This window comes from Capricornis sumatraensis, chromosome 11 (assembly GCF_032405125.1).
Source record: "Capricornis sumatraensis isolate serow.1 chromosome 11, serow.2, whole genome shotgun sequence".
Classification (NCBI taxonomy): Eukaryota; Metazoa; Chordata; class Mammalia; order Artiodactyla; family Bovidae; genus Capricornis; species Capricornis sumatraensis.
Genome location: NC_091079.1, coordinates 10,505,625 through 10,627,520, shown reverse-complemented (window position 1 = coordinate 10,627,520; position 121,896 = coordinate 10,505,625). Strand labels below are relative to the sequence as shown.

Sequence of the window (121,896 nt, the reverse complement as noted above, 5' to 3'; positions counted from 1 at the left end):
GTAATCATACTTCCGTTTGTCACATGAATCCACACTTAGCTTGTAAGAATTACATTCACAGCCCAGCTCAGTGGCAGCTCATAAAAAGCTTGGTCTGATGAATTTGGATGAGAATTAAAAGCAGAAACCAGAGGATATCCAGGCCTTTGTGACTCTGGTCACACATGGTGATTTCCTCACTAAATCATGTGGGCTTGAGCAAGATGAGAAATGTCAGAGTTAACTTTTCTCAGAAACATAAGCTCTTCCATCCTAAGAGATGGGCCATTAGGTTAAATACACAGCATGTCTCTTTAACAGAAATGAATCCCATCAAAACCTGCCAGTGGATTTAGATTCCTGCTTAGACTGGGAAATGATTTACAGAGTTCTTAACGATCCTCACCCTCAGGTCCATCATGAAGAGTAAAGTAGCCGTGTGCTCTCTACAGGATAGTCTGAAGTCTTTTCACACAAAAGTCTTCAACGTGGAGGCCAGAGACAAATTCAGACAAACCTTAAAAGAAAGTTCCCTGGAGCCAGTTCCCATCATTCGCTTTCTTTGCGGGTATTCTTAGAAAATCTGGCCTCAAGAGCGAGATGTGAAGGGTCTGTTATGGGGAAAGTTAGCATGGATTCCCATTTATTAAGATCAAAAATAGGATCAGTCAGCATCCTCTTCCTGATAACCAGATACATTAAACTGTATGACCAATTGATGCATTATACTTCCTCTGGTTAGTTCTTTAAAGAGCATCTGGGCATGTGTATCTATAGTCATATGTTCTTATGGTAAACCAATTCTGATTTAATATTCACTGAGCCATATGAATTAATACTGCCATGTCCCGGATCAAACTCACTAACAAAGAGTCAGTACATAGCTGAAAAGTATCAATTTTACTCTAGAAAAAAAAAAGAGAGAGAGAGACTTAACCTATATTTATTGAAAACAAACGTTCTTTTTCTAAAAAGATATTTTAAATAATTTACATCCCTTCCCTGTTTGTAAACAGCAGGATTACTTGTTGGCTAGTGCTTTTCTTAATATTGGTTTTTCACACCTTTTGCCAGGGCTCCCAGAAAATGTTTGAAAACCATTTTCTTGATGTTTAGTGTGACTGTATGTATTCCTAGTGGTCTTCCCCCTGTATTGGTTTATTTTTAAACTCAGACATGTTAATTATCAGAGAAGCTGTAACAGCCAAAAAAATAAATACAGAGATTTATCTTCCAAAGCAGGGATTTACATTAAGCTTATTTCAGGTTGCAAGTAAATCAGATTTTACTTATGATGTTTAAGGATAGCAATATTCATGTAGTTAGCTTGAAATAGTGTGTTCATAAATAATAAAATCAATCAAGAAACTGATACGACTACTCATTCATCCCCTTCTGCTAGACAAAGTCAATGATCCCAGACTGTGCTGGGGAATTTATGTGCTCAGTCACCGGGAAGTGATTTCCACAGTGCTTACCCAACCTGTCAGATCTGTGGGATGGAAATCAGGTCACAGTGTCACAGACGCACTGGCTTAGAATTAGATCATCAGCCCTTGAGTAAGCAACACGCACGTTTCTAACCACCTGTAATTACCCCACACTTTTCTCAGCAACTCAGACACCTTCCAACTTCCCTGAGGTCTGGAGGGTTTCTGTTTTGCTGAAGAGAGAGATTTGGTCTAATTCAGGATTTATTAACATTCTTTCATGGAGAGGATCAGTGAGATGTTTTCTTTGCAATTTCTCCACCAAGTCTACATTGCTTCTGTAAGCTGTTTCTGAACTGGGTTTACGATGGATTACTCCCACCATTGGGGATGTGCTCATTTCGCACGATCGCTTTGTAAGTGGTGGTTTCCAGTTTGCTGTGTGTATGGAGCTTGCTGTACAGCCTTTTGTATATCAAGTTTGTAGAACAGTTGACTCAACTTTTCCTTGAAATTTTATTTTTTTTTAATTTTCTTATGAATCTGATAAACCTATTTATCAGAACTGAGAAATGTATTTATTCATCTAATTTTTCTTTTGTTGTATCTGACTGTGTCACTCCAGTTAAAATAAAACCATCTTGGTGAAAATAAAGGCGATTTCTTTGCATTTATTGGATTATATGTCACAGCACCTGAAAAGGTTCACCATCCGTGTGGAGATCATGTAAGTAGTTATGACCGCTGTCTCGTCTGCAAAGATTATCTCTTCCATGAGGAGGAAGACCGTCCTCCCTGGCATGTAGATGGCACTGACCTACACAGCCAAGCTGGAATTGTTCCCCTTACACACAGTCCACACCAGGAGCACGGGACTCGAGGCTGTGAGTGGCTTTAAAGAAACCCAAATACATGTTACATGTTGATTGATTTAACCAAATGAATGGGGCTAAGATTTTAAAATGCTGAGGGAGTCCAGCTGAGGGAAGAAATGCTTCACCAGTGAGGTGAGGCATCACACCTATCAGGGCTCACTCCCCTTGACTTGAGAGAACATAGTTCCATAAACAGAAGATCCTGACCGGCGCACTGTGCTTGGCCTGGGACAGGTAATCGTACGCCCTGTGACACAAACTATGTTAAGGCTGGTCGATAGTTAACACAGATGTTGACAAAACAGCAGGCCAGTGTGATTATGTACATAGTAATGGAGTGCTGGAGGGGCCAGGCAATACCTATCTTATTGATAAGAATACAGTGCTTTAGCTGAGCTGCCTTTATACAGTTTATAAGAAAAAATTGAGTACAACATAAATCATTTGTGCAGTGAAGTTCTAAACAGGACAGCACTGAAATGAAGGCAGCAGTTTCTCCCCCAGAACCCGAGCAAGGCTAGACTTTGGGGGCCCGTGCAATCTGCCGTGGCATACAAGCAGATTTGTGCAAGTGCATTCGTACATTTTTCTGGAGGATGGGTTCATAACTCTCATTTTATTTCTAAAAGGTCCATGAAACCCCCCCACCACCACCTCCCCCAACCCGCCACGCTCCACCCCCACCATACACAAACACACAAAGAACTCTGTCACAAGGCCACACTCTCTGGGGAGCAGTAAGGGCTTTTTAATTTCTCTGTAGAACAAAGCACTAACATTATAAACACAGGCCTGCAGAAAAAGCTTTACGTATCTGAACAACTGTAAGTGACTCCTTTTCATTGAACACAGCTATAAAAAAAATGCAAGAGAGTAAGAAACCATATTTATTGCTTCTTTGGTACAACCAGAGATGTGACCTCAAACCTTGAAAATAAATAATCTCATCAATAAAACTACTGAACAGTGGGGTATTAAGATTCTTTCTTTGCTTTCACATGGACGAGCCCAAAATACAAATGGGTTTGGATACAGTACAGTTCAGCAGAAAGGCAAGCTGACGCTGAGAACCCCACGGGTGTAAGGAAACCACCTCAAGTGGCACAGCAACTGCAGAGTCCCCAGGAGCGCAGTGATGGGGATCTTAAGCACCAATTCTGTTGACAGGAATGGGGCTGCTTCTTAGCTAGTCTGGTAAATCCCTGCAGAGCTGGAACGAGCGTCTCAGGACATGCACTCACTACAACATGGAAGAACTACTACAACTGAGGTAAACCAAACCGCGGTCTCTGTTTATTGGCACAGCGGCCGTGACATACCACACACGGATAGCACACGTGAGTTCAAGAGCCTGGGGACGGGACTGCCGATTCACTCAAAGGGAGGGGTGTTGTCTGTCTGTCTGTCTGATCCATTGCTCTGTGGCTCCCCTCAAAGAGAAAGGAGAGAGGATTTGCTGAATAGCACCATTGTCCTAAACCTGATGCTCAGATGGGACTTCTAGGTACCACTGAAGGGGCCGTCTCTCCCCCAGGCGCCTTCTTCAGGCGTGGTTTCCACCGACAGCCGCGTGGCACCAAGCCCCTCACTGACTGGGGCCTTTGGTGTTGAATGCCCGCTGCCCAGCCTGCATGGTGCAGGATGCTGGCTCGCAGAAACCAGGGGCGCCCGGGGGGCCTGGGGGGCCGGGCACACCGGGGATGCCCGCCGCCCCGGGGGGCCCTCGCTCGCCATCCCGGCCGTTCCTCCCGTAGCTGGCAGGACCCGGATCACCTGAAACACACAGAGGGCGTGCTTGTGAGCAGGACACCCGCAGATGCAGAAGGCACAGGGCCCCTCCCCAGCCCGGCAGCGTCTGCAGAGGGCCTGGAGAGACGCTCGTAGAAACGACGGGATGGCCAAACCAGATCTGGATGGTGGGACAGGATCCCTTCATGGCAGTTGAGTCGCTGAAAAATTAAAGGTGTTAGGAGACCCCAGAATCTCTCATCCCCTCTCCCATCTGCCAGATACAGCAGCCTCTCCACACAGATGTCTGCTGAGCCCAGGAACAAGCCGACTCAGATGCCAAACACACCTGGACCTCAATCTCTAATAATTCATCGATACAGTTTGTACTTATTACATAATGAAATTATGTTGGACCCAGTGGGTTAAACAGTTATTCCATCATCATATGTATATTAATCATTAAAATGAATTTCACCTGATTCTGACTTTTTTAACTTGGCTACTAGCAGATTTAAAATCATACACGCCAACTCGCATTTGCGCCTCACGCTGTATTTCTTCAGACCACGCTCCTGTAGCAGCCACCCTTATTTCTAGAGGGTGATCAAGTTCCCCTGGGTGCCCCTGGGTGGTTGGAAGATGCAGACAGGCAAGCTGACGCTGGAAGGCCTAGCTCTGCCATACGAGTCACTCATCTCCCTGTCTCCTCATCCACAAGATGGATGATGCCTGCCTTAGAACTATATTCTCTGCCTGAATGCACCTGATGAATGACTATTAGAAAATTATTGCTTCGTGTCTCTTAGAAGACTGTGCAATGCACCCCACAAAGCTCCCTGAAATCCTTCTCATCAGAGCTATACCCCAACAGGAATGACACAGTGCCCTAAGCTCTTGTGGGGGGTTTCTTTCTTTTGTCAAGTCCAAAGATTGTTTGGTTCCTCCCTAAACCAGTGAGGCGTGGAGTCACAGACCCCATAACAAAGAGCCACATTTCTGCGAACATTCTCTCCATTGCACCAGCATGCTGTCACACGATGCCTGCAAAGGTGGTGATACCAGAGGCATGCAAAAGGACTCCTGTGTGCCAGGATAACACAGTGTTTACAGAGATCCTCCTTTGGGTCTGGGCTTCCCTGGTGGTTCAACTGGTAAAGAATTTGCCTACACGCAGGAGATGCAGGTTCAATCCCTGCGTCAGGAAGATCCCCTGGTGAAAGGCATGGCAACCTGCCATGGCTGGAGAATCCCAGGGACAGAGGAGCCTGGTGGGTTGCATGGGGTCACAGAGAGTCGGACACGACTGAGCGACTAACGCTTTCATTTCTCCTCGTGTCCACAGTCTTAACCTGGCTATTAAGCCAAAGGGCGGAAACAAAATCTATATGTTCAACTATATTCACTTAGATTTAGTTCCTTTCCCTGCTTCTTGGCAGTTTTTAGTTTTCTGTCCCTATTTTCAGTTCAGTTCAGTCGCTCAGTCGTGTCCGACTCTTGGCGACCCCATGAACTGCAGCATGCCAGGCCTCCCTGTCCATCACCAACTCCCGGAGTCCACCCAAACCCATGTCCATTGAGTTGGTGATGCCATCCAACCATCTCATCCTCTGTCGTCCCCTTCTCCTCCTGTCCTCAATCTTTCCCAGCATCAGGGTCTTCTCCAATGAGTCAGCTCTTCACATCGGGTGGTTGCCAAAGTATTGGAATTTCAGCTTCAACATCAGTCCTTCCAATGAACACTCAGGACTGATCTCCTTTAGGAAGGATTGATTGGATCTCCTTGCAGTGCAAGGGACTCTCAAGAGTCTTCTCCAACACCACAGTTCAAAAGCATCAATTTTTCGGCACTCAGCTTTCTTTATAGTCCAACTCTCACATCCATACATGACCACTGGAAAAACCATAACCTTGACTAGACAGACCTTTGTTGGCAAAGTAATGTCTCTGCTTTTTAATATGCTGTCTAGGTTGGTCATAACTTTCCTTCCAAGGAGTAAGAGTCTTTTAATTTCATGGCTGCAGTCACCATCTGCAGTGATTTTGGAGCCCAGAGAAACCTTATTTATCCCATTTGCCTTCTGTTGGTCTTGTTGCAGTGATCTGGTCTTTTTTAGCTGCCTTATTACACAGCCCACATACTTTTAGAAGGAAACTACATCAGAGACACTGCTTTACACATAACATTCTTCCCATTATACTTACTATTAGGTCCACAAATAGCCACATTACAGGACAAAATGTAGCAAAGCTTTATACATCTCAAGACTGTAGACAAGCAGATATAAGTAATTTCCCTTCATTTATCTCATAAGACTTCATTTGACTACAACAAGTGATGAAGCAGGTAATTCTGTTTCTCTCTCAAGACAAAGTCTACCCCTAACCCACAGCCTCTGCTGACAAGGCTTTAGCAGAACCTGCCTTTAAGCAGAGCCTGTTCAGATTTCCTGGCACGGAGACAGTTAAAGGTTGAGTTGGTCTTTTAAGGCTTACAAAGAGAGGCCAGATATAAATGCCTTTAAGTGGTCAGGCTGGACAAACGGCAGCCCATGAGCCAATGCCAGGGTTGTGAACAGTGCCATCAGGACACAGCGTGTCCGCTGTTTGCACATTGCCCTGGCAGCTCGGCACTACAAAGCACAGGTCCGGGCTGCAGCAGGAGCCATCTGGCCCTCAGGGCTCAAAAAGCATGGTCCTGCAGCAGGGGGAGGGGAGGGCGGGAAAGGAAGAGAGCGGCATTGACACAAACGTGACAGCGCTAAACAGCCAGCCAGCAGGAGCTGCTGTATAGCACACGGAGCTCAGCTGGCTGCCCCGTGATGACCTGGAGGAGAACGGGAGGAGGAGGGGGAGGGAGGTTCACGAGGGAGGGGGTATGTGTATACTTATGCACATATGCATATATATGCTTACATATGCAACGTGTGTGTGTGTGTGTGTGTGTGTGTGTGTGTGTGTGTGTATAGTTGTACGGCAGAAACCTCTTTTCAATTCTTACGGGGAAGAGAAAGCACGAATTGGAATTGCTCTCACTCTGCTTTGCCTCCCTCGTGGGTGTCTGAGCTACACTAACAGCCTAATAATTAGAGTCTTCTGAAATTTCAAGGACCTATAAAATGTTACTGCCAAACCTTTCATGATTTTTTAAAAATGAATGTCTGTGTAATTCTCTGTATTAACACTAGAGGGCAGTCGTGTTACACACACAGAGGCCCAGCCTCTCGGCCCTAACACCTGCAATGCAATAAAAGGGACTAAGACACAGGCTTTAAAAACAAAACAAAACATGGAAATCATTTCCAGGATTCAATAGGGAATTTCTTACATTTCTCACCTTGTTCTGAGTGTTTGACAAAGCACATATGTTTCAGGAATTAGTGTATAAAGTGGTTTGTTTACATAAGATCCCCACACCCCAATAAAAGAGTGGGGACAGGACAGCCGCAGAACAGGGGTAAATGACTACGCTAGACTCAAGCCCGGGCTTCCCAGGTGCCACTGGTGGTAAAGAACCCGCCTGCCAACGCAGGAGACGTAAAGGGCTTGGGTTCAATCACTGGGTCAGGAAGATCATGGCAACCCACTCCAGTATTCTTGCCTGGAGAATCCCATGGACAGAGGAGCCTGGTGGGCTACAGTCCATGGGGTCGCATAGAGTCGGATATGACTGAAGTGACTTAGAAAGCACACACACACACTTAAGCTTAAAGCGAGTGTGCTCTTTCTGCCTGGGAACTTCTTCACTCAGGATCCACAGGCAAAGCTCATCTATCTGCAAACCTTGAACAAGAAACCTGGTGCAATAAGTGCGAGTCAGTCTAACATCCAGGTTCATGTTCACACACAACCATCATTTAAGGTCCTCGTTCTCCCAGCACGTTTAGATACACAAAGAAGTCAGGGCCCACTCTTAAATATCTTTTCTTCAAATCCCCAGAGTGGGAAGCAACTGGTCCCCAGTGAACAAGTTCAGTGGCAACAGGCAAAGAGTTACTGGTGGAGAGACACTCCCCAAAGGTCTCTGTTAAGAGACAGACACAGGAGAGGTGAGGGCAGGCGGCAGGGTCTAAGGTCCCAGAGGCCTTGCTCAGTGTGGTCTCCACAGCTCTGGGACAGGGGCAGAAAAGGAAATGTGCCAAAGTCAGGGGCCAGAATGGCGAGACAGACTCAGCACACACCTGGACCGTCCGCACGTTACTCGAGAACATCACAGCACATCACAGCAAGAACCTGGACACGTGAATGTTGGCCTTGTCACTTACTACCCAAGAGATCTTTGTCAAGGCCCATGACCTTCATGAGTCTGTATTTCCTCAAACATAAAAGGAGGAATAATAATAACTAAAGGTGCAGAATGGTTGCCGTAAGCCAGGTGCTATGCTAAGTGCTTTCCAGGTATTAACACATCCACAGATCCTCCTAAGTGAGGAGGGTCTATCCATGCATGGGAAGCCCGGCTCCACAGCCCGCCCCTCTTACACACCTGCCCTGCCCACCTCTGGCTGTGAGACTCAAACTCGACGATCTGTGTCCACGTTTAGACGACAGGGCGCTACAGCCAAAACAACAGTCCCTGCAACTGTCATGATAAGAACCCAAGGTCTGTATCAGACGATGGACCATCACACCCCCAAGGGGCACGCAATACTTCACAGTGAACATGCTGAGGGAAGGAGGGCAGACAGAGGGCAAAAACAGTCCAGAAAGAGCAGAGCCATTCTGACAACTGACCGATAATGAAGGTATTGCATTTCTTCCAATACATCAGCTATGTTAGCACCAAGAAAGTGAAAGTAAAAGTGAAGTCACTCAGTCGTGTCTGACTCTTTGCGACCGCATGGATTGCAGCCTACCAGGCTCCTCCATCCACGGAATTTTCCAGGCAAGTGTACTGGAGTGGGTTGCCATTTCCTTCTCCAGGGGATCTTCCTGACCCAGGGATCGAACCCAGGTCTCCCACATTGCAGGCAGATGCTTTACCATCTGAGCCGCCAGGGAAGCCCAAGAAGAATGACCAAACGAACTTCTTTCCATTTAGAAGGACCCGAGTCCCACATTCAAAAACAGGTTGCAGAATATCCTATTCTGCCAGTTCCCTCCTTTACTTAAGATGTGTGTTACCTACGAGGCTCCAGAAAAGTCCCTGAACACAGCCCTGGTGAAGGCTCCCCTGGGTCCTAAAGTCCACCCACTGTCAGGATTGTGAGAGACCAGAAATCACCTTCCTACCCACACTCCAAGCTCTCCCAAGGATATTTAAAGCAGCCCAGCTACTTGGTGACGTGATTTCCTGGGACCAGTGCTTTGCACTTGTGGTCTGGAATCACAGCAATTTAGCGGACGTCTGAGGTGTTAGGGGCAGTGCTGATTGACAGAAGGTCGAGAAAAATCCACAAAAGCTGAGCCAGGGTCCAGCTCTGCACTTCAGTCACCTCGAAATGCAAGAGTGCGTTTGTTACATTAATAATAGTTCTAATAACTGCCATTTCTGGAGCATCCACTATAGCCAGAAACTGTCCTAGGCTCCTTTCATGGATTGATTGTTCTTTAATTCTCAGAATTAGACTCTCTGGGAGATGGGATTATTGATTACTATCTCTCTTTTGTAAGTGGGGACACCGAGGCACGGAGCCAGTCAGGAACTAGCCCAATGCCATAAAGCTCGGACGTGACGGTCAAGGTGTAAAGCTAGATATCTGAATTACAGAGCCCACACTCCCAAGGGCCCACTCTCAGAGGACTCGATTTAGAGGCATAATGGCCCCAAAATCTCTTGTTCAGGGACCTGATGGATTTGGGAAACTGTTCCCTGACTATGTTTAGGCAGAAACACAGGGATATGAGCCAACCCGAAACCAACGATCCAGCTGGTGCCTCAAAGCGGATGGTAGACACAGATCCAACTGCATGCTCCGGAAAGTGAGCCTCGATTCTTTAAAAACTAATCTGTAACTGACTTCACCCTGCTGCTGCTGCTGCTAAGTCGCTCCAGTCGCGTCCGACTCTGTGCGACCCCACAGATGTCCCCGGGATTCTCCAGGCAAGAACACTGGAGTGGGTTGCCATTTCCTTCTCCAATGCATGAAAGTGAAAAGTGAAAGGGAAGTTGCTCAGTTGTGTTCGACTCGTCGCGACCCCATGGACTGCAGCCTACCAGGCTCCTCCATCCATGGGATTTTCCAGGCAAGAGTACTGGAGCAGGTTGCCATTGCCTTCTCCGCTGACTTCACCCTAAGTAATGTCAAATATCCCCTCAACGAAAATGTACCTAAAGCACAGAAAACCACAGATGGGTAGAACCAGGAAGGGAGGGGCGAGGGCTGGAAAAATGCAGCAAGGAAACAGAGAAGAGCAGGCTTCCGAGCCCTGGACAAACCTGACTTTAACAAATCAGATTTAAGCCTTAACTCCAAGACCAACATGTCATTTTCACAAGGAAGACCAGCTGAGGGTCACGTAGAGCTGCCGGGGATGACTTGCCCTACCTGGCCACTCGCCCACACACGGATGGCTGGTGTCCTAGAAAGCAAACCCAGGGACCCCCTTCTAGGCCAAGCAAGGGTCCCGGGGCACCAAGCAAACTGCACAAATACAAGCTGGTCTCCACCTTCCTATTTTTAAATGCAAAATGGGATTTATCAACAGATTTTTTTGAAAGCAGAAGTCACCAGATATGATAATGTATTTTTGGTAAATTGTGCCAGTAGTATAAGCTGCTGATCCAGGAACTGTAATTTGTCAACAAAATGGGAGAAGGAGAAATTGTCAGGATCTCCTTCAAATACATAGATAATTAGATAAATCGTAATGATGTTATTTTATTAGCCTTCAAACACTCTATTCCTACCACGGATAAGAGAGACGAGCTCTCAGTAAAGTCTGTTTTCCTTTTCTTTCTGCTAGACGTCCATCAAAGAATCCAGACTACTGTTTATTAAAATCTTCCCTGGGTCCCATTCAACTCCAGCCAGATTTTTTTTCCTTTTCTGATCACAAAGGCTTCCTTTTCCAATCACAAAAATTCATGAACTTGTGAAAACATCTTGACAGGCCCACCAATTACCATTTTAGAAAGGCAGCGTTTGAGTTATCTCCAAATGCATTCATACTTTTTAAAATTCTTTTAAATGAGAAAGTGATCACCAGGAGTAATGAAATGGATAATTAGAAAGCAATGATGTTTGGGGGCTGCAATTATAACCATGATTGACTACGTAAGCCTCCGGCAGAATTAGAAAACGATCATTTCTTTGCTTGACTTCCCTCAACCAAGTTTTTCAGATCCACGGCGGGAGTGTGGGCCACCCTCCTTCTGCACAAGTCCCCTCCCCTGACCGGTTTCCTCAGGGGCTTCAGGGGGCCTTCCTGAGCCTTGGCTCTGAAGCGCTCAGAACGTTTACTGGAGGCTCAGGCTAGTCACGCTCTTCACCTGAACTGGATTTCAGCCCCCAGGAGGCCGCTTCTGCACTTGGACTTGGCGGTCGCATCCAGCAGATTCACGTGGGGCAGCCTGGACCTCGGCCACAGAGTAGCCGGTGTGTAAGGAGAGCAGACACCCAGTGAGAGTGCCCACTCTCACACAGACACGACTGTGTCACCTCAGTCTACCCAGCTGGGCTACATTCTTGGAGTGACTTTTGCAAGTAGGAATGTGCAGGTTTATTTATTTTGGGATACGGGTTTCTGGAGGGTCCGGGTGTTTGAAGGAGAAGCTTTCAGAATAAAATTTCAGTTATTCCCTGTGCAACATGAATAGCCGAAAACTTGGATTCGTCTTCCTGTTGCTCTGACGTTTTAGTTAAAAAAAAAAAAAAAAAAAAGAGGAAACTACCACTGGGCTAGAAATGGACAGGGCCCCATTCATCCAGAGTTTTATAACAAGTGCATTGTGGCTGGACCTCCACAGCAATGTCTAAAGTATTTATTTAAGAAAGTAACATTTCAAGACATGTATTCTTCTCTCAAAGAATACAGACATGATTTACAGACTATTTAACTCTTCATTAAAGGTGGTCTTCAAAAATCGATGCCGGTCATTATTATCACATGATAAGCAGAGGTAATCAAAGAGCCATACTTTACAGTGTGATCCAGTTCAGACCGCCTGCTCGATACCACTTCCCACCTCATCCTGCCTTCATCCTTACCTGGGAGACCAGGAGCTCCTGGCAAACCTTTGGGACCTCTTCCTGGGGGGCCACGATCCCCTCTTTCTCCTGCATCACCTGTGTGTCATTAAAGAAATGTTATTTTTCTATATGTCTATAAAAGTGAATATAAAGCATAAACATAAATTCAACTTAAAGCAAAGCCCACATTCAGAAACCAAAAAGTCATGAGGTTGTCACAAACTAGGTCTTACTAAGTACATAGCGAGGCAAAAATCGAGTTAATTACATTAAGATATCTAAGGGGAAAAAAATCAAGTAGATGCTGACAAGCCATTGATACAACATTCAATAAAATAAGTGCCAAGCTACTTCCCTAACATGATAAAATCCATCTGTCTCAATCTTGAAGCTGGCACAAAGCTTAACAAGAAACACAAGCAGCAGTTTCACTGAAGTCAGAACATTATTAATACAAACATGCCCACTTTATCACTATTATTATTTGGTTTGAGCCATCCCTGCTTTCAGGTGATATGACTGTTTTCTTAAACCCTAGAAAATCAACTCAAAACCTGCTATAGACAATAAGAGAATTCAGCGAGGTACAAAATACATGGAAATCAATATTCATTATATATATAAACAACAACAGAAAGAAGAATCAGGAAGAAGGTCTGTGAAATGATGCCCAAGACATTGTTAAGTGTAAAAAGCAAGGCCCAGATGACTTACTAAAGGACAATGTGATTTGTTCCTAAAAGGACATGGGGAAAATATATATATATATTCATAGATCCTTTATAGTGTCACTGGTAAGGGTATGTAGGAAACTAAGAACAGTGACTCCCTGATGGAAGGATAAAGAAAACCAGGCAGATGGGAGGCAGGGATGGGACAGACACTCTTCACTAAGTATTTTTTTATACATTTAAAAACTCTTGAACCATGTAAATTTAGCATCACCAAAAATAAATTAATGAAGTTTCAAAATGTAAAGTGTGCTGTCACAGTGCCTACATTTCATTTCTGTCTCATTATTTATAGGGAATGTCCTTTGGATTGCAACCAACCATGTGCCTTTGCAAGACCGTTGATTGAATTCAGGAATTCAGCAGCCACAGAACAAAACCTGTATTCATTATCCTGGCCCCTGCAGAGGCCAAACTTAGAAACTTGGCCTCATTAACAAAACACCCTAATACCTTAGTTAACAGGTGTTAAATGACATCGACTATGCCTAGTAGAAGACAACTTCTACTACCCCATTAGCACAGTAGTATGCTATTATTACACTATATCCTTAGAAGAGGCAATGGCGTTTCACAATAAGTTCTATACGTAATCTTTTTATCCAAATATTCGTATCAATCCAACCTCATTAAATACCGACAGGTTTGTTACAATTTAAAAAACAAAATCACGCACAGAAAAAAAAACAGGAAGAATATCTGCAGAGCCATCTGTACATTTGTCAAATAGTCAAAAGCCTCTAATTAAGAAATGAACGTTTAGTAATCATACTTTGACTTTAGCTATGAATGTCCTTGTGTGAACATTTAGATGATGAATCAACATTTTGAAGATAATTTAAATTTTATAAATATTATGTAAGGATATACATAATATTCAAGCTCAGCTTGAACTCATATATAAACTAGCTATTTTTTACACTCATCATCAATATAACATTACTATAGTAGGAAGATATGACAATTAGCATTTTAAAAACTAACAGCTTATGCTCTCTTGTTAACTCAGCAATTTAAATGTCATTTGACTGTAATTCTCAAGGCTGGCAGTGAGAAAGTGCCACACTTTCTGAAAACACGAGATGAAGATTATAAATTAAAATGCAACTTTCACAGCGATAGTGACAGTTAAGCACATTCTAGCATGAAGCCACACCAACTTCAAAATGTTTGCAAGGAATAAGACCACTGCCTCTTTAAAACAACTTATATATATATGTGTGTGTAAACCAAGTCATAGGAAAAGATAGATACAATGGGTGAAGTGATATGAAATTTCTGGAGAGAGATGAAAAGCCTTAACAAAAAAATCATAATTCTAGAACTGAAAAATACAAGATCTGAAAGTAAAAACTCATTGGATGGAACCGCCAGCATATTTGGACACTGCAGAATGAAGGGAACACAGCGTGGTAACGTTAATTAACAACACTGTATGATATGTAGAATAAAATCTTTTACAAATTAAAGAAAAGACCCTTGTCTTAGCTTCGATGCTGTTTCTGGAGGTCAGTCATGGAAAAACAGGTTTTCGACAGGCCCAGGACACAGCCACACCGCAGCCTGCCGCAGCCCCGGTGTGTGGGCTCTGCTACCCACAGGGTTACTCTGCTTCAGCAAACACGGGCCACATCCTCCAAGATGTAGGAGACCTGGCCTGGGAACTAAAGCCCACCTTTGTTAGCCTGTTGTGTCAGAAAGGACATATAAAAAGCGTATAAAAGATGCTTTGGATACAGTATGAAGGGGATAGACACTTTGAGTAGAAAAATAGCTTTTTATGTTCAGAGTGGGGGAAACTAGAGAAATTCATATTGCTGCAAAATTGCTACTGAACTCATCTATTTGGAAGCCATAATCGATGCTCCGTCTTCAAGTGAGGACCAACACCGGGAAAGGTGAGCCTCAGGTGTGCCGGGTGTACCTTCCCTAGCTTTCACTAACACAGAGACAGGTCTGCTTGAGGCCCACTAAAAGATTTAAAGGTACACACAGCCTGTCTCAGAGGGGCTTAAAAGTAACAAACCACAAACATTTATAAAGAGTATTTATGACAAGAAAGACTTCTTTAATTCTAAGCAAAGTGAACCCAGGTCCAGTCAAGGGTCACCTTCCATGAAAGGAGCACACAGCTCTAACAACGTTTGTGTAGAAGTGTGTAAAACATGTCAACAAAAACAAAATACACAAACACAATGGAAGCTTTGAGTGTGGTCTGAGGCTTATTTCTACTAGCTCCTGTTAAAAATGTTCCACTGTGTTTTTCAAAGTAACTTTTAAGGAAGAAAACAGTAATTTGATTAAGATACAGCCTGAACTGTTAAAAGCTTAGTAAAACTGATTTATTAATAGTTAAACTTGTCTGCATACGAATTTCCCTGGAAAATACCCTCAAAATGACTATGGCAAACCCAGACTCCCATCATCTCTTCTCTTATTAAGGATGAAGAAAAAGGCAAAGAAACACATCTCTTCTCTGATCAGTAAAATGGTAAAGTTTCAAGAGTGGAGTATTTACTCTCAGGGAAAATCTGAGCTCTAAACTTTGGGTGTTAGAACACCACGTGTTTTCTACTAAGTAGGACTATTAATGTCTGTGGAGGACAAGAAAGGCCAAGGCCAGCTACCTAGAACCGGACATCTTCAAACATGTGTCAGCACTGAATGATATAGAAAATCTGATTATTCCTTTCTGCCCACATCCCAATTTTAAGAAGTAAAACTGAGAGAAGATGCTGCTTTAATGGAACCCAATGCAAGAAAGGCATGAAGGACAGGCAGAGAACATTCATTAGAAAAAAGAAAAGAACAGCCTCACTTCTAGTTTATAAATTACGTTATGAATCCCAGGAAACAGGGGGAAGTCCCAAATACGATCAAACTGCTTGATGGATGGACTCAGTGCCAGAGACACGTCTTGGGTTTCAAATATAGAAATATAGTTTTCTTTCCTCCAAAATAAGGTTCACGTGCTGAGGCCCATCCAGCCCCACCCGGACACAACTCTGCACTTCGACTCCCAGCTTCCCAGAAAGTTCTCAGGTCATGTCCCATGTGTTAGGAGTGCTCCCCAGTCCTGTGTGCACGTTCAGATCACCTGCAGAATATTTTTAAAATATGACACCAAGTAACCAGGTGGCACTAGTGGTAAAGAACCCGCCTGCCAATGCAGGAGACGGAGGAAACGTGAGTTCAGTCTCTGGGTATGGAAGATCCCCTGGAAGAGAGCATAACAACCTACTCCAGGATTCTTGCCTGGAGCATCCCATGGATGGAGGAGCCCGGTGGGCTTACAGTCCGAAGTGTCATACAGAGTCGGACAAGACTGAAGTGACTTAGCACCAAGTAACCAAGCCAAGTGGATTGCAGTATCTGGGAAGGGGCTGCAGACACGGGCAGGGTTGAAGGCTCCTCGGGTAAGTTCCATGGGCAGCCCGGGCTGTCTCCCCTGGGCAGGCTGTCCTGACTCAGCGAGCACACAGACCTCTTCCTTCCTTAGACGGAAGATGGAACTTTAGGAGTCGGCTCCTATGAACTCAAGGTTAAGCTCAGCCCCCAAAATGGGGGCTTCCTTAGAGCTGGAGAAAACAGGGCTGTGATCCCCATCACCCTACAAGGCGATCCTTCCCAGGGAAGACAGGCAACTGCCCTGCACGAACACATCTCCACTGGGGGCCCCTCTCTAAAATCTCTGACTCAGGGAGCCTGGGTGGGCGGGAGGATCTGCCTTCCGAACAAGGTCTCTGGTGATGCTGAGGCCACGGGGACCACTCTTGTGAATCACCACTCTTTGGTTCCCTTTAGTGACCGCACGCAGGCAGAGGAGTCACCGTGGGCTGGGGCACAACAGAGACAGCTAAGCCAACAGTCCGACCACGGTATGGGCTTCCCTAGAATGGTTTACATTTGCGGGTGAGTGCAGCGTGATCACAGGGAGTACCTCCGGTATGAATCCCTGAACAGAAGCTCAGAGCGGGACCGAGATGAATGGCTAAGGATCCTTACGGAGAGGAGGTCCAGCTCTCTGTAAGCTGAACTCACAGCTCTCTGCATAGGTGACCTGTCCAGCCTCCAAAAACATGGCAACTGTGCCAAATTCACAAGAGGCCCCAGTTAGAGCTCTTTTTTTTTTTAACATGCATTTTTTCACATGCCAAAAAAAAAAAAAAGTAGTGAACAACACTGTTCCAGCTGAGGGTATTGTCAGCTAAATGCATCTCCCATTCAATTATAGATCCAGAAAGACAGCTTGCTTGACCTCTGACCATTTGCACCATATTTATCCCTAACTGGAGTATCACTGTCTAAAAAACTGAAATCCCTCTCTTGTTTTGTTTTTTTACTGAAGGATAACTGCTTTACAGAATTTTGTTGTTTTCTGTCAAATGGAAACTTACATTACCATATGTAAAATAGATAGCTAATGACAATTTGCTGTATGGCTCAGAAACCTCTCTTGTTTTTGACACCACGTTTTTCTGAAGTTCCTAGAAAGCTGTCAGTCACTCATCATGATACAGAAACTCCACACTTTTCATCCTTTTGGTAAATTATCTGGGGCACACTGCCCCCAACCTGACCTACTCACCTGAACTAGCAAGCACCATCTGAGGCAGCCCATTCTTCTGCAAATTCTGCAGAATACCTGACACACTCATAATCCTATTTTCCTACAAGACACCGGTTGCAAGAGCTTAACTTGCTTTAAATAAAAGAAGAAACAAACTCTCTCACACCCTCTCAACATGTTAAATAAGGAATACAGTTGTACTTCAGAGCTGAAAAAAACAATCCATCAAAACTGATATACAATGTCACTCTTTAAAAGGAGAGGGGGGTTTCCCTGGTAGTCCAGTGGTTAAGACTCTGCCAGTGTAAAGGGCATGGGTGTGATCCCTGGTCAGGGAACTAAGACCCCATATGCATATTTTTGGCAGAGCCAAAAACAAATAAATAAAAGAAGAGGGAGGCAGCTTTAACTCGAGATGAGAACTGCTAACAAGCCTCATTAGTTGAAGTAATAGACACAAACACTCAAGAGCCAGTCGCCATCTTAAAAGACCTCTACAGTGATTTCAGGGTCTCAGAAAACAAACAAAAAATCTGAACGATCCTGAAGTTTATCTTGAACTACAACCAAAGCAGCATGAGTGGAAAAGATCAAGAGCGAAAGTCAAGGAACCTGAATTCTGGTATTGGGTCTACTGCCATCACACACCAAGGTCAAGAAAATACCAAATGACAGCATTTCAATCTTCACCAGCCCCACAGAACAGAACGATAATTTCACGTCACAGACACCTGGCACTTGCCAGGACAAGTGAATTCACCTAAAAAAAACAAAAAGGCCAGTGTGTGTTCCTGGTTCCACGTGACTAAAAGGCCTTACCTTTAGGGCCCCTCACACCAAGAGCGCCAGGGGGACCCTTCATGCCCGGGAGGCCGCGGAGTCCCATCTGGCCTGGAAAGCCATTCTCTCCAGGGGGGCCCGGGGGGCCGGGGGGTCCAGGCCGTCCAGGGAGGCCTGAGGCTCCGGAGTCTGGACGCTTGAGACTCGCAGCCATCTGAGCAAAGTGCTCTACAAGGCAGTAAACAAAACCACGCAGGGAAGTCAGAAACACATAGGCTATTCAAGGGAAATGTGAACTATTTCAGGTGCCTTTTTTCTAAATGCGTCACCAGAGCTTCAGAACTGGGGGTGAGGGATGAATAAAGCTCGGCTGGTTTTCCCCTGGGGTTTCTGCCCCAAGGTGTCACTGATGCCGCTGTGTTCAGCCCTCTGTGGGGAGAGCTGGTGCTGCTGCCTTGAGGCAGGGGAGGGGATAGAGAACCTTAACCTTCAGGACCCAGCCATTTCCAAAAGGATGAGTGTGTCACCCAGAACCTGGCTGGTTATCTGAAAACCCAGGATGCAACACAGCTGTAAGTGGACATCCTGAAGCTGTGTCAAAGCCAAGGACATTGTCCAGAATCAGTACTAAGATACCGTTTGAGACCTGGGCTCATGTCCTTAGCTTGAACATACTACTTTATGTGAAACATCCTGAGGATCCATGACTTGCTAATAATTCTCCTTCTCAAGTTTTTTTCATGCCTGGAAGATACACCAGATGTTAAAGAGAGCCTACTTCTTGGGAATGGTCACAATCTGTCTTAAAAAATTTATAACTGTGTAGGCTTTTTCAGGATCCATTAAATAGATCAAGAATCATCTACTAAAACCAGAGAATAAGAACATTTTCCCATTAAAATACTCTAAGGGAAATATTCTAGTGTAATATTTTTTAAAGCTTTGGGTGCAAAGGAGAAAATGAATTTGAAACATATTTCTCACCAAAATTTCTAAATTGGTCACATGTGAATACCCTAGGTGGGCCTTATTTAAGTGAGGGTTAGCATAAAGTCATACTTTTCTCAACATGAAATGCTTAAAATGGAAATATCCTTTCAAAATAAGATGTCTTCAATATTGGTTTCCAAATATAGAGGTGACAATTTCATCCTGGAAAACTCTACGCATCTACTTGACAAGCTAGACTATCTCATGAACACATGAAAGAAAGGTGTTTCTTCATGACAGAATTAGTTCCAACTAGAATCAGACAATAAATAGGAACTGCCATAACTACAGATGAATTTAGATAAAGGTTAAGAAATGTGAAAATATATATCACCATTTTGGCAGAATTCCAGTTATAGATTTTCTACCTATGTGGTGCATGAATGGAAATAATGGCCTTAAGCTTCTTAAGGGCAGAATTTTACTGAATCCCCCACCCTTTAAAGCCTACAAAAAGTCAAGCCATGACGATTTATTTACCTTGTATGACTCTCATGCAAACCTGCTTGATGTGCTGATCGGTTGGTGCTCTGCCCTGGGACGGAAAAGACAAAAGCCAGTTTGTCCACGAACGAAGCCCACAAAGAGGGCATTGTTGAATGGAAAACCGACAGGCTGGGCACGGGACCAGTGGCTGGACTTACAGGAGAACTGGCCCCGCGCTCACTGTGGTGCAGAGGTAGGGTCCCTCCCAAACGCCTGTCCGCACCCCCAGCCCCCTAGCCCCCCAGACCCCTCCAGTCCCCAGCCCCCAGCCCCGCTCCCCCAGCCCCCAACCCCCAACCTCCAACTCCCAGCCCTGTCAAGGGGGCGGCACCTCCAGAGGAAAACCGCGGAGCCGGCCCGCACTCACCGGGGGGCCCTGGATCCCGGGCAGGCCCGTGGCGCCCTGCTCCCCCTGCACGCCGCGCGGGCCGGGCGGGCCTCGGGGTCCTTCCTCTCCGGGAAGCCCCCGGCTGCCTTCGGGCCCCCTCACGCCAGGCTCCCCGGGGTTCCCCGCCTGGAACACAGGGGCGGCGCACGTAAGTCCAGGCTGAACACAAGGAGGGCGCCTGCTTCAGGCTGAAATAAGCACTGACATGAAACTGTAGGTTCACCGACACTCTGCCTCCGAAGTTGAAAATCTAAGCACCAATAGGTGTTGGCTCAGAGGTTACAAAGCCTCAAGGTGAACACACGTAATGCCACACAATTAACTCTCCAGTCTCTCAGAATTCCAATTCAAGTAAACATCTTAAAGATCGTTCTTTGGGGCCTAGATATTATTTCTAAATGTTAACGGAAAGAACACAGTTTAAAATCACGTTCTTCATACTTTAAGCCATTTCTAAGAGCAAGTTTGTTTTTAATAAAACGTGTTACCTCTTTGGGGCCACAGAAAGACTAGAGTTCACAAGACATGTTACACTGTGTATCACCAATATGAAAGCATAAAATAAAGACATTTCCAAGAACATAAGTTATTTAGCCTTTATAACATTCTTTGGAGAATCTGAGGAAGTCAAAGGTATCCAGGAATTATAAAACACTAATGTGAATTAAACCAACACATTTAAAATGCTGCATTTAAAATACCAGAACAAAAAGGGTGAGTCCATAATTTATCTAAGGATACAGGAAGTTAAAAATCTAAATATTAAAGATGCTTAAACCACTACAATATTGTAAAATAATTAGCCTCCAATTAAAATGAATAAAATTATTAAAAATAAAAATAAAACTGTTATCAAAAAAATAAAGATGCTTAAAAAAGCAAATCAACTATTTCTTTAAAACAAAACCATATACCAGTTAGAGTTTTCTTCTGAAAGCAGACCATTAAAAGCATCTTTATAGTCCTCAACTACAAAAACTGTTTTAAAGAGAAACTAAATTAATTCATTTTTTGTTAAGCTACCTCCAGTGGAATTTGTGACATAGTAGTTACAGACTGCTGTTTACAGAATAAGAATGAGAGGATAAAAGTGAAAGCGCGTGGGGGAATGCCACTGCCCTAGATCTGATATTCATAAAGCTGCTCCATCCGGCTTCCTTTTCATACCGTTTCTCTAGGAAAAGTCAACTCATTCAAACATTCAGATGTTTTAACCTGAAGGAAAAATGGTAATGAAGCAATGCTTCCACCAGACACATCTTAAGAAAGCTCAAGGAGTATGCTTTTTCCAATCTCTTTGTACAAAAAAAAAAAAAAATGATATTCATCTAAACCAACTTGTCAAGATTGCTTCTTGAAGAAATTATGGCTTAAAAAGATTTCCTGAGAGTCAGGCTCAAGGGAGAAAGCTAAGGATGTGCTGTGGAACTAAAGCTGGGTATTGTCAGGTCACTAGAATGCAAGATATAGCAACTTCTAAAAAAGTCCAGTGTGTGTGTGCTCAGTCGTGTCCAACTTTTTGTGACCCTTTGGACTATAGCTTGCCAGATCCCTGTCTATGGAATTTTCCAGGCAAGAATACTGGAGTGGGTTGCCATCCCCTCTCCAGGGGCTGTTCCCAACCCAGGGATTGGACCCACATCTCTTACGTTCCTGCATTGGCAGGGGAGTTCTTTACTACTGCCACCTCAGAAACCCAGACTGCTGCTGCTGCTGCTGCTAAGTTGCTTCAGTCATGTCCGACTCTGTGTGACCCCACAGACAGCAGCCCGCCAGGCTCTGCCGTCCCTGGGATTCTCCAGGCAAGAACACAGGAGTGGGTTGCCATTTCCTTCTCCAGTGCATGAAAGTGAAAAGTGAAAGTGAAGCCACTCAGTCTTGTCTGACTCTAAGTGATCCCAAGAACTGCAGCCTACCAGGCTCCTCCCATGGGATTTTCCAGGCAAGAGTACAGGAGTAGGTTGCCATTGCCTTCTCCAGGGAAGCCCAGATGCTACATTTTAATTTCATCAGTATTCCTTGGGTAGTGACAGAAAAGATGGGGTGGGAAGGGAGGTGATCAGTCAAGAGCTAATTCCTAGTACTGCATCCAAATTTAAATGAAATTAACTCACTTTGACACCTGCATTGTTCATCCTTTTTCTTTTATAACTTGAATTCTCACCTTTGAACGTTACTGATTATTTCTAGACAGTGAAGTAGGATTTTCACTATCAGATTCTATCCAGGCTTACCCTTTACAGTGTTTCTCAATCCCAAACCATTTCTGTCGAAGATTCTAAGGCACAAAGATGTTCTTTGAAGCTTGACAGTCACATGGTGTTTAGAGGCTGTATGTACACAGGTGTGTGCATTTGTGTGTGTGTGTGTTAGTCATTCAGTCATGTCCAACTCTTTGAAACCCCATGAACTGTAGCCCGCCAGGCTCCTCTGTCCATGGAATTCTCCAGGCAAGAATACTGGAGTGGGTAGCCATTCCCTTCTCCAGGGGATCTTCCTGACTCAGGGATCGAACCCGGGTCTCTTGTATTGCAGGAGGATTCTTTACCGTCTAAACCACCAGGGAAGTCCAGTATGCACACAGGAAAAATAATATAAAACTTTCCATATCGAGGCTGCATGAAGAGCCCTGGGCGGGGCACGGTAACCAAGGCGGGGTGTGTCCTCCTGGAGAAGGTTGGGTAGAAGATTGGGCTAAATGTTGGTAATCTAAGGAAAGAGAAAGAGTGCCCCAAACTAGGAGAACAGCACATGTCGTTAAACAGCATATGCCAAGTAAAAAGAACCACAAACAGATGACATCCAGAGAGGTCAGAGATGAGGCTGATGAGGCTGCAACCACTTCACTGAAGGCTTTGTATTCTTTGCCAAGAGTCTGATTTTATTCTACAAATGCTATTCTCGAAGGGTTTTAAGCACAGGAGGGATGGATATGTAAGCTTTCTCTTTTAATCTAGATGTCACTGACTGTCATCTGTTGGACAGAGAGGAGCGGCAGGGATTCCAGACAAAGGAAGGTTTTGGGGATTAACGGAAGTTCCTGATAGATGCCCTGACACTGACGTCTGAGCTTCATCCCTTCTCCTTGTAATATCTTAAATTTGTTATTGTATTAAGGTGTATATTCCTTTCAAAGTAGCAAGTCATTCTAGGTTTGCTACTAATTGATTATATAATTCTGAACACATCTAATCTCTATGAACATCAGATTAGTTTCTGAAAAGTGATAAACTGAAGGAGATGATCATTTTCTAGCCCTAATAGTTATCCATATTTTCTTGTGTACCATGCCTATATCTTACTTCTCCAACTGGAACACACAGGATATTATGAAAATTACTGAAATATTTGCAATGATATGACTGACAATGAAATTCAGTTATGTTCTTGTCACTGCAAAGCACAGGTCAGTTCTTGTAAAACAATCCATTTGTGGAAGAGATTACAATATATACTCAGTGAACCATTTATAATATGAAAAAAAAAACCAAAACTTCCTTTAGAGTGGTTAGGTCAAAAGGCAGATCCATTTACACTTATGAGTTTTTTCTCCTTTGAACTAATTCACTACTTAAAGCATAAATTCAGACATTAACTTCCTTAAAGGTAAGTCCTTTTAGAATTGAATTTTACAGAATGATTTCATAAAGCAAAGCATTCTGTTTTTATAGCTTTGTTGATATTTTATTTTTATACCATTACTATTCATTATACTTACAGATCCCTTTGGGCCAGGTAATCCTATATCTCCCTAAATCAATAAAATGAAATCATATTAGAACAATGTATTCACATTTGATAGTTTACTAAAAAACACTGAATAGGTTATCATGCTACCAAAGTCAATAGAAAACCATGAACAGAAGAACCCTGACACTGCAGGAAAAAAATATGAGTCAAAATTTGGATTCTGGTCCCAGTTCTGCTATTTAATTTCATGACCCTGTGTAAACTTTGTAAACCCCCAGCCTTTGGCTAACTCATCTGTTAAATAGTAGGGTTGAATCAGGGCTCTCCAAGGTTCCATCCAGATCTAAAATGCTAAGTGCTGAGAATTAAAACATGTAAGTCAAAAGATATTAAACTAGCATGCTGTTATACAACATAATAGACATTTAAATCAGATGACTTCATTTTTTAAATTCTAGCAGTGTTCTTAAAAATCCCTCAAATATGCATGCTTTAAAAAAAAAGCTTGCATATCTCCTACCACCAGCTCTAGGTATGAATTCAGCTCACGTTAGCACATTGGTGCATGTTCATTACAAAACAAGATGATTTTTAAACATTCTCGTAGCTCATAAAATGAACAGTTTCAACAGAATATAAAATTGAAACCATCCTTTTCTAGTTTATCTAATAGTTAGGAAGCTTTGTCTAATTCAGATGTTACATTTATATTAACTCTAAATCCTAAAAAACCTGAATAAAATATTATTCAGCATTTTCTCCTGAACCAAAAACCCTCTGAAACTACTTTCTGAGAATTCTGTCAGTCCCACAGCAAAGGACCAAATGTGACTTTCCGCACTAGGTAGGTCCTGTTTGATTGCGTTGTAACCGGAAGGAAGAGCCCGCAGACAGAAGTGCTGGAGGCAGTGACGATTTGTTCTCCTTCTCCCTGCCTTCCTGGAGGTTCAGCAGAAGCCTCCTCTGGAGTTGGTTTTAGACTCCAAAAGACCGTGGAAAACACCCACAGTCAAGCTTGCGAGCCACAGCTTTCTATCTACAATAAACTATTAATATAAACCACAATAAAGCTTTAGCTTTGTTTCCATGATAGGCACTATTCATAGACTTTCTGCAGTCTTACAAGAATCACCTGGAATTTCTAGATGGAAAAAAATGAGCAAACGTGCCCTCTAAAGGGAACACTTGGTCCTCTCAGTGCTTTAGGCCAGGTCTACCAATGCCGGAGTATTTCCCCTGCATTTTACTTGACCGTGCCTCAGTTCTGAGGGGTGGTTTGCGAGTTTATGTAAGAAACATCTTAGCCCTGAAAGAAGTCAGCAGGATAGCAGGGCCAGAGGAAAGAAGAAGGAAATATATCTGATACAGTTCAAAACCAGTGAGGCTCCACCAACATCCAGGAAAAATGTCTTACGAGTTCACCCCTTTCTCCAGCTTCACCCTCTTCACCAGAGGCGCCCTAAAAATTAAAAGTCACATTTTAAAAGTTCTTAGTCCCTTGGTTCAAATTTACCCAGTCAATACCGATAAAAATTCAGAAGTTCCCACAGTGCTCCCAAGGTCACACAGAAATACAACATGTCTTTAATGGTTTTCCAATCTAGCTGTCAGGGGCTAGTCCAACCCGGGACACAGACCAGAGAAAAGCCAGAAGATGAAGTTTGAATTTCAGCTAAAGTTAAGGATGAATGACTGTGTCAGCAACTGGATAATTAGGTAAGACTTAAAAAGGGCTCTTATAGGTGGCAGGGGGTGGGGGTGGGGGGCAACCTCAGGATGAAAACTAACTCTAATTCATATGCATTATATTTGCTAAGTTCTTAGTGAAGAAAAGCCAAAACACTGTGATGAGGCTATGGAGGCTCCATCAGACTGGAGTAAACCCATCTGGTGAATGAGAGAGAGGGCCACTCTTTTCAAAGGAAGGATAGTGTGTATTCTGGAAGGCAGGGCCACCGTTAGCTTGGATTATTAAAACAGTAGATAAGGTTACAGACCTAATTAGACCCTGGGTCTCACTCACTATACCAGGTGCTCAGGGCTGGTGCACTGGGACAACCCTGAGGGATGGGATGGGGAGGGAGGTGGGAGGGGGTTTCAGGATGGGGGACACATGTACACCCATGGCTGATTCATGTCAGTGTATGGCAAAGACCACTACAGTATTGTAAAGTAATCAGCCTCCAGTTAAAATAAATAAATAAAGCCCTTGGAGCCTCCACAGTCTACCCACACCAGCAGATCAGCCCGTGCCCTCTGCTGGTGAAACACATTAGCACACGTTAAACACACGTTTCTCAGGATTCCAATGCCGGGACCTACCTGTTCACCCTTTGGACCAGGTTCACCAACTACACCCTGCAATGAATAAAACACGCTTTTTCAGTCTTTTGAGGTTTTTAACTACACAATCTCAAGTGAACCAACTCCACTACTGGGCTGGTGAACAGGAACAAGGATGAATATTCTCCATCTCCTCACTCTCTAGCCAGAGTCGCATCAGACCTGGAGAAGCTCACGACAGTGCAAAATCACTGGTGACCTGAAGTGCCCTCTGACCACATTCATGTAAAATGTGACGAGTAAGAACAGAAATTGAGAACTGAATAGGAAGTGTGATTACAGCTGAAATTTTTCCTTTACTCGGCTTTTATTTTTCTTCCATCTGATAAATGATTAATAGATTCTTTTGCTTCTTAATCTCAGCTTTCCGTAATTTTAGAAATCTTTCTTGATAGTTCTCTATGGAAATGTCTAGAAAAATACTCCATTGGGCCAAAAGCAAGCTTGGTTTCTCAACATAGTAGAAATCACCCTTCCAAATAAGGAACTTTCCAGAGGGCTGGATATCTTACCCTGTCACCTTTCATCCCAGGAAGTCCAGGGGGGCCAGGCAAGCCAGGGAGGCCGGGGCTGCCAAGAGAACCCTAAAATAAAACACATCCCCCAGACCTACTGTTACTGCGATGCTGAGAGCACACACACCAGATGTAACTCATGCCTAGGATAGAAGTGCTGCGGTTGGTTTAACGCTGCTGCTCAGACTTCCCACTCTCCCAGATCTCAGGAGAAGACAATCAGGCCCTCCTCCATCCCACTTCTGAGCTCCCCAATTCCCAGGTTTGCACCCCTTCCCAACAGTGGGCTCTTTGAGCTGAGTCCCTGCCTCCTCAGCTGTGTAAACATCACTGCTGGAGAATTGAAAGGCAGCTTTCACACACGGTTCTCTCCAGTCCAAGAACAACCATGGCCAAATGGAGCACTTCGTATCTCCCCCAGTTTTAAAATAAATGCTACAAACCACACTGATTAAAATACCCTCTGAGGGTCTCCTAGATTTAATTTGAAATTCCCCATTTACATTTCACACATTCACATAGGAACAGAAACCAAACAAGGATGATTCAATTACCTGTTGCAAATTGCTTTTCTCTCTTTGCTCCCTTTTAAAATTTTATTATGTTTTGCATAAAGCAAATCCACTGCTGAGGACTAGAAATGCTACTTACCAGTTTACCTGGTGGCCCTGGGGGTCCCACTGGTCCTACTTCACCTCTGCTGCCCTAGAAACACACAAGCAGGACAGTCAACCAGGCAGTCTGCCAAAATGCAAATGTGTGTTTACTACATCAACAAAGCAACCAAGCTACCTAGGTTTTTGTTTACACATATATAAAGGTCACCAAAGTGTTCCCGTCTTCGACTGAAGGCAGAGACCTTTATATAAACTGTCTGCAGCCTCCTCAGTGTTCATCCTGAGCTCTGACAGGCCTAACGCTGCTCATTGTGAATAGAGACTGTTAGATAATCACTCCTGAAACATCAACAGGAAGTAGCAATTAGGAATTTTCAGCATGTACATCACCCTCCAACTTAGATTATGGTTATTTGTGTACACGCTTTATCCTCTCATTTAGACTATGTGTTCTAGAGGTATAGGCATAGTAACATTTTGAATTTCACATAATTGTCTAAAACCCAGAGTAAATCTCAGGTCTACAGTACATTTTAAAGCAGTAGCTGGCAAATGACCTTGAACCTCAGAAAAGTGAAAAGACTCAGGACAGAGATGATTGCCTTTAAATTACCTCTGCGACTTCAAAAGGACACACACAGAAGAAATTCATAAAGTTTCCAAAATAATTCTTTGCGCCACTCATTCTACATATGTCTTAAAAGATTAAAGACTTTGGAAAGTACAATTTATAATGTAGTTGCACCAAAAGAACACTCTAATTTCATTCTGTGAACTAATTTCAATTTTTTATTGGAAACGCTAAGCCCTTTGAGAAAAGGAATCACATGAACTCTTCCATTTCTTTCCCTGAGAATTTCATACACTTCTTTGAAATCTGCTAAAAGCTTGTTTCACTTCTAATGAATGTTCAACTAAGTTGAACATTGAGGTTGCTGAATAAATAATTACGTTTCCTGGATGAGGTACATGACAACGAAAGTAGTCTTTTGAGTTTGTTTGTGTTTAAAATGATATGACAACATATTAATACTTGATATTTATAAGTGCTGATAAGATTATCCTGATCTGACCCATACGCTATTCCTTCATCTATAAAAAGAACAAAATGTCAAGATCCATAAACTCTCTGCATTTCCAATTGCTGTAAAGGATCAAGAAATGTCAGCCAAATTACAAGCCTCTATGAGCTATAATTTCATGACAGCCGTTTCTTATGACTTACAGGTGATTTAAACCAAATGCTCTTAAGCGCTTTAAGGTAAAGCTGAAGCTCCAATACTTAGGCCACCTGATGTGAAGAGCAGCCGACCCATTGGAAAAGACCCTGAATCTGGGGAGGATTGAGGAGAGGGGGAGAAGGGAGTGACAGAGGATGGTGGGATGGCATCACCAACTCAACAGACATGAGTTTGAGCAAACTCTGAGAGATTGAGAAGGACCGTTAAGTGCTTTACGAAAACTTTCATATGAATGTTCTGTCTAATGTGTGAGTTTGAATGACACATTGGTCCTTAACCCTTGTGAGCAGGCTGGAAGCCCAAAGCAGTGCCTCATGAGGACAGATGCCGGAAAGAGGCAAGTCAGGTGAAAGTCAGCCACTATGATAGATTCTTCTTTGTGTCTCTACACATAAAGGTTTCACCCCATTACTGTGCTCCAGCACTTTGAAGTTCACGGTAGATTTTCTTCAGTATATCTGCTCTGCTGGCATTTTCTAATTATTTCTGAATTGCGTCCTGATTAAGATCCTAAATATCAATGGGATAAAATGACCTTAATTCACAGAACAATGAATAGTCACTGGTGGAAAACATAATTAATCGGGTCAGAAAGGGAAAACAAGGTTCTTGACACAACCTCAAGTATTCATTTCTAAGTAAATGAACCATTATGCCATCCTATCCAAGACAAAGATGATTGATATACCTTTTTTTGTCTTCCACAAACCAAAGGGCTAAATGAAAATAAAGGATTATGAAACCTTTCACTTACTTTTTGGAGAGATTAATCATCTTTTCAGGCAAACACAAAGATTCTCTGCTAGAATCTTATTTTCTCTGTCTTTCACGAGCTGGTATGATTCAGTTTCTAGTCTTTTCCAAGCCCTGGCAGCCCTTGGTAAAACCAATGAAAAGCTCAGAACCCAATCTAGGTAGCCCACTCTGCTGACCGACAGCCACAACAGGGCCACACACATAGGACCAAGGGAGGGCTGGGTGAAATGTTGAGCAGTCACTCTCCTGCCCCTGCACAAATACATGGCATGTGGGTCTTTGTTTTTATTTTACTTCTGTCCTATAAATCCTTTGGCATTCTGAACTTAGGCATTTCTATAGAAATTATTTCACTGTGAAAAAAAAAGTTACTGTTTATTTTCACAATGACCAAACAGCTACAAATGTTAGGGCAGGTTATTCTCATGGCCATTCTGAAGATTTCTGTGTGTTCTAAAAACATGGATATTCTTCCCCTTAGTTCTTTAATTTCACCTGTAACTAAGATGAGCATGAGCAATCAAGATAGAAACAGTAATCTTTAAAAACACAGGTTAAACTAAATACATCCTGCAGGGAGCCATTCACCCTAACCTGGTAACCACACGTGTGCTAAATAAATGATAAATCTCTAATGTTTCAAAAGCTGTAGTGAAACCATATTTTCAGATGTGGCCAGGGAGGTTGGTAGGGAAATAGTTATTCTGCCACATGGCTTATATTGCAAACCTCACGACAAAAGTCACGGCTTTTAACAGGAGAATTGGAAGGAACCAGAACAATAGGCAAAATCCTACCTCTGAAAATGTGAAGACCATTAAAAAAAATGCTCTATTTTTTCTCTTGAGTGCTCTGAGCCATCATATGTATCTCCAACATGTTAAGATACATCTGCCAATTCATCTCTATTTAAGAAGGCAATCAAAGCTTTAAAAAAGATGCAGACTTTTACCAGTAATTGCCAACTCTGCCTGCGCATCGGAATCCCCTAAGGAGTTGTTAGAAATATATTTCTCTGGCATCTTCACCACCCCACCTCCCCATTCCCATCCACCGCCCAGCCCTCAGCCCCCAGTCCTCATTCTGAAGGTCTGGGTAAGACCCAGGAATCTGCTGGGGGTTGTGTTCTGTTTGAATATCTTCACCAGCTTTACTTAGACGTTTGTTGACTGCTCACTGCAGAAGTTCCATAAACACTAAACTCTTAAATTTGCTAAATATGTTTTGTGTTATTAGAATTTGCCAAGCTAACTTTAAACAAAAGATATCCAGCAGAGCCTTGACTTTGGAGGCACTGGAGGGTTGAGGACCTGGACACCAGGTCTGAAGTCCAGCTCTGTTGTGCACCAGCTCAGTCCAGGCAGGCAACTCAACCCTTCTGTGCTAGTAGCAACAGTGTTAGCTGCTCAGTCGTGTCCAACTCTTTGTGACCCCATGGACTGTAGCTGCCAGGCTCCTCTGTCCATGGGATTTTCCAGGCAAGAACACTGGAGGGGGTTGCCAATCCCTTCTCCAGGAGATCTTTTCGACCCAGGGATCGAACCTGGGACTCCTGCATTGCAGGCAGATTGTTTACCATCTAAGCTACAGGGAAGCTCTTCATCTGTTTCCTCATGTGTTAAGTGGGTTTTGAGAGGATTAAATAGATACCTGAAGCACTTAGTACAATATCCAGCTCATAGTAAGCACCACAGATATGCTAATTACTATGCCCATCCAAGGTTTTATCCAAGGAATAAAGACATCAGTCAAAACTATGGTTTTCAATCAAATGATTCATTACATGTTCTTTGCTTTTCAAACCTCCCAAATTTCTTTAAAAGCACAAGTCGTGCTTGGGGGAAAATGTCTCTAGTCCTCATTTTTTGAGTTTCTGTCAAGACCATTGATCACCAAGAAGGTACTCTTTTTATAAGCAAACACTACCAGCTACTTTGCAAAGCTCATTTCAATAAATACAAATGGATACTTCAATAAAGAAGTCTCCCTTTTAAAATGGAACTATCAGACTTCTAAAATATCACAGAAAAGAATCAATTTTATTACATTTGGGCTGTCATAATCATTTTACCAGAAGAGTGGGCTTTACTCTGCTGTGCTCTAGATTGTGTTGGTTGATACATCTGCTCGATTACCCAAAATGCTAACTAGCTGAAGAACGAACATTATCCTCAGTACCTCTGCAGTTTCAGAAGAGGGAAACTATCACTATACTTAGTCTGCATTATACCCTAAGTGCCGATTTCTGGCAAACATATGTTTAACCTAGAAGATCAGTTATGATTCCTAAAGACTGTTGCTTTTACAAATCATTTTCATAGTAACACTTTAAGATCATATTAGTCCTACTACAAGGATAATTTTGCCATAAAAATATTTATTTAATCTATTCAATTTTACCACATTGGATAGTTTATACTTCTCTCTAATGTAGGTTTAAATATCTCCTCACACACAGAGGCAGACCACAATCTGCTCACACTATAACCATCACAGCTGGTCCATAAAGCACTGAGAGGAGTGTTCTGGAGTGTTCCAGAGCCTGGTGTGGCAGGAAGGTGGCATAGATCACTCAACAGCACACCAAGTGGGACCTCTGTGTTGAAGCTGATGGGGTCACGGGAGGGGACTTCAAGAGAAAGGAGACAGGCTTCTACACACACTCCAGGAGTGCATAAACTTCAGAAAACCTGGGATAGATCAGCATGGCACTCATCCCAGTCAAAATCACAAGAGCAGAGCAAACCTAACCCACTAGACAAACGCTCTGGCAAGTTCTGAGGAGCCTGGAAGAGAAAAATGGACCAGGAGCCACTACTCAGTAACACCAAAGCAGAGGTCCCAGCCACCTGCTGGCTCTAAACCAGGAGTCCCCCAGATGCAGGCGTAGACCCTGCAGTGCAGTGTAATGGAAAAAGCCAGAAACACAAGCCAAGTGGGAAAGACGTGCTCATGTGTACTCACTAGAGATGCCGAAACTCCAATATTTTTTGCTGTGGCATTGGCAGAAGTTGGTGGAACAACGGCAAGGGAAGTGGGAAACACAACTTAACTTCAAAGACATATTTCAGTTAGCCCTGATTCTTTCCTAGGACACATCAGAAGTGGGTTTTATTTCTTCTACTCAGCTTCCCAACTTGAGATTTGCAGGAAAAACTGATCAAATTTGTGAAAAATAGTTGACATGGCATGAACTTACCTATGAAAATGAATTGAATGATGTAAAATGAAATAACAAATGCCTCTTTCAGTAAGTAGATTTGGTGTTAAAATTCTGCTCCAGAACTATCATATTTATAACCTCCCATAATACTCTTCTGAAAAAGTTATAGTGGGTGAGAAGTCAGTTATCATGAACAGAAGCAGCATGGCAAGAGTTATCATCCCTCCCACCCAATGCATTTCAAGGAATCTTTATTGAGCACAACCTTACAGTGGGCCCTGAATAAAAAGACACAGGGAACACAAACAGGGATCAGACTTGTCCCTGCCTTTCTGCAGTGTCCACACCATGGGGGAAACAAGAGACCAAGGGTTACAGGTTCAGAATAAGGAGAGATCGTGTCTCTCAGAGGAATAGGGCCTCATAAGAGATGACTCCATTGCAGAATTAACACTTCAGTCATATCTAGGAGGACACATGGGATGCTGAGTTAGAAAAATAGGGGAAAAACCCATCCCAGTTGCAGGGTATCACAAAGTATAAATAGGCAGACTAAGAAGCGTAGAGAGTGTTTGGGAATCAGCAAAGTCAAGCTTAGCTGGAACACGGGCTCTGAGCAAGGGAGAAAGGGGAAATAAAACTAGGGGACAAACAGACGCTGTAGGATTTCAGACTCTCACTGTCCGTGGAAACCCACTGAAGGTTTTTAAACGAAGGAGAGACGTGATGACGGAAAGTGTGCTTTGCAAAGATCATCCTGGAGGTGCGTGCAGATGTGGAGTCCTACACTTCTCCAGGCTTTTGTGTTTGCTCCCAGGACTGTGGGGACACACTGGAGTTCGGGCGATGCAGGACACTCCCGCCCTGTGCCAGGGTCCTGGAGCAGGAACAACTATCCTGGCCTAAAGACCAACCGCATCCCCCCGCGGGGAGACGCGGGCAGAGAAGGAAAGATGTGAGCAGGGAAGGCAAGTCAGCAAACGATGCAGTGGCAAGCAGCGGGGAACCGCCTGAGCTGGCGCTGGAGGGCCCGGAGCCAGGAGAGGTGGGCGGGCTTCAAAAGAAGAGGCAGATGGGAGGCCGTGCAGATGCGGTGATCGGATGAGCAAGTCCTCCTGCGGGTAGGAACGTGATGAAGGAGGAACACCGTAGCTTCGAGCCTCAGTGAGGAGACAGGGCTTCCCAGGTGATGCGAACAGTAAAGAACCTGCCTGCCAGCGAAGGAGACCTAAGAGACGCGGGTTCGCTCCCTGGGCTGGGAAGATCCCTTGGAGTAGGGCACGGCAACCCACTCCAGTAGTCTTGCCTGGAGAATCCCATGCACAGAGGAGCCTGGCGGGCTACAGCCCAGATGGCAAAGAGTCCGACATGACTGAAGTGTCTCAGTATGCACACACAAGGGCAATGGTGGGAAGAATACAGATGCTTACAGAAACTGAACAATCAAAATTGCAGTGAGGCTCGAAAACTTACACAGCCATCACTCGCTCTGAGTTGCCTCCCCACCAGGAGAGGATGAAACACCGTCCCCAACCCATCTCCTTCTGCAGCCCAGCTTAAGTCCATCGGTTTCTACACCCCATAACCCGGAGCTGGGGATGGGCCAAGCCCCCTCCACCAGCGAGGCTTCTGTTTAGTGTGTGGTCCCGCCATCATCAGGGGCCCACCATCTGCAAGGGGGTCCTGCCATCAGCAGTACTGTACTCAATTTTCTGCTCTATAACACAAATATGACACATTCCAGTCCAATTTTCTACAGCTCCAGCACCTCTCCCCCACAGTGTTCAATCTGCCTGTGATTTTAGAAATGCGATTGAGCTCTGACCTCATTCCTTTGTCAACTTAGGGAAAGTATTTTAATTAGAAATTCACAGACTTCCAGCAACAGAGGAGAAAAGGGAAGTGAGGCGTGAGGGGCAGGAGCTAGCTTGTTTGGCTGCAGAGAAACCTCCTGATAGAAGCTCCAGTCTCAACTGGGATATTTCACTTTTCTGAAGCACGAAAATCCTCACTCACATGCTCAAGAAACGCTCTTAAAAATGTAATGGTGGTGTACCTATGGCTGATTCTTGTTGGTGTAGACAGAAAACCACAAAATTCTGCAAAGCAATTATCCTTCGATCAAAAAAATAAATAAAGTGGGAAAAAAAGCAACAATGATGCCTGGAAACAGTTCTGTGTCCTCACTTGGAGTTGTTTCTGTTACCCAGCAGGCTTTGAAAACAAAAACTTAAAATGAAGACAAGGAAGAATCGTTTAAAGTTAAAATTGAGTGTATCAGTTCCTCTCTAAGGGTTAAGGTCACTCTCTAAGATCACTAGGAATGTATCTAGTGAGAAAATGTGCATAGCTATATTTGCTGCAAAATAAATGCACAAACTCACACTGAAAGAAGCGTGGCAGGTTCTCAAAAGATGAACATAGAGTTACTGCATGACCCAGAAACTCCTCTCCTATACAGGTACCCAAAAGAAGTAAAACAAGTCTGCGCAAAAAAGTCTACATTTTCTACCTGTAGAAAAATGCTCATAGCAGCATTATTCGTAAGGACCAAAAAGTGGAAATAATCCAAATGCCCATCAATGGCTGAATGGATGAATAAAATAAGGTATGTCTATAGAACTGAATGGACATGAGTTTGAGTAAGCTCCAGGAGTTGGTGATGGACAGGGAGGCCTGGTGTCCTGCAGTCCATGGGGTCGCAAAGAGTCAGACATGACTAAGTGACTGAACTGAACTGAACTGATAGAATTGAACGTTATCTGACAATAAAAAGGAATGAAGTACTGATACATGGTGAAGAACTACATAGAAGATACATAGAACCGTGAAGCATTATGCTGAGAGAAGCCAGTCATTAAAAAATCCACATATTGCATGATTCTATTTACATGAAATTTCCAGAACAGGCAAATCCATAGAAAGTGGATGAGTGGTTTTCTAGTGTTAAAAGGGAAGGGGGGGAGATGTTAAATCTTCAAGTGGATCTGAAGTTTCTTTCTGAGGTGATGAAAACACTTTAAAACAGACTGTGGTGAGCAGGCTGCACAGGTCTGCAAATGTACTAGCCTCAATGGATTGTACACTTTAAATGGGTGACTTATATAGTATATGAATAATATCTCAGTAGAGCTGTTTTATATTACGGTAAAATACTTCCTTCAACATGGGATGAGAGTAGAACGGGTCATCATGTTTCTTTTTTAAAATATTTCATCTTTATTTCCACTTTCTGGAGAAAAAAGCGTATTGTATATCTAAATAGCATTCCTGTTTCATTGGTTAATCTGGATTAGCAAATGTCAGAAGGCATTTGTGGATGAGTGACTGGAGGAATGAATAAAGGAAGAAAGGAGGGAGGGAAGGAGGGAGGAGGGAGCAGGGGAGGCAGTCTGGGAGGGGTCTGCAGAGAAGGAATACTCACAGAAAGGCCCCGGGGTCCTCGGGGTCCCACTTCTCCGGGCGGCCCCTGGCGGCCCTGTTATGAAGAAGGCAGGCAGAGAAAGAGTTAAACTCCCTAACCCTTTGCTTCGCCATGACTACAGGTTACTAGGCCTGAAAAGGGAACTTAGGACATCTTACCGGTTTGCCAGAATTCCCCAATTGACCGGGCTTCCCTGGAGCACCTGTGTTACCCTGAAGGTAGAAAACAGTAATTCAGACTAATTCAGAAAGTAAATAAGCAGAATGATCAACCTGACTTGTGCAGACCGGGTCTTTCCTATACTTACACAGCATTAACTTCCTGATTTTACACTGAGAACTTGGGAGAATGAAAGCTCTCTTGGTGTATACATCAAAGTTCTTTAGATTTAGGATACTGTTTTGTCATTGCTGGAAGTATGATAAGGTGTCAAAAATGTTAAAAAGTCAAATGTCAAAAAAGGAAGGTCTTTAGCCAGACAAAAATAAGAGAGGTTTTTCTTTTTTTACAATATTAGTTATATATGCCTTTCTTTATCATTTCCACCTCAAATACACTTCTTTGAGCCATTTGAACCTAACAGTGACACCACTAAAATTGTAAAGGATCATGCCAGCATGAGGAAACAAGGGATGTGCCAGCAAGCTCCGGGGAAAGCAGGTATCTGGGATGCCATCTCCACCATCAATTGCTCATGGTCTGCTACTGGGGGGGCACCTCAGCCCAAGATTGTCTGGGCCATTATGACTGAAAGGCTGGAGCCATGTAATCCAATCATGACCAATTTCAACATTAGTCACAGTGTACCTGTTTTATTTAAAGTAAAGCTATATTTTGCAAATTTTTCTTTTAACTATTATTTTTAAGTGCTTGCATATAAGCACCTAACACTGATTATTCTGTGAACAATATGCCTAATATCTTTAAGTTTCAGCTAAATCATCTTAATATTAATTGACAAAACCTCTGTGGCTTAATAATACCTTCCCTATTTTAAGTGGTAAAGAGCAATGAAACCTCTGTTTTATAATGGCAAAGGATGACTCTTTCAAGAAGGAAGTCTGATCAGTAACACTTTGTCAAAGTACTCTTTCTGCAGCTGCAGTTCTCTTTGATTTCCCCTTAAGGTCAAATATAAATTCAAAGGCAGGTTGGAACTATTTTAAATGATAAACAAAATAGATCAGTAAAAGAATAAAAGTAGAGAAAAATATTAATTGCAAAGTTTTCATCTTTTACCTTTTCACCGGCAACACCCTTTGCACCAGGAATTCCAGGTATACCCTGAAAGAATGTACATGGAACATGTGTTCAATCACCTCATCTGACAACCAGTGAGATGCCAAGCCCACTGCACACTGCCAAGGGGCTGAGGGCATCATGACAACCTCAAAGCTGCAGTGTAGGGGAGAGTCTCCCTAGATTCCCAATTCTGAACTTACAGACCTATCCACAGTATCCACAAGCCACAGACTATAGACCTATCCACAAGCTACAGACCTATCCACAAGCCATGAGACTTTGGCTTGTTATGTCTGAACACCCTGGAAGCAAATTCTAGCTCTAAACTAACGTTACTTTTTAAGGATGAACTTCCAAATTAGAATCTGGTACTATTTTCAGGTCAACAGGAACTCTTCCTGGCATGATTTCATGTATAGAATACAAAACAGGAACCTGTCAATAAAGCTCAGCTGCAAGTAGAAAAACAGAATGGCAGGAAAATCCTGGGCCTAACTGAGATTTGGTGCTATCTGGAGGCCTAATATTCTCTGATTATTTTTAAAGTGTCAGATATCATAATAAACCAGAGGACAGTCCTCAACATTACCAAGTAGCTCCTTTAACTTGAAATATGTGCCTCCAAAGAGCCAAGAAAACACATGGGATAATCTATATGAACTTCCTGCCACAGTAATGCAGGAAAACACCAATCTGAATAATTCAAAATAGCACACAATCTGAAGATGAAATCTTATAGCTCACATGGTTCCCCAAACATACTCTCAACCTTATGGCTCAACCCTGGTCCTAGGGCTTCAGAACTAGTTAAAGTAGGAGGAAGTATAAAGCCCAGACCACAGCTCAGGGCTGGTGAAATGATATAAAGAAAATTGAGTGAACTAAACAGAGGAATGGATGTAAAAGATAAAGTTAAATCTTAGTGTGGTTATCGGAGAAATAACTAGTTATTCAGAGAAAAAGTACAAAAATGTACAACTGTAAAAACACAAAATTAAAGCATCTTTTCTTCCCCAGAACTTATCAAAACATGCATGTTTCTACTCCAAATGCATATGTTCAAAATATGTATATAAACCAATCAACATTTAAATACTCAAATACTTACAGGTAACCCCTGCAAACCTGCTTCACCAGGAGGCCCGGGTTTCCCTGGTTCCCCCTGAAAAAAACAGTTTTTGTTGATCCTGTATGAACTATTGTCTTTCTTTTAAGAAAAGGAAAGACAAAACCCGTCTAAGCAAAAGGGTTATCTGCATAGCTGACCTTACGTGCACTTTTATAATGCGACCTTGCTCAGGATGGGAAGGTGGAATAGGACTTAGGGTGGAAATGCCATCAAAATATGTGATTTCCTTCTGCCTATGTTCATCAACAAGGCAGTTTTACTGAGCTTCTGAAAATAAGCAAACATTCTTTTTGTTTTTTGTGCTTTTTTAATTGAAGTATAGTTGATCTACAATGTTGCATTAATTTCTGCTGTACAACAAAATGACTAATATACATATATGTAGATTCTTTTTAATATTCTCTTCCATTATGGCTTATCCCAGGAGACTGGATATAGTTCCCTGTGCTATGGAGTAGGATCTCATTGTTTATCTATTCCATATATACTAGTTTGCATCCACCAACCCCAAACTGCTAGTTCTTCCCTCCCCCGTGGCAACCACAAGTCTGTTCTCCATGTCTGTGGGTCTGTTTCTGGCTGGCAGATAAGTTCATTTGTGCCATATTTTAGATCCCACATGTAAGTGATATTATATGGTATTTGCCTTTCTCTTTCTGACTTCTAAGAAGTATTTTGAATTGACCCTTGATGTAAAAAACCAGAAGGAGGGAAAAAAGCCGAAGCCGGCTCAATAAATGTCCCAGTGACATAGTGATGGAAGCTCCTTGGCGGGCCAGGGCGGAGACCACCCCATCGCCTTGAGACTAAACTGCACGGCTACCTTTGTTCCCGGCATTCCAGGTATCCCGTCACGGCCATCCACACCTGGCAAGCCCTAAAGATGCACAAAGAAACACAGTGTCCCTTAGAAACACATCCCTCTTCCTGTCATTATTTTGTAAAGTTTTATTACAATAACCACTTTGAAGAATGAGCTTGATGACTACAGCTCAGGACTTACCGTGTCCCCTTTGGGCCCAGGGAGACCAGGAATTCCTGGAGAACCTTGAGGCCCCTGCAGGGCAGAGGGAGGAGACAGAACAGAGACAGTTACCTCGTGTACTTAGGTCACGTCAAGGAGATCCACACGACCTCCATGCTGGCGGTGATTAACGCGGATTCGACTCACTCTGTCTCCCTTGGGACCTATTTCTCCTGGAGGTCCTCGCTGTCCTTGGTCACCCTGCACGAAAATAAAATTGTGTTCATATGAGCAGAAGTAACTTATTGATAGGCTTTTGAAATGATAAAATTCTATCCAAATTATCTTACATTGCTCTTTCATCTCAATGGCTTTGATTTATCATGGATGCCTCAAGAAACATTTTTATAAAAACTATATTGTCCTAAAAATTGATATTACCATAAAGATCACCAAGACTTACATGTCAATTGATTTCACTGTAAATTCATAATGCTTCTGCACTCATTGGATAAATAGGTATAATAAAATCAAGGTCCACACTGCAGGTAGCCTTGACATCAGGAACTTTGTCCACACATCCTCTAGCTTCACTGACTATCATGGTGGGTTGAGGTTTGGATGAGGTGCTAACCTTTTCTCTGTATTTTACTTACTTTCCAAGTCAATAACAATGATTTCTGTCAGAACTATCCAGCTGATGCTGATACATGATCAGGCGCTAACAGATGAGAGGACGTGTCTTCCTAAAACATGGCTTTGGTTGAATTGCTGAGCTGCTCTGAAACCTCAAACAGCTTCTGATTGCTACCAGATCACTTACGATTGCCCGGATTGGCATAAAACATTCCATAACGTGCTTCTACCTTGTCTATTCCAGCTCATCTTCTAACAGGAGCTCCACACTCAGGCAGTGGCAGCCCTACAGCAGCACGCCCCCATCACCCCAACAGGGCTGCTCCCCACCTGCCCTCGCTGCTCTATCCCACCTCACACATGTTTGCAGGTCCACCTCCCTCTAAGGTCTGCTTGGCACACCATGTCTGCAGCTTGATCTTATGATGTTATCCTCCAATTACATTCTTTCTTTCCCCTTGGACCTTGACAGTTGGGAAATTCTATTTCACTTACACTTTTTCTACTTTTTAATGTGGTATGAGTGAGTATCAGTGAACCATTTTTTGGTTTATTTACTTCCAGAAAAGGTGTGAGGCAGTCCACAATAAGGACACATCTACACATGGCCATTAAAATATCAAATAATGAGATCAGAAATCATGCGCACAGAGATGTTATGGGAAGGGAGGTGGGAGGGGGATTCATGTTTGGAAACACATGTAAGAATTAAAGATTTTAAAATTAAAAAATAAATAAATAAATAAATAAAATACCAGAGCAATAAAAAATAAATAAATAAAAAATAAAAAAATCAAAAAAAAGAAATCATACGAGAGGAAAAGCATAGAACTACTCAAGAAATTAAAGTGAGAGTTACTGTGACTCCTGACATCCTGGCAACCAGAGTGAAAGGGAAAAACACAGCAAGAACAAAAAACAAACAAACAATTTGATTAAACTTATGAGAAAAACAAGACCCATGTCAAGTCAGAAGAACATTTCTCTGTACAAAAGAAAAAATAAAGGTGCTTGACTTAATTTTTAAAATTTTAATAAATATGAAAACTATTGCCCATTTTTCCACTTGATTCATATATAAACAATACCTGCACACATACATATATATATTAATAGCAAAAAATCTACCACTGATCATTGCTTAAAAAATCTATCAGTGGATCCCATGAAAAGTACTTACTGGTGCACCAGGGAGCCCTTGAGGCCCAGGTTCTCCATCTAAGCCCCGAGCGCCCTGCAAATAAACAAGACAATGAAAATGAACTTGAGATCAGTGATGCATGCTAAGGGTACTTCAGTTTGTCTAAAGAATTTCAACAGCCAGATAAGAAAGAGGCTTTGTGTCTTGTGGTGCAGTATATACTGATATTCATCAGTGAAACCAAGGAGTATTTAATCAGAAACCTCAGTGGTGAAAACACTGGTTTACATCTTCTCATTCCATCAAAAGTACTACACCCAATCTTTGATACCACCTTGGATATCCTAAATGAACAAACACAACACCCACTCCTAATTGCTGATGTGAGCTACTTACTGAGAGAACCTGGAAAGCCTATTGGGAAGGTTTGATTTTCATGCTCTGGGGTTCCCAGGACCCCTGTGGGAATTCATTGCTGATGAAGACCAAGGCGCCACCTAAATAACAGTTGCCCTGGACCCTGCAGCTGCCACACCCAGGAGAGAGATTTCCATGACTCTGGATTCCCACCCAGATTTAGAATCAGGACTCCAGACTTGTGATTTGGAGGAAGAAACTGCAAAAAGGATGTGAGCATCCCCTCCTCCACCCTGAGTAAACAGTAGGTTCAGTTTGTGTAAAGTGAATTGATCTGTTTTCTCCATAATAGCTTCACCCTACCAAGTGATGCTGGCTAAAAACTACAGAGCTTTATAAATCTAATTATCCTGAAGTTATCTCTGACTTCTTTATCTGTGGTACACATCCCCTCCTTATTTTCATTATAAGGATCAAAACATGATTTCAAAACAAAAATATGGGGATTTCAGTGCTCTCCATCTACGCTACATGGCAAAATACAGCCCCCTCCCCTTGTTGAAATCTTTTTCTCATTTACCACTTGTATGAGAAGGCAGATGGGCACTTGAAGAGAATAATCCCTCTCCTAATGAACAGGCTTGGGAGAAGGAGATGATGAAAGAAATTTTAAAAAAAAATTCAGAAAGGTATTGGGTAGATATTAAGCCAAGAAAACCAGGTGGATGGTGTCTGCATTAAGGATTAAAAATTAGAAACCTTTGATAGAAGGTTCAGACATGGGTAGAATCAAAGAAGAAGCAGAGATACCTACAGAGCCTTGAAAGTCTTTCATCCCTAAAAACTGGAATAGAGCAGAAGGTGTTCCCCATCCACCAAGAAGGAAGAGGGTTGGGAGACCTGAAAAAGCCTTTGAATTCATAGCTCGTGTTGCCGGGAGGTAGCAGAGCCGGCCCTCGTATTACAGAAAGGCTTTGATGCCTCTCTCTCTTCCTCTCTCTCTCTCATTGCTGTTCAGCGCCAGCTCAGACCCAAACTGCTGTTACTAGGTAACCACTGCATGGGTCTGAGTTCACCAGAAGAGCGTTTTCCTTTTTACTGAAAGCGATCTGACCACAGTCAGAGGCAACGAGAAAATTCTGAAAACTACCAAGTAGCAAAATACCTCAAATAAAGAGCCTATCAACAACGGTAACTGGTTCCGAAATAAGGGCCACATATTTTAGGAGATGAGTTAAACCCAGAAAACAAGCAAAAGCCTGGGTATCCGCAACTTCAAAATAAATGGGATTTATAACGTAGTAAAAGAACAGCATTGACAAAATGTGACCTAAGGTAGCATGAATACAGAAATATAAAAATATGGTTTTAAAAACACAGTGCTTTTAGAGAAGAAATGCTCCACAGGAGATGGAAGAGAGAGCCAAGTACAATGAGAAAACCTAAAGAGACAGAGAAAAAGTTGGAAGAAAATGACACTGAAGGAGTTATTCACTGAATTATAACTCAATGAATTGCTTATTCACAAAGCAACTCCTTCCACCCACAAAACTGTGCATGTATTTTCTTAGAAAGTTGGAGCTCTTTTACTGAGCGCCTGCAGCGTGCACATTTTCCTTTTCTGGTTGTGAATGACAGGCTGTGTGCTTCTGTCTAGAGCAACAAAGGATTAGTTTCAGAGGTTTTGTGAAGAATAAGGTGAGGGTCAGACGGGGTCATGGGCAACGTGCCTTCTTCCTAACTTTCTGGAGCCCTACAAATGGGTTTTCTTAATAGACTTTCTAAAAAAGTGCAGACGGTTTTCTTAAAATCCGAGAGGTTAGACACACTCCGTCACTCATGTAAACACACACACACACAGAGCAAGAAACATTTCTGAGCTCGTCATGAAGGTTCAAGTTTGAGCTGTTTTGCTATCCACCTAGCCAAGCAGTCCCTGCCCTGCCCTCTCCACCAATGACAACGCCTCCTGGCCAGGCATTCTGCCTCCCCCACCCTTCTCCACTCTCCTCCGCCTCTGCCCTGCACCCCAGGTACTGTGTCAGTCTCAACTACTGACAATGACAAGATATGACATCCAACAGCCTGCTTACTCCTGCTTACCCTCAATAACTTAAGATACACGGTCAGTACATAACAAATATCCTGTGGATGACTCATTTCTATCATCTATGTTTATAACAGAAATGTTAAGAACCTAACCGAACTTCTACAAAGCACCCAATAAGAAATAAAAAGTGATGTTGTTGAAGAAAAGATATTCTGAAATGGCCCCAAACATAAACATTTATGTGTTTTTATTTTGATGACCAGCATCATCATCTTACCTTTTCTCCTTTCTCGCCAGCTACGCCGGTGATGCCTCTCAAACCTTGAGCTCCCTTGAAAAGTAAACAAAACGAGAGAGAAGTACATTCTTTGAGCTGAAGCACATATGCTTTGATGTCATCACAAAAGCTGATCCAGAAGAAGGATGCTATCATAACCAAAGGTAACAATGAGAAGAGAGACACGCTTTCCTAATTTAGAAGAAAAATCCAAAAGGAATTCTGCTGATGGTAAAACTCTTTTTTTTAAATTCTGGAGACTTATATAAATCTGGAATTGGAATAATGACTGAACACAAAAAGAAAATACCATTAGCATAAAAGAATTATGATAAAGTATTTGACTTTTAACTCACACACAGAATTCACTGCCACCTTTGCCTTCTCTGTGGTTTGTAACTTGGTTACATGTCACAGGTAGTGATTTTAAACCTTGGAGTAACTTTTCCCCACCAATATATGCCATCCAAGGCAATTAGGCTCCCAAGGTAGCCCAGGAAAGCTTCTTCCTATAGATATAGCTGGGGTCTCCATCAACCACTCGCCATCACTCTTTGTTACACTGTTTCTACAATAAAAGATACTCTGAATTCTGTTAGGGGCAGTAGGAACCCATCTTATCCCTTCTCGGGCATAGCAGTGGGTAATCCTCAAACTGAGCATGCAGGGTGTTATTTCTAGAATCCGCTTCAATCCTGAATGTTACCATTCTAGACTTCTGGCCCCACAGCTGTAGGGATCCAGAAACAGATGCTGTAGACATGCTGCCTGGGAAACAACAGGGGGAGACACGCCATCGGGAAAGCGGGCTGGCCACTTCCAGACAACTTGCTAACTGTCCACACTGGCTTAGGACAAACAGGCTCTAGGCCAGTCATTTCCCTGTGTTCTCACTGTCCCTACAACCAGCTCTGTTTTACATCCTGGTCAGTCCCAGTCTAGTCTCTGTAGAGCAGTTAGGAATGGCCTGAAATATACATTCAAGATGATCCAGCTCAGGACACAAAATGAGATGTGGCCAAATCAGATTAAAGAGGCTCCCTTATTGACTGTGGCTCACTTACTGACTCTGAACATAAATCAAAAAGAATTCCAGAAATATTTGGGTCAATAGCAGAGACATGGGAATGACATGTATTATCTCTCAAGGAGAGCTTTTGCATAAATATTCCAAAAAGCATACTTTTTACAAATCTGTGTGTTCCTTGACAGATGCTGTTTTTTATATAAAAAGTGAAAAAACTGAATTTTACAGAAATATTTTTGCGTGTCCTCTCCCAAACTGCAGAAGTAATGATATCCTCCGGTGACCACTGGGGTCACGCAGCGTAAGACTGAAAAATACTTAACCGGAGGTCCTTGAGCTCCAACTTCTCCCAGTCCACCCTGGTCCCCTTCTTCACCCTGAAAAGCAACACAGAGTAGGGCATCAAATGCTATTCCAGGAATTGACCTGAAGTGGGCTCAGTCTGACTCTGCATCCCCTGAATTAGTCTATTATACTTTCTTAAATCATTTTATGAGTAATCCATATTAATCGAAGACTATTCAGAAAATACAAACAAGTATAGCATTAAAGTCACCCCAATCCCACTTTTCAACTATAAACACCAGTAACATTTTAGATGCTATCCTTTCCAAAATTTTTCTAAAGACGGAGAGAGGAGGAGAGGGAGGGAGGAAGAGACAGACACAGAGACACAGAGGAAGGGTGTGTATGCATTTAGGAACTGTGTGTGTGTGTGTGTGTGTGTGTTGTGGGTGTATTATTAGGGAAGTGTGACCACACTACACAAACTTTTCCATAAACTATATTTCTATTATGATTTTCATTTTAATTTTTTTATTACAGTTTTCATACCATGCACCATTTTTTAATTTATTTAAATCAGTCTTTTCTTCCATGACTTCTACCTTTGGTGTCACCCTTAGAAAAGCCTTATCTGTCTCCCAAAAATAAATAAATATTCATCTATATATATTTTCTTCTAGTAATTTTATATATATCATTTAATTTCTTATGTAGAAATCAATTATCAGTAATTTATTTTTATGTAAACATAAAGTAGAAATCTCTTTTTTCCTTCTTGTTGTTGTTATTAAGCCATGTCTGACTCTTTGTGACTCCATGGACTGTAGCACGCCAGGCTTCCCTGTCCCTCACTGCCTCCCAGAGTTTGCTCAAGTTCATGTCCTTTGAACCAGTGATGTCATCCAACCATCTCATCCTCTGCCTCTTCTCCTTTTGCCTTCAATCTTTTCCAGCATCATTCTTTTTTTTAATAATAAATTTAACAGTTTATTAATTATCCATTTTTAATTTTTTTAGATTTTTAAACATTTTTAACTGGAGGACAATTGCTTTACAATATTATGTTAGTTTCTGTCATATATCAACATGACTCAGCCATAAGTATACATATGTCCCCTCCCTCTTTTTTTAATATAAATTTATTTATTTTAATTGGAGGCTAATTACTTTCAAGAACACGAGCATCAGTCTTTTCTAATGAGTCGGCTCTTCGCATCAGGTAGCCACAGTGTTGGAGCTTCAGCTTCAGCATCAGTCCTTCCAATGAATATTCAGGGTTGATTTCCTGTAGGATGGACTGGTTTGATCTCCTCACTGTCCAAGAGACTCTCAAGAGTCTTTTCCAGCATCACAGTGTGAAAGCATCAGTTATTTGACACCCAGTCTTCTTTATGGTCCAACACTCACATCCATACATGACTACTGAAAAGACCATAGCTTTCACTAGATGGACCTTTGTTGGCAAAGTGATGACTTTGTTTTTTAATACGCTGTCTAGGTTTGTCACAGCTTTCCTTCCAAGGAGCGAGCATCTTCTATTTTCAGGGCTGCAGTTACCATCTGCAGTGATTTTAGAGCCCAAGGAGAGAAAATCTGTCATTACTTCCCCTTTTTCCCCTTCTACTTTCCTTCTTACTGGCACTCCATTCAATATCATTTACTGAATAATAAATTCTCCCCACATAGGTTGGAAAATTCATCTTTAACATATATTAAATTGATAAATATACTTGTTTGTGGACTTCCTATTAAGCTCTACTGGTTTACTATACGATGTTGTCAATACCACAACATTTTAATTATTGAGATTCTATAATATATTTTAATCTTTGGTTGGGAGAATTTATTTACTCTTTTTTTAATTTAAATTTATTTATTTTAGTTCAGTCGCTTAGTCGTGTCCGACTCTTTGCGACCCCATGAATTGCTGCACGCCAGGCCTCCCTGTCCATCACCGACTCCTGGAGTTCACTCAGATTCACGTCCATCGAGTCAGTGATGCCATCCAGCCATCTCATCCTCAGTCGTCCCCTTCTCCTCCTGCCCACAATCCCTCCCAGCATCAAAGTCTTTTCCAATGAGTCAACTCTTCACATGAGGTGGCCAAAGTACTGGAGTTTCAGCTTTAGCATCATTCCTTCCAAAGAAATCCCAGGGCTGATCTCCTTCAGAATGGACTGGTTGGATCTCCTTGCAGTCCAAGGGACTCTCAAGAGTCTTCTCCAACACCACAGTTCAAAAGCATCAATTCTTCGGCGCTCAGCCTTCTTCACAGTCCAACTCTCACATCCATACATGACCACAGGAAAAACCATGGCCTTGACTAGACGGACCTTAGTCGGCAACTTTACAATATTGTTTTGGTTTTGCCATACATCAACAAGAATCCGCCACGGGTGTACACGTGTTCCCCATCCTGAACCCCCCTCCCTCCTCCCTCCCCGTACCATTTACTCTTCTTTTTCATTTACAGTTACTCTTATTTTTCAGGTTTTCCTAAATGTATGTACCCTTCGACATGAACTTTAGAACTGTTGGGCAGCTCTTCACCAAAAAAGGCTGCTTGCTTTGTATTAGAACCTCATTAAATTAGCAGATTATATAGAGAAACAATCTTTACAATACTGAATCTTTCCATTGTGGAACTCAGTATATCTTCTGATTTGATCAAAATGTTTCCTTTTTCTTTCCATCACTAAAATTTTGTTCTTTTCTTCAAATTGAATACTTGAGTGTGTTCTAAGGTATTTTGACTATCTGGTGGCTACTACCAACGGACTCTTCTTTCATCATGTTTTTTAACTATTCCTTTGACTTTTTATATCAGTTATATGATCTCTGATACATGTGTTTTTACTTTATTTATCTATTTGGCTGTACCAGGTTTTAGCTGCAGCATGTGAGATCTAGCTCCTTGTCGAGGGATCAAATTCAGGCTCCTTGAATAGCACTGGGCCCTGGGACTGGACCCCCAGGGCAGTCCCACTGATATATTTTTAAATGTTAGGATATTCTAAACAGAAATCCAAGTACTACTATTTCTTACAGAAAGATTACTTTATGGACTCTGAGAAAGTCATTTTTTCTTTGACTAGGATTTTGCTTTTTATAATAGATACACTACCCTACATTTCCTATGGTAACAAATAACTTAAATTGTGAAGTTAGTTATTAGAAAAATATCTTAATTTTTAATATATGTACATAATAGTAGATTTAAAATCCAATTCTATTGTTTATTACATGCTTCAATTCACTCATTTTCTTGTTCCACAGGCTGCAACTTTGTATTTGGATTTTTTTTTTTCACACATACACAAAGAAATACCAAAAAAAATTAGTAGCAGTATTAATATGGAACATCTGGCCACACAAAGCAAAGAACTAGGCTATACCTAAATCATTTACACTTCATTTCTGAATAAACTCTAAGAGTCTTTTATAGTGGATTTTTGTTAGTTCATGGAGTGGATAATCAAAACATGTATAATTAAATACTACTTGTATTTTCCCACCTAAGTATAAAAACAACATTGATTATAATTTTTCATTAGCAGAGCTTGGGGTATTTTCCTAATGATTCTTGTTAAAATGTAGAGTAACATAGTTGATTTAAATATTTTACCAACAGGTGAATAGCACACAGTAACTAATCAATAACCATAAAGCTAAATGACAAATTTAGGAATAGCAATTTATTATCATTTTACTGAAAGTTTTTTTTTGATGGTTCATTCTTAGATTCATAACCAATTTTTTTTAATATTCATTAACTAATTTGTGGAGTAAATTCAACGCAGAATTGTGAATCTGAAAGCAAACTTCAAGACCCTAGTGTTAATTCTTCATCATTCTGTTTTCAGTTCACAACTAAATGCATCCATTAGCCCTTTCAGGTTTCATTTTTCAAGGAGTTATATTATCTTCATAGATCAATTTTCAAAGACAGCCACTGAAAGTTTAAGTGACATATGTATGTGAAATAAAGGAACAGTCAACAATTTTAATTATGGAAAGTTTTTTCATGAAAATTTTGGCCAGTTGCCTAACACACCAAGAATTTTGCAGGTTCCCCACTTAAGAAGTCCAGATAACTAGCTTGCATAGGTCTCAAAAATACTAGTTTCCTGGGTGAGTAGAGAGACCTCTGATTGACTATTTCATTCCCAAACCCCATGGGATGGGGGAGTGGAAGTTTCCCAAAGAGAAAGGGTCACCAAAAAAAAAAAAGAGAAAAGGATACAGGGCATCAAAACAGCAGAAGTCCACTAAATCTGCTTTACTATACATACTACCTCAAGGTGTCTTTCAGTGTGGTTTAATATTGGGTTTCTGTGGTTAGATGATATTTTATTATATGGATATGTCATACTTAAATTAGCCACATCAGACATATTTATTCATTTCTGTGCACTTAGCAGGACTTCCCTGGTAGCTCAGATGGTAAAGCGTCTGTCTACAATGCAGGAGACCTGGGTTCGACCCCTGGGTCGGGAAGATCCACTGGAGAAAGAAATGGCAATCCACTCCAGTCACTTAGAACAAATCCTGGCACATGACAGGGATTAATAAATATTTGTTGATTTTTTTGTTACAAATTTAAAAATTCAATGGAGGAACGGGCACACAGAAAAACATCCAAAGTACTTGATGTTTTTATAATCTTCTCCAATTTGTCATCAAGAATCCACCTGTGATATGCCAGATGAATAAAATGGCTCAACTATTCAGAGCCTAAGTAATAAAAAACTTTTAAAATGTAAGTTCACACTGTAATAAGATACAGGAAATTGGTTTATTTATCTTCATTATCTGAGATTGTTCAATAGTTTTTCCTAAGGAATTCAAGAATATTAGTGCCTGAAGATATTAAAAAATCTCTTCTCAAGCTCTTAACCTCAAAAGACAGACTTCTGCCACCCTGTAAAGGTGTAAATGGACATATTCAACAAAGTCTAGATGACCCACATTAATAAGAACGGTTTGACTTTGTAAAAATATGCAATTTACAGGGACAAATATTCTACCATATAAGAAGTCAAATTCTTAATTACTTTAAGGCGATTTCATCCCGGTGGACGAAGAAAGACAAATAGATCACCTTACTTTAAATTTCAGCCTTGCAGGACACGCTAGCTCCACTATAAGTTGTGCTGTGGATTCCAAGTTTCTACCCAAAAAACAATATAAGTGCTATTGCTAACTTCCAGATGACTCAAAGCCTAAGTTATATTGAAATGAAGTCAGAAACAAACAAAAATTATTTCAGAACTTGAGAAGCTATAAGCCAGTTATCAACTTCCCTGTCTGCTTGTCTCAGCAACACTTGTCATAAAATTTTACACTTGTTATAAAATTTTGTCTAGTGGAGTGGAACAACCAGCTTGAATAACATTTGACTATCAAAAGCCTCAAGGAAAAGAGCTGAGTGTTATTGATTAGAAAAGGAAAGCGAGGGCCAGCAACACGGGAAGGAATGAAAGTGTGTGGTGCTTTCTTTGTTCTTTTTTTGTAACTGAACAACCTTAGGATATGATGCTTAGTCAGAATATTGATGCATCTACTGAGAACTTGTCAATCATCACTGGAAAAGGAAGGGGCAAAAATCATGCTTTGTTATTCTTTATAAGCCCTTACAATGAAAGTCATTACAACCTCTTAATCACAATGTACCCACTAAATATTCCTTGTCCTTACCTTGTGACCTTGTCTTCCAGGTTCACCAATCTCTCCTTTAGCTCCTTTATGACCCTAACAAATGCAAAAATACATAAGTAAAGAAATAAATAAATGTGTTGGATTTGACACAGAAAGTGGTCAGGTGGCTCATAAAGTGACCTTGCTCCCCTAAATGCAAGTCAACGTGCTGCTAAGAGAAAAGGTTATGTCACAAAGAAATGACAGCCTTAGAAGAATTTCAAAACACCATGTGTGCTACACAAGCATATATAATAGGTATCAGTTTCAGTTAGCAAACTCTCTCCTGGAATAGCAAATTCTCCATTACCCAGGTCAGTAACTAGATAATGACATTGCCTGCAGGTGTCTAGATCCCTTCTTCCCCAACTTCCTCTCACAGCTGGGTCTCCTCCAACATCAGCAACTCGTTCTCCAGAGGTGGACCGCTGATCCACCAGACCAGCTGCCCCCTGCTCTCCGGAGCCTCCTCTGAAAACCCTCTTCCTCCTCTGCACCCATGGCCTTACTCGAGGCAGAAGAAGGGCTTCCCCAGATGTACAACTTTCTGCCCCTTCTTGTGCACAGTTTAAGTACAAATTCAGTTCAGTTCAGTCATTCAGTCATGTCCAACTCTTTGTGGCCCCATGGACTGCAGCACACCAGGCCTCCCTGTGCATCACCAATACCCAGAGCTTACTCAGACTCATGTCCATTGAGTCAGTGATGCCATCCAACCATCTCATCCTCTGTCATCCCCTTCTCCTCCTGCCTTCAATCTTTCCCAGCATCAGGGTCTTTTCAAATGAGTCAGTTCTTCACATCAGGTAGCCAAAGTATTGGAGTTTCAGCTTCAGCATCAGTCCTTCCAATGAATATTCAGGACTGATTTCCCTTAGGATGAACAGGTTGGATCTCCTTGCAATCCAAGGGGCTCTCAAGAGTCTTCTCCAACACCACAATTCAAAAGCATCAATTCTTCGGCACTCAGCTTTCTTCCTTGCCTGGAAAATCCCATGGATGGAGGAGCCTGGTGGGCTGCAATCCATGGGGTCGCTAAGAGTTGGACACGACTGAGTGACTTCACTTTCACTTTTCACTTTCACGCATTGGAGAAGGAAATGGCAACCCACTCCAGTGTTCTTGCCTAGAGAATCCCAGGGACAGGGGAGCCTGGTGGGCTACCGTCTATGAGGTCACACACAGTCAGACACAACTGAAGCGACTTAGCAGCAGCAGCACCAGCTTTCTTTACGGTCCAACTCTCACATTCATACGTGACTACTGGAAAAACCATAGTCTTAATTAGACGGACCTTTGTTGCAAAGTAATGTCTCTGCTTTTTAAGTGCAAATAGACAGCTATAAACAGCAGTCAGCAAAGGCTACAGAGCACAAGAAGAAACTCCCATCTTTCATTGTCAGGACACCTGTCCTAACACTTTGGATCAGTAACATGAAATAAATGTGAAATAAACATTCCAAACATTGTCTATCAGAGTTTTGTCCTGAAAACCTTTCTTGTTCCAAGGTTCAAGTTTCCATGAAAAATAAGACACCCATCCAGGCTCCCGTCTTCTGCATTGTGGGCGCACACCCAAGCTAACCTCAGAGAAAACTGCAATGGGAAACCTACTGCCTCGGAGTCTTTTGGATCTTGGCACAACTCCCCTGATCCGGAATTTTTCAAAATCATTTCAGACTCATAGACTAGAGAGAGAAAGCCGATTAACCCCAGCATTTGGTATTTATTTCTTTATTCCAATGGGCAATTTTGAAGCAATTATGATGGCAGAGTGAGAGAAAAACACATTTGGAAAGTGTCTTTTTTTTTTTTTTTCTCTATTTTGGACAGTTTTTCCAATTTCTTTTTGACTAAAACAGTTTGAAATACATTATATGTACGGTCCCTGGCCCCCGTCTCTCACTATTGGAGTAAACTTCTGAACCTTCATCTGATGTTCTAGAGTCTCTCAATCCAGTGCGTTTCATTGATATCTCTTCCCTGAGAAACAGAAGCACTGAATAGCCAAGTATCTGTGTCTTGTTAGGAATAGCTGTCAGCATACCAGCGGGAACCTCCAGGACTGAAAAAGGACCACAGACAAAGCCACCGAATAAGCGATGGACTTGCCTAACCCATCAGAGTGGGGTCTGTGCACGAGCAAGGCCAATGCTTCAGGGAAAGCCTCTGTTTTTCGTATGGATCGTACTCTTGAAGATAGAATACAGCACGGACATTATTGTCTTACCCTCATGCCTGGCAGGCCTGGGTATCCCGAACGACCCGGTGGGCAGGAATTGGGACACTGCCAGAGAAACAGAAAGAGAGTAACCGAGAGCCTCTGCTTCGTGATAAAATGATACATCTTTTAGGGTTTCCAGCGGCAGAACCCCAGTGGAAGTCTATTCATTAAATAACTCTGGCTACTCTTTCCTTTTTTATTTACTTGTAAACTCAGAAATATTCCTAGCTTACAAAACATACAGAGAACATAACAAACCCTTTCCCCACGTATCCACCATCCAGATTTAATGAATACTACTATTTTGCCATATTATTTCAGATTCAATTTGTTCAAGAAATAAAACATTTGCAGACCAACCTCTCCCCCTCCAATCCAACAGCTCTGTCCTAAAGGTCACATCCCCCCCCCCGCCCCAACAAGTGGACCAAAACTGCATTTAGTGCAGTTTTCCTACACCGTTTGAATATCAGTCTATAAGTAAAACAAGTCTCAGAGAGTATTATTGGACTTGGATCTTCTAAAATTGGAGTGCTCTGGTGAAAAGCAGGTCTCCTCCATAAAGTAAAAAAGATTATGGAAAAAGAAAGATAATTCTATAATGAAAAAGTTAGTGTGAGTATGTTTAAGTGACCAGTCCATCAGTCCAACAAATTGCTCTGCCATCTGAGTAAAATCAAACATGAAAATACAACATATTCTATCAAGATCATCTTAAAGAAAACTCATCTTCTAAAGAGAATTCCTGGTCTTTGACTTAATATTGTATTTTATTCAAAGGAAAATGTCTTACCAATGGATCTCCATCATGAAAGCCAATTGTTCCCTAAAGTAAAGAAAATGTTAAAGTTAAGAATATAGTGAAATATTTAATTCATCCTACTAATAATAAAATGCTTAATGGACAAATACAGTAAATGTAGTTTTTGAATAAGCTATAAGGAATAAATTGCCGAAGATATGCTAATATTCTAGACACTTCACTCACGGGTCTATTCTGTTTGGAAAAATCTAAATTTTAGTACATTATTTCTTTCACATGATTGAAGAGAAGTAAAATGACAGGATAGAAAATATTCTGAATCATAAGTTAAAAGTATGGATTATCTCCCAATTAACCTCATTTTTTAAATTGCTCATTGTGTAAATCCTTCATAAAAACTAGTTCATTTGAAAGTGTTCCTTTTATATGCCCAAGTTTTGAGCATTTGAGAAGTCAAAAGCCTCAAAGCACTTCAAATATAATGCGTAAATCATTCCCTTGAAAATCACCTTTCAAATTATTGTGATTTCTCAACTATACTGGCCTTAAAAGACCAAGCTCTGAATGAGTGAAAATATCACAGCCATTTTGAAATTTTAGGACAATGATTCAGTTTAAAAGTCCTTTCATTTTTGGTTCTCAGGGTTCTATAATCCCAACTTTCAGACACAGAGAAATTCAAACTGCAAATAACTTACACTGGGTCCCGGGGGGCCAGGGGGTCCCGGTGGTCCTCTTTTCCCAGGGTCGCCCTAAGTTATTTGAAAATTGTGACACAGAGGTTATACACACGTCAAAACACAGTGCACAAAACAGGTGAGGTATGAGAAACTGTTTTCCTACAAACCCTGCAGAACTCAGCCTGCATAGACCTGCCACCAAAATCAATGGGTGACCCGCAATCCAATTAGTTCCACAAAGCTAGAAGAATAAAGGAGTTCCAGCCTCATCAAAGTAAGAGAAGGTGGAGGGAGACCTGGGGAAAAGAGCCAGTTCTTCTCTATACACTGATCACTTTACTCTGGAAACCCTACGCATTTTTCTAGTTGATTTTCAGGGGAACCAGAACAGTCACTGCTGCCAGTGCCGCCCAGCTAAGGGCAGCTCACGCCTGCCTGACACTGTAAACAGGAAGGCAACCTCTGCAGGGCCAGTCAGCCCTGGACTCTTCACTCGGAAGCTGTCCCTCAGTCTGTCACCGCACACACTTGCAAATGCGACAAGAAGAGCAAAGATGGCTAAATAAGCCATTCAGATGAAAGTGGATTCCAGTTAGACTTAATCACCAGCGCTTCCTCCCCGCACACTTTTCCCTCTAATATTCCATCATAAACCAAAAGCATCTTACAATCCACTTTATAATCATTTTATATGCATTCTTGCATTCAGTAAATAAATTTGCCAAACAGCAGCACCTATTGAGAAGCTAGATAGGTATATATATGTGGCTCCCCCTTTCAATGGATTTACTATTATTGATTCTTCAGATAACATCACTACTTCAAGTTTTTGGAATATTTATTGAATATTAACATCAATTTCTCCCATGCAGTTCAGCTCTCTGTTGACTAAAATTCTGTTGGTTCAATTATGATTTTACGATGCTAACATAAAGGCACGTGGGAATGGTTTTAGACTATACACTCATTTCATACAGAGAAACTCATACAAAAGACACTGGACCCCAATCCCAAGCTGAGTCTGTAAAATGAAGGTGACACTTCTTGGCTTAATCACTAATTCTAGAAGTTGGGAAGAAAAAGTTCAGCTGAGAACTTTGGGGGGAAAAAGTAAAATCTCTCTACAAAAATGAGATAGCATTATTACCCTGGTCCTCATCAGCATTATAAACTGGAATTAAACTGATCTGCCATGTCTTGGATTTGCAGGGGGAAACACACATAGGGCAGCCATCCCCAGTAACCTCTCCTATTAAGTCAGCAAACATCTACCAACGTGCTGTGTTTGTGTCTCTGGTACTCACAATCGGTCCAACACGGCCAAGCTCTCCAGGGAGTCCTGCTCCCCCAGGAGGACCCTGAAGTCAACAAATTAGAGGGACATGGTGATTTATGACATTTTCATAATTTATGACAAGTGATATCAAATACAATAAACAATTCACTCAGAATGATGTATCTGTGCTAGCTTTGGCTTCCAATGAGACAACTCATCTGACCGAAGAGTAATTACTTAAAATGGAAATTTCTTAAATTAACAGAAATTTCTTAAATTAATAAAATATTTTTAGTAGAATAGGGGTGCTGTCATAGTAGCCACCTAAGATCCCTAAGGGAGGGCACTGTCAACACCACTGGTAGAGTGCTGACTGGAGACTAAGGTTGGGATCTGAAAAACAGGCTGTTCTTACAGACTACGCAAAACAAACCAAGAGACGACACTTACAGGAGGTCCAGGGATACCACGGCCCTAAAAGGTTAAAATAAAAGTTGTTACAATACAGGACCCATACTTCATGTAAATACAGTAGTTACAGAAGTAAATACCAAAGTTACTTCTGTAAATACAGAACTAACTCAGTTCAAAAATAAACTACCAAGTCTATCACTAAATAAACATAAGATGCTCATTGGAAAAGAAAGGACTCGGTAAAGAAAGCAAACTCGGCTTCACTTCTAAATGAAGAAGCTTGCTTCAGCTCCTCAAATGTTCTTTTGATGTCTAAGCTAGCCGGTAGTATTTTTTTCAAACTTTTTTTTTTTTTTTTTTTAAAGAAAAGCAAAGTAAAGAAAACCCACTCCAGTATTCTTGCCTGAAGAACCCATGGACAGAGGAGCCTAGCAGACTTTAATAGTCCATAGCATCGCACAGAGTCAGACACGACTGAAGTGACTTAGCACAGCAGGTAAAGAGGTCATCCATGCTTGCTGTCAGGAGAATTTACCATTCCTCACAAAGAGGCGCATCACAACTGGACTTTTTCACATTCTTTCCCACTACAGTTTATTACAAACTAGTGAACATGTGCTATAGCGTAGGGCCTTGCTGTTTATCTGTTTTATGTGCGGTAGTTTCTATTTGTTAATCTCAAATTCCTAATTTATCCCTCCCTTCCTTTCCTCTTTTGTAACCACAGGCTTGTTTTCTATGCCTGTGAGTCTATTTCTGTTTTGTAAAGAAGTTCACTTGTAGTATATTTTAGCTTCCACATATAAATGATATCATTTGTCATGTTTTATAAGAAACTGACATTAAAAGTAAGACAATATTGCTTTAAAATTTATAATATGATATTTGGAAATTGCCCAAACATTTAGCACAGAGAGGAAGGGGAGAACCAAAGTATTTAGGAACACACCCCTTGACAGGTAAGGCTATGTGTTCAGACACCAAATCCAGTAGAAATGGAAAACTAAATGGTGTCACTCCTGAAATGACCTCCAGTGGGATCCTCATTTATGCTGAATTTTATTTTAAAACCAATCATTCTGTCTCCCACTCCCTTACATTTACTATCTCTTGAGCAACATCAAACTGCATGTAACCAGGGATTGAAACGGTGCCTTATGCAGCCTCCAAGCCTCAATTCCAAGCACAGGGCCGAGCACACAACGAGGGCTAACTCTGTGCTGGTTGAATTTAATAAAACTGAGCACCGCTGCCTTCAGGGTGCAGTCTCCCAGCCTTGGGCCTCCTCGTCACTCCCTCTCCTCTGTGCGCGTGAATCCCTCTTACGCACAGCTGTCTCTGACACCATATTCCTGACAGCTTGTACTTCCAGACTTCGTATTTTCTAGATAGACATATCTAAGATAGATATTTTCTAAAATATCCATCCATCTATGAAGCATCCAGGGGAATCACATCCTCTGATAATGATGCTATTATTTCTAATTATTTAGGCAGCCACAACAAGCATGAATTTCACATGAGTAATATGTTTCAATGGTAAATGGGGAGTTTTCAAGGCAAAAATTACTTCTATTTGAACATTATAATATGTGGATCAATATGGAAAATAAATGTTATGCTTGAAGATACCAAAGTAATCAATAAGTTATTTCATTATCAAGAGACCTAGAGATTTGATGAATTTTTTAAAAGGCATCTCTATAAGATGTTGAGCTCTGAGTTAAAAATGTGGGAAGAAAGCCAGCAAACTATTCACCTCTGAAAACAGGCCTATAATGGAAAAGATGAAACGTGGCAAGGGAAACAGTGCAAATAGAAAACAAAGAGGAAAAACACAGGTTAATAGCAAGAAGAAAAAAGGGATGAAGAACAAATAGAAAAAAAAAATAGCAGCCTGAGAATCCAGTTCTCCTCTGACTAGAAATAACACAAGTCTGGTGGATTGTGCAACGTGGAAAAAGATTCGCCAGGGAAGCAGGTGGGTGATAACATGGCTGGTATTTCATTAGACATAAAACCAGTTGTGAAGAAACCGGTGTGATGCCGAGGTCTAAACACCGAATACTTAGATTTGCTGCTGTTACGTGAGAAACAGTTTCCATCAATGGGAACAAAGTGAAAAGTAAAGTCGCTCAGTTGTGTCCGACTCTTTGCGACCCCATGGACACCAGGCTCCTCTGTCCATGGGATTTTCTAGGCAAGAATACTGGAGTGGGTTGCCTTTTCCTTCTCCAGGGAACTTCCCGACCCAGGGATTGAACCCAGGTCTCCCGCATTACAGACAGACGCTTTACTGTCTCAGCCACCAGGGAAAGTCAATGGGAACAAAGAGGGGGTTATTTCCATTGGTAAATGCCACCTGCAAACAGATGTATGTATTTTGCACCATACATTCAAATTGCTCTGAAATTTTCTCCTCATAGTCAGAATGCTTATCATAGCAGAAAAGCCATAATCTCTTTAGTGATGTATATTATGTAGAAAACTAAATCGAAAAATTTCACAGTGGCAGAATTTTACCTAAAGACAGACTATAAATCACTTCACATTTACTTACTGGAAATCCACGAGGTCCTGGCACACCAGGTTCTCCCTAAAAATAAAAATAGCTCCATTGTACTTAGCTTTTTTAGCATGAGTAAGTAAGTATGCAAACTGCATAAATATTAAAATCATTAAAACACTCCATCTTAGTGTTTGAATGCAATTTAGTTCAACTGTTATAAAACATGATTTTGGTTGAACAAGTGTATTTCAGCCACTTCACAACTAATCTGCTAATTGATTTGGAAATACTACAATAAAATTATGCTTCAGCATTTAATTGATACCAGCAATTAATACCAGGTGGCTAACTTACTTTTTGTCCTCTTGGTCCAACAGAGCCGGGGGATCCATCAGGACCTGTTAATCCCTAACAAAGCAAGATGATATTAGAACTAATACAACATCCTTAGGCAAGCCACTAAGTGGATAATTCCATTTTATTTATTAATTACATGCAGGATAGTTTACCTATGTATGGTGCAAGTCTTTATAAAGAAAAACCTTTCTATATTCCTACTCAAAGGTAATGTTTGACATGACATCTGACTGTTACAGTTACATTCTGTTAATAAATTGTACCCTGTTCATAACTTCCCACTAAATGCACTGTTTACCACAGGATTCAATAATTTAGTATTTTTGTCTCTGCTTTGAAAAAATGGGAAGTAATAATTACAATGTTCTAATAGGTAAGTCTAATGGGACAACTCCAATACTTTGGCTACCCGATGCGAAGATGCAAAGAGCTGACTCATTTGAAAAGACCCTGGTGCTGGGAAAGATTGAAGGCAGGAAGAGAAGGGGACGACAGAGGATGAGATGGTTGGATGGCATCACCAACACAATGGACATGAGTTTGAGTAAACTCTGGGAGTTGGTGATGGACAGGGAAGCCTGACATGCTAAAGTCCATGGGGTCCCAAAGAGTTGGACACGACTGAGTGACTGAAATGAACTGAACTGAACTGAATGGGACAACAGGACTTGGCTTTGCCACTTAGCCATGTTATGTATCTCTTGATTTCATTTATTAAGCAAAATATTTTATATATGCATGTCTCTGTAGCTCTCAAATAACATCTTGAGAGTTAAAATGTTCTTTCAATAGTGATTAAAACTAATCAATCTCATTGTTGCCTTTTAGCCAACTAAAGCCCCTCAGTTACCTCCTAGCAATGACAACTGCTTATGGAAAACATTAACTTTTAAAGTTGAATCATTTGAGAGCATGTTTCTAGGTTATCTCCCTTAATGAAATAGCTATAATTAAATATACATTTTCACGTGTGCCACTCAGTATGTAGACTCTAAGTCCATTACTGTAAAACACATTTATAACATCACATGTAATGCTAAAGTAGTTATTCAAGCATCACTTCCAACCATTGTTGCTTTCCCCACCAGTACTTATTTTATTATCATCCTAATATAAAATAATATAATTTAAATATAAAATAATATGACATAGATATCAAACCATGATAATACTACATGTCCATCTGAATTTCCACATTGGATGAAGACACATTTTTATCTTTTTAGTTTTTCCTTTACTTTAGATGCTGTCATTTATAATACAATATTGAAATTATACCCTACAAAATACAATTATATATACCTATATATGTAGATAAATACATACTTTATGCACATACACATATACACATGCATATATAAATAACTTGTAAAATCTATTGGCAAGATTTTGAAAAAAGTTAAAATGATATTAATCAAGGAGTTCCTTGAAAATATGAAAGTCTGAATTAATAATGAATCACCAAAGTGCATATTTAATCTGTCAGTCTGCATAAATATCAATAAAATGCATTCATGTAACTTATATAGAAAACTATTTCACCAGCCACCATTTTTACATTTCTCTGCATCAATTAATTTCCTTCATAACTCCAAAGACTGAATCAAAGGAAGGAGAAAAGAGTGAGTTGACAATATTAATTATTGGAAATTTACCAAAGAAGAAAGCTACTAAACACACGTGGAAGGATTTTTGACAGACTTTGCTTTTCAGTCTCTCTAGTATAATTACAATGCTCTAACTTGGGAACAGGCTTTAATATCTTAGTTGCTGAGCACCTGTGGTAATGGAACACTGGCTTTTGTATGTGAGCAAATAAACCATACCCCAGGAGCTCTCTGTAAACACATATGGCACAAGGGTTTTATAAACCTCAGGGCAGGTCTGACTAAAGGGACTTCCAATGCCCAGTTCACGCATATACCCTCCAAGACCCGTCCTGGTCAGTTCCCACACACACTGCCAACTAACCACCTTTAATCAGGGGCTAAAACCACTGGCAAATTTGGAGGGCAGTAGCTACTACATATGGCAGAACTTCAGCTGCATAATAAGGAAGCACAGTGGCTGGATAACCTGGAGGCTGCTTCCAGATACTTCTTGTCTCAACTGTCTTCTGTAAGACATGGTAAACCACATCTAATCACGAGGAGGCTGTGAGTTAATGAAAATGTATTCTGGCCTCCGATACAGTGAACTCTGTTGTGACACAGCCATACATTAAAGCATAGGCTCTGTGAGGACAGGACTCCATGTCCATTACAATCTGAGCACACTGCCCAAGCATCTAACACACGCAGAAGATTACAAAAGGCTACTGAACAGAAGATTTGGGCTAGCCTACTGGGTGGAGGGATTTCACACCTGTCGCTCCACATCATCTTTATTTTTAGTTCAAATGCCAGCTCTGCCACTTAGTATTAGGCCACTGCGGGCAAGTTACTCAACTGCATGGAGCCTCAGTTTCCTAATCCGTAAAACAGGTATAATGTTAATATCTACCTCACATGGCAACTTTGAAGGTTCACTGGGATATTGTACACAGAGTGTTTACAACAGTGCCTGGAACAGCAGATGCTAAGTAAATGTTAGCTTTTATTATTATTATCATTATTTTGTAGTCAGATTATCCTAGAAGCTAATGAAGTAACATCTCCTGCTCTCTGGGAGCTTAAAATCTCATTCAGAAGAGATTCTGCAAAAAAAAAAAAAAACAAGCAAAAAATCTGGGTATTAACCACAGGCACTGTGCTTCACAGCCCCCTCACATTTCTCTGATGCCTAACTATTTCCCCTTACAGTGCCTTTCAGAATAATCTCTTTATTACTCATTATCCTAATCATATAACATCACAGATAATAGTTGTTTACATTCAGAGGATGTTCTAATCTCTCTCCTATAAAACATAGCATAACGTAACTATAATTCATGTACTTAATTCTAATTCCTCTTTTCTGTATCTTAGATGCTATAAGAATGAAAAAAATACTCTTTTAGAGCTCTTAGAGCTCACTAAGCATGCCACAGCATAAGTGCCTATAAGAGTATAAGTTATTAATGATAACAGCACAGTTGCCCTTTGAGTACAGAGCTTGCAACCAAGCTTGGATTTCTTTAATGTTATGTGTCTGTAAGGGAAAAGAATCAAGTTAAACTAAAGAAAAGAAGAGTTTTTTTATATATGTATATAAGTCTCTCACAAGTTCCATTTACAAACATGCATAAAAATCCAATTTGCAATCATTATTATCTGTCAAAGAAATGACAGAGGAATATATTGCCAGTGGCAGAAAGAATTGCTTTCATATGAATGTTTATGAAGATAAGGTTCTATATGGGATAAAATTAAAGCCCACTGTATTCTGAAATTTCCCACTGCTGCTTGGCAAAGGAAGCAGCCCTCACTATTAATTTCCTTCCAGCATTCCACCACTCAGTTCAGGAGACCCAAGCCATAATCCTACAAGACTAGCTGCCATGACTCATTTACCTTTTCTGTCAAAAATCCACTTAATTCAGGATAATAACCTTTAAGCCGTATTCTTTTCAGATTCTTCCAAACAAACCATCTGATTGACCATTTGTTAACATTACCAAAAAAATACAGCATGTTTGTGACTGCACTTTAAAAAAAGTTCTACACAAATGCAAATCAGTATACCTAATTTTTTGCTTAGCTCTAAATGTCTAAAATACTACCACATGCATGAACTTCTTACTTTTTTCTCTCCTTCCTCTCTCTTTTTCTTTTTCTGTTGCTTTTCTCTGCCATTCCAGAAAATTGATTCAATGCCCTCATCAGTTTCTCCCTGAGGCTCTTACAGAGTCAAAGTTCTATGATGTAAGAAGCCTTACTATTTTACACCTTTTAACCTTGGAAATCTTATTTGGAAATGGAAATCTATGCTATGATACTGCAGTTATAGACAAAAAAAAAGTACTTGCAATTATTAGTTACATTGTACTTCTAAAGATTTTGAAGAATTTTCTTTTTTATCCTATTTCTGTTTAAGTGTGGAAATTACTTTATAAAGTAAAACCAGGCATTGCCTTTATGAATTTATGGTACTAGAGGAAGAATAATTTGTTGAGCCTACTACAAAAGCACCATGAAACCCAGACACAGACAAGTCTAGTCCTTTGTCCGAAATTATGCAACTCAGTTGTAAGACAAGACTTCAGGTCGTTCATTTATGTTTCAACCATGACAAAAATTGATAATAATATAGTCATTTAATCATCCATTTTCTTTTCACATAAAACAAGGTCCAAGGTTGAAAGGAACGCAGAAATAAATCTAACCTACTGGTTTATTTGCATTGATCAGATTTTTTTATTTGGATGTGACAGTTCCAAGTAATTCACTGTGATTCAAAGAGATGTTTGATAGCAAACAAGTTTTATAATTTCTGTTCATATTATACAAATATTAGGCTGATATTCAGTTTGCGTTGTCCAAACGTTAGTCCCTAGTGACCTCATGCCCTGCCACTTTGCCTACATAGGAAGTTCAAACTAGGGTCTTTTAGGTATAAAACAAAGTCAGTCTCCTAAAGCAATGAATTGTTGTTGCTGTTGCTGTTTAGTCCCTAGCATAGACAAATATCCCCATTATACTAATCTTGATAAAGAAAGCACATCTTAATAACCACTAACATCTAGCTATTTTTCTTTTTCTCAAAATGAAGACTCTGTCTTAAATTCTAGCCAAAAGTTCTCAGAATCTATAATCATAGGTTTTCAAGGGCTTTGATTTAAAAAAGTCTTTAGTTTGGGGAAATCATATAAGCTGGTAACTTGAAGGATAATTTGAGGAACCCAGCACTGTCTGTTTTCTGAGAGCAGAGGTCCGGATATCACTTTACTTTATCCCAGCCAGAAAGTCAAGGAGTGGCCCTCAGTAAACTCTCAACAGTCCAATGCAGGGAGAGAAGAGATGAGAGCCCTGAAGTCCTTTTCCCTGAAGAAATGTTGACTAGTGTTGGATTTACCACACAGCTCAGCATCTGAGCTTGCCTCCCATGGGGAGAGGCAGGTGTGTGACTGGGTATGTTGGGGAGAGGCAGCTGGTTCCCAGGCTTCAAGCAACCCTAGTCAGCTTGTTTCTGTCAGTGACTGCGAACCAAGGAAACACCGGAGGAAAGACAGAGAGCTAGGTTTGTTTTTTTTGTTTGTTTTACTTACATTTTAGAAACCGTCAAGTCCAAGTCTTCTGAGCTGGATTTCTCTTGATTTTTTTTTTTATTTTAATTGGAGGCTAATTACAATACTGTAGCGTTTTTGCCATCCAGTGACATGAATCACCCGTGGGTGCGCATGTGGTGTAGGACCAGCCCCGCCCCACACTCCCTCCCGGGCAGGCTCTCCCCCAGCCTCTTTCTCTGGTCTCCTCCTAGGGGTTAGGGGAACTCTGTCCCTCCCCTGCCTGCAGGCCCTTTCCCTAAACTCACTTAGGGGGTGCCGGGGAAAGGACAAGAGCGAAGCCCCAGCACCCCCCCAATGGGGTGAGTGCTGAGCGGCCGCTGACAGGCAGAAACGGGTATCCACCGCTGCTCGCACAGCAGAGAGGAGCACAGGCCAGTGCCGCGCTCCTCGGGGCCCCTCCACGCTCCGCAGACCCTCGCGCAGAAACCGCGTCTCAGCGCCGAGCCCGGCGGCACCGCCACGATCAGAGCCAGTCTGCCTTAGCTTGGACCACAACCGCCTGCACGCTGCACTCCTCTCTCTCGCACACACAGACAGGCGCGCGTGCGCACACACAGACACACAGACACACACACAGACACACACACACACACACACACACACACACTGGGCCTGGCTTCATGCCCCCAGCACCCACTACTCACGTCGGCACCCGGTGTGCCAGGCTTGCCTGGAGCTCCTGGTTTCCCCGGCTCTCCAGGGGGACCCTGGGCAGGGAGGGGGCGAGGAGGAGGGAGAAAAGGAAGAGAAAATGGCGCAAAGTTGAGCCTCATCGGATGCTGTGTGGTCTGCAGACCACATTGGAAGGAAGTGGAGAGCCAAGGCACTGATGTACTTACAGGGGGGCCCGGGGGACCCTTCGGACCGCGATCACCCTGGAAGGCAGGAAGGAAAGCAGGGCAGTGGGTGAGTGGAGGGTGCTGGGGCCCCTCCGGGACAAGGACAAGACAGATGGTGCGGGGCTGTGATCAACCGCCCGGGCCACGGGACGCAGGACTGCCTCCCTCCGCAGTCCCCAGGCGTCTGGGCCCCACTCCCAGCCCTCACACACGTCCCATCCCACCTCTGGGTAGAGGGCTTCCGGGCTCTCTCGAAAACCCCACCCGGGCCGCTGGGAGAGGGGCAGGGGCTGGAGGTGGACACTTACGTCGATGCCGTCGATGCCCGGGACTCCAGGGGGACCTGGCGGCCCCGGAGGACCCTGCTCACCTGGGGGGCCCCTCTGACAAAAGAGCACACGCGGGTTAGGGGAGCACAGGAAACAAGGACGAAAAGGTGGGCCCGAGCCCGCCGCCTCCCCGCAAAGTAAGTGCCCGTGGAGGCCGGGTTCAAGCCCAGCATAACACGCTGAGACCAGACTTCCAAGGAAATGCGGTTGCTTCCCGTCCTCGAGGTTCTGAACGAGGCTGACAGTGAGGTGAGAGCAGAATCTGGGCCCCCAGAGTGGGATCCTCCCGTCTACGGAGCTTTCAGTCCAACGGGGCTTGTGGGGAAGAGGGGGCCTGTTACTCATGGGGTTGGATCATGAAGATGGTGGTCACTGAATTCCTGAATTTAATCAGGAAATGCAGGTCACCTTTTGGATAAAGTGAGGCAGCTCAGAACCGAGGCGAGCCACACCAGATCAACTCCAGGATGGTTTTGTAGATCTGTCTGCGTTCAGAAGAAAACTAGGGGGCCCTCTTAGGGAGAGACAGGCGAGGCCGAGAAACTCAGCGAGGGCCCGACCTCTTCAGATCCTCCTCTTGAAGGAGGTCTGTGCACCTCATTTCAGAAAGACGCCAAATTTCAGGCCGACCCCCGAGCGTGACCCCTTTTATCGGTTGCAAATAGCTCCGCTTTGATGGTGCTCGATGGAAGGCTGGCCTCTGAAAGTTTGGACGCGTTTTAGGAAATGTGGGAATTTTAGGTTTTTTCTCTTCTGAATGGAAGGGGAAAAAAAAAAGGCTTCTTTCATCAAGGAAACCTTGGTTTTTCTAAACTCCCGGTGACCAGACAGGTTACAATGGGGTCTTTGTAAGTGAAACCTCAAACGGCGCCGCCCCCTACCCCGCCCGCCTCTGCCCGGCGCGGCCGAAATTCCGAGGTGAGCCCTGGCAGCCGAGTCCACGCAGGCGGGATGCGAGGTTGCCTGGGATTGCGCCTCCCCCGGGCTGGGCCGCCCAGGACCAGGGGCGGGGAGGGGACGGAGTGCGGAGGGAAGCACGGCTGAAAATTAAAGCCCCGGCCTCCAGCCTCCTCGGGCTTCCGCGGCCCGAGCCTGCAGTGTGGGGCCCGGGCGGTAAGGGGGCGCCGGTTCTCGGACCCTCGGGGTGTCCCCTCGGGCCCCCGCCTCCCACCTTGCTCGCTGCAGGTGCGTGGCCCGAGGATGCACGGAGCCGCGCAGCCCGCGGGATGCTCCGCATCTCCGCGCGCTTCCCCAGACGACTGCACCCCCGCCTCGCCCTGAGAGCACTTGGAACACGCCAGCGCTTCTCGCCCCCGGCTTACCTGGTCGATGGTCTGGAGGAAAGAAAAGAGGGGGGAGACAGTGAGAAGGCGGCCCCCTAAACCCGCGCACAACTTACTTGAGCCGCGCATAAGCAGAGCCCCGACAGCAGCAGTCGCAGCCCGAGGGCCCTGCGGCCCGACGCCGCCCAGGCCATGCCCGCAGTGCGCGCAGTGGCACTAGTCCCCGCCAAGAGCGCCCCCGGGAGCCGGGGATGCGAGGGGGCGCCGGCCCAGGAGGCGTGAGTTCCTCCTGTTTATGAACGGCCCCCGAGAGGGTCCCGGGGATTGGAGGAGAGCTGGCGGGCCAGAGGACGGATAGAATGACAACAGGCCCCCTTAACCCTTTCCCCGCCTCCGCCCCACCCGCCCCTGGGGACCTCTCGCGGTCCCCAGAGTCTTCTCAGGTGGCCTGTGTGCCACCGAGGGCTTGAGTAGTAACCGGCATTTTCCTGGAGAGAGGCTGAGGGGTGAGGGGTCCGGGGGCTGGGGAGGATCGTAAGCCACCCAAGCTGGATCCATACCCCTTCCGTCGCCCCCCTCCCCCGCGCAAGTGGTTTCTACCCGCCAGACTGTGGATGGGACCCGCGCTTCTTCAATATCTGGTCTGTGCAGCAAAAGCCTGGACTCTTTTAGACAAACAGTGAGGACGGGGAGAGTTTGCGGCGGTGTAGAGAGGTAAGCTGGCTGCAAGTGGCCTTTGCAGATAGTCTAGGGACTCACCGTGATCCTGGCTGGCAGCTCATGACAAGTTTCTCTCCGGGGTCGCAGGGGGTCACAATGGATCAGCATCCATTGAAGTTCAAACTGGAGAAAGACAGCAGCCTGTCAGTTAGGTCTCTTTGGAGAACAGAAGTGGGTCATTTAAAAGGGAGATGCGATGGTAAATGTGGTCCAACTGTTGAGTCAGGTCATCAATTCATCTCAGAGGACTAGGACTCTCGTTTCTTGAATACAGTTTTTCCAGGAGGAATGGGCTGGAAATCCTTCCCACATTTCTCCTATCATTGGATGTAAATAACTTAGCTTTGCATTGCTCCAGCAGAGCCCTAGGCAGGAAACCCACCAGGGATATTTACTTCCTATTTCTGTTCCCACACAGCCTTCAAGAGGTAGATTCTATTAAAATGAGTCTCAGAGAGAAGAGGTAACTGTTGTAGGCACAAGCTAATAAATGTCAGAGTCTGGATGAGAACCGAGGCCTACTGAACTTCACAGAGGACATATTCAATAAGATTTCACTCAGGAAAAGATTAGAAACAGACAGCAAAGAGGTGGCACCAGGAATGAAATAGAAAAAGGGAAATTGGTCCTTGGGAGAATATACATGATAGATATTGGCCATGGGGTGTCTCTGCCTAAAATGCAAATAAGATCTAGAAGTGGAAGGAATGAGAGAAATCAAAGACTCAGAGAAAAAACAAGAAAATAAAAAACACTTGAACTTTGCATAATACTAACATTTTCATTTGTTGAAGAGAGATAAAATTCCTAGACAACTAAAAGTCAGGTGTGTCCTGACAGCTTCTTACATTTTAGCAGGTGCTAAGGGAGAGAGAAAAGTAGGACAGGAAAGAAATAGAAAAAAGGAAGAATGGCCAGGTCTGAATCTGAAAGCCTCAAGCGAGAAGGTATAAAAGAAAAAATTGGTGTACCCAAGGGAAGCCTGCCACTAGGTACTACTCTGGCCCCTCCTCACTGAGGAAGTTCCTCACCAGCCATTTCCAATCAAATCTGTATTTCTTGATCAGCTGATTCTCCTGGCATTATGCAGATGTCTAAGTAAGTGACCAGGTCCCAAAGCTAAACATAATACATCTAAATGTAAAGTAATATAAGGTAAAGTGATCTCTTTTCTCTCATCCAGTAGTGATTTGCCCTCCATCCCTCTTGCCAAACGGACTCAATGTACTGGATCTAGAATTATTAGATGCATTTTCCCATTGTTACAAAAGCTTCCAGAGTTGAGGTTACTAGATGAAAGATCAAGTTTGAAAAGAATGAAAGATGAATTCCTTCCCTTCTGCCCACAGAGGAAGGGAAAGTTAAACAAAAGGAGGCTTTTCATTTTATAAAGGGGTGAAAATAAGACAGGAAGCTTTGATGTTCCCACACTGATGCCCCTTCTCACAGGATTCTAATTGCCCTGGAGTTCTCCTCTTCCTGTTTTTCTTGTTTCCCTCAACCCTCCCCTGCCTTTTCTCCAGAAAAGATGGACAACTAGGAAAATGAATTAATTGGGATGAAAAGAAAGCTAAAAGACATATTTGGAGATGGAAAGGTATCTACGAATTGTATGAAAATGATGACAGATCAGCATACATAGTTGTGTATTCTTGATGTGAATTATTTTCAATAGCATATTGACATCCTACAAAGGAACTGCTTTCCAAACCACACAGTGTCTTGCAGCTAAGGAAATCACTTTAATCAAACACTTTATTTTTAATCAGATTAGTCTTGTTTCCTTGGGAGGGATTTTATTTTGGTTCTGTTCTAAACTGCAGTGGAAGTTTTAAAAGGAAGATAAAAGAAGGAATGGACCAGCCTTTCCCTTAATGATTGCTAAACACGAGGCACCACCTCCAACAGCTCTTGGAGGCCAGTCATATATGGGTAAAGGGGCTCAGAGAGGTTAAATCATTTGCCGCAGGTCACATAGCTAGTAAATGTCAGAACTAGAATTCCAAATGTGCCTGACTTGAAAATAAGGTCAGCCTCCTGGGAGAATACATCCTATCTCCAGAATGAAGTATGATTTTTCAAGCAGGTAACCCTAGCACTTGGTGATTGAACATTTGTATTAAAGATGAATAGAAAAGACAGATCTAGAAATAAAAACTACATAAATTTGTTTCCAACATGTACTAGAAAACTTCAGAACTACACTAAGAAATTTCCGTAAGACAAAAAAGAAATCCCTATTTGCATGCTTCTTATAGAAATATATCCAGAAACAAAATTTCTGCTGTTGCTCCTTAAATTAGCAGCTGCTTCTAAATGCAGTTACATATTCATGTGTATGACAAAATATGACATATAGGAAACGTGATTTTTCTTCCTTAATGACCAGATAAGTATTTTACCAAAATAAGAAAAGGTGTCTCCCCATTCCTAACTCTCAAAATAGAAGAGACCACTCACACAATGTTATTCACTAAGTCCTTCAGAAATTGATACCAAACTGGCATTCATTGTATGCATGTGATATTTTGATTCTCAAAAATAATTCATACCTTAAACACCTTGAGAAAGTTTAATTATATGACTAACCAGGAAACCTATATCCTTTGTATAGATAGTTCATTTAAGTTACTTATTGCAAATGCAAAATAGTTTATTAAGCTATTTTCTCAGAAGTGTAGTCCTCTCTGGATAAATGGGTACAGCTGTGTAAGTATGCCCAGGGCAGTTGTGATGCAGGATAAAAGGGAATGAGATGGAATTCATCTGTGAATACAGGCGGGTTGGGACAGAGTGCCACCCAGGTCAGAGGTTTCTGAACACATCTCTGCTTCCACATAACCACCACCTACGCACTATACAATAACTGTTTGGGGGCATGCAATATTAATTCCAATTTCCATGTTAATTATTTTGAAGGCAGTTGGCAGAGTTTCCTGGTAAAAGTCACTTTCATTATATATCTAAAATGTTGATTTCCACACATCTCATTTTCAAACCTGCAATCATTCTTCTCTTTGAATACCCATGGATGAAATAAGTGTGAAAAATATTTTAATTTAGTCCCAGTAGAAGCCAAGCACTAAGGAAATATTCTAGAGAAACCACAGATATTTTCCTTTCCACAATGGAATTACAGTATGTGACAGTTGAGAAAAAATTCTAGAAGAGAAAAGTAAAATGCTTTTTATTTTAATTTAATTTAATTTAATTTTAATCTGTTAAGCGGAACATAAAGTGCCCTAGGCCAACCTATCTTTCTCAACATAAAATACTTCTGCATTGTTTCAAGAAAAACAGTTGTGTGAGTGTAAGCTATCTTACATCTGCCCAAATTCATCACTACCCAATTCTTTTCCATACAAGGTGTAATTCAATCCCCTAAGCTAGAATAGGGTCCAGAGGACAACACATTAAAACATGGAATTTTGGCCCCAACTCTTAATTCTTATTAGGGCTAAAGATTTTTACTTATTTTGCTAGGCTATCAATAAATATTAATAAAGTACTTAAGCCTTTCATAAAAATTAAACAAAAACTAATAGCAGACAACTGTCTTTTCCTCCTGAAAGAGAATTCTGATGACAAACTATTGGACTTAGCTCAATATTAAAGAGAATGGAACAAGGCTTAGTTTTTTTTTTGCAAACTGAATTATTGAATTTTATATACAATGCCTAAAAACTAGCTCTTCAAAGATAAATTCTTAAATGAGATATATTTCATTAACATTTTTGTCTAGACAGTACAAAAAAGGTTTAGAAAAATTACTTGAATTCACAGATTTCACGCTTCTTTTTAGTTTATGAAGAAATGTTGGCTTCTACCATCATAAGGGAACTCCTCTAGGTGAGGCTTCGTGGCAACTGAGCAGGAGGCTCTGAGTTGCCACGAAATCGAATATCCCCAGAGGTCTATGTAGGCTAGGCCATGCAGTTCCAGACATAGTGCTGGAATGTGGTTAAATGTGTTTTACATTTGCTCATTTTTAACTCAACATATCTTCATATAACTCATTCCTGTGCTTCACATTCTTCTCTATGGAAGACACAAAAACGTTTAGTCTATAGGACACTAACTAAGCTGATAAACGCTTTGACAATAAATACAATGGTAGTAGAGATGAGAAAGATATATTTCTGGCTAAAGCCATCAACAAGGGGAGGTCATATAATCTGGAATGCTTGAGTAGGGACCTAAAGGGCACGTAAGGTTTTCCTAAGCAGAGATCAGGAAGGTGAAGGAGGTGACAATAATTAGGCACAAGGAAAGTTATGCAGAGAGAAGGGACAGACTCACTGTAGCAAAGAATTTTCCCCCCTTGAATTCTAAGGAAAATAATTTGAATATTATTGAGTAGATAATTAGGGGATTGTCACCAAAGTTTTTTGCTGTAGGGATAAGATGAGGGAAGGTGGCCTTAATTTAGCAGGGCATTTGAGGGAGATGATGTGGTAATAAATGCTGGTCCTTTGAAGCCTAAGGCGATTACCGTAGCAGAGTGAAAAGAAGAGTTGCACTCTGAGTTCTGGTGAGGTGTCCTGCGTATCCTCCTCTCGTGCCACATGCCCCTTCAGCTACCATCTTGTTTCCTTCTCCCCTTCATACAGAGCTCGAAAGAGTGGTCTATGTTCATTGCTTCCAATTCCTCTCCCTTCCATTCTCTCTTTAACCCTTTCGGACTGGGCTTTCACTCCCAGTACTCCAGGGGATCTTTTCTCAAGATCAGTTCCATTGGTTTCTAAATCCAGTGGTTAACTCTAAGTCCTCATCTTATTTGTCCCATCTACAGCATTTGAGTGAGTTGACCTTTCCATTCTCCTTGGAATACTATTTTCCACCAGCTTTCCAAGTACCACAATATCCTGGCTCTCCCCTCCACCATGGGCTGCTCGTATTGGTCTCTTTGACAGAATCATCCTCAGCTCAGTAAATTCTAAATGTTGGTTGTTCGGGGCCTCAACCTTAGAGTCTCTCTATTACACTCAGCTGGAGAAGGCAATGGCACCCCACTCTAGTACTCTTGCCTGGAAAATCCATGGACAGAGGAACCTGGTAAGCTGCAGTCCACGGGGTCTCTAAGAGTCAGGGATGACTGAACAACTTCCCTTTCACTTTTCACTTTCATGCATTGGAGAAGGAAATGGCAACCCACTCCAGTGTTCTTGCCTGGAGAATCCCAGGGACGGGGGAGCCTGGTGGGTTGCCGTCTATGGGGTCGCACAGAGTCGGACACGACTGAAGTGACTTAGCAGCAGCGGCAGCATTATACTCAACTCTCATTTGGTCCATGGCTTTAAGTACATATATACTTACAGCCCCCAGAGTTCTATTCCCAGCTGGACCTATCTCTTGAACTCCAGAACATATCTAACTACCTGCTCAGGATCTTCACTAAGGCATCAATCTCCTTATCAAACTTAGATATTCTAAATCAACACCTGATATTCTCACTGATACCTGCTCTTCCCCCACGGTTTTTTATGTCTCAATAAATGGAGACTCTATGCTTCCAATTATGCAAAAAATATTGGAATCGTGCATGACTCTTTCTCTCTTACACATAAAATTTCATCTGCTTTACTCCAAAAATATTATATCAGGATCTGATCACTTTGCAACACCTCCATCACTACAGGCTTGTTCTAACCCCAGACCATCCCTGCCAGAACTATTGTAGTAGTCTCTTAACAGCTCCTCTTAATAAACAAAATTGACAAATCTCTAACCAGGCTCATGAAGAAAAGAGAGAAGATATAATTAAACAAAAAAGAAATGAAAAAGGAGACATAACAACCAATAACACAGAGATTCTAAAAGTTGTAAGAGTATTCTATGAACAGTTATTATCAATAAATTGAACCTAGAAAAAATGGACAAGTTCTAAAAACATAAAGCCTGACAAGACTAGGTCAAGAAGAAACAGATCATTGGAACAGATATATCACTAGAAGTGAAATAGACTCTATAATAATAAAATACTCCAAGCAAACAAAAATCTAAGACCAGATGGCTTCACTGGGGAACTCTACCAAACACACAAAGAAGAACTTATACCTTCTCAAACTGTTCCAAGAAATTGAAGAGGAGAGAGCACTCCCAAACTCATTCTCTGAGGCCACCATCACCCTGATACAAAATCAGACAAAGATGCTACCAAAAAAGGAAATTACAGGCCATTTTTTGATGAATATATATACAAAAACAAAATATTTTTGTATAGAATCATACACCATGATCAAGTTGGATTCATTCTAGGGTCACAAGGATGGGTCAACATACACAAATCAATCAATGCAATGAGCTACATTAACAAAACAAAGGATAAAAATAACACAATCATCTCAATAGAAGCAGAAAAAACATTTGACAAAATTAAGCATCCATTCATGAAAAAAATGTGTTTCAAATTTGGTACAGAAGGAACATATCTCATCATAATAAAAGCCATTTATGACAAGCTCACAGCCAACACAATACTCAAGAGCTAAAAGTTGAAAGCCTTCCTATTGAATCAGGTCAAGAATGACCACTCTCATGACTTCTATTCAACATATTACTGGAAGCCCTAGCCACAGCAATCAGACTAGAAAAAGAAATAAAAAGTATCTGATTAGGAAAGGAAAAAGTAAAACTGTCACTAGTTGCAGAGGACATGATACTCTGTATAGAGAACCCTAAAGTCTCTACACAAAATCTATTAGAGTTAAGAAATGAATTCAGCAAGATAACAGGATATAAGATTAATATACAGAAATCTTTTGTTTTTTACATTAACAATAAAATGTCTAAAAGAGGAAGTAAAAAAATCCTGTTTAAAATTGCATCAAAAAAAAGAAAAAACCTAAGAATAAACTTAAACCAAGAAGGTGAAAGAGCTATACTCTTAAAATTATAAAACACTGATAAGGAAATTGAAGGTGATACAAAGAAATGGAAAGCTATCCCAAGCTCTTGGATTAGAAGAATTAATATTGTTAAAATAGCCATACTACCCAAAGCAATCCACAGGTTTAATGCAATCCCTATCAAAATATCCATGACATTGTTCATGGAACTAAAACAAATAATCCTAAAATTTATACGAAACCATAAAAGACACAGAATTGCTAAGTCAATCTTCAGAAAATAGAACGAAGTTGGAGATATAACCCATCCAGACTTCAGACTATATTACAAAGCTACAGTAATAAAAAAAAGTGTTGTATTGGCACAAAGGCTCAGTGTAACAGACTAGTGAGCCTAGAAATAAACCAGTCAATAAGCAATTAATCCACAACAAAGACTGTAAGAATGCAGTGGAAAAAGCACAGTATTTTCAACAAGCAGTGCTGGGAAAGTTGGACAGCCACATGAGCATCAATGAAATTAGAATATTCCCTCATACCATATACAAAAAAACTTAAGATAGTTTAAAGACCTAAATATAATACCTGAAACCATAACACCTCTAGAAGAAAAAATAAGCAAAATATTCTTTGACAAAAATCATAGCAATATTTTCTTAGATCAGTCTCGCAAGACAAAAGAAAACAAATGGGACCTAATCAAACTTACAAGCCTTTGCACAGAAAGAAAACCACCAACATAAAATGAAAAGACAAACTAGAAATTGGGAAAGAACATTGGCAAAAACTGCAACTTACAAGAGATTAATATCCAAAGTATACAAACAGTTCATGTAACTCAATAGGGAAAAAACAAGCAATCCAATCAAAAAATGAGTTGGTCTACTTAGGTCTTCTGACATTTTTCCAAAGAAAACACACAGAAGGCCAACAGGCACAGGAAAAGATACTCAATGCCACTAATTATTAGGGATATGCAAATCAAAACTGCAATTAGATATCACTTCACACTGGTCAGAATGACCAACACCAACCAAAAAGTCTACAAGTAATATATGCTGGAGAGGGTGTGTGGAAAAGGGAATTCTCCTACCTTGTTGGTGGGAATGTAAAGTGGCTCAATCACTAAGGAAAACAGTACGGAGTTTCCTTTGAAAAAGCAAAAATAGACCTACCATATGATCCAGCAATCCTACTCCATGGTATATACCCAGAAAAAAATGTAAAGCCAATGTTCCTAGCAGCACTATTTACAATAGCCAAGATGTGGAAACAATTCAAGTGCCCATCAACAGACAATTGGCTTAAGAAGATGTGGTACACACACACACACAATAGAATATTAGCCACAAAAAAGAATGAAATATTGCATTTGCATCAGCGTGGATGGGCCTACAGAATGTTATGGTTTTAGAAGTAAATCAGACAGAGAAAGACAAATATAACTTTTATGTGGAATCTAAAAAATAATACAAGTGAAAGTGAAAGTTGCTCAGTTGTGTCCGACTCTTTGCAACTCCATGGACTATACAGTCCATGGAATTCTCCAGGCCAGAATACTGGAGCGAGTAGCCTATCCCTTCTCCAGCGAATCTCCCCAACCCAGGAATCAAACCGGGGTCTCTTGTATTGTGGGTGGATTCTCTATCAACTGAGCTATCAGGGAAGCCCACAAGCTACTATACATAAAGCAGATAAGCAACAAGGATTTACTGTGCAGCATGGGGAATTACATCCAACATCTCCTAATAACCTATAGATGAAAAAAGACTATCTCAAAAAAGACCGACTCATTATACTGCGCCCTTGAAACTAATGCAATATTGCAAATCAACTATACTTCAAAAAAAGGGTCTTCTCCTAAGAAGCTCCTAAATGCCCTGTCCTTTTCTCCCCCTACAATGCATGGTCAAAATTCAGCCAAAGAGATGCTTTAAAAAGAAGAAAACAGGTTTCTTCTCTATTCAAAATCATCTGCCAGCTCTCCACCTCACACTAGGCCTAAAAGCCGGCGTGTTGACCTGCTCCCCACTCTCATGTCTGGTCCCTCTCCAGCCTCAGGGCCGGCTTCTCTCCATCTCATCCCAGACACGCTGGCATCCAGGCTTGCTTCAGACACAGTGGACAACACCAACACCAGGTTTTTAACTCATTCCCTCTTTTCATGAAATCCTTCTCCCCTCGACCACATGTATATGCTCACTCCCCCAACTCCTTCAGGTTTCTACTAAATAGGTTTTTTTCCCCTCAAGGAGGTCCTCTCTCCAAGCACTCCAATTTTCTTCTTTTTTCTCCATACCATTTATGACTACCTGGTAATAATATAAATGTACTCATTTACTCACCTATCTCTGTCTCCTCTCCCTAGGATGAGTACAAGCACCACTGTAGCTTCAATTTCTGTCTATAACTTAGCAGATGTTTAATAAGCAGTTGTTGAATATTAAATATACACATAGATATTGATTTAAAAAATGAAGAAAGAATTGGTAGTATTTGCCTTCTGGTTTGATTACAGCTTAGGGAAAGCCCCTTCCCCTGTCTGGGTTTCAAGTCCTTCATGTATAAACTGAGAGCTTTGAACTACATAGACTTAGTCATAGACTTAGTTTTATATATCTTTGAAAGATCAGGATTCTATGGAAACCATGTTGTAACCTAAGAAACTAACCACACAGAGATTGACATGAAGGGAAGTAAAAATGTCATTGAATTAATATCTTGCCTTCTAGCCACCCAGAAGACACGACAAAGATTTTTGTATGTTCTTAGCCTGTATACATTTTAAGAAAAATAGAAATACTAATAACACTGATTATTTTCAGTTGCAACAGTCTGGGCATAGCTGAGACCAGTAAAAATGTTCATATTTTCAATTTTCCATTGAAAGCAAGTTTGACCATCATTTAGGTTTTACTCTCGTTATCCTTAGCACCTTTGCCCATCATGGCTTCTTCTCTGTAAGCAGCTCTTTTTTCTGTGTGTCCCTCTTGTTTCATTGCCACCTAGTGGAAAATCTAGCTGATGTTGTTAATGTGGTCTATAGTGTAGCAGGCTTTATCTCAAAAAACTTGACAGTATTAAAAAATATTCTCATCAAATCACAACACCGAAGTGTTATAAAAAGTATTTTGATGTTGAAGCTGAAACTCCAATACTTTGGCCACCTTATGCGAAGAGCTGACTCATTTGAAAAGACTCTGATGTTTGAAAAGATTGAAGGCGGGAGGAGAAGGGGACAGCAGAGAATGAGATAGTTGGATAGCATCACCGACTCAATGGACATGGGTTTGGGTGTACTCCGGGAGTTGGTGATGGACAGGGAGGCCTGGCATGCTGCAGTCCATGGGGTCGCAGAGTCAGACACAACTGAGCGACTCAACTGAACTGAACTGATGGACATGTACAAGTAACACTATCATTTCTCTTGTATTTAATACTTCCAATTGAAAGAAGATTTTTTAAAAGTATTTGTCTAAAACAACATAATAAGCAAACTTAATAGCTTAGATATTTTGTATAGTAGATATCATGCATTTCTTAAACCACTAAAAACATAACTTTCCTATAATATTTTCAAACACCAGAAATGATATTAATCACAACCTCATAGTTTATTTTTCCCATGTTATCATTCATGAAGCTCTGTTTGTTTTTACAGTTGGGAAGTTAGTATGATTTAATTCTGTGGGGTAGAGAGAAGAATGTGGCTTCTGCATCACGGGTTTTGCTAATCATATTTTCTCTGAATTTAACAAAAGTAACATAGTGCAACCCATTTGAAATATACTTTTAAAAGCATTGTATCTGTCTGGTTGATTAATCATGTTTTCTGCATTGGTTTATTCAAAACATGCATAAGATAAAGGATTTGAATCATGTATTTATAAAGCCATATATACTTTCTTCCTTTGGGCTTTCATCATTTGGGCTTTCAAATAAGCCCAAACCCCTAGTGTACATCCTGAAAAGGTAGAAAGGCTAACTTTGTTTTCTAATAGAGCTGTGCCAAGTAACTCTCCTGGGCAATCTTGCTGACAACAAACAATAAAGAACCTGCCATAAAATCACATATTTTGGTATGATGCCAGGAAACTGAGCTTTGCAGTGAAATAAATGGCACCAACCTAAAATATGGGCACAAAGGCAAATAGAAAATATGGAATTTATTGCTATGAAATCAAACTAACCATGTATTATAGCAGTACGTTGGGAAAAATATAAACGCTTTGAGCCCACTAAATAACCATGGAATGACGTGAAGGCGTTTGAGTTGTAGTGCATGTGAGCAGCTGTCTTGAAACCTCCTGAAATTGGTTCCCTTTTCCAATTTAGAAAAGAGAAAGAGATAAAAGTTGGGCTAGATTGGGAGAAATCACAAACAAGAGCAATATAAATGAGTCTCTTAGCATCAGCGCTCCATCAAATGTCATTTTCCACTGCATTTTCATTATGCAGTTCCAAGGGCTACCTTTTGACATCAATTAATACCTTTAGAAGGAATGTTTGCTTTTCTAAAGAAAAGCAAGTGCTGATTATGAAAAAAGTATTCAATTCATGTAGTGTCAAAGATTAGAAGGAATCCAATTTCATGAAAAAAAATGGAAAAATACTCTGCAACTTGTCACTTTCATGCTATTGGCACATTTCATTTTAATTTAAAATTTCTCTCAAGTAATACTGAATATTTGCTGTCTCCAATCAAGAGGGAAGTGCCCCAGCAGTACATGTCTCCTACCCCTCAGAATAATCAGATAGCACCATTCACCACCGTAAGTCTTCCAAGGGACCAGTAATTGCCAGCAACTTCAGATTACAGGCAAAGAGAGAAGATCACAAACCACAAACTAAAATAGAAACAAGAGTGTAGGGACAACTCATGGGCATTTGGGTTCGTCTGGAGACTCGCATGAGTATTTGACTATTCTTAGTCTAGATGAGTGAGGAGGAGTGCGGGGAAATTAATGAAGCTAGAAAAGAGGAGAGTTCATAAATACAGGAATTCCCATGTGAGAGTCCCTTTCCCCAGAACACTGGATTTATCTCATCCTGGATAAGTCTGTTCACCTCCAAATTCCTCTCACAGACCCCTCCCCTAGGAAACAGCCCTGGACTTCACTCCTATGCCCGCCCGCCCTGACATGAGTGAGGAGACTGTCCCTTCGTCCACTTTCCTGGTCCTAGTCAAGTTCCATTATCATTGCTCACCCGTCTCAGCCACTCACCCCCAAAGAACCGGGAGAAGGAGACCTGTGGCTTGCACGCTGTGCGCCCAGTATAGAGGCACACAGGGAGAGTTCACTAAGTGAGCACGAGTGTGACCGATGTCTGAGGACATGTTTTCCACTGTGTAAACTTCCTTCTTTTAGAAAAGAGTCTTATCTGTCCTGCCAAGTAGATTCTAAAAAACTTATGCAAATCACAAATACCTTCCAAAATGAAAATGATGATATCCTTTACAAAGAACGGTAGATGGTTACACATATTTCTATTTTTCTCAAAGGAAAGTTAGTTGGCACCGAGAAAATAGGGAAAATGAGAAGTTTTATGCCCAACACTGTTTCTCACAAGCCAAGAGATCTATGTGAGATTGTGTCTTCAACTGAAAAAATGGAGCTAATCCTATCTGTGCTTGTTATCTTATGAAATTGTTCAAAGGATAAAGTAAGTTAATGAGAGAAAAAAAGCACTTTTAAAACTTTAAATTGGTGTATTAAAGGTATTGAGATGCTAAAAACACATAAACAGGATTTACTTATGTAGAATTTTCTACTTCTTTGTCTTTTACAGGGTAAATATTGAGAAATACATTTTGGTGACAACTTTGGGCTTCCCAGGTGGCTCAGATAGTAAACTGTCTGCCTGCAACGCAGGAGACCCAGGTTCGATCCCTGGGTTGGGAAGATCCCCTGGAGCAGGAAATGGCAACCCACTCCAGTATTCTTGCCTGGAAAATTCCATGGATGGAGGAGCTGGTAGGCTACAGTCCATGGGGTCGCAAAGAGTCGGACACGACTAAGTGACTTCACCTTCACTTTTGAAGTTGACATTGTCACTGCCTATCCTTGGGTGTAAGTAGGGTTTGGAGGGCCTATAACCTTGATCTATTTTAGTCACCACACCACATCATCAAATACGGAACTTTAATGAGACTTTACGCTCAAGTCTCTTTTGTGTTTCCTTGTGATGGAGTCAGAATTCAGCATGAAAGGAAAAAATTGCTCATGCCTGTTGCAAATACTTTTAACATGGACAATGTACTGATTCTGAAAAGCTCCTTGGTGGACCAAAAGCAAACGTAACTCCAGCTGCCAGGTATTTTGTTGCATTCCTGCACATGGCAGAATAAAATCAAAGATAACTGGACCTAACTGTTCTCCACCATGAGGTGAGACTATACTTGGCAGATAACCCACAGTTAGCTGTGACTGGCTAGACTATAACATAATTAATAACACTACAACTTTACTGCTGTGGCCATTAGACAGCTTAATAGCATCCTAGCATGTAGATTTCAGAATTATAATGATGACATATTTTTCAAGAACAGTAAATTAAATCAATTATGCAAGTGCTTGATTGATATTCATCACAGTGAGGATGTACTCTAAAGTCTCCTTCCCCTCGCTTATGGTCCAGAAGTGACACAAACATGGCAGAGGCTGTGTTGTCTGAAGGCCACCCCAGTGCCATTGCAAAGATCTTGCTGCACAAAATTTCAAGATGGCGCCCCAGTGGTCCCATTGGCTTTCTAACCCAGCCACTTGAGGTGTGATAAATCATTAGCTGGAGAAATACTTGCTCAAGTGTCTACAAGCCAGAGCAGTAATGTGGCAGTTATAAATTGCTTCCTGTCCATCACAGAATATAGAAATTTCACACTACCCTTCACACTAATCACAATTCTTCCCCTTGAAAATAGGTTATTTGAACAATTCCATTACTGAGATGCCCGCTAACCTTTCTTTCTTTGGAGAAGCGTGCAGGAACCATTCAAAATCATTGTGTCACCCCTGCTACAGTCCATGATATGAGTTCTGTGACTAGAATTTAACAACTCTGTACCAGAGAGAGAGCAGAGAGTATAGAGGACCAAGCATTTATTTATTGAGCTCTAAATTCTTGAGTTTTTTCCAAAAGATCACTTGCCCTGTAAGATTTAGTTTTTAATTTTCTGTGATATTATATAATATCCTTTTAAAGGATAACTCAGTGCAAGTTTAACAATTCAAAATGATAGAACTATATGGTACTAGTTGGCACAAGTTTATGTGTCCTTATGTAATTCCTTATCCTTATGTCCCTAGGTCTCTACGGCAAAATCACAAACAGAGCTCTAAAATCCTTTACTTTCATAATATGTCAAGCAAGACTTGACCACTTCTAAATAAAGAAATATTGTGCCATCTATATCATTTCTACATCTTCCGGGTCAGATACCATATGACTTCCTAACCTCACCTCTCACATGCTGCAATTACTACCTCTGACCCTCTCTATGCCCCCCTCACACACATACTCACATTTTTACATGTACACTTCTTCCAAACCATCCAAGCTCCCAATCTTTGAACATGGTTTATTTCCTCTCTATCTCTTTTTTCTTTCATTCTTTTGCTCTCAGCTAGAATGCACTTTCTCCTCTTTTTTTTTACCAATTCAAATCCTTCCATGTCAAGCTCCATTGCTTCTGAGAAGAATGGGATTCTTGATTAACTAAATCTACCATTCGTCTTAACCTTACTTTGAATATGGCCATTGGTTATTCATACATAATATGTATGACACCAGTGTGGGTTTTTGCAGGTTGCCTCAAAGGATTCTGGGTGCTCCAGCTGGTCATGTAGCATCTTCCAAGTAGACTTTCAGCTACTCGAGACCAGGGGCTGTCTACTCAACTGGCTCTGCTTCCCCCATTCCATACTACGCTCGAAAGAGGCATTAAAGACATTTTGAAAAACTTATTGAAAAACATTTTTAAAAATGAATAACTGCCCATTGTTTAAGATATTCGGGTGATTTTTAAAGATGCTGAGGTCTTAATTTTCACCATTCTGGACTCGTTTTAATCTCCCTTAGTGTGTGGCTGTATACTTACCGGAACAGAAACTTGAGGATTATCCACAAGTTTTCCCAGCACAGCAAAGCCATCGACATCGATTTGACCTCTTGGCTTTATAGGTAAGGACTCAATCATGTTGCAGTCCACGAAAAGAGTCGCACTCCTCCTTTCCACACCAATCATGATCTTATGCCACTGGGAATCGAACAAGGAGGGCAAATTCGAAAAGGCTGCAGTTTGGAGACTTCCATCCAGCCCCTTGTATGAAAATGAAACAGATTTTGTTTGGCCATTAATCTTCACGCCAACTTGCTCCTTCCCTGAGGAATCCTGAATCTGCCAAATGCTCCAGTGCTTTTCAAGTGTGCTTCCAGTCATCCGAAAAGTGGTTAGAAAGGAGTATTCTTCAGGCAGCCCACTGGGATATAAATGCCTGAGTAAAATTTTAAGACAGTAAATATAACTCTTGTTTTTTGTACTCAGGTGTATTACCATATTTCCTAGTTATGCTATTTTAGATTCTAGACCTACGGAAACACCACAGTGTGAAACCCATGTGCTGGTTGCTCTTTCATAAAGACCTTTACTGAAGTCCATTCATGTGCATTAAAGTTCCATCTTAAAATACACATTAAATACAAAACCCCCTCATAGCTAAGTAAGGTCCCCAAATGCCACATAATTTCAACAGTGTTACTATTTATGCTACCTAAAGAGCTACTGTTCAGCAATCCCACCTCAAAAACACATTCTGCCAAAAAACACATTCTTGCAAAGTTCTTGGCGACATTCTTCCACAACTGACAGAAGAGAACATTTGAAATCCAAATCAGCTCTACCAATTTACATGTTTAATTAAAGCAGGTTCTTAAACTTTTATTTTGATGTAACATGTTAAGATTAATCATTATTTTCATTATTGTTTGGATCTTTTCCTCCTCAAATATAACCTAGACTCACATAAGCATTTTGAGGACCGGTCACTTGCAGACCAGTGAGATCAGTCCGTTCACACTGAACATGTTTGTCTTTTCCAGGAACTTCAAAGTATGAAGTTAAAGTGACAGCTGGTTGCTTGTCAGTGGATGTGCGACAGGGGAAAGGTGACCAGTTCTTACTTCTCTTTTGCAACCCAGTTGTTCCCCAACCTGCCAGTTAAAACGGTGGCGCCTTCCTAATTTACTGCTTTAAGCGGCAGCAGTAAGACGTCAGTGTCCCTCCTGCGTCCTCCTCATCTTTGGAGGCAGCTGTTGGAGCACCATCAGCTACTTGGGTGGTCTTCTCTTGAAACCAAGCAGCTTAAGGCTGAAGACCACACTTTTAAAAATCAGGACCTAGTAAATGTAAATATCACCTTCACATCTCTATCTTCAAAGTTGTATCATTCTACTTTGCTCCTCATAAGCATAGAAAAATTATTAAGCGAAGGATAAATCTTAGGAAAAGTGAACTTGCTCAGTTGTGTCTGACTCTTTGCAACCCCATGGACTTTAGCCTACCATGCTCCTCCTTCCATGGGATTTTCCAGGCAAGAGTATTGGAGTGGGCTGTCATTTCCTTCTCCAGAGGATCTTCCTGACCCAGGGACTAAACCTGGGTCTCCTGCATTGTAGGCAGACGCCTTATCATCTGAGCCACCAGGGAAGTTTAGGAAATCTAGATGCCAATTAATCTTGTTTGACATTGCTTAAAACAGTTATGGACCAGGACCCAAAGCCTCAGATAACCTTCCTTCAGATCATACTCCAGTTTATAGCCCTCTTCTGTGTAAAGAAGAAAAGATAAGAAGAAATATCTAAGTGGGTAGTGATTTCTTTATTACAAATTAATACGGTGGTGGTCATTTAGTCGCTAAATCATGTCTGACTCTTGCGACCCCATGGACGGTAGCCTGCCAGGCTCTTTTGTCCATGGGATTTTCCAGGCAAGAATACTGGAGTGGGTTGCCAGTTCCTTCTCTGGGGGAATCCTTCCAACCCAGGGATCAAACTCAGGTCTCCTGCATGTCAGGCAGATTGTTTTCCGATTGAGCCACCTGGAAAGCCCCAACACGTATAAATGTGTTGTGTTGCCATATGCGCAATGCCAGTTACACTAAGATATATTGTTGGGGTCAGAAATTCCTAAACCAAAAAATACCTCAGTTCCAAGAATGTTTAGCTATAAGTGAAAATATTCAACTCGCTATGATTTTCTGTCTTTAGCTATAAAATGTTATCATCTTTATTATAGCATAAGCAAACATATAACTTTTTTCACTTCAAATATTTTTGCAAATCTTCAATAAAATGGGTCAACTAGGTCAACAAATGTCATTGTTTTGTTAGTTTTACAAAACTAACAAAAACTGGAAACTTTTCTTTTGAATACTCTTTAGGCTGCAGTCCATGGTGTCACTAAAGAGTCGACACGACTGAACAACTTCACTTTCACTTTTCACTTTCATGCATTGGAGAAGGAAATGGCAACCCACTCCAGTGTTCTTGCCTGGAGAATCCCAAGGGTGGCAGAGCCTGGTGGGCTGCCATCTATGGGGTCGCACAGAGCCAAACACAACTGAAGCGACTTAGCAGCAGCAGCAGCAGCAGCAGCAGCAGCATCCAAGTACTTCTTTTAGCCATTGTTTTCTAACATGACTGGCTTTTATTCATAAGACTGGGTGGATTTCCTTTGTAGCTTTTATTTTTAACTGGTTACTGATGATGCTTATTATTCTCTCTGAAAGGCTTTCAATTCTCTACATATATTTTATATCTGCCATGTGAATGGGAGGTTTAAACATGCACATTTAAAAAGATTCATTTTGGAGCTAAAGAAGAAAAAACATATACAGCAACTACTTACTATTCTATTTTCCCCAGATGGGGATGTCTAACGTACATATTTCAATATTTTTTAATATAAGTTATTTTCTTTGACTTAAGATTTTTCAGACTATACCTATTCCAGAGAGCCCTCTAAAATAAGAGGTTCACTAATGACAGTTTAAGATACTGCCTAGTGTGTAATTATAAAATCTTACAGAACATTATACATCTCATTTAACCAACTAAGTTAATTTAGAACTAGGAGATACATTTTAAAAGTTTTATTCAGTAGTGAAATTTGGCAATTTTGCAATTTAAATTACAGATATAGTCTTTTGAGTATTCTTTTCAATAATTGATGTGAATTTAACTGGATACTTAAAGAATTGGGGCAGGTAGTTAAAAATAGTTGCTGTTGAGGTGTGAGGTTTTCCAAGAAAAAGGATAAACCCTCATGCTTTGTCTCTTCTTACTTAAACCATTAACTTCCTAGGCTTTTAAAAAACTACGTGTTACCTATTATTTGTTTAAAGATGTACTGGGGAAGGCTGTAGAATTTCATCAAAGAAAACAACTCTATTTGTTTTGATTCTAGAAGTCACAGTAACATCTTCAAATGACTCCTTCACAAAGACATTAGGAGGTTAACTGAGGGATCTCTCCCAATTTGTGCTTCATCAGATTTTTCCTGCTAAATAAGCGAAGAGGTTATGTTGAAGGTAGGGTATGATAAAATGTCCTCATTTACTTCTGACTTGGTCATGTAATGATACTTTTTTCTTTTTTTTTTTTTTTTACTGGGAGATGGTTGGGGTCACTAGAAAACAATTCACTTATGGACATATTAAGTCAAGTGTATCCAACTCTCTCTCTCTCTCTCTCAATATATGTGAAAATAATACGTGTGTGTACAAATATAATCAAGATTGTCATGTTATTAACCTTTCAGGCTAAGTTAATGCATTAAAAGGTAAGAGGAGAAATGTATAAGAAGAGAAAATTCCTTTTAGTGTTCAAATTGGTTATATATGTACATGTACTTGTATATAGCTAAGACCATTTAAGAGTCCTCACAAGTCTAATTCATAGAACAGTTAGTCCCATTGTCTTTTTCGGATCCCTAAGATTCTTTGAAAATATGCTATGCACATCGGTAAGTAAACTTGACAGCATACATAATTTAAAAGAGGCTGAATCCATAAATGATTAATTTCATTATGTTACAATCTGCACAGAATATCTTAAAAGGAGAATCATACAGTTTGAATAAAAGATAAGAAGTCCTTGGACCATGGAACATTTGTTTATGACCTTAACCCATGAAAAGCTAAAAATTGTATTTGTTGCTGCGAACAAACACAACATGTCTGAAGCACGAGGCAAGAATGTAAAACTCTTATGCCTAAAATAAAGAATTAAAAGCATCAAAATTATGTGGTTATGAATATTTTTAAAAAATTGAAACGATAACCACAAATTATTATTCTATCATGTTAGCTCCGTGTGCTATAGTCTTCCTCCCACGAAAATCGGCCTACATTCTCCAGCAGAGAAATCCAAGTCAGAATGGTCTACTGCATGCATGATTTGAGAACAATTCCAATTTCTGCCTTTTTAAAGCAGGACTGCTTGGACTTCCCTGGTGGCTCAGATGGTAAAGCATCTGCCTACAATTTGGGAGACCTAGGTTTGATCCCTGGGTTGGGAAGATTCCCTGGAGAAGGAAATGGCAACCCACTCCAGTACTATTGCCTGGAAAATCCCATGGACAGAGGAGCCTGGTAGGCTACAGTCCACGGGGTTGCAAAGAGTCGCACACGACTGAGCTACTTCAGCTGGTTGATGCAGGGCAACTCAAAAAGAAAGAGTCCACTAAGGTGAAAAGGCCCCATCAGCACCTCTGCCCTCTAGTGCTCTCCACTATTACAGGAAACACTTCCCCAATGCCCCTGTGCACCAGGCTCTCCTGGAGCCCTCTCAGTTTAGCAACATTTACTCTTCATGGCAACCAGTGGCATTGTTATTATTATTCCTAATTCTAACCTGAGGGAACTGGGTCAAAGACAGTTTAAGCAACTTGTCCAAGCGGCTCCATCCATCTCAGCCCTGGTTCTCCTCCTTCCCTTTTATTTCTTTCTCCTACTCTCTTCTTCTACTTCCTTCCTCCTTCTTCCCTCATATCTTAATAAGTAAAACAAGAGCCTTTAGTCTTTGTGGGGACAGGGAGTCAGAAAGACAGAGAATATGGGACATTAGTTGTAGCCTATGAAAAATATTTCGTGACCACCTTAGGTGCTTAAAGAAAAACAAGACAAGCAGGAGGAAGGAAGGCTGCATGGCCTTCACCTCTGAACTTAGAGTCAATGACAGTCCAGACAGTACCTTAAATTTAGAGAAGAAAGGTCAGCATTAGGGTCTGGTGTCCTGTTCAATTATTTTATTAAAGAAATAAAAATCAGAGTATTCTAAAGCTTACTTAAGAATACATCCATCTCTTCGGTACATGAAAAGAAAATATATGAAAAATCCAAATGTTGATCTTTCCAAACACAACTGGTTTCTAGGGTCACTATGGGGTAGTGGTTAAAGGCACAGCCCCTGAATCAATTTTGCCTGGATTTCAATCCTCTCAGCACCTCCTCACCCTGTGATGTTATGCAAGCAACTTAAACTTTCTGGCCTCAGTTTGCTCCTCCATGAAATACGGATAAAAATGTCCCCACCACAAAACTGTAATAAGGATGCAATTTGATGTTGATTGGTAAATCTAGAAAAAGAGCTTATATAGTGTACTATTATTGTTTTATAAAATATAATATGTTCAAAACACGAATTTCTATATGCAATCTGGAACTATATCAGAATATTCTAATTTTATGAAAATTTTCATTATTATAAACACTTAGCAATTCTATGATATTCTTTTGCTGTTTAATTAGTCATTATTTACCTTTACATCTTAATTTCTATCGATGTCTTAATTTTCTTGTTCATATACTAAAGAAATCTTAACCATACTTTTTACGTAAAACATTCCATCAGCATCAACACCACATTTAAGGTATTTAGGTGATATAAAGCTGAAGCTCTGAAGCTCATTCATAACAATGTCATGACTCAATACTTACACATGCATTAAAACACCTTAGTTATAAATTATTTAAAGAAGAAAAAGCTTAGATCCAGAGAAGGAGATACAGAATTTTTTAAAGTATTATTGCTTCCATTGTTTTTCTTATCATTATTCTAGTTTTAGTTTCGGCTGGGTCCTGCCAGGAGCCAAGCGTTGGATGTGTGGATCTATTTCAGCACCGGGATACTTGAACAGCGCCATTGTGAGCCTTCTAACCACTGGGTGGTTTCTAGTTAAATTTATGCTTAACCCCTGGAACTTTTCACAGAGGGTCCTTTCAGGCAAAACCCAGACAAATTATAGAAAAACAGAGAGCAAAGTAATAAGAACATGAACTGAATCAATGTATAATAGTCTCAGTGATTTTTTTTTTCCTGGAATGGAAAGTAAATTACAGACTGAAAACATGAAAAGCATTCACATATTTGGGCACTAAAGATAGGTAGGTAAATAAATTCCTTCATCTTTAAATAAAATCATGATCCAAGAATTATTGAGCTGGGACAGACTCTCTAACATTGGATAGATTTGCATTTTTTAAACTGTGTTTGAAGCAAATAACTAAATCAAGTATTTTTTTTTATATTACCTGATTGGAATCCTGAAGTCTACATTATTTCCCAACTTGTAAGCCACCTGTAAGGCGGTTGATCCAACTACCCTCTGGATAGCTCTTCTGGATGCTGCTTTATCTATCTGGAACTGAGAAATCAAGTCAAATCCTACAGAAAGGGAACACGAGATAAAAGTAAAATGAGACTGGTTTCATTCCTCTCCAGAGCCTTTCCAGATAAAAGATGTATCGGGTAGATTTATAGAAAGCATACATTGTCAATATGATACACTGCTACTCACCTGGTAAATCATCTTGTCCAATCCTGACCTTTGGACAGAGTTCATTTTCACCACTGGAATTTGAATTAACAGGGAACCCTGCAAAAGAGATAGCATGTCATCTTACCTCAACCCCTACATAGATCATAGGACTATACCAATAATAATAAGGGCTGAGCAACTATTTAAAGTGCAATGTTATACTAAACAGCTTCATTACTAGTAGTATATTTGACTTTAACTCTACAACTCTACGATTATAATTTATTCATATTCAACCCATCCTGGGTTGAAGACACAAAGTTGCTTTAATAACGTGTGTTGGGAAAGTGTTCCCTTTGGGGAAGTTTGGAATTTGTTCTTTTTGGAACTACATCTTCATGATGTTCTGAATGGCACAGTGTCAGAGCCTATTTGGTTTGGGCTAGAATATATTGCTTTAAGCACCATAAATTTTAGAAATCCTGAGAGAATCCAGAGCCAATTCAATGGTACTTCTGAAGAGTGCAGTTCTTAAGAATCTTTGTCAAGTAGAGGAAGGAGCTGAGGATTTCTTAGGATTCCCTAAGCCTAGATAAATAGAGAGAATGCACTTGATTTCATAAATTTCTTCTAAGAGATCAAATAACTGTTCCAACTAGAATACTACCAGCATCTTAGAATGGGGAAGAGTAGTGAGGAAAAGAAATCATGCGAATTAAACCCTCAATCACAAGAGGGATGAAAAATCCTATAATGAAATTGGTGCTTCTTAGTAAGTAAAAGATTGTAGGGAGGGCCACTTTTTTCAACAACACAAAAGGCTTCTTGTAACTGTCCAAACCCAGTGCCCTTCTGGGACTCACCTGGTGACAGACACTTCCTAGATTTCAGAAAAAGTGTTTTCCAGTTACATAGCTTTGGCCTGCAATTTCACTACATCAAACGCACTCTTTCTACCTCATCTGACTTCAGACTATTGGCTTCTATCTATTCATCCATCCACCCATTCATCCATCTAACATTACCAACTACCATCTGAACCAGGTAGCTTCTGGGCTAGACACAGGTTAGGTTTCCTGCCCAGCTGTGGTCACAGCCAGGACTTCTCCATAGGCAGTACTGAACACAGCCATAAAATACACCCACAGCCAAAGCAGGGTTGAAGGAGGGTGTGGAGGACCCTGGCTGCCTCACTCAGCCTCAGGCCTGCCCAGTCCTTTCAGGGAACAAGTAGTATTTTGAAATCGAGAAACTGGGACCTCTTACTTGGGCGACGCTTGACAGTCACTGATGCCCATGTCCCCAGGAAACTGCATGCAAAGAAGAGAACTGGAAGTTTCCTAAAGAGGAGAGAATAACAATGTCTCAAACAGGAGTCCTTCCAGGTGGGGACTGTGGCACTATTTTGAAAGTGGCACACCTGATGAATGCAGGTGACTGGTCCTCAGTCTAGTTTACTTTTTTCCATTTTCTTTATTAAATTCAATTGAGAGAGTTAATGAATTCTCAATTTCCCAACTCCTAAAATGATCACGAGATGACTGGTTTTCCCTGTCTCGTTTACTCCATACCTACCTGTCTTGCTGTTTCTACACCTCTATCTCTGTCTCTGCTTTCTTTCATCTTCTTTTTCTGCCTCTCCATTTTGGCGGCTGTCCCTCTTCGCTCTCTCATTTTGGCTCTTTTCTTGCTCTCTCGTCTATCTCTCTGTCTCCCTCCTCTCCCCTCTCCCCCTTCTCTCCTCCCCTCCTACCTCTACTGTAAAAACACAGACCCCTGGCTCTGAGCGCCCCCAGTCCAGTCTCCCCACCACTGCTTTCCATCTCAAAGTCTTACCATAAGCTCTTCATTTTCCCAGCTGGCTTTCCTTCGTTGCCAACAGTCCCAGTGAAGGTGGGACTATAGGGGAGTCGATACTCCCCCAAGACCCCTTCAGTGCCACCCCAGGGCTGAGTTCTGGGCCGGCTTTGGTCCCTCCTGCCCTTGTGAGGGCTAACAGCAAAGGAAGTGGACCAGAGGCATCCAGGGCTACTTTAAGGCAGAGCAGAGCGAAGGGGTGGGGAGATGCTGCCCAGTAAGACCAGGCCTAGTCAGGGGTGTGCCCCCAAAGCTAATGAGGTTCTACTGAAGGAGGGACTAGCAAGGGAACATTTGCCGAAAAGAAAAAAAAATCAGGATGTGGAGAAGTTCACAGGCAAGCTGCTATAAGGACACAGTGGAAACTTTGAGAACTGCTATAGGAATACAGAGGAAGCTTTTAGAGGAAAGTAGGGATGTGGAGGTTCACAGGGGCCCCAGTGCCCAGTCAACCTTGTTCTGAATCTCCGTTTGTTCTGACACTCTTCAGTTGTATGTCCTCCAGCAAATTAGTTAATACGTCTGTCGCTCTGTGGCCTTAACTGCAAAACAAGTTGAAAATAGTTACCCCCAAACAGTTGTTTAGAGAATTAAACTGGATAGCAAGCAGAGTCTTGCACCTGGTTCAGGAGAGCCATCATTATTCCCATCATCATTGTCATTGTAGTTAATAATTCTCCATGTGTTTCCCTCTATTGAAAGTACTTGAAGCCTGATAACATTTAGTTTTCGTGACATTATAAGGTAAGACTAAAATTATTCCCACTTTAGAGGTGAGAAAACTGAGGCACAGAAAATGAAGTAACTAGTAACTGCAAAGTTGCACGGCTAATTTACTCAACACTTGATGTCTGGAGAGCCTGATAAAATCTCAAGCCCCAGGTCTTATTTCTTCCTAAACTCTATAGTTACAATACGAGTTGAGCAGAATATTCTTGGAAATCAGCAACATTTTATGCTCTAAAAACAAGTTGAGTGCAAGTTAGGCGGAACACAGATCTGGAGAGAGAGATTTCTATTAGTCCCGTGTCAGACATACCCACCTTTTCCCAGAACCTGAGCAAGTCAAGAGTGAGTCCCCACCCCACCCACTCAGGACGGTCCAGCCCAAACTCAAGGACTTTCAGGGACACAGGATCTAAAAATCCTAATGAGCCATGGTATCTAGCATGAAGTAGTTTTGCTTCCTTGACATTTCTCTAATTTTTAAATTAACTAAATTTTTGTTTCACTGCAAAATAAGCAGTGTTTCTTCTTATGTTCTGTTTGTTCCCCTTGCCCCACCTCAAAAAAAAAAAAAAATCCTTTCCTCTTCTGCCTCCCTCAGCTCACTGAAGGGTTTGGCTGAGGAGATGGGAGCTAGGCAAACTCCACCACCCATTTGCTTTCCATTGTTTTTCTACTCGTGACCTACCTGTTGGAGTCCTGTCTCCCCACAGCTCTGGGACATCCGTTTCCTCATGTTGTTTGGAGTTTTCCATGCATCCCTGTCATTCTCCTTCCATCTATCCAAGACGATTTCCTTGGGCAGCCATTTTGGTTGAGTCACAGAATTACAGATGGTCCTGCCTTCAGTTCAGTTCAGTCGCTCAGTCGTGTCTGACTCTTTGCGACCCCATGAATCGCAGCACACCAGGCCTCCCTGTCCATCACCAACTCCCGGAGTTCACTCAGACTCACGTCCATCGAGTCTGTGATGCCATCCAGCCATCTCATCCTGGGATGTCACCTTCTCCTCCTGCCCCCAATCCCTCCCAGCATCAGAGTCTTTTCCAATGAGTCAACTCTTCGCATGAGGTGGCCAAAGTACTGGAGTTTCAGCTTCAGCATCATTCCTTCCAAAGAAATCCCAGGGTTGACCTCCTTCAGAATGGACTGGTTGGATCTCCTTGCAGTCCAAGGGACTCTCAAGAGTCTTCTCCAACACCACAATTCAAAAGCATCAATTCTTCGGCGCTCAGCCTTCTTCACAATCCAACTCTCACATCCATACATGACCACAGGAAAAACCATGGCCTTGACTAGACGGACCTTAGGCGGCAAAGTAATGTCTCTGCTTTTGAATATACTGTCTAGATTGGTCATAACTTTTCTTCCAAGGAGTAAGTGTCTTTTAATTTCATGGCTGCAATCACCATCTGCAGTGATTTTGGAGCCCAGAAAAATAAAGTCTGACACTGTTTCCACTGTTTCCACTGTTTCCCCATCTATTTCCCATGAAGTGATGGGACCAGATGCCATGATCTTCGTTTTCTGAATGTTGAGCTTTAAGCCAACTTTTTCACTCTCCTCTTTCAGTTTCATCAAGAGGCTTTTTAGCTCCTCTTCACTTTCTGCCATAAGGGTGGTGTCATCTGCATATCTGAGATTATTGATATTTCTCCCGGCAATCTTGATTCCAGCTTGTGTTTCTGCCAACCCAGCGTTTCTCATGATGTACTCTGCATAGAAGTTAAATAAGCAGGGTGACCATATACAGCCTTGACGTACTCCTTTTCCTATTTGGAACCAGTCTGTTGTTCCATGTCCAGTTCTAACTGTTGCTTCCTTACTCTTAAAAGTCAACCAGACCTTATCTTACATAAATGGAGCCATTTACTAGCCTAGAGAACTGACTGTCTAGATAAACCTCATGTAGTCTTTAGAGACATGAACAATGACTCACTCTTAAGTAAGAGTGTGTTCGGACTGAGGACAGAAAAACTCCATTGCATAAGCTGGAGCCCTTGACCTAAAAGAGCCCATATTTCCATGAGCAAATAAAGAGTGACATCAAGATGCAATCCAGTAAGTGCTATTCCACAAATATGACAAACTGGGTCAAAACGATCAAAGTGGGGGTTGCATTATCACAGCCATTCTTAGAACAATGTAAAAACCTTTCGAATGAGCCAAAGGAAACGATGAAATTCTGCACTGGTTTCTAGTTATAAAAAGAACCTTCTATTGCACCGCATCTCAGTTAGAAAGCACAGAAATCCTCCTCTCCATTACCTTCTGACTTCTGCTTCTAAAGGGCCATATGAGTCCCAATTCTCCTGTTAGTAACCTAATTATGCTCTGTGTAATTCAGGGGGCATATGCTTCCTGTACAAAATCAGTGTTAGGTCTCCTTTATATGGCAGAAACCCACACAGACCAGGTTGTAATATCAGCTTTTATCTGCTGCCAAGAAACTTTTAAATTGCTTTAATAAAATTCAGAGAAAATGATGATTAAAAAAGAAAAGAATTGACTATCTACTGGTAGGACATCAAAGGAGACTTCTTGACATCCCAAAATCACACAAGGTAAGCCAACCCTAGATCCATAGGGAAAGGGGCTTTCTCCAAAGGCACCTGCCGGGAGCCAGCGTGAGGAATTCCACCCGTGACAAGGTCATGCGGCAGAGCTCTGATGGTAAGACTAATCAGACCTCAGGTTTTCCCCCTGGAATTTCCTGAGCATCCACCCTCCAAAAAATAAGAATCTGCCTGCTTTTCCACTCTTCTAATATTCTCTGGAAAAAGTCAAATCAGGGCTTTAGTCTTCTGCATTTGAAAGAGATGTTTCAGTTAAAACCCCTCTGATAGCTCTCTAGCTTGCCTAACAGGTTCCCCCAGACCTCTTTACAGCTTGTGAATTGCTTACAGCCCCCCAACCATGAGAAGCACAAGGCTTAAAGCATCTTAAAGATACAGAGCCTTTTCTAAAGAGTTAAAAATCATATTGGTAGAGGGTTTTCACTGTTGACTCAATGACTGCTGCCAGGCCTCCATATTCTTTATCTTTTAGGCACCTGGGAGGATGTTAATCAATGTAAACGGGATATGGAAAAAGATATATAGTAGTTCTGATGTTAGCAACACTAGACTTTTGAATTAATTACTTTTCTCTTTGTTATATATCACTGCACTCCTCTTGTGTCCTTGCTATGTAAGAATGTAACTTTATTTAGTGCTTTCTGAGAGGGGCACCAGACTTTGGGAAGATCAACACAAATAAGTCTTCTGGTTGACAAACCCTTATCAGAAAAAGGGCTGTAAAATATTAATTGGCCCTTTTGGCCGGAAGATGATGTAAATTACCTAAGACTTGTGTATACAACTAGGTATGCAGAGAGAAAAGCCTGGTTTTGATAAGAGTCTGGGCTGCTAACGCTGCATAACTTTGTGTTACCCATTGATCTCCATGTTTTATCAAAAGTATAAAAGGCCTTCTGAACAATAGAGGTTGGGGCCAGTCGCTGGACTGGTTTCCCCCGTGTCTCCTCTCTAATTTCTGGCTGAATTTCCATCTGGGGCGTGGAGGCTCACCATGTATGCTTACTTGTCCTGGCTTTTAAGATCCACGTGAGGGCGAGCCCAAGGCGGGGCACCCCCCAATATTCAAGAGGACGCCGGTGGCCTAACATAGATGGTGCAAGCTCCTTGTCGGGAACTTTATTGGCTTCCCACATAAACCAAGTTGTTCAGCCTTCTTTCTCCACTTAATTTTCCTACTACACTATTTCTTCCTAATCTAATCTTATATTTCTATATTAATAAAGAAATAAGTTCTCCTCGCCAACGCCATCCCTGCTTTGAATTCCCTGGATCCACCGGGGCTGGACCCCCACAGGCACCCTCTCCACTGAAATGAACTATTTGCTAAACAAGTCCTCTAACATATTACTCCAGGAAAGAACTGGCAGGTTTCCCCATGGAATTACTATTTTTGAGAAATTCTTTTGTTAAGTGTTTTAGAAATCTCACCTCTCCTGCCCCATCCCACTTTGAACAATCTTTTATAGCTGGGATCTGAAGGCAAACTTTTAATAAAAAGATATAAGAATACAGAAGAAAATGGGTTTGCTTATAAGTGGTTTGGTGTATTTCCAGCTTTGCAGTTTTATTTAAGATGGTGAAGAGCAAGCAACTACTATATTAAGAAAAATAGGAAAATCCAGAGAAAAAATATATTTTAAAATATATATAAATATAAAATATTTTTAAAGATAAAAAGATATTTTTATCTAACATGCATATTTAAGGACACTTTTTCCCTCCTCCTCCCACCCTTATTTTCTATTAGTCATATTTCCTAATATGACATTAACCACTATCATTGTGGCTCAGACTGTAAAGAGTCTGCCTATAATGCCAGAGACCCAGGATCCATCCCTGGGTCGGGAAAATCCCCTGGAGAAGGAAATGGCAACCCACTCCAGTATTCTTGCCTGGAGAATCCCATGGACAGAGAGGAGCCTGGCAGGCTACAGTCCATGAGATCACAAAGAGTTGGTCATGACTGAATGACTCTTACGACATTAGGGTCTCAAAGGGAGAAGTACAAACCCTACGCTATTCCCATCTGGTCATGACGCACCCTAAAATCATAGGTACACAAGTTTTTTCATCATTAACTCTATTGCCTCACTATACTTAATAGTTCAAATCCTGAAAAACCATATGGAAATGAAATCTGGTTATTTATGTCAGGCTGTAAATGCACCAAGACACCTTGATATTTTAAATGATCCATTTTAAAACAAAAGTATTTGATACAGAATAATTGTACTTTAACCTCTCTTAACCCCCCCTCAAAACACTGTGCTCTACATAACGTATACACACACTGATATTTTCCTTTCTATCAACCCAGAATTTCATTTATTTACAGTTTAAATTAGGGAATATCATCACAAATAATCATCTTCCTTGGTCGTCTACTTTCTTCATTTGTTCACTCAGTCATTCGACAAACACTTCTTGAATCAAGAAGTGTACCCCCAAGTAAGAATGACTGCAAACTAACAAGTGAAAGAGGCTGCACCATCACTGAAAACAAGTATGAACTCAGTCCAGGAGCACTGAGAAATTTTTCAGTTTAAAAAAAAAAAAAAAACATACACAATTGACCCTTTACCCATTTTGCTGACCCTCCAACCCCCTGTCTCTTTGGTAACCACCAATTTGTTCTCTGCATTTATGATTTTTTTTTCATTTGTTTATTTGAGGTTTTTTCAGATTCCATACATGAGTGAAATCATATAGTATTTGTCTTTTTTCTTCATTGTTTCACTTAGAATAGTACTTCCCAGGTCCATCCATGTTGTCACAAATGCCAAGATTTCATCCTTTTTATAGCTAAGTATACAATATTCCACTGTATATATGTAACACACCATCTTTATCCATTCATTCATTGATAGATATGGATTATTCTCATATCTTGACTATTGTAAGTAGTACTGCAACAAACATGGGGGTAAGTATATGTTTTTAGTTAGTGGCTGCAACCAATTTATAGTCCCATCATCAGTTTAAGAGGGGTCTTTTTTTTTCCACATCCTTGCCAACATTTGTTATTTCTTATCTTTTTAAGGATAGCCTTTCTAATAGGTGTGAGGTGATATTTCATTGTGGTTTGATATGCATCTCTCTAATAATTAGTAATATTGAATATATTTTCATGTATTTGTTTCCCATCTGTATGACTTCTTTGGAAAATGTCTATTCAGATCCTCTGCCTACTTTTAATCAGGTTGTCTGTTTCTTTTGTTGTTGAGTTGTATGAGTTCTTTACATATTTTTCATATTAAGCCCTTAACAGATATTTTATTTGTAAATACCCTCTCCCATTCAGTAGATTATCTTTTCATTTGATGATGGATTCCTTCACTGTGCAGAAGCTTTTTTGTTTGATACAGCCCATATGATTACTTTTGCTTTTGTATCTCTTGCCTTTGAAATCAGATCCACAAAAGGAGTTTTACTGTATATGTCTTCTCCTAGGAGTTTTGTGATTTCAGGTCTTATATTCAACTCTTTAACCCATTTTGAGGTAATTTTTGTGTGTGATGTAAGACAGGTGTCTAGCCTCATTCTTTGTGTGTGGTTGTCCAGTTCTCTTAACATCCTTTATTGAAGAGACTCTCGTTTCTTCTTGGATCCCCTGTCATAAATTAATTGTCCATATATGTGTCTATAACAGTTCAGTTCAGTTCCGTTGCTCAGTCATATCAGACTCTTTGTGACCCCAGGGACTGCAGCACACCAGGCCTCCCTGTCCATCACCAACTCCTGGAGCTCGCTCAAACTCATGTCCATTGAGTCAGTGATGTCATCCAACCATCTCATCCTCTGTCATCCCCTTCTCCACCTGCCTTCAATCTTTCCCAACATCAGGGTCTTTTCAAATGAGTCAGTTCTTCGTATCAGGTGGCCAAAGTATCAGAGTTTCAGCTTCAGCATCAGTCCTCCCAATGAATATTCAGGACTGATTTCCTTTAGGATGGATTGGTTGGATCTCCTTGCAGTCCAAGGGATGCTCAAGAGTCTTCTCCAACACCACAGTTCAAAAGCATCAATTCTTCAGCATCTAAAATATTGGCCTGTAATTTTCTTTTCTGTGTTGTCCTTGTTTGGTTTTGATATCAAGGTTATGCTGGCCTCATAAAATGAGTTTGGAAACATTCTCTACTCTTAAATTCTTTGGAAGAATTTTAGACATATAGGTATTAAGTCTTCTTTGAATGCTTGGTAGAATTCATCAGTGAAGAGATCTGGTCCTAGACTTTTGTTTACTGGAAGATTTTTGATCATTGATTTCTATGTTGTTACTAGTAACCAGTTTATTCCAATTTCTTTTTAATCATGGTGCAGTTTTGGTAGATTTTATATTTCTAGAAATTTATTCTTTTCTTCCAAGTTGTTCAATTTGTTGGCTTATAACTGTTTATACTAGTCTCCTGCAATCCTTTGTATATCTGTGGTATCGGTTATAACTTCTCATTTCTAATTTTATTTGAATAGTCACTCTTTTTTTATTGCTTTATCTAGCTAAAGGCTTGCCAATTTTGTTTATCAACTCAAAGAATTAACTTTTGTTAATAGTTTTATTGGTCTTTTCTGCCGTCTTTTTAGTCTCTATTTCATTTACTTCTGCTATGATCTTTATTATTTCCTTCTTTCTACTAACTTAAGGCTTCATCTGTTCTTTTTCTAGATCTTTTATTAATAGATAAAAGTTAGATTGTTTATTTGAGATCTTTTCTTGTCTTCTGAGATAGGTCTATATTACTATGAACTTCCCTCTTAGAACCTCTTTTGCTGTATCTGATAGATTTTGGCATGTCATATTTCTCTTTTCACTATTCTCTAGGTATTTTTTAATTTCTCCTTTGATTTCTTGAATGAGCCTTTGGTAATTCAGGAACATATTGTTTAATCTCCACATTTTTTTCAGCTTTCTTCTTGTAATTAATTTTTAATTTTATACCATAGTGATCAGAAGAGATGCTTGATATGACTTCAATTTTCTTAAATTTATTGAAACTTTTTTTGTGACCTAATGTGATCTCTCGGAGGAGGCAATGGCACCCCACTCCAGTACTCTTGACTGGAAAATCCCATGGATGGAGAAGCCTGGTAGGCTGCAGTCCATGGGGTCGCTGAGGGTCAGACACAACTGAGCGACTTCACTTTGATTTTCACTTTCATGCATTGGAGAAGGAAATGGCAACCCACTCCAGTGTTCTTGCCTGGAGAATCCCAGGGATGGGGGAGCCTGGTGGGCTGCCATCTATGGGGTCACACTGAGTCGGACACGATTGAAGTGACTTAGCAGCAGTAGCAATGTGATCTCTTGGAGAACGGTCCATATGCAATTGAGAAGAATATGTATTCTGCTAGAACATGCCATCTAACAGCAGCAGAATACACGTTAATCAGTTCTTGTATTTCTTCCTCTGTTCCTCATTTTCATATATTTAGTCTATCTGATTAATGTGCTACTTAAGGCAAAATCTTCCCTACTGATTTTTCGTCATGATGATCACTATTCATTGATATAAATGGGGTGTTAAAGTCCCCCACTATTTTTGTAGTGCTGTCAATTTCTTCCTATAAGTTCACTAGCTTTTATCTGTTTTGGTGTTCCTATATTAGGTTCATATATATGTATAAGTGTTATATCTTCTTTCTGGATTGACTCATCATCATTATGCAATGCCCTCCTTTGACTTTTATTACAGTCTTTGTTTTAAGGTCTATCATGTCTGATATAAATAAATCTCTGGCAGTTTTTTCCCCCTTTCCATTGTCATGGAATCTCTTTGTCCATTCCTTCACATTCAGTTGAGTGTGGCTTTCCTTCTGAAGTGAGTCTCCCACAGGCAACATATAGATGGGTTTTATTTTCTTATTCATTTAGCTACTTTATGTCTTAACTGGAGAATTTATTGCATTTACATTTAAAGTAATTATTGACAGACATGTGCTTACTGCCATTTTGTTAATCTTTTCTGGCCATTTTTTGTATTTCTTCTCTGTTCCTTTCTTCTCTTTCTTTCTTCCCTTGGGATTTGAGTGCTCTTCCTAATATGTTTAGTTTGCTTTCTCATTTTTTGTGTGTTTTTACTATACATTTTTGATTTATGGCCACTGTCGGGTTCACCTATAATATTTTATGTATATCATGGTCTGTTGTAAGTTGATAACTTAAATTTGAACATGTTCTATAACTTTATACATTTTTACTTCCCCCACCAGATTTTGTATTTTTGACATCACCTTTTATATGTTTTCATTTAATGCATCACTTAATTATTGTAGTTTCAGTTCACTTTAGTAATTTTGTCTCTTAACCTTCGTACTTCCCTTATAAGTGATTAATCCATTACATTTACTATATAATTACCTTTTCTGGTAAGATTTTTTACTTTAGTATGTCATTTATTATTTATTAGTACTGTTTCTTTTTAGTTTGGGAAAGGAGTATGTCAAAGCTGTATACTGTCACCCTGTTTATTTAACTTATATGCAGAGAACATCATGAGAAATGCCAGGCTGGATAAAAGCGCAAGCTGGAATCAAGATTGCCAGGAGAAATATCAATAAACTCAGATATGCAGATGACAGCACCCTTATGGCAGAAAGCAAAGAGGAACTAAAGAGCCTCTTGATGAAAGTAAAAGAGGAGAGTGGAAAATCTGGCTTAAAACTCAACATTCAAAAAACTAAGATCATGCATCTTGTCCCATCACTTCATGGCTAATAGATGGGGAAACAATGGAAATAGTGACAGACTTTATTTTCTTGGGCTACAAAATCACTGAGGACTATGACTGTAGCCATGAATGCTTGCTCCCTGGAAGAAAAACTATGGCAAATCTAGACAGCATATTAAAAAGAAGAGACATTACTTTGCCAACAAAGGCCCATCTAGTCAAAGCTTTAGTTTTTTCAGTAAGCATGTTTGGTTGTGAGAGTTGTATCATAAAGAAGGCTGAACACCAGAGAACTGATGCTTTTGAACTGTGATATTGGAGAAGACTCTTGAGAAACGCTTGGACAGCAAGGACATCCAACAAGTCAATCCTGAAGGAAATTAATCCTGAATATTCACTGTAAGGACTGATGCTGAAGCTGAAACTCCAATACATTGGCCACCTGATGCAAGGAGCCAACTCATTAGGAAAGTCCCTGATACTAGGAAAGATTGAAGGCAGGAGGAGAAGGGGACAGCAGAGCACGAGATGGTTGGATGGCATCACCAACTCAATGGACATGAGTTTGAGCAAGCTCCAGGAGATGGTGAAGGACAGGGAGGCCTGGCATGCTGCAGTCCGTGGGCTCACAAATAAGTCAGGTATGACTTTTTAGTTAAAAGAAGTCCCTTTAACATTTCTTGTTTAGTGATGATGAACTTCTTTAGGTTTTCCTTATATGGAAAATTATTAATCTCTCCTTAAATTATGAAAGATAACTTGCCAGATAGAAAATTCTTGGTTAAGGTCCCCCCCACCCCGACTTTTGACCACTTAAAATATTTCATGACACTCCCTTTTGGCCTACAAAGTTTCTTCTAGAAAATATGCTGATAGTCTTATGGAGTTTCCCTTGTTCATAACAAAGCATTTTTCTTTTGCTGCTTTTAAGATTCTCTCATTATCTTTATTTCTTTTCATTTTCATTATAATATGTCTTAGTCTGTCTCTGTGGGTTCAAGTTATTTGGAACTCTCTGGGGTCCCTAGACCTGGATGTCTATTTCCTTCCCAAGATTATGGTGTGGGGCTAGACCATTTTTTTATTCAAATGTTTTATGGCCCTCTCTCTTCTTTGCTATTCTGGACCACTATAAGGTAAATGCTAGTCTGCTTGATGTTGTCCCAAAGGTTCCTTAGAGTGCCTTTACTTTTTTAAATTCTTTTTTTCTTTTCTGCTCTAAGTTCCATTACTTTGTCTTCCAGTTCAGTGATCTATTCTTCCACTCTTCCGGTCTGCTGTTGAATCCCTCTGTTGTATTTTTCAGTTCAGTAATTGTATTCTTCCACTCTGTAACTTCTATTTGGTATTTTCTTATGTTTTCTGTCTCTTTGTTGAAATTCTCACTGTGATCCATCCATTCTTCCATTCCAAGTTCGGTGAACATCCCTATGACCAATATTTTGAATCCTTTATCAGCTAAATTGCTGATCTCCATGTTATAAAGATTTTTTTCCTGAAGTTTTGCCTTGTTCTTTCATTCAAGACTTATTCCTGTATTTCCTTATTTTGCCTGACTCTCTGTACTTGTTTCTATGTATTAGGCAAATCAGCTACTTCTGCCAATCTTGAAGGAGTGGCCTTGGGTTAAAGTCCCATGGTGCTCAGAAGTACAACCTACCCTAGCCACCAGAGCTGGGTGCTCAAGGGGCATCCCCGGTGTGGTCTGGGCATGCCTACTTTCTGTGGCATGGGTGTGGGCATGCAGGGTGCTCTCACCTAGCTCAGCTATGACATAGCTGTGGCATTGGCATGCTTGGGGGTACTCAGCAGATGCACTTCCCAGCACTAGCACATTAGAAAAAGAGTTACAAAGTGGCTCCTATCAGCACTTGCATTAGTAGGTAGAATAATATCACAAGTGATACCCACCTGTGTCTCTGTCCCAGAGAGAGTCACGACAGGTCCCTGTCTGTACAGCTGATGCTTTAGGATTAGTAAGTGAGGCTTCTTCATGTATGGTTCAGACACTTTTCAAACCGGTTTTCTTACTCTGGATCCCAGGGTGACTGAATCTGTGCATGACCCCTTTAAGAATGGATTCTTCTTTCCCTACAAAACTATGGTCTTCCTGACATAATTCCCATTGTTTTTCAATCCCATTTGAAGACTTCTTCTCTCCTATTGCAGGACATGAGATTTGGGGGTTCCTAATGTGGAACATGAACCCCTCACTCCTTAGGGAAAAATTCTATTTTTCTTTTTTAGATACCTCTCCATTTTGGATCACTGCTCCTAGAGCAAGGTGTGTGTGTGTGTGTGTGTGACTGTGTCTCTGCTTCTCCTATCCATCTCAATGCTTCCCTTTTATCCCTTGTTATAGAGGCTCTGTTCAACCAATTTGCAGGTCTATTTCAGAGGAAACTACTCCATGTATTTTTGCAGATTCAGTGGGTCTGACAGAGGAGGTGAGCTCAAGATCTTCCTACACTGCTATCTTGAGCCAGGAACTCTCAAGGAGATGAAATCTTAAAGGATCAATAGATGCCTACTAAGAGAACAAACAAGTATAGTACATTTGGGGCAGAAGAAACAATAGATATCATGACAGAAAGGTCAAATAGAATATTTCAGGAACTAAACTTGCTAGTTTAGTTCTGGAACTCGTTTGCTTGGTGAATATATATATATAGCTATTTATTTATTTATTTGGCTGCTCTAGGTCTTGGTTGTAGCATGCAGGATCTTTGATCTTCATCGCAGCATGCAGGATCTTTAGTTGCAGCGTGTAAGCTCTTAGTTGTGGCATATGACCAGTTCCCTAGTCAGGATTGAACCTATGCCCCTGCATTTCAAGCACAAGAGTCTTAGCCACTGGAACACCAGAGAAGTTCCTCACTTGGTAAATATTTGTTTCTGACTTTTCTACCATGAGCCCTGAACTGACCTCAGCACATAAATAGCACAGAGCAAGACCAGGTCCCTGTCCTGGGTAGCTTACATGCTTGTGGAGATGTGTGTATGTGAAAGTCACTCAGTCATGTCTGACTCTTTGAGACCCCATGGACTATACAGTCCACATAATTCTCCAGGCCGGAATACTGGAGTGGATAGCCTTTCCCTTCTCCAGGGGATCTTCCCAACCCAGGGATCAAACCCAGGTCTCCTGCATTTCAGGTGGATTCTTTACCAGCTGAGCCACCAGGGAAGCCCAAGAATACTGGAGTGGGTAGCCTATCCCTTCTCCAGGGGATCTTCCCAACCCAGGAATCAAACCAGGGTCTCCTGCATTGCAGGTGGATTCTTTACCAACTGAGCTTGTGGGGAGACAGATACTAAATATGTTTACAAGAATAAACAAGATAATTTCAGCTGGAACTGTCATTTTCAAAATTATAAAAGATGGCAAAGTATGCTAGAGGAAGGGAGGGGTTGTTTTAGAGGCTGGTCGAGACTGAGGAGTGAGAAAAGTCTTATCTGAAAGGGTAAATTTTGACTCAGGCAAGGTGAGAGTGAAGAGATAAGACTGATGAGTGGTACATTAGAAAAGGACTGGATGAGGGAGTAGAAGTTTCAGTAACTGAGTAGATGGTGATACTTTCTAAAATGCAATTAGGACCATAGGGGAGGAGATGAGTAGGGGATCTTGAAAATCTTGGAGTCTGGACTTTAATTCTGCCTGTTAAGCAAATGAGTGACATGGAGAAGGAAAAAGCAACCTACCCCAGTACTCTTGCTTGGAAGATTCCATGGATGGAGGAGTTTCATAAGCTACAGTCCATGGGGTCACAAAGAGTCATACATGACTGAGTGACTTCACTTTCTTTCTTTCTATAGTTTCTTTTGGAAAAGAAAATGGCAACCCACTCCAGTGTTCTTGCCTGCAGAATCCCATGGACAGAGGGGCCTGGTGGGCTGCAGTCTCTGGGGTTGCAAAGAGTCAGATACAACTAAGCAACTAACACACACGCACACACACAAGCAAATGAGCGACGAGGTTATGGACAAGAACAACTTTTTAGGTGTGTCTTCAGAAAGATGGTTCTGACATTTATTGAAAGATAGATTGAATGGATTTGATAAATATGCATAAATATGCACAACTGTAACAGAGGTTTCAGAAGACAGTACTTACATATGTAATTGTGGTATGTTCTGTTTTCTGCTTTATCCTATTACATTTTTTAGTGATGATGATCAACTCAATAAACTGATTTCAGGACCATCTAATGGGTTGCACCCCATGGTTTGAAAAACACTGGATTAAGATATAGTCGGCACTAGAAATGCCATGAGGTATCTTTCCTTTTATTTTCTGGTATGCGGCACAATAGTTGGGATGCCCAATAAGACTTGAGTAGCAGGACAAGTTCCTTGTTTTTTACATGAATGTCTTTTTAAAAAGTATCCATTTGGAGGGGGCGGTCCTAAGAATAGGCATAGGAATAGGACAGGGAGATCACTTTCTCCCCCACAAGTTCATCAAAAGAACATTTAAACGCTGAGTAAATTCCACAAAACAACTTCTGAATCCTGGCAGAGGACATCAGGCACCCAGAAAAGCAGCCCATTGTCTTCGAAAGGAGGAAGGAAATAATAAAAAAGACAAGAAAAGAGACAAAAGAGGTAGGGACAGAGCTCCATCCTGAGAAGGGAGTCTTAAAAAGAGAAAAGTTTCCAAACACCAGGAAACACTCTCACTGCCGAGTCTGTGGTGAGCCTTGGAAGCACAGAGGGCAACATAACAGGGAGGAAAAATAAGTAAATAATTAAAACCCACAGGGAAATCTCGCAATGGATGGAGGAGGCGGGACACACCTAGCAACACTTGAAGAAGGATGGCCGCCAGAATGCGTTCCACTTGCATGTCTTGAAGCCAGCAGTTTGAAGAAAAGCAGCTGGGGGGTCTTATTTACTGGCATTGTTGGGGGGACGCTGGTGGCTCTGTATGCTGTGCCCACACCATTTATAACACCAGCCCTCCGAAGAATTTGTTTGCCTTTTGTACCTGCAACTACGAAACAGATCGAAAATGTTGTGAAAATGTTGCGATGCAGGAGCGGACCCCTGGTGGACATTGGTAGTGGTGACGGACGTATTGTGATCGCAGCTGCAAAGGAAGGGTTCACAGCTGTGGGTTATGAGTTGAACCCCTGGCTCATCTGGTACTCCAGGTACCGCGCTTGGAGGGAAGGGGTGCAGGCATCGGCCAGATTTTACATCTCAGACTTGTGGAAGGTCACCTTTTTGCAGTACTCAAATGTTGTTATCTTTGGTGTGCCCCAGATGATGGCGCAGCTGGAGGAGAAGCTTGAGCTCGAGCTTCAGGATGACGCGCGGGTCATTGCTTGCCGGTTCCCCTTCCCGCACTGGACCCCGGCGCAGGTCACAGGGGAGGGGATAGACACCGTGTGGGCCTACGACGCGCGCTCTTTCAGGGCAGGAGGTGGGAGGCCCTGAAGACCCGTGCACTTCCCGTTGGTCGTTCCCGTACAGCCTCTACCAGAGTTTTCTGAGGTGTTGGCGTCTTTGATCTTCTAGGGACTTAAGGCTGTGTCTTCAGCAAAGATTATGTTTTTCACTGCTGTGGAATGAGAAGTGACAATTACTTTCCCTGACTTTTGGAGAAAATAAGCAGAAGTTGAGGCCAGCAGGTAGATGAAAAGCCCTTTTTGCGGTGTACGCCAACAACTGTGCTCACCACTCTTCATGCACTTGGCCGTGAGAAGATTCAAGTAGGCTGTGCTCACGTTGATGGCTGGGAAAGACGTTAGCAGCTCTGCACGTTGTGAAGGATATGATTTGACGCCACAGATGACAAGAAATAATTTTTAAAGGGGGAATGTATTGTAAATGCTTGCTGTTTCCTATAACTTTATTCATACTTTAGATTTATCACTCTTTTTTTTCCTTTCTTTCTGTACTTCAGGACAAGATTAATTTTCTAAAGGTTTGGAGAAGTGTTATATTTTATAACACTTTTTTTGGAATAACTTGTTCCAAGGCTATTGGATTACTGTATTTTGTCAATCTAAGATCTATATGTATGTGTAAATCTGTGTACATACATACACATTTTAACATCTCTGAATTGTGACATACCTTCCAGTTGATGGTGTTTTGTAACTTAATTGGCAGAGTGGCGCTTCAGGGCACAGTTGTATGTTAGCCACTGTTGGCAGTCTCAGATTTGATGAACTGTGGTGGAATAGTTGGTATGATTCGGTAGTGAAATAAACCATCCTGAGCTTTGGTAAGGCAAAAGTAAATAAATAAATAAAATAAAACCCACAGATTAAGAGCCCAGTGGTAACTCCCCCAGTGGAGAAGCAGCACAGATGTCTGCACCTGCCACTAGCAAGCGGGGGCTGGTCAGGCAGGCACGGGCTGCATTGCTTAGAGTAAGGATCAGGCCTGATAGCCCCAAGGACAATCTGAGCGAACTAACTTGGGCTAGCAAACCAGACTCTAGGATAGCTGCCACGCGAAAAGCCCTAAGACACCACCAGACGGGCACACAGAACAAAGGACTGAACGGAGATAGCCAGCTGCAGACCATCCCCCTCCAGTGACAGGCAGCCAAAGCCAGAAGGGGGCAATTGCAGCCCCAGAGAGACATTATCTACCAAACTGCAAGCAGGCTTCTTTGCTAACTAAGACTTCCTGGGGTTCTGGACAGTCAACATCTGCCTGAGAAGGTGCACCGGTTGTACACCCAGAAAACTGAGCGGCAGGGATGGGGAAGGCGATAAGTTGCAGTGACCACGCTCACCAAACACCTCATCACCTGAGCTGTTCGGACCTGGGAAGGGCACAAAACGCAGGCCCCACCAAGTCTGCACCTCTGAGGACTACCCGAGTGCCTGAACCTGAGCAGCTTAGACATGGGAGGTGCATGCAGCCCAGGGCCAGCCTTGGACGGTTCCCGGGGGAGCAACCTAGAGCCTGAGCAGTGTGGGCAGGGAGGGTGCACACGCCGTGAGCGGGGGCAGACCCAGTGTGGCTGAGGCACTGTGAACACACGCCAGTGGGATTTGTTTGCAGTGTCCCTCCCTTCCCACAGTGCGACTGAACAAGAGAGCCTAAAAAAAGTGTCCACCACCATGTCCTTTGTGTCAGAGCAGAAATCAGACACTGAAAAGACCAGCAAACAGAAGAAGCTAACACAGAGGGAACCACCTTGGAAGTGACAGGTGCAATAGATTAAAACCCTGTAGTTAGTACCGACTACATAGGAAGGGGCCTATAGATCTTGAGAAATATAAGCTGGACCAAGGAACTATCCGAAAATGAACTGACCCCACAATACCCACAACAACAACAGAGAAAGTCCTAGATATACTTTTACGATTTTTACGATCATTCTTTTTTTTTTTTTAATTTTTAAGTCCTCTATTACTCTTTTAATTTTCACTTTTCTAACCTACTATTACTTTGAAAAAAAAATACCATATTTTTTAAAAGCAAACTTCATATATATATATTTTTATAATTTTTGTGATTTTGTTTTCTTTTCTTTCTTCTTTTCTTTAATATTGTATTTTTGAAATTCCAAACTCTACTCCTGATTTTTAATCTTTGCTTTTTGGCATTTGTTATAAATTTTGTACCTTTAAGAACCCAATCTTCAGTACCCATTTTTACTTGGGAGTGAGATTACTGGCTTGACTGCTCTCTCCCCCTTGAGACTCTCCTTTTTCTCCACCAGGTCGCCTGTGTCTCCTCCTTATCCCCTCTCTTCTCTACCCAACTCTGTGAACCTCTGTGTGTTCCAGACAGTGGAGAACACTTAGGGAACCGATTACTGGCTGGATCTGTCTCTCTCCTTTTGATTTCCCGTTTTATCCTCCTGGCCACCTCTGTCTCCTTCCTCCCTCTTCTCTTCTCTGTATAACTCCATGAACATCTCTGAGCGGTCCAGTTGTGGAGTGCACATAAAAAAGTGATTATTGGCTAGCTTGCTCTCTCCTCTTTTGATTCCACCTCATCTCGGGTCACCTCTAACTCCCTCCTCCCTCTTCTCTTCTCCATATAACTCTGTGAACCTCTCTGGGTGTCCCTCACTATGGAGAAACTTTCCATCTTTAACCTACATGTTTTATCAATGGTGCTGTATAGAAGGAGAAATCTTGAGACTACTGTAAAAATAAGACTGAAAACCAGAAGCAGGAGGCTTAAGTCCAAACCCTGAGAACACTAGAGAACTCCTGACTCCAGGGAACATTAACTGACAGGAGCTCATTAAACGCCTCCATACCTACACTGAAACCGAGCACCACCCAAGGGCCAACAAATTCCAGAGCAAGACATACCACGCAAATTCTCCAGCCACACAGGAACACAGCCCTGAGCTCCAATATACAGGCTGCCCAAAGTTACTCCAAAACCATTGACATCTCATAACTCATTACTGGATAATTCATTGCACTCCAGAGAGAAGAAATCCAGCTCCACCCACCAGAACACCGACACAAGCTTCCCTAACCAAGAAACCTTGACAAGCTACCTGTACAACCCCACCCACAGTGAGGAATCTCCACAATAAAGAGAACTCCACAAACTGCCAGAATACAGAAAGAACACCCCAAACTCAGCAATATAAACAAGATGAAGAGACAGAGGAATACCCAACAAGTAAAGGAACAGGAGAAATGCTCACCAAACCAAACAAAAGAGGAAGAGATAGGGAATCTACCTGAGAAATAATTCCAAATAATGATAGTGAAAATGATCCAAAATCTTGAAAACAAAATGGAATCACAGATAAATAGCCTGGAGACAAGGATTGAGAAGTTGCAAGAAAGTTTAACAAGGACCTAGAAGAAATAAAAAAGAGTCAATATATAATGAATAATGCAATAAATGAGATCAGAAACACTCTGGAGGCAACAAATAGTAGAATAACAGAGGTAGAAGATAGGGTTAGTGAATTAGATGACAGAATGGTAGAAATAAATGAATCAGAGAGGAAAAAAGAAAAACAAATTAAAAGAAATGAGGACAATGTCAGAGACCTCCAGGACAATATTAAATGCTCCAACATTCAAATCATAGGAGTCCCAGAAGAAGAAGACAAAAAGAAAGACCATGAGAAAATCCTTGAGGAGATAATAGTTGAAAACTTGCCTAAAATGGGGAAGGAAATAATCACCCAAGTCCAAGAAACCCAGAGAGTCCCAAACAGGATAAACCCAAGACAAAACATCCCAAGACACATATTAATCAAATTAACAAAGATCAAACACAAAGAACAAATATTAAAAGCAGCAAGGGAAAAACAACAAATAACACACAAGGGGATTCCCATAAGGATAACAGCTGATCTTTCTAGAGAAACTCTTCAGGCCAGGAGGGAATGGCAGGACATACTTAAAGTGATGAAAGAAAATAACCTACAGCCCAGATTACTGTACCCAGCAAGGATCTCATTCAAATATGAAGGAGAAATCAAAAGCTTTACAGACAAGCAAAAGCTGAGAGAATTCAGCACCACCAAACCAGCTCTCCAACAAATGCTAAAGGATCTTCTCTAGACAGGAAACAAAAAAAAGGTGTATAAACTCAAACCCAAAACAAAAGGATAAATGACAATGAGATCATACTTATCAATAATTACCTTAAATGTAAATGGGTTGAATGCCCCAACCAAAAGACAAAGATTGGCTGAATGGATACAAAAACAAGACCTCTATATGTTGTCTACAAGAGACCCACCTCAAAACAGGGGACACATACAGACTGAAAGTGAAGGGCTGGATAAAGATCTTCCATGCAAATAGAGACCAAAAGAAAGCAGGAGTAGCAATACTCATATCAGATAAAATAGACTTTAAAACAAAGGCTGTGAAAAGAGACAAAGAAGGCCACTACATAATGATCAAAGGATCAATCCAAGAAGAAGATATAACAATTATAAATATATATGCACCCAACATAGGAGCACTGTAATATGTAAGACAAATGCTAACAAGTATGACAGGGGAAATTAACAATAACACAATAATAGTGGGAGACTTTAATACCCCACTCACACCTATGGATAGATCAACTAAACAGAAAATTAACAAGGAAACACAAACTTTAAGTGATTCAATAGACCAGTTAGACCTAATTGATATCTATAGGACATTTCACCCCAAAACAATGAATTTCACCTCTTTCTCAAGCACACACGGAACCTTCTCCAGGATAGATCACTTCCTGGGCCATAAATCTAGCCTTGGTAAATTCAAAAAAGTTGAAATTATTCCAAGCATCTTTTCAGACCACAATGCAGTAAGACTAGATCTCAATTACAGGAGAAAAACTATTAAAAATTCCAACATATGGAGGCTGAACAACATGCTGCTGAATAAGCAACAAATCACAAAAGAAATCAAAATATGCATAGAAATGAATGAAAATGCAACAACCCAAAACCTGTGGGACACTGTAAAAGCAGTGCTAAGGGGAAAGTTCATAGCAATACAGGCATATCTCAAGAAGCAAGAAAAAAGTCAAACAAATAACCTAACTCTACACCTAAAGCAACTAGAAAAGGAAGAAATGAAGAACCCCAGGGTTAGTAGAAGGAAAGATTTCTTAAAAATTAGGGCAGAAATAAATGCAAAAGAAACAAAAGAGACCATAGCAAAAATCAACAAAGCCAAAAAAAGCTGGTTCTTTGAAAGGATAAATAAAATTGACAAACCATTAGCCAGACTCATCAAGAAACAAAGGGAGGAAAATCAAATCAATAAAATTAGAAATGAAAATGGAGAGATCACTACAGACAACACAGAAATACAAAGGATCATAAGAGACTACTATCAGCAATTATATGCCAATAAAATGGACAATGTGGAAGAAATGGACAAATTCTTAGAAAAGTACAACTTTCCAAAACTGAACCAGGAAGAAATAGAAAATCTTAACAGACCCATCACAACCATGGGAATTGAAACTGTAATCAGAAATCTTCCAGCAAACAGAAGTCCAGGTTCAGATGGCTTCACAGCTGAATTCTACAAAAAATTTAGAGAAGAGCTAACATCTATCCTACTCAAACTCTTCCAGAAAATGGCAGAGGAAGATAAACTTCCAAACTCATTCTATGAGGCCACCATCACCCTAATACCAAAACCTGACAAAGATGCCACAAAAAAAGAAAACTACAGGCCAGTATCATTGATGAACATAGATGCAAAAATCCTTAACAAAATTCTAGCAATCAAAATCCAACAACACATTAAAAAGATCATACACCATGACCAAATGGGCTTTATACCAGGGATACAAGGATTCTTCAATATCTGCAAATCAATGTAATACACCACATTAACAAATTGAAAAATAAAAGCCATGTGATTATCTCAATAGATGCAGAGAAAGCCTTTGACAAAATTCAACATCGATTCATGATAAAAACTCTCCAGAAAGCAGGAATAGAAGGAACATACCTCAAAATGATAACAGCTATATATAACAAACCCACAACGAACATTATCCTAAATGGTGAAAAATTGAAAGCATTTCCCCTAAAGTCAGGAACAAGACAAGGGTGCCCACTTTCACCACTACTATTGAACATGGCTTTGGGAGTTTTGGCCACAGCAATCAGAGCAGAAAAAGAAATAAAAGGAATCCAAGTTGGAAAAGAAGAAGTAAAACTCCCACTTTGCAGATGACATGATCCTCTACATAGAAAACCCTAAAGACTCCACCAGAAAATTACTAGAGCTAATCAATGAATATAGTAAAGTTGCAGGATATAAAATCAACACACAGAAATCCCTTGCATTCCTATACACTAATAATGAGAAAATAGAAAGAGAAATTAAGGAAACAATTCCATTCACCATTGCAATGAAAAGAATAAAATACTTAGGAATATACCTACCTAAAGAAACTAAAGACCTATACATAGAAAACTATAAAACACTGGTGAAAGAAATCAAAGAGGACACTAATAGATGGAGAAATATACCATGTTCATGGATCAGAAGAATCAATATAGTGAAAATGAGTATACTACTCAAAGCAATCTATAGATTCAATGCAATCCCTATCAAGCTACCAGCCATATTTTTCACAGAGCTAGAACAAATAATTTCACAATCTGTATGGAAATACAAAAAACCTCGAATAGCCAAAGCAATCTTGAGAAAGAAGAATGGAACTGGGGGAATCAACCTGCCTGACTTCAGGCTCTACTACAAAGCCACAGTCATCAAGACAGTATGGTACTGGCACAAAGACAGAAATATAGATCAATGGAACAAAATAGAAAGCTCAGAGATAAATCCACGCACCTATGGACACCTTATCTTCAACAAAGGAGGCAAGAATATACAATGGTTTAAAGACAAACTCTTTAACAAGTGATGCTGGGAAAACTGGTCAACCATTTGTAAAAGAATGAAACTAGAACACTTTGTAACACCATACACAAAAATAAACTCAAAATGAATTAAAGATCTAAACATAATACCAGAAACTATAAAACTCCTAGAGGAGAACATAGGCAAAACAATCTCCGACATAAATCACAGCAGGATCCTCTATGACCCACCTCCCAGAATACTGGAAATAAAAGCAAAAATAAACAAATGGGATCTAATTAAAATTAAAATCTTCTGCACAACAAAGAACACTATAAGCAAGGTGAAAAGACTGCCTTCAGAATGGGAGAAAATAATAGCAAATGAAGCAACTGACAAACAACTAATCTCAAAAACATACAAGCAATTCCTGCAGCTCAATTCCAGAAAAATAAATGACCTAATCAAAAAATGGGCCAAAGAACTAAATAGACATTTCTCCAAAGAAGACATAAAGATGGCTAACAAACACATGAAAAGATGCACAACATCACTCATTATCAGAGAAATGCAAATCAAAACCACAATGAGGTACCATTTTATGCCAGTCAGAATGGCTGCGATCCAAAAGTCTACAAACAATAAATGGTGGAGAGGGTGTGGAGAAAAGGGAACCCTCCTACACTGTTGGTGGGAATGCAAACTAGTACAGCCACTATGGAGAACAGTGTGGAGATTCCTTAAAAAACTGGAAATAGAAAACTGCCTTATGACCCAGCAATCCCACCACTGGGCACACACACCAAGGAAACCAGAATTGAAAGAGACACGTGTACCCCAATGTTCATCGCAGCACTGTTTATAATAGCCAGGACATGGAAGCAACCTAGATGTCCATCAGCAGATGAATGGATAAGAAAGCTGTGGTACATATACATAATGGAGTATTACTCAGCCATTAAAAAGAATACATTTGAATCCGTTCTAATGAGGTAGATGAAACTACAGCTGATTACACAGAGTGAAGTAAGCCAGAAAGAAAAACACCAATACATTATACTAAGGCATATATATGGAATTTAGAAAGATGGTAACAATAACCCTGTATGTGAGACAGCAAAAGAGACACAGATGTATAGAACAGTCTTTTGGACCCTGTGGGAGAAGGAGAAGATGAGATAATTTGGGAGAATGGCATTGAAACTTGTATAATATCATATGTGAAACGAATTGACAGTCCAGATTTGATACATGATACTGGATGCTTGTGGCTGGTGCACTGAGACGACCTGGAGGAATGGTACAGGGAGGGAGGAGGGAGGGTTTCAGGATGGGGAACACATGTATACCTGTGGTGGATTCATGCTGATGTATGGCAAAATCAATACAATGTTGTAAAAAAAAAATTTATATTTAAAAAAATAAAAATAATAAAAAAATTTTAAAGTATCCATTTGAAGTGACACGGCCATTAACTTATAACATTAAAGATGCCACAAGTCCCACATTTAATTACATTATAGCTTAAAACAAAGAAGTGAAGTGAAGTCACTCAGTTGTGTCCAACTCTTTGTGACCCTGTGGACTGTAGCCCACCAGGCTCCCACTTCCATGGGATTCTCCAGGCAAGAACACTGGAGTGGGTTGCCATTTCCTTCTCCAGGGGATCTTCCCAACCCAGGGATCAAACCCAGGTCTCCCACATTGCAGGCTGACACTTTAACCTCTGAGCCACCAGGGAAACCTTAAAACAAAGAAGAAGAGGCACTTTAAAAACTGGCTTCCAAATGGTATCTAGGTTTAAGTTTTCTTCCATCTCTCTTGTCTTTAAAAATAAAAGACCCAAAATTCCTAAGGGCACATACCAGTTGTGTGAGGTTGCCACAGGTTAGCCACAGTGAGAGTCTGAAATTTATCATAGAAATCTGTCTGAAAGGTGATTAATAATCAGAGAGTTGCTAAAACTAGGACCTCCAGTTTTGGGTTATGTTACTTTTACTATAAAGAAATTTTTCCACAATCAAAGTGCTAGTTTTAATCCACGTATTTTGATTCTATACTTGTAATCATAGCCTAATCATATGTAGCAAGCCCCACGATGAAAGTCATTTCTCTCTGAAATCCCTCCCAAATAAATGTGTTCTTGTCATGGACCATTAATACAAGAATGTGTTATTTAACACAAACCCCATCCCCACCCCAAGTCTTTCAGCATGTTACTTTTGCTTCCTCCGAAATATTAATATGGGCATTTCCATGTCCCCAAGATGACAGAGGATGAGATGGCTGGATGGCATCACTGACTCGATGGACGTGAGTCTGAGTGAACTCCGGGAGTTGGTGATGGTCAGGGAGGGCTGGTGTGCTGCAATTCATGGGGTCCCAAAGAGTCGGACACGACTGAGCAACTGAACTGAACTGAACTGAATGTCCCCAAGAAAGAGAAAAGTCAACTCCACTCCACCGTATATGTGCCTCCGATACATATTGCTACATCTGTTACCTTGTGAGTCCTCAGTTTGTGGAACCTAATACACGTCCTGAGCCTCTTCTTCTACTTCCAAATAACTTCACATTCTGGTCCCTCAGCATATTTTTCTACATACTATAATTTCCTTTTCTAACAGTTGTTCCCAAAGGCATACCAGAACCACCTGAATGGCTTGGGGTTCTGATTCAGGAGATTTTAGATAGGCATGAGAATCTACATTTCTAACAAGCTCCTGGGTGCCACTGGTGCTACTGGCCAAGAAAGACTGCTCATAAAAGAAATGTTCTCAGCTCCATTAAGCTACTTTTCCTTTTCACAGCTAACATTGGCTGTAGCATTTGCAGAATAAATTTTTAAAATAATTATCAGTTGAACTCATAAGACTTGCAGGAACTTTCAAGCTCATGGAAGAAAAAAAACTGCACTAATTTCTTTACTGGATATATGTTAAAGAAATTTACTTGAAATTAAATGAAGTAAAGGAACTCAAGCCTTCCCTTCTATACTATTATCACCTATTAAATAGAAAATGTGTCCCTGAATTACATGTTATCTTTTATCAGTATATATAGAAAGATCCTTGATTATGAAATCATCCTTTCTCTTTTATGAAAGAACCCTTAAATAAACATCCTTTAATGTTGCATCCCACAAAATTTTATGTATATTCACTAGCTTCCACACTCTGGGAAAATGTTTTGTCTGCACTAGATGGCAGTGTAATCCTGAAATTCGAAACCTAAACTAAGGCATCAGACTAGGATCTAATTTCCAGTCTTAAAGGAGACAACTTTTGATTTTAAGCAAACATCCCATTCTTGGTTATTTTCTAAATATATGCAGTGGAGTATTATAATTGATTCCATTTTGGAGTTGCTGTCAGAGTAAATGTACAAATACAATGCACGCTGATTGTTCAGAAAGTCTATTGAAGGACAAAGACACTAAGTAAACACTAAGTAAACTAAATTTAATTCTGCCCCAAAAGGTGAGTCATCTGCTCTCTCCACCTCTCACCACCACCAAATTGAGCCTTATCATTAAGCAACTCATCCTCAAGGTTAACAGTGTGGGTTATAGAGCAAACTACTTAGGTTCAAATCTCACCACTAACCTCTTTAAGCTGGGAAACCCTGAAGATGTCATTAATCTCCCTGTAACTCAGCTTTCCCATGTGTAAACATGAATAATAAAAGCATCTACCTAATAGATATATTATAAGAGTTAAACTAGAGTTTAACAGGGTGACTGGAACACAATAAATTTCAGCCATAAATGTTTTTGTTGCTGTAACTCACTCTCCTCGACTTATTTCTCTCACTCAGTCCCACTCTGCTGGGACAAGTGATGGCTCATTGAGATCACCTTAGAAAAGCTTTCCTTGTGTGGGTTGTGTGGTTGTGCTAGAAACTAAAAACTCCTAGATGATATACCACTGGTGGAAAATCCACCCACGATGATCAAAGTAAACCCATCGAAAGCCCCCTCTTCCCTTCCATATGCACATTTTTGACTGTTGCTACACTTTTATGATTCTTCCTCCTACAAAATTGCTCTTAATGAGCTCCATAAGGTCACTTGAGCATCAGTAAAACCTTCTCTTTCATAAAGCACCGTGGTTTTTCAAGAATATTTATCATCATAATATCCTTTGTATCTCAAGGCAATCCAACAAGACAGATGTGACCGCCCTGTTCTCCTGCTGAATAAATGGGTGAAGGTGGAAGGGAACTGCCTAAGTTCGTGGTGACAACAGAGGTACCCCAGTCTATTGATTGAATCTTGAGCAGATACAAAGAAAAGGCAATGTCATCCATCACCATAAAACAGTGAAACTGCTGCTTACTCTCTCTCTCCTTACCCTCTCTCTATATATTTGGTTTCTTCATTTTAGGTAATATGTGATTACTATAGAAAAGGCCTTCCCTGATGGCTCAGGTGGTAAAGAATCTGCCTGCAATGCGGGAGACCCAGGTTCAATCCCTGGGTAGGGAAGATCCCCTAGAGGAGGGCATGGCAACCCACTCTAGTGTTCTTGCCTGGAGAATCCCCATGGACAGAGGAGCCTGGCCGACAACAGTCCATGGGGTTGCAAAGAGTTGGACATGACTGAGCAACTAAGCACAACACACATAGAAAAGTAGAAAATAGAGATAGAGAAAGAAAAAAAGGGGGGAAATCACTCATTGAGACAACTCACTATTACCATTTAGAATGTTTTTTCCAGTTCCTCTTCTATGTGCAAGTTGTGGTCATATTCTACACAGCTTCATGATTTCCGTAAACGCACGTTGCAAAGAACTTACACACTTTCTTTCCCAAAATTTAAATGCAAGGATGAGTCATGTACAGAATAGAAAGCAAAGTCCAGTTTAAGAACTCAGCCCTGAAGTCAAGATTACAGCTTTTAATTCTAACTGCAGTAACCTCGAAAGAGAAAATAACTGTAGAGAAAGGAACCTTTGAGTAACTGGGGCAGACTCTTCCAGCAGTCCACAGTTTTTTGAAAGACATTCCTTTTCTCACTCAAAGCCACATGGGACCTTAAAAGCACAACCAACTGACTAACCGCAAAGCAGCAGAGGCGTGGCAGACATTCCGGAGGCACCAAGGGCCACCACGGGGGAGCCCTGCCTCTTGCTTTCCCTGCATTTCAAATACCCTTGGAGCCACCACTGATGCCAGGAATAGCAATGGCAACTGACACGTGGGCAGGTGATAAAGAGTCTTTGTCCTCGAGGGCTGACCTTAGAGCCCCCACAAGCTGAAAGGGCTCTAGTAATAGAGCACTCAGGGATTCCAGGCAGAGGTCCGTCCAGGATGGACCAGCAGGACTTCTGGGCGGAGAGTACACGATGCTGACAGAGGCTAAGAGGGGGACCACTGGTGTCACCCCAGTCTGTCTCCATGAAAGGCTTCTCCGAGGCTTCCAGGGCTTTTTCTAAAAGTGCAATATAAAGAGGGAGTGGGAGAAGAGATCCCTCTGCTATGCCAGGAACTGCTTCATGCTTGAAAATGTGTTATCCTCAGTCTATGCAGCTCACCATTATCGCCATTTTATAAGTGAGGTGAGGCTCAAAGACGTTAGAAATCTTGCTAAAGGACACTCCAGATGAGATGCCAAAACTAGGCTTGGGTTTATCTGACACCAGAGCCAATGTCCATCCTATACTTTGTTGTTTCTGAGTCCACACACACACACTCACACACATGAGCAATGATCTTAAGTACATTTTTCACCTTACTGTGCATCTAATCCTACACAATTATTTTCCTTTCTTCACAAACCCCAAGCTTCCATGGTAGTGTAATTACGTCCCAGTTTCACTCATTTGTTCACATTTTAAAAGTATAAAAGTATGGTCTATATAGGAAATATTAAAACGTGAATAAATAAACCCCCAAGCTAAAAACCCCTTCAAGAGGTGATAAAATTTGTCCTTGTACAGACCACAAATTTGGTGCCCTCCCTGAGCAAACTGTGTCCAAAGATTTGTTTCATGGGTGCTTTTGCTGAAACTACAAAAAGTGGTAGTAAAGATCTTTTCTATATTTTCAAGTGGTTCTATTCATATCAAAATTTGTCTCTAATTTTATGCTCTCACAGATTAGGGACTTGATTATTTACAATCTCTCTTTCTTTATGACCTCCTGAAGCCAGCCTTGTATATTCATCACCAGTCAACACTTCAGACAACAGCATATTTAAATCACAGTGCTGAGTACTAAAGAAACCTTCAGAGCCAAATAATGCCTTATCTGTCCTCAAAGAAGAAGGACACACACACACCCTAAAACTGAAGCACACTTTAGCCTTAAAGGAACCCTCAATGAAGATAAGTAGAACCACAAAGTGCTCTACAGACGGAAAGGCAAAAGTAATGGATACTTTCCAGAAAGATTCTAGAACATTTCACAGACAAAGTGACACTTTAACTTGACCTTGAGTAATGAATCAGATTTTATAGGCAGACAAGGCTATAAGGAGTGACAAGGCAATGGGAATAAGGGGGACAGAACCTCAGAGGCATTGTGATGAGAGGCATGTATTGAATTATGTCAAAGCGTAACTTCACCTTTTTTAACTTTTACATTACAGTACAGTCAATTAGCGCAGAAGGCAATGGCACTCCACTCCAGTACTCTTGCCTGGAAAATCCCATGGACAGAGGAGCCTGGTAGGCTGCAATCCATGGGATCGCTAAGAGTTGGTCACGACTGAGTGACTTCACTTTCACTTTTCATTTTCATGCATTGGAGAAGGAAATGGCAACCCACTCCAGTGTTCTTGGCCTGGAGAATCCCAGGGACGGGGAGCCTGATGAGCTGCCATCTATGGGGTCGCACAGAGTTGGACATGACTGCAGCAGCAGCAGCATAGTCAATTAGGGCTTCCCTGGTAGCTCAACTGCAATGCAGGAGACCCCAGTCTCCTGGGTCAATCCCTGGGTCAGAAAGTTCTGCTAGAGAAGGGATAAGCTACTCACCCCAGTATTCTTGGGCTTCCCTGGTGCTTCAGATGGTAAAGAATCTGCCTGCAGTGCTGGAGACCTGGGTTCGATCCTGGGTTGGGAAAATCCCCTGCAGGAGGGCATGGAAACCCACTCCAGTATTCTTGCCTCGAGAATCCCCAGGGACAGAGGAGCCTGGTGGGCTACTAGCTATGGGGTCGCCAAGAGTCAGACACAACCGAGCAACTAAGCACAGCACATAGTAATGACAGTTTCAGGTATACATGTATACATATAAAAAATGACTTCACTTTTTGAAATATGCTTTGTGTGTCATTATGGACTTAGGGGTTAGGAAAACTAATTTACACATTTAGTAAATAAATAAATAAGGACTCTAACAGTGTTTATGACTCTTATTAGGCTGCTGATCACATTCATATTTTGTCACTGGAAAACAAATCAGCAATCCATTTGCTTCCAGGGAGAAGGCAGAAGTAAGACCTTTGATCCTAGGCTGGCACAGCTACAGGAGAAACTTAACTGTTGTCTGCAAAGCCCTCTCAGTTTGAGAATTCTATCAAGACATGAGGACCACCAGGTGCCTGATACCAGGAGCCAGGGTAAAGGAAGCATGATGCCTTCCCTAGGACACACAAGGTATTTGCTGCCACTTCAATTGCAAGTTATTTTTTCCCTTTAGTATCAGTATTAGACTACAAAGCCTGCCTGTAGTCAGGCAGTCTGCCTGAAGTCAGAGGCTAGGAAGGGTCAATGGCATAACCAGTTAGCAATGCCATCATTTCCTTGGGGAAAAGCTTATCAGTAAATAAAGATCTACATGACTTTTTAAAAGGGCTTCCCTGATACTCAGTTGGGAAAGAATTCACTTGCAATGCAGGACACCCCAGTTCAATTTCTGGGTCAGGAAGATCCCCTGGAGAACAGATAGGCTACCCACTCCAGTATTCTTGGGCTTCCCTGGTGGCTCAGCTGGTAAAGAATCTGCCTGTAATGCAGGAGACCTGCATTCAATCCCTAGGTTGGAAAGATCCCATGGAGAAGGGAGAGGCTACCCACTCCAGTATTCTGGCCTGGAGAATTCCATGGACTGTATAGTCCATGGGGTCCCAAAGAGTTGGACACGACTGAGAGACGTTCTCTTTCACTTACTTTAAAAAAATAACAGCCTAAAAGAATCCTGGTACATGCTAAGTGATGGCTTCAGGCTGAAAGAGTGAAGGCACATGGCCAAGAACACCAGACGTGTTGTGTGTAGGGAGGAGATTTGAAACTGAAGTTGCTATGAACAGTGAAATGCGTTCTGGAGTGTAGCTCAAAAGGGAGGTCGGGAAAATGCAGCGTAGCAGGAGCAACCCAAGTGGAAATCAGTATGCCCATGGCGGATTTCCTGAAACCTATTCTGTCAAGTAGAACAAAACAGCAAAGAAACAATAAAAGAATAAATGACCTAGAAATACTGGCCTCTTCCAGCAGAACTTGCTACAGAGGGCTGGTTTCAGAAGCACAAGTGGAGAAATTGCAGCCCTATAAGGCTTTCATCACCATAGATATTCTTATAAGCTTTGTTATCTGACAGGACGCTGTTGAAAGTCAGAAGAACGTGTAAAACATTATTACAAGAATAACAAGAGTAACCACCAGAAATCTGTCTCGTGGTACAATACTTGGGAAATGTCATTTGGCTACAGATTTGTACTATAATAAAGTTGTCCATAAATACACACTATAAACACAGAAAGCAAGAAATAAATAACTTTGATGTCGTATCCAGAGGCTCAATGACAGCTCCTTGGTGTGTTATTGAGAGCAGTTATTTTACAAGAAAAAGAAAAGCCACCAAGTAAGGTGACCCTCACTGGACTATAAATAATCATAAAATTTTTTTAAAAAGAAATTGAAAGATTATAAAAAGCCTC

General features: G+C 41.2%; 2 protein-coding genes across 2 annotated transcripts; one reads left to right on the top strand and one right to left on the bottom strand.

Annotated features, from left to right (window-relative positions):
• Positions 1–3,869: 3,869 nt before the first annotated feature.
• On the bottom strand, positions 3,870–90,768 carry COL9A1 (collagen type IX alpha 1 chain). The gene is given in 37 exon segments (XM_068983543.1): positions 3,870–4,057; positions 12,163–12,240; positions 18,265–18,453; positions 19,696–19,750; positions 20,069–20,215; positions 23,808–23,840; positions 25,194–25,238; positions 26,102–26,137; positions 26,635–26,706; positions 27,289–27,342; positions 35,839–35,892; positions 35,997–36,050; positions 37,078–37,122; positions 38,189–38,242; positions 39,033–39,086; positions 39,213–39,266; positions 39,381–39,434; positions 40,990–41,043; positions 43,635–43,688; positions 44,985–45,038; positions 50,644–50,697; positions 52,874–52,930; positions 53,661–53,693; positions 54,329–54,382; positions 55,615–55,668; positions 56,037–56,060; positions 58,561–58,596; positions 58,864–58,917; positions 64,717–64,779; positions 64,912–64,947; positions 65,220–65,299; positions 67,267–67,366; positions 82,190–82,586; positions 88,683–88,815; positions 88,949–89,026; positions 90,176–90,249; positions 90,746–90,768. Coding segments are annotated over 37 exon segments (2,769 nt in total). The 5' UTR covers positions 90,760–90,768.
• A 14,741-nt stretch (positions 90,769–105,509) lies between these two features.
• Positions 105,510–106,175, top strand: LOC138088716 (ATP synthase subunit C lysine N-methyltransferase-like). Its single transcript, XM_068984052.1, has 2 exons — positions 105,510–105,953; positions 106,002–106,175. Exons 1-2 carry the CDS (start codon positions 105,510–105,512, stop codon positions 106,173–106,175), a joined length of 618 nt encoding a protein of 205 aa, XP_068840153.1.
• The last annotated feature ends 15,721 nt before the right edge of the window (positions 106,176–121,896 follow it).

Bases quoted from the DNA above. Each gene is read 5' to 3' on its own strand.
- LOC138088716 (XM_068984052.1), top strand. From the start codon at position 105,510: ATGGATGGAGGAGGCGGGACACACCTAGCAACACTTGAAGAAGGATGG. The intron at 105,954-106,001 runs GTCACCTTTTTG...GGTGTGCCCCAG, and splicing joins ACATCTCAGACTTGTGGAAG to ATGATGGCGCAGCTGGAGGA.